General features: G+C 40.5%; 2 protein-coding genes and 1 non-coding gene across 4 annotated transcripts; 1 reads left to right on the forward strand and 2 right to left on the reverse strand.

Annotated features, from left to right (window-relative positions):
- Window positions 1-27,673: 27,673 nt before the first annotated feature.
- Window positions 27,674-101,688, reverse strand: SLC16A9 (solute carrier family 16 member 9). 2 transcript variants are annotated; one of them, XM_061161576.1, is made up of 6 exons: window positions 101,289-101,688; window positions 70,096-70,328; window positions 53,084-53,227; window positions 36,685-36,780; window positions 30,423-31,340; window positions 27,674-29,778 (listed from the first exon to the last, which is right to left on the reverse strand). In XM_061161576.1, the coding sequence occupies exons 2-6, from the start codon at window positions 70,289-70,291 to the stop codon at window positions 29,591-29,593; spliced, it is 1,542 nt and encodes a 513-aa protein (XP_061017559.1). In that variant the 5' UTR covers window positions 70,292-70,328; window positions 101,289-101,688; the 3' UTR covers window positions 27,674-29,590. The 2 variants fall into 2 exon arrangements, with proteins under 2 accessions (XP_061017559.1, XP_061017560.1); XM_061161577.1 differs by lacking the exon at window positions 53,084-53,227.
- Window positions 47,086-47,211, forward strand: LOC133070901 (small nucleolar RNA SNORA28). The gene has a single exon (XR_009696292.1). It is a non-coding gene; the product is annotated as a small nucleolar RNA SNORA28 (small nucleolar RNA).
- An 18,833-nt stretch (window positions 101,689-120,521) lies between the features above and the next one.
- On the reverse strand, window positions 120,522-133,943 carry MRLN (myoregulin). The gene is made up of 3 exons (XM_061161578.1): window positions 133,509-133,943; window positions 122,584-122,694; window positions 120,522-120,719 (listed from the first exon to the last, which is right to left on the reverse strand). Exon 3 carries the CDS (start codon window positions 120,697-120,699, stop codon window positions 120,559-120,561), a length of 141 nt encoding a protein of 46 aa, XP_061017561.1. The 5' UTR covers window positions 120,700-120,719; window positions 122,584-122,694; window positions 133,509-133,943; the 3' UTR covers window positions 120,522-120,558.
- Window positions 133,944-144,179: the final 10,236 nt, after the last annotated feature.

Here is a 144,179-nt window from a genome sequence, read left to right on the forward strand (position 1 = left end):
TGTGTATTTCATCCATAAAGCTAATCTTCTAAAGAAAAAACCATTAAAAAGTCACTGTGCTGCCATACACAGTATTCTGTAGCCACCAAAGTATTTAGTGTCTATCCCAGAACACTCATTCACCTATAAGGTCTAATACAAGATCTCCCCAAACCTACTTGGTAGAGAATGTATTTTTTAAAAAAAAGTTTTTTTCGTAGTTTCAAATTTACCAAAAGAAAAAAAGATTGAGACGATAATACAGAGTTCTCACACACCCACCCCAGACCCAGCTTCCTCTATAAACACTTCACATTGGGGTAGTTACGTTTGTTATAATTGGTAAACCAGTACTGAGACATTATTGATGCTGTTGTTCAGTTGCTAAGTCGTGTCCAACTCTTTGTGACCCCATGGACTGCAGCATTCCAGGCTTCCCTGTCCTTCACCATCATCTGGAGCTTGTTCAAACTCATGTTCACTCAGTCAGTGATGCCACCCAACCATCTAATCCTCTGTTGCCCGCTTCTCCTCTTGCTCTCAATCCTTCCCAGCATCAGGGTCTTTTCCAATAAGTTGGCTCTTCACATCAGATGGCCAAAACATTGAAGTTTCAACTTTACCATCCTTTAGGATATAGTATATTCAGACTTCCTTAGGTTTTCTTTTTTTTTTTTTTCCCCTTAGGTTTTTATCTAATGCTCTTTTTCTATTCCAGGATCACATCCAAGATACCAAATTACATTGTATCTCCTTAGGCTCCTCTAGGTTGTGACAATTTTTTAGAATTTCCTTAGTTTTGATGACCTTGTCAGTTTTGAGGAGTAATGGTCAGGTTATATTGTAGGATGTCCCACTATTGGAATTTGTATAATGTTTTTCTCATGATTCAACTAGGGTTATGGGGTTTGGGTAAGGAGGATCTCAGAAGTAAAGTAACATTTTCATTACATTGTATCAAGGGTACAAAGTATTAGCATGACTTATAACTACTGATGCTGACTTGATCATCTGGATAAAGTAGTATTTGTTAGGTTTCTCCACTGTACAATTACTCTTTTCTTCCCCTCTCTCTTCCATACTGTTCACTTTGTAAGGAAGTTACCATGCACAGTCTGCAGTTAAAGAGTGGGATGCTAGACTTCACCTCATTGACCATCAGGCTTCCCAGGTGGCTCAATGGTAAAGAACCCACCTGCCAATACAAGAGATGTGGGTTTGATCCCTGGGTCAGGAAGAGCCTCTGGAGAAGGAAATGTCTATCCACTCCAGTATTCTTGCCTGGGAAATTCCATGGACAGAGGAGCCTGGAGGGCTATGGTCCATGGGGTCACAAAAAAGTCACACACTACTTAGCCACTAAACAACATCAAAAACAATCTCTATAGATTATTTGGAATCCTTCTGCAAAGGAGATTTGCCTCTTTGTCCTCATATCTTAATTTATTCAATCCTTCACTCAGATCGGTATGAACTCATGGATATTTATTGTAAATAAATAAGGGAAGGCACTTTTACAGAGTGATAAAATGCAGTCTTCCTGAGGAAAATAGGAGTGAGAATTCAGGTCCTGCCTCTGATGCTGAAACAATGGATATTGCTTTTTGGAACAATCTGTTTCCACGACCAGCTTTATCCCTCTAGGGATGGTTCTCTCACTATGAAAAATAGAAAAGATCCAAATTTAAATGCTGAGTCCAACCTTTCTCACTCCAGCCACATCTGACTTGTGGCTTCTGCCTGCAGAAGTCATTTAAGAAATACTTGCAAAATGACCACTGAATGGAAGAATGAGTCCCTAAATCTCTTAAGAGCACCGACTGAGTATCAGAGAAGGCAATAAAGAACATTTTCTGGCAGATACACTGTGGTTCGGACAGAGGCCCTGATTTTGCAGAGAACTCATTCTCATCTATTTTCTCACCTATTACCATCATATTGTAGACTTTGCCAGCAAATGCAGGAAGGGGCAAAATTCTTGCCCCTGCCATTGAATTTTGCTGTTGAACTAAGAATCTCTTATTTCTCATGTGAAAATTCATATAAGCACATTCGGATTTTCAGTTCATTACCCAAAAGACAAGGATCTTTTGAACCAGAGGAGTGCATTCCCCCAAGAAACAAAGCAGTAAGAGGGGATCAGGACTGTGGGCAGGAATGGCACCTGCTTCACTGTACCCCTCACACCCACAAAGAAGAGATGATAAGTAAATACACGACAAACAAATTACTGGAAGAAAGAAACCGAGGCTCAGGCATCAGGACGCCTGTGTGCCCATCCTCTAACCAGTTGTCTGTCCTGGAGTAATCAGTTCCTTAATCAGGATCTCAGTTTTTCTTGGGCAGGGATATGGAGAAGCAGCTCTTTCCAGCTGTTAAATGCAAAAGCATTCAACATACCTTGCCCTGGATATTCTTAAGCTTTAAAATATGCTCCAAGAACCCTACTGAGAAAATGCCTTTGCTGGGTGGAAGAAGCCAGGTTGATTACAACTGCGTGACAGTCACAGAAAATATTTAGGGCGGCCACTTCCAGCAGCTTCAGTGATTGCTCCTGAAGGGAAAAGCGGAGTGAGAATAAACAATACAGCTAGTTTCCATAGCTATTTCTCCAGATCAAGCCAGTCTTCAGCAAAATCAAGAATTAAACAGGCAAGGCTTTTTCATTCTCTTAAAGGACTTATTATTAAAAATTTTACAGAATTCTGGTTTTGCCTTAAAGAATTTTAAAAATTCTTAACAATTTGGTTTAATAATTTTTAAAAACAACTTGCTATTCACAGAACTATGACCTGTGAATAGTAGAAAATAATAAAAAGCAAACAAGAAAAACTTACAAACATCACATTTTTACCATGCAGAGATCACCCCTATTATACCTTAGGGCAAGTCATTTGGGGTCATTTTCTACATATATTTGTATGTGTATTTTAGCTGACATGAGACTATACACTATTATCTATTTTTTCAAAGAACAATCTTTATTATATCAGCTAATATCCAGAAAACATTCAAATTTTATGAACTGACCCCAAAATTTCCTTTAGTCAGTTTTTTCAAATCAATATCTAATCCAGGATGATTCACTGCATCTTTTCCTTTTTCCCTTCAGTCTTGTTTAACTTAGCTGGCACGAAATAGATGGCCCCAAATATCCTGGGAAATGCCCCCCATTCTGGATTTGGATCTGTCTTTGCTGCTGTCTTACAGTGTCGTTTAACTGGCCCAGTACATAGAAGCTCAGTCTGAAGGGCTGAATGGATTCAAGGTACATCAGGAGGCTGGAAATATCTTGGCATGACATAGATGGCACCAAGTCTGATCCCTCGATTAGCATACTGATGGTCTGGCCTCACACTGTGCTGTACAGTTTGTGCCTTCCTCTGAGCATGTCTCCCCCAAATCCATATGCTGAAATCCTAACACCCAATGTGATGGTATGAGGATGTGGGGCCTTTGGGAGGTGACTGGGTCGTGAGGGTGGAACCTCCATGTTGGGATTAATGTCCATATAAAGAGGTAGAGCCATCTCTCCCTCCCTGCCATGAAAGGATACAACAAGACATCCTCAAACCAGACAGTCCTGGCCAGAACCCAATTGTGCTGGCACCCTGATGTCAGACTTCCAGTCTCCAGAACCACAAAAAATAAATTTTTCTTGTTTATAAACCACCCAGTCTACGGTCCTGAGATACAGCGACCCAGACTGACTAAGGCAAACACCATGTCAGTATCAGCTTCATCATCATCATCAGGCACCCCCTTTCAGAGTCACTTTGTACCTCACTTATCTCATCTCAGTCCTAGCCCTAGTTATCAACATCAGTGAATTCTTAGCAGGTTCAAGTAAAGGTCTTTACATGTTCATAAATTCGTTTAATGGGAAGAGGAAACTGAGGCACAGAAATCTCACCAGTAAACATTCTGCCCAAGTTACTCAGATAATGAAGAACAGAGTTTGCATTTGAATGGTTGACAACAGTTAAACATGTCCCCTAAGGCTTTGGTGTTGGAGATGGGGGGCCTCTGGATACTGACTCTATTTATTGCTCTTTAGTATGAGCATATCTCTGCAAAAAAAAAAAAAAAATCTGATGACTTATTTTTAACAGAAATCTGTGGGATGAAGCAGTCAATCATTAAGAGTAGTAAGTTACTCAGGAAAAGTCTGCCAGAGACTAACGGTGTGACCACAGGCAATCAACTGCCTCTCTCTGAACCAGTAAGGAAATAGCAAATGCTCATACCTTTCTGCCAGAAGTAAATGATAAAGGGATAAAGGAGTATGGGTGCCAGATAATAGAGAATAAGTGAGGTTATGGAGGTTAGGCTTCTGCCCCATCTATCTGTTTTCTAATGCCATTTATTTTCAACCAGTCCTGGCAAAACCCACAAGTCTTAGTAAAATTCATCTGTAGGTCGAGTGAATGCAGTTTCCAGGGTGTATCACCGACGGCCAGGGGCTAATTCCTGACTTGGAGCAACTGAAAACATGAGCTCAACATTTTACAGTAACAGCAGCTGGAGATGCCAAGTTCCCTGGCTAAGCCAAGTCATCTGTGAAATGTGGACACAATTCAATTCAAATAATACAACAGTAGCAGCCCGGATTTATGTTTCTGTGTGACTCTCTGCTTAGTTCAAATTGGACCCACTACACTGCCTGATTTCTCAGCAGGCAGTTAGCCTGTAGGAGATGTTCTATATCCAATAATAAATCTCATTTCCTCTCAGACTCAAGGAGACAACAAAAGCCAGATGGCCCTTCAAGGCTGTTAATTATGCTCAAGGATCCCAAGATGGATGCGGCCTACTTTGGCACTTTTTCCTTTAAACCACAAGGTGGCACTGAAACACAGGAAATGCTTCTGAAGCTTTGGGCGTCACCTGCTAGGAACAGTGGGGAAAAAAGGAAAGCAAACAACTCATCTGAGGTGGCTGAATTAAAATGAAGGATACCAGCTCAGGAGACCTAGCAAGGAAGGTCTCAGCATGCAGCAAATTCCCAGTTAGCCTTCTAAATCCACAGGTGCCCAAGTTTCAGGCTGCAGGTAAATTACATCGGAAAATGCAAAGCTTAAAGAGCAATTAAGTCATGCTCTGGTTTGTTAATGAAGCCAGCACTAAGCAATGGGGCAGGTAATTAATGTAATTGAGCTCCGAGATGAAAAAGCCACCGAGTCTCTTGTCATAAATTCTACACATGTTAGGGGATGTGTGTGCATATAGGTGAGCTCAACAGTGGGGATAAAACCCTGGGAAGACCCTGCAGAAAATCATAGACAACTGAGAGGTTATCTCCCCCAAAATCCAGGAAGCAGAGAGAGAGAAAGAAAACAGCCTTCCCCACAGTCTTTCTAGACCTCTGCTGTCATACAGTACCCATCGGTGCCCACTGGGTACTCTCTGAACTGAGAGGGGCTGTAATTTCCAAATATACACTAGATTTGAAAAAAATGTAAACTATCTCATTAATCACACTATGTATTAGGTACATGTTGAAATGATAGCATTTTCGATTCACTGAGTGAAATAAAATATTAAAATTAATTTCCCATTTATTTAGTTCCTAAAAAACTGTAAATTACATATGTGTGTACAAAATACATATTGTATTTCTACTACATATTGCTGCTCTAGAAGCAAGGGCTTCCCTAGTGGCTCAGATGGTAAAGAATCTGCCTGCAATGCAAGAGACCCGGGTTCAATACCTGGGTCAGGAAAATCCCCTGGAGAAGGAAATGGCAACCCACTCCAGTATTTTTGCCTGGAGAATTCCATGGACAGAGGAGCCTGGCGGGCTACAGTCCATGAGGTTGCAAAGGGTCAGACACGACCGAGCAATTGACACACACTAGGAGCAAGGCTGCAATTCATGGGGTCGCAAAGAGTCGGACACGACTGAGCGACTGAACTGAACTGAACTGAGGAGCAAGGCACAACCGTATTGTTTGTAAAATACTGAAATATCAGTGGAATGGTAACCCTGCCCTTGTCCCCCAATTCCTCCTTGAGTTCTCACTGCCTTGGCTGCTCAAGTCCCTCAGTCTTGCAGTGCCTGCCACCCAGCCAGCTCGTGGTAAGCCCCTCATTTCCTTGTGTCCATCCCAGCAAACCCAGATCGACCCTGGATCCACAAGAGAGTTAACACTCCTGGGGGTGGTGCTAGCCCCCTGCAGACAAATGCCCCGTGTCCATCTGGCCTCCACCTAGTCATCCTGCCTTGGTTGATGGTGAGAAATGCAGACTTCACAGAGACTCTGCCTGTCAAATATTTTGCATCTCACCCACACCTATGAAGCTTGCATCTAGCTCCATTGTGATTTTTCTCAATTTGCGCTGTTTACATGCTGGTTTCCCTAAATAGAACATGAGCTTATGGGTGGCAGAGCAAAATTTTAACCAGCATTTTATTCCATGTCCGCACTGCATAGATACATGTTGCATGTATGTTCTTTGCAAATATGCTGGTGAAAGTAAGAAATGGGAAGACTCTTGAGCAGCGTCAGGAGGCCACATGGTGGTCCTCAGATCACTCTCCACATCTAGAAAGGAGGCTGACTTCTCCTTAAGAGATTGCAAGGTCAGTTTTCCCCTTGGGGTTATGCTACTTGGGAAAAACGAGGAGCAAAAAATCTCTGAAGCGTTTGCAAGGTGAATAAAGAATCTACCAGTTTGTTTTGTTGAAAATCCTCATGGAATAAGATGACAGAGTCACTTTTAGTCTGTACTTCAAGGTCTCAATCTATTCTTCAAATCTCTGGTTTCTCACCTAGAGTTGTCTCTCTGAAACCAATTCCCCCTAAAACCGAGTTCATGATTAATGTCTCTATCCAAAACTTCATTCCCATTCTTATTCTCAATCCTGCGCTGAGCACTAATCAAGAGTTAGATGACTGAAATTGTCGGTTGCCGATAACATCATTAATGTAGTGAAGTTGCTGTTACAGACATCATCACTAACAAACAAACTCAGATCCCTTCTACAGGGCAAGACGAGGTAACAGGCCCACGAGTGATGGACCACCTAGCCAGAGAATCCTAAACCAGAGACATCCTGACTCCTGAAACCACGATTAAGAAATGTCACAATGATTCATCCCAGCCTCCAGATTCTTCTCCCTTAAAAAAAAAAGAAAAAAAGAAAAAGAAAAAAAAACTCCTCACTCCAAGACCAAGTGGAGTAGACCTGAGGCTCACCTCCTACCCCCTCACTCGGCACATGTGATAAACACTACTTGCTGTCCCCACACATGCTGTAAGCAGGCTGGCTTTGCCGCATGTCAGCCAAATAGACCCAAGTCCAGTTTGGTAATATCTCCAAGCTGTCACTGGACTCAAAATTTCCAGGACACAAGACAGTTAAGTTTTCACTTCTCAGACTGTAAATTTGAAATAATTCTTGTAGCAAAAGGTCTTAGAAATGAAGCCATATTAACCTAGATCTTTGAAAGAAGAACAGAGATTCTGCCCTTGCTCCCCAGTGATGAATCCCTTGTCAGCTTGAAAAGACTGGATTACCGTGCCCCCTGATATGGAAACATGTCCACACCTCTCAGAGAATCAGAAGCCCCACACCTGGCAAGCACAGTGAGGCTTTCAGTATCGTGGAGAGGAAGAACTCCCCCAGGGCGCTCTCTCAGCCCTCCAGTCATAGCTGCTGTGGAGCTGACAGAGGGTATGGAGGAAATGGCTTGCACATCTAAGTGCATAGCACTTGAAGTGATCCCCCAGACTCCCAGGGCTTCCACTGGATGAGGCAGAAGCAGCAGAGGTGAGCCCATAGTAACAAGAGCAGGGTGGCTGTGACTAAAGAGGAACATCGTGCCTTCCAGATAGGACCCCAACTGTGGCCAGCCTCACAGTTATTACCCTTTATTGAGTGCTCATGAGGCCCCAAGATCCCTGCTAAGGTATTTCCAAACCTTACCTCAATCATCATTCCAAAGAGATGAGTACTTTTATTTATCCCTGCTTTACAAAGGAGGAAATAAGACGCTCGGAGGGGTTAAGCAATTTGCTTAATATCACACAGCAAATCAGTGCTGAGGTGTATCAAAATTCAAAGTCCATGTTCTTAATCACTACAAAATGCTACTCCTCATACATGGGAGGTATGGATTAGCCAAGAAGGGACTACACAAAACTATGCCTGGCAGAAAGGTTAAGTCTCAGCAGCATTTCTCTACACAAGTGATGTGGAGGGGTTGAGACTCTGTGCTGAAGGAGGGAAAGGGTACCACCTTGCAGGTGTGGGGTCAAGTTAACACCTGACAACTCTTCTTTGAATTCATGTGGCTGACTGGGGGGCTGTTTGATGAGCAGGATACCTGCCAATCAATTGTGAATGAGAAAGACTGCTACGGTCACCTACTGGTGAAAGGTACAGAATGAGGGAAGAAAAAGAAAGCTTATCAGGGTACATATACACACCACTTCAATCTCACCTTCACAATACAGAGGCCCTTTGACTATAATTGTTTACATAGTTAGTAAGAAGCAAAGAAAGAATCCAACTTAGTACACAATATCCAAGTAACAGGTGGCTGCTCAAAAGACCTTTCTCAAACCGCATGATCCTGCACCCCTTCCCAATAAAGTCTTTTGTTTTGTCAGTATGTGTCTCCTCAGACAACTCATTTTTCCAGTGTTAGACAAGAGCCCACTCTTAGGCCCTTTTGGCAACACCACTGCATTACTGTCATCATCTACACTACCCTAGGCTGTAAATTTCTGGAGGGTAAAGACCTCTCCTCTTTGAATTCACACAATAAATATAAAGCACCTCATTTGGAAAACTCAGCAGTGCCCACAGGACTGGAAAAGGTCAGTTTTCATTCCAATCCCAAAGAAAGGCAATCCAAAAGAATACTCAGACTACCACACAATTGCACTCATCTCACACACTAATAAAATAATGCTCAAAATTCTCCAAGCCAGGCTTCAGCAATACATGAACCGTGAACTTCCAGATGTTCAAGCTGGTTTTAGAAAAGGCAGAGGAACCAGAGATCAAATTGCCAACATCTGCTGGATCATCAAAAAAGCGAAAGAGTTCCAGAAAAGCATCTATTTCTGCTTTATTGACTATGCCAAAGCCTTTGACTGTGTGGATCACAACAAACTGTGGAAAATGCTGAAAGAGATGGAAATACCAGACCACCTGACCTGCCTCTTGAAAGACCTATATGCAGGTCAGGAAGCAACAGTTAGAACTGGACATGGAACAACAGATTGGTTCCAAATAGGAAAAGGAGTATGTCAAGGCTGTATATCGTCACCCTGCTTATTTAACTTCTATGCAGAGTACATCATGAGAAACGCTGGGCTGGAAGAAGCACAAGCTGGAATCAAGATTTCCGGGAGAAATATCAATAACCTCAGACATGCAGTTGACACCACCCTTATGGCAGAAAGTGAAGAGGAACTAAAAAGCCTCTTGATGAAAGTGAAAGAGGAAGAGTGAAAAAGTTGGCTTAAAGCTTAACATTCAGAAAACTAAAATCATGGCATCTGGTCCTATCACTTCATGGGAAATAGATGGGGATACAGTGGAAGCAGTGTCAGACTTTATTTTCTTGGGCTCCAAGATCACTGCAGATGGTGATTGCAGCCATGAAATTAAAAGACGCTTACTCCTTGGAAGGAAAGTTATGACCAACCTAGATAGCATATTAAAAAGCAGAGACATTACTTTGTCTGTCTGGTCAAGGCTACGGTTTTTCCAGTGGTCATGTATGGATGTGAGAGTTGGACTGTGAGGAAAGCTGAGCACCGAAAAATTGATGCTTTTGAACTATGGTGTTGGAGAAGACTCTTGGGAGTCCCTTGCACTGCAAGGAGATCCAACCAGTCCATCCTAAAGGAGATCAGTCCTGGGTGTTCATTGGAAGGACTGATGCTGAAGCTGAAACTCCAATACTTTGGCCACCTCATGTGAAGAGTTGACTCATTGGAAAAGACCCTGATGCTGGGAGGGATTGGGGGCAGGAGGAGAAGGGATGACAGAGGATGAGATGGCTGGATGACATCACCGACTCAATGGGCATGAGTTTGAGTAAACTCCAGGAGTTGGTGATGGACAGGGAGGCCTGGCGTACTGCGATTCATGGGGTCCAGAGTCAGACACGACTGAGCAACTGAACTGAATGAACTGAACTGAACCATTGTAACCATCCACAAATGAAGGAACCAACTCCAATCTCTTCTTAATTCCCTACAAGCAGTTCAATACTTTAAACTTTTTTCAAATACAGTATTAAATACACATGCACACACATAAAAGATTTTCAAATGGTCAGAAAAGAATGAAGGACAATCTCCTTCACACCCTAGTTGCACAGTTGCCCTAACCTTCAGAAACAGTCACTACATCTTATTCTAGATCATTCCAGGAATGTATGCATAAGCAAGCATATATTATGTATATACATGAATTATATGCATATATATTATGAATATATATATTCCTACATATATGTATATATCTACATATTCCTCCCATTTATATAAATGGAAGATACTATGCTACTTGGGATTCCCAGGTGTCTCAGCATTTAAGAATCTGCCTGCCAATGCAGGATACACGGGTTCAATCCCTGGGTCGGGAAGATCCCCTGGAGAAGAAAATGGAAATCCACTCCAGTATTCTTGCCTGAGAAATCCCATGGACAGAGGAGCCTGGTAGGCTACAGTCCATGGGGTAGCAAAAATCGGACACAACTTGGCGACTAAACAACTGTGCTACTTATTCTCTATTTGCCACTCCCATTCTTAATCCATTTTACGTCCTATTTGCCCCCAAAAGGTGGCCCCTATGTACTTCATTAGTCAGTCTCACTTGCTGGCTGGTTTTCAGTTGAGTCTCCAATGACTGGCACAGAAGGAAGGAAGCTGGAGGATGGAAAGAGAGAGAGGTTTGGGTATTGCTTCTTTCCCTGTTCTGGCCCCCTGTCCCTGATGGTGGCTGCACACCTCCACACCTAAAGCTCCAACATGCAACCCACACTCCAGGCTCCAGCATTCAGCCCCTGCAGCTCCAAGGATGTACCTTAATCTGGGTTTCCTAAAAACAGACTGAGATGGAGAGGTACAAGCACATAGCTTAATGAGGAGCATCTTAGGAGACGTAACTGTAAGGAATCGAAGAAAGCAGGACTGGCCAGAAGAAGTTAACATGAAATACAGTTCAGTGAGGCCTCCAATGATGCTACAGGGAGCTCTGGAACTGTGGTAGTCCTTCAGAAATGTCCCAAATGAGAAAAGAGGGTTGGGCTTTTGTAGGCCTGCATCAGATAGTCACTGGCCATGGCCATCCCTGGGAGAGTGTAACCTGAAAGAAGTTGTCCCTTGTGATGGCTGAAGGCAACCAAGTAAGCGGACAGCTGCGAGCCAACGGCAGTTGATATTTCCAGCCCCTGGGAACAGGTACATCAGCCCTAGAAAGGAGCCCTGGGTGGAGAGCCTCTGTTTCCATTATAAGGAGGCAGGGGCTACTCCCACTGGTCCTGGGGTCTAAGTGCTTCTGCCTATACCTCTATACACAGTCCATTCGTTACAGTCTCAACATCTGAACCAGCTGGGAAAAATTTTGTTTCCCAATGGGATCCTGACCAACACACCTACAATACATGAAACCCTGCCTCTACTCACACACACGGACTCACACTTTTTTTGTTTGTTTGTTTGTTTTATTTTTTTAATTTATTTTTATTATTATTATTTTTTTTTCCAGTGGGTTTTGTCATACATTGATATGAATCACCCATGGATTTACATGTCACACTTTCATTTAACATTCCTTGAAACACATTCCATCTCAGTCTATAATTATCAAATGGCTGCACTGTGATTCACTGCTTCAACAGAATATAATGCAATTACCAACTTCGTAGACACTGAGGCTAATTCCAGCTTTGCTCTTGCAAACAATTCTGCAATGAGCTTTTGTACACACCAACAAGAAAAGGATAAATACCTCATAGTGAAACTGATGGATCAAAGGGTATGTACCTTTTAATTGTGATAGATATTGCCTCCATGAATAGTTTATTTCATTATCTGTTATCATGAGTATATGAGAGTGGTTATATCAGTACCACATGTGTTCACTACTTTCAAGGCAGCCGGTTGGATCTGAGATCTCCCAAGTACATCCACCTCTTTCCCTTCTCCTTCCTCACCTGCTCCACATGACTTTTTAGATATATTCTTATTACTGGCCTGCAGGGAGAACCCAGTAAGACAAGCACAGATTTGCCAGCCATTTTCCCCAGCATCTTTTTGCCTTTCCTTCATGTAGACCGACCTGTGATGCTGACTGTGGCCTCAAGGCCACGTGTGGAGTGTGATGAGTGAAGGAATTTCCATCTGTTCTCTCTCCTCTCAGAGTTCAGATCCACTTAGTAATTCCATCAAGTGTCTAGAGCCAGAAAACCGGAAGTTCACCTGGAATAATGAAACCTGGCATGCGTAAATGCACCGTACTGTGTAATTAGTAATCAGACCAGTGCCCCACATTCTACACATTCTCACACACTCTACATGGGTTTGCCACTTGAGGATACTAGCAATCTCACAATGATGCCTTTTTAAATAACAACATATTAAAGGAGGCATGATCCACAGCAGAAAAATATTCAGCTTCGTCAATTCCACCACCTCAGCTCCAAATTTCCCCTTTAATGCCCTCCTATCCAAGCATAACATATAGCTGCATTTCATTTGTTTTGACTAGGGACACTAATATGTAAATTACACTCTCTAAAATTAGTTCTGGGACATTCTTGGAAAATGGAAGGAAAGTTATCTAATTTCAGGAACATAAAATGAAGGGCCTCCTGTCATTTTATCTAATGCTTTAATCTCTTGGTTTTAAAAGGAGCTACGCTTGATTTTAACAGAAGTGGAATCATCCAGCACAATCTGAGAGGCTTGTCAAAGTCCATCAAACTCTGAGACACAACAAGTGAAAAACAGACAATCTAACCTAGAAGAGACCAAAATAAGAGAGCAGAGCTTAGAGTTGATGACTTTCAGAAACCAAGGCAGGGCAGGGAAGCCTCAGGCTATTCAAGGACCACAGTAAGAGCCAAGTGCTGCCCTTCTTTCCCTTCCTCTTACCAGGAACACATGACACACGGAAGCAGATCTAGGTTCCGATCACTAAGTACAACAGTGCTGATTTGGCCAGTGGAATCTGACTGAGTACAACAGTCAGAAGTCCTAGGTGCTACCCCCAGCTCTGTGCTCTAAAGCAACGCCTCAGTCACTGGAGTGGAGTCCTCAGGTTCCTCCTCTGTAAGATGCTGAGAGCGTCATCTGCCTGGGTGGCATCACATGGCTTTTATGAGGATGCAATGAGATACTGGATAGGAAAGCAGTCTGTAAACCAGGCAGTGCTGTACAATCAAAGGGGGATGCTATTTTCTACCCTCATCCAGGGCACCTGCCGCTCAGCAGGCACAGTCAGAATGATTTGCCCCAGTTTACGTCACATTGTAGAGAGAACTGTCACAGCAGAGAAGGCCAGCAGCCACTCGTTAGTCAGACAAACATTTCAAGCTGGTTCTCCAGAACTGTGGATGAGTTTGTAATGGTTTGTGTACAGCTCTCTCAGGTTATCCCCAGAGGTGATTAACATCCATGATCAAAGTCAGGAATTTGTTTTTGGCCACAAAACAAAGCAAAACTAATTGGCCCTGTCTTGAAGGCTCACAGAGGGACAAAAACAGTAATTTGGGGCTAATTAACACCAGGCCCAAGTCACTTCAGGCTTCCTAGGTGGCTCAGTTGGGAAAGAATCTGGCTGCAATGCAGAAGACCCAGGGTTGGGAAGATCCCCTGAAGAAGGGAATGGCAACCCACTCTAGTGTCCCTGCCTGGAGAATTCCAGGGACAGAGGAGCCTGGTGGGCTATAGTCCATGGGATCACAAAGATTATTCATCATACATAAGAATAAATCTCCTTAAGAGTCATTTATACTCATGATCTCCCATCACCCATTCTCTTTCACTGCTGTTGCTGCTGCTAAGTCGCTTCAGTCGTGTCTGACCGTGTGCGACCCCACAGACGGCAGCCCACCAGGCTCCTCTGTCCCTGGGATTCTCCATGCAAGAATACTGGAGTGGGTTGCCATTTCCTTCTCCAATGCATGCATGCATGCTAAGTCGCTTCAGCCGTGTCCGAATCTCTGCGACCCCATGGACAGCAGCCCACCAGGCTCCTCTGTCCACAGAATTCTCTAGGCAAGAGTATTGGAGTGGGTTGCCATTTCCTTCTCCAATGCATGCATGCATGCTAAGTCGCTTCAGTCCTGTCCGACTCTGTGCGACCCTACAGACAGCAGCCCACCAGGCTCTTCCGTCCACTGGATTCTCTAGGCAAGAATACTGGAGTGGGTTGCCATTTCCTTCTCTTTTGAACCTGCTCTAATAAGACCCTTCTGTACTGACTGCTTCTCCAAATGAGTTATCAAGACCACCAAAGGGTCTGGGAACGTAAATTGGTGCAGCCACTATGGAAAACAGTATGGAGGTTCCTCAAAAAACTGAAAACAGAACTGCCATATGGTCCAGCAATCCCACTCCTGGGCATGTAACTGGACAAAATTATAATTTGAAAAGATACATACACCCCTATGTTCACTGCAGCATTACTTATAATAGCCAGGACATGGAAACGAGCTAAATATCCATGAATGGAAAAGGAGATATGGTATATACATATGATGGAATACTACTTGGTCATAAAAAAGAATGAAATAATGCCATTTGCAGCAACATAGATGGACCCAGAGATTATCATACTAAGTGAAATAAGTCAAAAAGAGAAATACAAATACCATATGATATAACTTATATGTGGAATCTAAAATATGACATAAATGAACTTATCCACAAAACAGAAATACACTCACAGACATACAGAACAGACTTGTGGTTACCAAGGTAGAGGGAGGGGGAGAAGGGTGGGTTGGGAGTTTGGGATTAGCAGATGCAAACTATAATATATAGGATGGATAAACAACGAAGTCCTACTGTACAGCACAGGGAACTGTATTCAATATCCTTTGATAAACCATAATGGAAAAAATGTGAAAAAGAATATATATGTATAACTGAATCACTCTGCTATGTAGCAGAAACTAGCACAATGTCACGTCAACTATACTTCAATAAAATAAATTTTTTAAAAAAGACCACCAAAGGATCTCCACGCCACTCAAGCAAACAATGCATCAGCATCATTTAACACAGTTGATCACTCCCTCCTCCTTAAATCACATCCTAGTTTAGAGGACATTATTCTCTCTTTTACCTTCTGTTTTATAGAAATTGCTCCTTTTCAGCCTCCTTTGTTGGTGCCATCTTATCTTCCAAATTTTTAAATCATGGAATATCCAGACCTACTCCCTGCTCTATCTAGACTCATCCCCTAAAAATCTCCTCATGACTCATGTGCTTTACTCCAAATGCACAAACATGACCCTAAACTTTGTGCCTTTCCATCCAACTGCCTGCTCAGCAGCTCCACATGAGTGCAGAGTAGCTTTCTCAAGTCTGACATGTTCAGAGCAGAATGCTTATCTCACAGCCTATGAAACATCACTGTAATCAGTAACTCCATCCTTTTGGCTACTGAAGCCAAAAGCCTTGACATCATCATAGCCTCTCTCTTCATCTCTATCATACCTCATACCAAATCCATCAACAGATTTTCTTAGCTCTACCTTCAAAGTAAAACCAGAATCTGGTTCCTTCTTAACACCTCTCATCTGTTCCACGTCACTTCTCAACTGAATCACTACAACAGCTTCCTACCTCATCTCTTGGCTTCCCACCCTTGACTCCCCACAGTCCATTCTCAACACAGGAACCAGAATGATCCTCTGAAAACATTATTCAGATTTATCCCTTCCTTTTTCCCCACCTTCCTCCCTCCCTTTCTTTCCTTTCTCCCTCTCTCTCCCTTATCACTAGAGTTGTCTCAATCTCACTGAGAGAAGAAGCCAATATCCTTTTTTTAAGAGAAAAATTATTTTTATTAAAATTAAATCTTCTGTTCTTGGAACACACTGCTAAGAGAATGAAAAGGCATGTCACAGACTAGAAGAAAATATGAGAAGCCAACATCCTTACAACAGTCTATAAGGCCCTAGAAGAAAGCCTGTAAGCTCCTCCACTTCTCTGATCTCATTTCCTCTTCAATTCACCTATTCCACCCATCGGTCCTAAGAAGCGTCCTGCCTAAGGGCCTCGGCACTTTGTTCCTTCACCCAAGCTGATGTCTCCCTAGATAGCCATACAGCTTGTTCTGCCTCGTGCCTCTACTCAAATGTCACCTCCTAGTGGAATCTTCCTTAACAACTGTATTTAAAAACACTCCCCATACCCTGGCACTCTCATCCCTCTTACTCTTTTTTCCACTGTATGTGTACAGTGGACACACACACAAACAGAGAACATATTTGCTCTTGTCTCTCTTCCTTACCTAAAATGCTAAGCTTTGTAAGGCCATCATATGGCAGACACATAGTGGCCATTTAGGTTTTTTTTATAATAAATAAGAGAATCCCTTGGACAGAGGAGCCTGGCAGGCTACAGTCCATAGGGTTGTAAAGAGCCAGAGACAACTTAACACACACATTTAAGCATTCAATTATTTTTAAGCTAGCATATCATGTGACTTTTTAGCAGATGATTTCAGATTTTTAAGTTGTACTCCATACTGTCTATCTAGATTTTAGATGGACAGAGAACAGCATAGATCAGGTTCCTACACCATGGATTTGGTACGTGTGAGAAAATGATTTGAAAGTGCTGTCTCACGAAGTTTTATATGAGATTGTGAACTGAAAATCCTTGACCCCAAATTCTCATAGTGTCAGCAGATTTTCCTCAATGTTTCCTCTAGAAACTGTCATAAGATAGCTGATTAAAAAGATAAATTATTTAACAAGTAGGACACTTAACTAGTTGTTCAAGGAAAAAATAATAAGCTTAATTCCTAGCTCATTTATACCAATGTATATTTTACGTGAATCAAAGATTTATATGTTAGAAGTAAATCTGCAAAACCACACAAGTGATTCCTTCCTTCTTTCTTGCTCATGATCATTTGCCTTAGGCTTTTCTCAAGTTCCAGGGTTAAACCTTCACTAAGTCATTTTGCCAATTTAAACTCCAATGCCAGGGATTACATTGGAAATGTACATAGCACACAATTCAGACTTAAGACTTGCCACAGGACTTCTTAAGAATGATTTCCATATTCTCAAAACCTGAAATCTGAGGAGGTACCTCCTTTCCCTATGTCTGTAATTGTTTGCATGTGATACCTGGAACAGTGGTGGCTCTCTGAGGCCAGACGATTCAGCTGAGGAGAATAAACTATTGCGCTCAAGATTGCAAAACAAAGAGATGTAAAGAGATTGAGTCCCTGATGACAATGTTTGGGCTACAAAATTAATGCTTTGACTTTCCTAGTGCCAGATCTTTATTTTACCATGCAAAATAAATACTCTTAATATATGCACAACCTTTAATTTGACATTCTACAGCCTATAGTCAAAAATATTCTGATACATTTTTAAAAACCATCTTGAAGTTGAGAAGGCCTTCCTAAGCATGACACAAAACTCATAAGCCATAAACAGAAATATTCATACTGTTCATGCCATGACCTGTAAACTTTATAATTATAAAAATAAGTAAAAAAAAAATCTAAAACATGCATATAGCTAATATCTAAAATACACATTCTTAATTAAAACAAATCTGAAAATATCCAATAAAAAATGAATCAAACAAAAACATTTAAAAGCTTCAACATAGCAAAGGTGTCATGAACAAAGTAAGGAGACAAATATCAAACTGGGGAAAAATCTCTTTCAGCTTACAGTACAAAGTACAAATAGCCCTCAAATACAAAAAGTTTCAAAAAATAAAGAATAAAAAGGCCAGTAACTCTATAGGAAAACAGAGTTTACAAAGAAATTCAAATGTCTCCTACACACATGAAAAGATGCTCAACTTCACTCACAATAGGAGAAACACCCATTATTAACAGTACTACACAAACCTGGTATCTAGTTGTCACTTAATCACATGGAGAGCGATTATCTCAAAGGACTAAAACATAGCAATCTGATTTCACATCCCTATTAGGGTACCCTAAGGACAAGAAGAGCTACAAAGCAATCTTAAAATGTTTTCAGTAATCATGTAATTCACAATGATAGTTATATCATTATTTTTAAAATAATATATACATGCTAAGATATAATAAATACTATCATTAGAAAGTCAGAATTTTCACTACTCAGCCATAAAAATAAAATAATGCCATGAGCAACATGGATACAATTAGAGATTATCATACCAAGTGAAGTCCAAAAGATAAATATCATATGATATCACTTATATGTGAAATCTAAAACACAAATGAACCTATCTATGAAGCAGAAACAGAATCACGGACACAGAAAATATACTTGTGGTTAGCAAGGGTAAGGAGTTGGGGGAGGGGTGGACTGGGAGATTGGGATTAGCAAAAGTAAGCTTTTATACACAGAATGGATAAATAAGGTCCCACTGTATAGTACAGAAAATGATATTCAATATCCTATGATAAACCATAATGGATAAGAATATTTAAAAAAGAATGTAGTATGTATATAACTGAATCACTTTGCTGTACAGCAGAAACACTGGAAATTAACTATAATTCAATAAAAAAATAAAATCAATGAAATTGGGCAAAAATATGTGATCCTCAAATTAAATAAGTTAATAATAATTAACTCATGATGCACTTTCTATTGAAAAATAAATATTATTCTGTAGAAACAATCTTCAACCCATTACTGATGAATATTTCTAGTGCCAAGACTGTGGTCTGAAAACCATCCCACAGGACTCCTTGGAGAAATAACTAATTCCAGATCCAGGGCAGAAAATGTGAAAGGTCAGCCTCAAATATTGTGGCATGTCAAAAAGTAAAGAAACTAATAAAGACTACTGAATTTTTATCATTGGTACTCGGGAGGCAACTTGATAAGAAAATCTGAGCATCAAAAAAGAAAACTCTGGAAATCTACTACCCCCAAAATTTTAAATCTATGAGTTCATAATGCGGTCCTCCCTCAAGACAGCGCAGGGGAACTCACTGGGGACATTCGGAGGATTCCAGAAAGCTACCCTATTTTTCTGCAACTGATAAATAAAGACAAAGAATCAAGTATGTATCTTACCTTTCTTGAATCTGCTATTCCTTGAGGAAGTTGGTAATTTGACAAGAGGAATCATCTCTTTATAGAGGGATGTCAGCTAACAAATGAAGGAATGAAAGAATATTCACCACTTTGAAACCTCAACTGAAATAATGAGCATAAGCAATGATCATAAAAATGTACAAAAACCATTATATGAAGAAAATATTATGGGGAAATGTACAATGGATAATCACGCCAAACCCACTGCACAATCTTAACACCAAAAAATTGAGGCAACCAGATAGATATTTAGATGGAAGTACACACCACCAATGAATTTTTCTTCCCAGAAAAATCAAATCTCAATGTGACCAAGCCTCTAGATATAACTTCCAGTTTCCAGGTAACAAGCTACAAAAGAATATATTAAATGAAACAAGGAGGGTGCAATCAACAAGATCAAGAATATGGGAAACTCTACAGGCCAAATAAATCTGATTTATTTACCAATTAATTGAAGAAAAATCTTAAGGTTCACAGCAACAAAATCAAAGAAAAATCTTAAGAGAGACTGAAGATTTGTATCAACCTAATACAATGTGATGAGAAAAAGTGAAAGTGTTAGTCACTCAGTCATGCCCAACTCTTTGTGACACCATGAATTATAGCCTGCTAGGCTCCTCTGTCCATGGAATTCTCCAGTAAAGAATACTGGAGGGGGTTGCTATTCCCTTCTCCAGAGGATCTTCCCAACCCAGGGATCAAACCCAGGTCTCCAGCATTGCAGGCAGATTATTTACCATCTTCTTTAAAATTGTTAAATATGCTTTTGGATGATAGCATCTAGAATAGTACTGCCCAATAAATATATAATACGAGCCATATGTGTAATCTTAAAATTTCTCCTAGCCACATTAAAAACGTAAAAAGAAACAGATGAAATTATTTAATAATGTATTTAACCTAATATAGCCAAAATATTATCTAATTATCAAATAATCATCAAATATATACTCAATATTTTAAATTATTAACTGGTGCCTTACTTTCACACATCTCAAGAGCTGACTAGCTATGTTTGCCAGTGGCTACCATATTGGACAACAAAAAGGTTCTTACTAATCATGACATTCTTGCTACACATTAAATGCATGCTTATTTTCAAGGGGAGGGAGTGATGTCATGAATTTCTAGGTATAAAGAGTGAGGGAGGAGCGTTCCGTTCGGGACCCTGTCTCTTTCTGGCCCGTGGTGTTTTTTTCCATGAGGTCAGAGGGGTGGGTCAGATCATTTCTGAGTGTACCCTCACCTCCTCTTTGTCAATAGATAGGAGCTGGGCCTCTGCCTGAGGCACTAGCCAGGTGACCTGAAACACATGGCTTGATTCCCTTGATTCCTCGGTTTCTGCAACTGTCCTTTGTGACGGTGGCTCCCTCAGCAAAAGTTGCGTATTGCCCAAGTAGACTGTCCTCTGAGCAATATGAATCAAACATCATGCCTCTGAGCAGACATTTGCACAGTGGCTCTGACCAGCAGCACTTGGCTGTAACCTGACTAAAGGTATTAACACATCAGAGGAGAGAACACTGATTGGTCAGCCATGGTGCTGTTGCCATGGAGGCAAATAGTATCTGTGCCCAACAAGCTCTGTCCAGAGGCAGTGCTTACAGAGGTGAAAGCAGAATCAGGCTGTCCTCTTGTGATGCTGTTAAAAACACACCTGTCACTCAATGAGCCACCATGGCCCTGATCCCAGGAACCTCAAACACCTTCTGATTAGTACTTGGCTTCCCACTCGACTTACCTACCAGGAAAGGGTGACTAGTAAGTGAACTGGAAAGTTCTCATACAAATTAATAAATTGGCATTTTGGCCCCGATATACATTCTTTTGGGAATCTTAGCGACTCAGAGGTGACTTGACTAAAATGGGACAATGCTAAAGAGTGATCCCACCTAGAGCTTCCCATAACACCTGAGGCTTCTGCTGCAACTAGCTCCAGGGCTCTGACAAGCTCACAGAGGTTGGGAACCTTGTCTATCTTGCTCACAGTTACATCCTTGGTCTCTGGTAGAGTATCTGACACACAGTAGGTGCTCAGTTAATGTGAGTTGGGTGAATAAGAAATGAAGAATCTGAATCTGCCACAAGAAAGATGGGCCCTCAATGTACCAAGTTAAAAGGCATCTTTGTGCTGGGACTTCCCTGGTGGTCCAGTGGCTGATTCTGTGCCCCAACACAGAGGGCCCAGGTTCAGTCCCTGGTCAAGGAACTAGACCCCACATGCCCCAACTAAGAGTTCATATTCTGCAAATGAAGATCTCATGTGCCACAACTAAGAACTGCTGCAGATAAATACATAAATTAGGAAAAACAAAAAGCATCTTTGTGGCATCTTGATAGTTAAGCATCAGGACTTGCCTACTAACACTTGATCGTTGCTAAAGTCCTAGGAACTTAAACAGGTCAAGATTTGGTTGTGAAGTATCTGCAACAATACTAGGCACATATAGGCCCTCAAGAAGGATGTCTCCCTTCCCCCTCTGCTCTGATGACCCTGTGAGGAGGGCATTATCTTACTGTACTGGGATCACAGGTGTCTTCAGTCAGTTTTCCTGGTGAAAAGTTGACTATGCGATGGAGTTTGTATGCAGGATGTTGACTGGCATGTAGAAAAGCATCTTCCAGAGAGTAGGGAAAACAGGATTGGGCAGTAGGAAAAGTTGAGCTGTGATGCAATTGCAACAGAGGACTCGGTTCTTACAGAAAACCCTAGAGAAAGGATAGCACTTCAGAGTTATCCCAGTAGAGTCAACAAAGCCATTCATTAGTCGTTGAGGCCAGGGTTACTGGAGTCCAGCTTCCCATAAAGTGAAAGTGAAGTCACTCAGTCATGTCTGACTCTTTGCGACCCCATGGACTGTAGCCTACTAGGCTCCTCCGTCCATGGAATTTTCCAGGCAAGAGTACTGGAGTGGGTTGCCATTTCCTTCTCCAAGGGAGCTTCCCGACCCAGTGATCAAACCCGGGTCTCCTGCATTGTAGGCAGAGGCTTTACTGTTTGAGCCACCAGGGAAGTCAGCTTCCCCTAAGGAGGCAGGTAATTCCTTCAGCTGAAGGCAGTGCCGAGAGCAGGACTCAGCTGTGGGCTCTTAGCAACCAATCCCGGCCCCCAAGGCAATGAGTGCCAAGGTCCTGCAGAGATACTGAAGTGACAGAGCACAATAAACACAGATACCTTTTTCTTCCCCTAGACACATATCAGAGAGAGAGCTGACCCTACGGCACAAGTTCTGGTTAGAACATTGATACCATGGAATCTACTTTTCTTACAATTTATTTTTAATTGAAGGATAACTGCTTTACAATATTGTGTTGGCATGGGATCTACTTTGTGTTCTAGGAAATAATTGTGAACACAAGGCTACGTCTGTCTTGTTCCTCACCATTATCTCAACACCTACATACTCAGCATGGTGTGCTAAGTCGCTTCAGTCGTGTCCAACAGTCGTACGACCCTATGGACTGCAGCCTGCCAGGTTCCTCTGTCCTTGGGATTCTCCAGGGAAGAACACTGGAGTGGACTGCCACTCCTTTCTCCAGGAGATGTTCCCGATTCAAGGATCGATCCACGGTCTCTTACGTCTAACCTGCATTGGCAGGTGGGTTCTTTACCACTAGCACCACCTGGGAAGCCCTGCATACTCGGCACACAATGAGTGCTAAATAAAAATTTGTTGAATGGATACATAAATTAAGTTTTTAAAAGTGGCTTCTGCATTTATACTTAATTGGATATCAGTTGCTCCTATTAAACCATTAACTCCTCAGGGCAAGAGGCTTTCTTAATTATTCCTGTATTTCTAGCATCTAGGGCAAAACCTAGTAGTAATACACTGTCCCATGCTACTACGAAAACGATGGCCCCACCATCACACACAAAACTGTTTTGCAGAACAATCGCTTGATAATATGCCCAGTGAGACAAGAATTCAATCTACTGTATATTGTGTATCTACTACTTTACCATTTACTTATTTTTATGATATGGAGGTTTCCTTTAAGAGAAAAGTGGGAGCAAGGATTAAAAATAATGTCTTTTTTAGAAACAATTACACACTGGACATTTTGCATCTATTATTTCTAAACGTTCCAACAGTACAGTTCACCAGTAACAAAAGCTGAGTTCAGAAAGCTTAACAAACTGAAGAGTACCCATCTAGAGAGGCGGTAAGTGGAGGAGCTGGGAAGTAAAAGCCTGCTCTGCTGGACTCCAGATCCCATGCTTCCTCCCCCATGCCAAGCCATTTTCTTATTACCACCTATCTCCAATGGTTAGCTTACCAGGACCCTGGGAGTTACCACTGCCATCAGCGTTTCAGCAGATTCCCTGAGAGGATGCGCCTACTCACAGACCAGTCCTAGCTCACTAGGTGCTGAGCCTCTGTCTCTGCTATTACCCAGAGCCCACGCCCTTCCCGAAGATCCCAAGGGCGGGGGTTAGGCAACTCCTCCTAAGGCAAAGCCAATGACCCACAGAGAAAATCTATCAATACCTCTAACTTCCTGAAGAAGCCCAGCTAAAAAGAATCTTCCTCTTGCCTAGAAACAACCCAGAGGTCTTCAATGTTCAGGTCTTTCTGGAAAGACTGGGAGGCTCCAGGTCCTGAAACAAGGTCTTCCTGAGAAATTTCATGGTGGGCTGCCGTCTGAGGTAATGAAGACCCATCCCTCCCCGTCTCTCTCAACCTTTCTTTCACGCACTCACCACACACCGGCACGCATGCGCGCAAGCACATACACGCACGTGCGCATGCGTGCCTGCAAGCCCCCTCCCCCCCCCCCCCCCCCACAAGCTTTCTCTCACATTTCTTAGGCACATCCGTTCCTAGCACGCACGTGTGCCTTCATGGACACACACACACACACACACGCTTTCTCTCACATTTCTTAGGCACATCCGTTCCTAGCACGCATGTGTGCCTTCATGGACACACACACACACACACACACGCTTTCTCTCACATTTCTTAGGCACATCCGTACCTAGTCACATCAAAGCCGACTGCTCATGCTTTGAGAACAAGGCAGAGACAGAGCTCTTTTCCTCTTAATCCTCTCAGCTGGTGACTGCTAAAATGCCTCTCGGAAGTTACAGCTGTTTTCAGTCTTGGGCAGTGAACGGTCCCATTTTACGGAACAAACCTATACTCTATTTACAGCTCTGTCCAGGGACCTGAGCTCATCCTGGCTCTGTGTATACCATGGCCCTCTCACTGGCTTCAAATGATTCCTCTACCTGGTTCTTGTTCTCGCTTAACCTTTCCCAGGACTTTTCAAAATGGCAGCTTCCCAGCAGCCTTAGTGGCTATTTGCAAATGAGTTGCTGACCCTTTTCCATCCTTCCTTGGAGATTGATCTAACCAGTTCCATCTGGTCCCCTTCGGTGTTGGAGTTATCTGGGCTAGTCTTAGCAACTGCCTCCGAAAACTGTAGATGTTCGGGAGTCCAGATCTAAGCTGGACAAATAATAATTCGTCTCATCACATTGGGAATGATTCCCAGGAAGGAAAAAACAGGCATAGCTCTGTGGCTATGTAGTTTAAGGTGACCTATGGCAGTTCAACACCTTAACCACAGTTCATTATTCGTTTTTGAAAACATGCTGTTTACCAAGTTTTAGACTATGACTTAGAGAAAACTGACAAAACTTTTAAAAGTATGATTTTTTTTATTTTTGAAGGGAGACAAAAGTAAATAATTCTATGAAACAAGGAATGTATGTAGCAAAAAGCTACTAATGTGACTGAGACCTGCTAGGAATAGAATCCCAGAGGACCTGGCAAGGAATGACACTCCCTCAAGGGTAAATCTCAAAGGCCTACTGGGCAGGCAGTGAGGTAAAGGCCCTGAGCTGAAGCCAATTAGTGCTCAATAAACAAACGGGAGTCTTTTGCTTTCTGCCCAATTTCAGTCCCGCCTTCCAAGCAGCTTGGGTGATGGGTTCTTAAGGAAAAAACAAAAGTTCAAATTCCCATAGTAACTCAATTTACAAAGTGGATTCTATGTGATTTGTGCAAGAACAGCGTGTGTTTTGTTCTGCTTTGTGTCAAAGCTTCTGAATGGCAATTTCAGAAAAATGTGCTGAGTCATGAATCCCTAAGGATGAAAGATTTTGAGAAGAACATGCTTGGGGGAGGCCAAGAACTGTGACAGTTGTACAAGTTGTAGATAACAGAAGGCTTATTCTCCTAAATAAGACCCTTCAATACAAACATTTACCCCACTCCTATGCCTGGGAATACTTGATACTTGCCCCAGTACTTAGAAGCCACACAAGAGTAAGGACTATAACAAAAATAATAATAGCTAATATTTATGAACATAGGGCAGTTATACATATAGGTTATTTTATTTAATTTCCACCATAGACCTATGATGTGTATGACAAATGAGGAGACAGGCTTTCAGAGGTTAAATAATTTGCTCACAATCACCCAGCCACAGGAACTGGAATCACAACCTTAATAAGTATGTACACCAGCTTTCCAAATATTATCCATGTATTATTCATAGATCTTGGATCTTTAACTGACTGTGGTCAAACTCCTTACTCAAAGAGGCATCTTACTGACGTTCTTCAGACATAATTGACGGTAGCACAAAAGGTCCCAAGATTGTTACTAACAAAAGAGAAATTGTACAGCACTGTTCATGTAAATTGTGTATTTTACGTGTTCAATATAATACTCTGTCCAAGTCAAAGAAAAAAGGAGCCATTCTTTTATTCAAAACAAAGTTCTTCATTTCCCGTAACATCCTGGGTTGAGATAATCCTATGATGATTGCTAGAAGTTGAGGCTATCTCAGGTCACAGGACTTTTCAGCCAGCACAAGAAAACTGTCATCCTGCTCGGTCATGACCTCCCAGAGCAGGAACTCCTGATTCTTGCACTTGTTCCTCTCGAGGCCTTTAAACGTTGGTGGCTGAAACTTCTCTGAAGACATAGTCACCCTAGAGAAAATTAGATCACCAACTGACTCCTAGGAGGCTCATGAGAGAGAGGGAGACAGGCAGGAAGCAGAAAGGAGAATGAGGAGCTGTTAAAGTCAGGGAAGAGGGTCCCTAACAAACTTTCTTATTTCATACATTTCCCAAAATCAACCCTAGGCACTTGGAATGTCAGGAAATATCTTCTGAGTCAGAAAAGAAAGATCATATTCTAATCAATAAAATTTTATTAAATGGTATTTTTAAATACTCAGGAAATAGGCAAGTCATGAATAATTATCTTCATAAACATGATTCATCTATTCACTACAGGACTGGCTTTGCAGCAATCTTCCAGCTAGGCCCTATTTCCTAGCCATGTTAGAAATCAAAGGGCTTGCTAGAAATATTTTTCATTTTGCTTTCGGAAATGACTTCTGTACATCATTTGTACCATGACAACTATGTTTTATACCATACCAAGAGGGTCAGAATCCCCATCTCACAGGGCTATTATGAGGGATGAATAACATAATGTGCTTGGAACATACCAAGAATTCTATTAAGGATTAGCAAGATCAATATTAAGAATTCCAAAGGGGAGTCCATCCCCCTTTCCTCAAAAGGATTCTGTAGGAATGACATTTTAGCTTTTTTGGAAACTAATGGTCAAAATAATTTTGTTGTTCAGTTGCTAAGTCATGTCCAACTCTTTGCGACCCCATGGACTGCAGCATGCCAGGCTTCCTTGTCCTTTACTACTCCTGGAGTTTGCTCAAACTCACATCCACTGAGTCAGTGATGCCATCCAACCATCTCATCCTCTGTATCCCCTTCTCCTCCTGTCCTCAATCTTCCCCAGCATCAGGATCTTTTCCAGTGAGTCAGCTGTTCCCATCAGGTGGCCAAAGTATTGAAGCTTCAGCTTCAGCATCAGTCCTTCCAATGAATATTCAGGATTGATGTCCTTTAGGATTGACTGGTTTGATCTCCTTGCAGTCAAAGGGACTCTCAAGAGTCTTCTCCAGAACCACAGTTCAGAAGCATCAATTCTTCAGCACTCACTCTTCTTTATGGTCCAACTCTCACATCTGTACATGACTACTGGAAAAATCATGTTTTGACTATATGGACCATTTTTGGCAAAGTAACCTCTCTGCTTTTTAATACACTGTCTAGGTTTGTCATAGCTTTTCTTCCAAGGAGCAAGCATCTTTTAATTTCATGGCTGCAGTCACTGTCCACAGTGATTTTGGAGCTCCCGAAAATAAAGTCTGCCACTGTTTCAACTTTTTCCTCATCTATTAGCCATGAAGTGACTTTGAATATGCTAGTGTCTAAATCACCAGATTCTGGATCCAAAGTGAAATCAGAGAATTCGTATTTTTACATTCAAGTAAAGTGTGACTGTAATTCAGTGCTGGGGGTATGGCAGCTAAGAATAGAAAAAGCAACCACACTGATAAAAAACAAACAAAAAAAATTTTATTGTAATAAAATTTATTCCCAAGACAATAGATAATGCACATATTGGATGATATTAGTAGACACGGTGAAGATGCATTTGGACAAGTATCAACATTAATGAATGTGGGGATGGCATAAAAGTTTAAAACAATAAAAAAAGGTTTAGGATTTCCTGAACATGATATTGGCAAAAAAGAACTTTTATCACAAAAACATTTCTGTTAATTTTTTTTTGAATGTTGCTTATTTTACTTACTACCCTGACAGTGACTAAAGAATGAGGTACAGAAAACTTTCCAGAAGTCAGAATATGGAGCAGAAGTCCAAGGCACTTTGGAGCCCCATGATTGGGTTACTGAGTAGGATTTACTCAGGTATGAAGTTCCCCACATCTCCAGGTTTCCTGCCTAGAAAAGCACTATTTACCGACCTCACTGAGGTTTTGTGGGGATTCAAGCTTATAAAGTGCTTCAGGTGCCTTCGAAGAAAGGCAACATAGACGTATAAAATAACCTTACCTATTTCAAAAGAAATGAAAAGACAATTTTGGCACAATGGGCAGAGTGCCTCTTATTTAAAGAATCAAACTTGGCTGTTTATTAAAAAACCCTCACCTCAATGGTTGACTGGTTTTATTTTTTAAGAGAAAAAAAATGTTTCTCTATTGCCAGTCTTTTAACAGTCATTCTCAATTCAGGCTGTGCTCTCGGAACCACTTGAAGAATTCATTAAAAATATAGATGCTTAGCCCACAGCCTAGACCTACATAATTAAAATCTCTACCAGTTGTACTCAGACAACTACATTTTAAAAAGGATCTATAGAAGACTCTGATGCATAGCAAAGTTTAAAAAAACATTTCTTTAGAAAAAAGTCAATTTATTAAATGTTGATTTTCTTCCTAGAATATTTTTCTTATGATTGAATAAAGTTGGGTGAGGGTATCAATTTCTTATTGCCCCTTTCCCATTCCATAGAGCACACAGACACAGAGCAGAATGCTCACATGCATGCGCACACATACCACCCACACACTTTTTAGTTCTGCCCTTGAATTAAAATTGGATAGCAGTAAAAGCTGATAGTTGCAAATAAATGCTTCACTGAGAAGATATGCAAAGACTGGCGATTCATCCCCACTGTGCCTGAAGCAAATGGATGTTTCCCATTTGCCAGAACGGAATGCTTTAAATATGCATTTCCAGTTTGGAAACAGGTAAAGTCAGCACTTCTCGGGAAACATGACTGAGCGGCTGCTGACAAAAGTGAGCGAGGTTCCAGCGACCAACCAGGAAGAAAGGCTACAGTGACTACCCCTTTGTTTGGAGACTGCCTGGATCTCAGCAAACACCTTAGGAATTGAAAGGATGTGTCCTCGATGGGCACCAAACATGCGGGTGCTTTATCAAGGTAAACAAAATCATGAAAACGGGGGATGGTAATTTAAAAATCATGTTTTTAAAAAATGACCAGTTTGTGCCACGGCAATTCTTAACGCTGTTTTAGGAACCATTTTCATTTCCTGACTGGCTCGAAGTCTTTTATGTACTAGAGAGTCTAACAGAGAGAAGAAAGTGTTTTAGTCCCTGGGGGCCTTCACACATAACTCATCACGCTGCTTGCATCAGTTTTAAAATAGCAGAGTCTCCTCTGGCTGCCCTGCAGAGGAACTATTGGAGTCTGCAGAGAAATGATGTTTCTTTCAGAGAAAGTCTTCTGAGGCTGGCCAAAATGTTCACAATATCCACAACTCATGAATAATAGTAAAACAGAGTAGTCCAACTTTTTGGGAAAAGGGGGGAGGGGGGAGAGAAAATATAGGAGATCAAGTCTACATATACAGTACATAAAGGATATGTAAAAAAAAAAAAGTCATTCAGATCAGACACAGTGAAATTTCGCTGTGTGAAAACAGTCTTTAGTGCCTTTCAATATTCTTCTAAACGTTAGAGGAATTAGAGGCAACTTTGTATAAAAAGGTTGTCGGAGCTGGCTTGGGGAGTTGCTTTTTGCATGTATCCCAGGAAGGCAAGGCTGCCAGCAGCAGAATAAAACCTCCCAGCAGGACACAGAGGCCACTAAAATAAAATGCAATGTCATAGGTCTGGGTCCAGTCATAAAACCAACCTGAAAAGAGAGTAAGAAAAAAGTGAGTTTGATAGACATAGTATGTATAGGAATACTCTAATCTCATCAATTTATACAACACAGTTCGTGGGACTGATGTATACACACTACTATATATATAGAATTGATAACTAATAAGAACCTACTTAATAGCAGGTTCTTAATGGAACTCTATTCAATACTCTGTAGTGACTTACATGGGAAAGGAATCTAAAAAGAAGTAAATATATGTACAACTGACTCACTTCACTATACAGCAAAAACTAACACAACATTGTAAATCAACTATACCCTAATAAAAAAGTTAACTAAAACATTTATATACAGTTCAGATTAGGATATACATTACCCATTTCTACTCCCAAAGTGGCCTAATGAGAGTTAGAGGAGAATTTCTCAAATAGTTGGACAAGACTAAGCAGGCATTTTGGGTTTCTCCCAAATGAAGAATAAACACAAATTCCTGAGCAAGTGTATTGGCTTTTCCAACTATAGCAAAGTGATTCTGAATAAATCATGATCAAGAGGCATTCCAAGCAGATTTATTTTGTATAAATCTGTGCTATTATTACAAAAGCAATTCCTGTATTCAGAGACATTACAAAGAACAGTAAAATGGGCTTACTTTAAGATAAATATCTTACCAACAATTGGTGGTCCAAGGCTATTTCCAAGTCCAGCAAAGAACATTAATATCCCATAGGCATGGGCTAGTTTTTCAATTCCCACTGTCTTTGTGGTCACATAAGGAAAGATGGACCAATTACCAGTAAGAAACCCTAGGATCCCAGAAAGTAGTGCCAACGTAACATAACTTTTGGCAAATGGAATTGCACACAAGGCCAGGCTCATGATTATTAAGGTAGCTACATAAAGATATAAGGTATTAATCCACTTGAAGTCAGCCAGTATCCCTAAAATGAGTTTACCAACTGCTGTCATAATGCCAATAATAGAAATAAGAGGCATAATAAACTCCTCTTCTTTCACATTTGAACTTCTTGCCACATCTTCCATAAGTAACGAAGGTGGAAACCCTCCGATGTCAAAGAGAAAGATGGCGATGAAGAGTGCTGAAAATACTTTGTTTTTAAAAAGAGCCACAGTTTCCCCACAATAGTTTTTATATAACTGCCATTTCCTCTTGGCAAGCTGTTTGCAAAAATATTTCGGTTCTGCAACTTTCCTCTTGTATGTTTCAGTCTCTTGTGTGTGTGCCGTTGTTGTTGGGTTTTTATGAAGCAGACTTTCTGATTTCCAGTCACCATTGGCTAAGGTGCCCTTGCATGTTTCCTCCCCACTGTAGCTCTTTTCAAGCATGTTTATGTTTTCTTCTAGGTCCTTTTCTTTTTCTTTGTAAATCAAGTACCTATCTGGTACATTTTCCAGAGCTGTTTTCTCAGGTAAAGGGAAGTCAGAGGACTGGAGGGGTCTCATCAGACTGCCACAGGCTAATATATTTAAAGCTAAAGCACCCACAATCAGCAGGCATCCATCCAGTCCATAGAACTCAATCAAAAGTCTCTGCAAAGCAGCATATATAAAAAGTCCAACACTTGAACCTAAAAAGGAAATGGGAACTGTTTAATCTTAACCTCTTATCATTGGGACTCTCAGAACAAGCATTGTTAGTACTACAGTTCAATTTCTTTTTCACACTGGCATTCATGAGTGTGCCTTCATATTAAAATCACAACAAGAAAACTAAAGATGATGACAATGACGACCTCAACAATAGAAACACTGACAGATCTATTTTTAAAACTAGCATTTGCAGTTCAGACGCTGTGTTAAATACTTTACATGGCACAGTAATGTTTCCTTACAGTAATCCTATTGTGTGCATGTGAGTGCTTATGTTTGCTCAGTCATGTCTGACTCTCTGTGACTATAAACTGTAGTCCGCCAGGCTCTTCTGTCCATGAAGTTTTCAGACAAGAATACTGGAGTGGGTTATCATTTCCTGCTCCAGGGGATCTTCCCACCCAGGGATCAAACCCACATCTCCTGTGTCTCCTGCACTGTCAGGTGGGTTCTTCACCTCCAGCGCCACCTGGGAAGCCCCTCCTATTGAGTATGTCCTATTATTATTCCCAGTGTACACTTGAAGTGACCTAGGGCTAAAAAGGTTGAGAACTTTGCCACAGATCAGAAAGCTACAAGTGGCATAAGTAGGATTTGCACTCAGTCTGACCCCAGGAACCTATGTTCTTAACAAATACCTTAAGCAAATACATTTTTAGTACTTACAGGCTCCATGCTTTATATGTATTCCTTTTGGAAAAGAAAAGTTTTCATATTTTATTTTTTGAGGTGAAGAATATATTAATATTTTAGTTGTAGGATATTTATAGTGGTTTGCTAACTCAAGTGTGTTAGTCTCTCAGTCGTGTCTGACTCTTTGCAACCCCATGGACTGTAGTCTGCCAGGCTTCTTTGTCTATGGCATTCTTCAGGCAAGAACACTGGACTGGGTTGCCATTTCCTTGTACAGGGGATCTTCCCAATCCAGGGATCGAACCTGGGTCTCCTCCATTGCAGACTAATTCTTTACTATCTGAGACACAAGGGAAGCTCAAATCCATTGCTAATCATCAGAATGAATGATTGATATTAATAAACTATGAGAAAGTAAAGTGAACTTCGATAGGATATTAAAATTACAAAGTATGTCTGCTTGCACATTTGTGCAACACTGTAAATACACTATTTTTTAAGTAGATCACATGACCCACACTGGAATAGCAAATTACATCAGCTGAATTAATTTGAAGTTTTCTTATGTGGTTCTGATTTCAAGTTGTTAATTGAGTATTTTAAAATTTAAATATCATTGAGAAATGTCAACTCAAAAAAAAATATGAAAGAAAGTGATCTGTAATTTTAAAAAAATTAGTCTAAAGAGGTTAATCATACTTTTTAAATGGTCTATACCAAATTACATCATAATCCCAACAGGATGCCAAGCTTATTGTAAAAATTACAAATAACCAAATGACTCTTAGAATTATTAAAAAAAAATTTGGTACCACAGTTGTCCTTTCCTAACATATTTAAAATTAACTCCTTTATCCCCAAAGAAAAAAACTTTCCTTACAAACATTAATCAATAGTTCACATTAGTGTAATGACAGTTAATACAGTATCTTTTTGTAGCTACTTAGGAAGTATCCCTGTGCTGACTATTAAGTAATAAAGGTAGACAAGTTGAATTCTTCCTTATCTTTTTACAAGTGGCACATACTTCAAAGGTTAAAAGCACTTCAGAAAACAAATGGAAAGAACTGAAAAGAGGACTATATTTCATGCACTTCCATAGTGCATTAGCATTCATTTACTATTAATTCATATTTTCTCTAACACCATTGCTTTGTAGAAGTTCTAACAAAGTGTCATATAATTACTTTAAAATATTCTTGGTGTTTTGAAAGTTACATACTTTGATCTGGAGAAAGTAAAGAATTCCCCATTGCTCATCAACTAAGTTTATCCATCAACATTATGAAATATTACGGGAAACATATCAAATCACTTCAATAGGTGGTTTATCAAAAACCTATGATATGCTAAGTGTATGACAGGGCAGCAAAATAAAACTCCACTTTGGATACTAGTGTTTTCAGCCTACATCCCATGAGAATGCAGTCATGGCTTAGGAAGATACAGCAGGAAGTACTCGGGTGGTCCAGTGGTTAGGACTCCGTGCTCTCACTGCCAAGGGGCTGGGTTCAATCTCTGGTCGGGGAACTAAGACCTCACAAGCCCCGTGGCACAGCCGAAAAACAAAATGCAGAAATTCTTTCAGGGCAATGAAGAGTAATTAGAGCTCTCTTGTGGAACTGTGTAAACTGTAAAACTATAATTTTTAATCTTTAAAAAGAAAATCCCAATTTAAAAATCACCAATGTAAAGGAAAAAGTGAAATAAAGCACTAATTATGCTTCCATGCATGTCTATGGTATACATGATCACAAAGAGGGAAAATATGAATTTGATGTTCAGGGAACCTGAAATGGTAAGATATACATGTACATCTTGATGAACTCTTCTTCAAGACCAGGGGTCAACAGACTTTTTCTATAAAAGGGCTAGAGAGGAAATAATTAACCCAGAGTGGGCCATCCAAGCTCTGTCACAAATACTCAACTCTGCCCTTGAAACATGAAAGCAGCCAGAGAAGAATCATGAAGGAATGAGTATGACTGTGTTTCAATAAAGCTTTATTTATAGACACTGAAATTTTAATTTTACATAATTTTCATGTGTCATGAAATATTCTTTTGATTTTTTTCAACCAATCAAAAATGTAAAAACCATTCTTTATGCATGAGCTGTCCAAAACACACTTAGTAGATCAGACTGGGTCCATGGGCATTAGTTTATCAATCCCTGTTCACCAAGGAGTAAGACTATTCCCAAAACTTCCATTTTATGCCCATGTTTCTTTATTTCATCTAGGTCACAATATTTAAACTAACTCACATTAATTCAGTTATTCTGATTTTGGGTTCTTTTTCAATTTTTAAAAATTTCTACTGTGTTTTATTTTTCTTGTCACCTCTTTCACTGATGGTAGATACTACAGACTGAGTGTTTGGGTCTCTCCAAAATTTGTAAGTTGAAATCTTAACCCCCAACATGATGGAGTTAGTAGGTATGGGCTTTGGGAGGTGACTAGGTCAAAGGGTGGAGCCCCATGAATGGAATGAATGCACTTACTAAAGAGAACCCCAGAGAGCTTCCTCTTCTGTTCTGTAATATGAGGACAAAGGAAGAAGATGACAGTCTGCAACCTAGGAGAAGGCTCTCACCAGAACCCAACCCAGCTAACCTTGACACCCTGATCTCAGACTGCCAGTCTCAGAACTCTGAGACACACATTTCTGTTGATTATAAGCCACTCAGTCTAAGATACTTTAGAGCAGTCTGAACAGACTAAAACAGTGGATTCATACTGCTCCCTGATTTCTGCCTCACCTGGCTTCCTATGTGTTGCAACTGAAAACTCCCTAATTCTGCCAAATCTGGATTGTCCACCGTCAGTCCATTTTGGTCCAGTGTGCCAAGGTCCAGGCCCTTATGGTTTCCTCTTTAGACTGAGTGGAAAGCAAGAGCAACTCTCTCAGCATACGATTTCTAACACCTTCATCCCAGATAAATCTGGATGTTAAGGGAAACCTAGGTGACAGTTTTATGTTAAGGGAAACCTAGGTGATAGTTTTAACAGCTAACACTTTTACAGCCCTTGCCATGTGCCTTATGCATATGTTCCTCTAATATTCCCAATACCCCAGTGGGATGGTGTATGCTCAGGTCTGTTCTCCTTCTCTCTGTACATTCCCTGCTTGACCAGTGCCTGCTTCACTTATACCTACTCACATGTCACTGGGTTCTTTCTTTAGTCATGAAGCTGGGCAAATACAGACTGTACAGGGTGGAGTCCAATAGATGGGAACTATTATTATCCTCATTTTATAGTTCAGAAAAATGAGGCTTAACACTTAATTTCACAGAAAAGTTAGGTAACTTGTCTGTCACCAGGCAGCTACTGAGTGACAGAGAATTCAAAACCAGGTGATTTGGCTTCAGGGTCTGGGTTTGTCACATTACAGTGCCTTAAAAAAAAAAAAAAAATACAGTATAGATGGGACTTCCCTGGTGGTCCAGTGGTTAAGAGTCCAAACTCCCAATTCTGGGGGGCACAGTTTTGACCCCTAGTTAGGTAAGATCCCACATGATGCATGGCCAAAAAAAATACAGTGTAGGTAAGACCTATTGTCCTTTAAGGTGCCATGCCTGTCTCACAGTCCTTCCCACACTTGTGGAAGATGCTGTCAGTTCCTTAAAGTGCTATTGAACTGCTCTGGATTCTCCATCCTTTTGTTTTTTCTCTTTCTTCTCTCAGTTCTACCTTAACCATGCCCTCAGACCCTGGTCCTCTCTCCTCCTGGGCCATGATCACATTTTTTATCTGGTAAAGCTTTCTTAAATCACCTCGGGTAAATATCCAGCTTAATTTAATCTGATCTAGAGTCACTTTGCTGCACTGGCTTCAGGAACAAAACATTAGTTTGGATCCTGTTGCCAGATACACTACTGAAGTAATTCAGCTAATCGCAAAGTCTGACCTCTCAGGAATAGCCACCCATTAGCAAGTAGCAATGTAAACATACAAGTTTCAGTAAGCCTGGACACTTTATCTCCTAAACAAACTCATAAAATATTGGCCGCAGAAATTTTGATAAGTTCTCTAAATAGCTTAGAAAAAAAATACACCTGAAAAAGAAAACACTTAAAAATATCAGAGACTTAAAGTCCAGAAAGTTTTATACTTACACTCTGCCCCCTGCCCAGTGATGGTCCTGATTATTTAAGGAATAATAAGGATAAACAGTCTGTCATTTGGATATGCACATAGACTAGTTGAATGTATTCACAAATCAGTGCTTTAGAAAAACTAAGTTCCACAGTAAATGGAGTCAGAGAGGTATCAGCATTGGTCTTCTTGACAGTAGACTGAAGGATCTCCATTTTCCTTTCATTTCTCCTGTCTTTCTCAGGGTTCAGGTGCTTTACTTAAGTGCTCTCTGCTTCTTTTAGGAAGGCTATCACCAGGATGTGATTCTCAAATTATTGGACCCATAAGTTTTCTTTTCCTATGTTATATTGGACATCTAATGCCCCAGCTTTTTTTATATATGTATCTTTAGGGTGTTTTGAAAGATACACCCATATTTACAGTGGAAAATAATTTCCTAAGGATTAGAGTAAAAAAAAAAAAAAAAAAGTTGTGCTCCTGAGTGGTAGCTGGGGGGTGGTTGGTTAAACCTATCTGTGCTTGGTAACTTTTTAGCTTTGATTACAAGGCTGAAGAGTGGCAGTGCTGTACTTATATTGAAAATGTACCTGTTGAAATCAGGCCAAGGGCAAGGCCACGACGGCTGTCAAAATACTGGCACGTGATGGTCACCGTTGCAGTGTATAATAAACCACATCCGAGACCTACACACAAGAAGACATTGCATAAATTAAGGCAGACTATATTATTTCAATGCAAGAAACAAAGAGGGGTAATTAAATAACTCTGAGAGAAACAAGCATTGTACATTAACGCATATATATGGAATCTAGAAAATTGGTACTGATGAACCAATGTGCAGGGAGGGAAAACAGGTGTAGATGTAAAGAACAGACCTGTGGACAAGGGGTGGGGAGGGTGGGACAAATGGATAGATTAGTATTGACGTATATACACTACCAATAGATAGCTAATGGGAAGCTGTTATATAGCACAGAAGCTCGGCTCAATGCTCTGCGATGATCTAGATGGGTGGGATGGGAGGTGGGAGGGAGGCTTAAGAGGAAGGGATATATATGTAATTATATATATCTTAAATGAGGGGGGATGTATACATATAGCTGACTCATGCTGTTGTATAGCAAAAACTAACACAACATTGTAAAGCAATTATACTCCAATAAAAAAAATGTATTTGTAAAATAAATAAATAACTCTAATAGGACATTCTGTTACTGATTGGCTAAAACTCTTCAAAGTATGTGTTCCTAGATCCCTCTGACATTAACGGTGCAGCTCCAATGAACACATTTGGCCAGCCTCGGTTTTCACTCCCACCCACCTTTAAGGTCAGGGTCAAAAAAAATCCAATTTCTAAAGCACAAAGGAGTAATGTAAATTTAAATTAAGACATTATGGAGAGATAGAGAAAATGGTTAAATCACACACCAAACAGCAAAATTTAACCAAAATTCTCCATTAACTATCTCTCTCTGGCTCTCTTCCACATATTTACCCTCAGCTCAGTGTTCTTCCCAGAGAAGGCAATGGCAATCCACTCCAGTACTCTTGCCTGGAAAATCCCATGGACGGAGGAGCCTGGTAGGCTGCAGTCCATGGGGTCGCAAAGAGTCGAACACGACTGAGCGACTTCACTTTCACTTTTCACTTTCATGCACTAGAGAAGGAAATGGCAACCCACTCCATTGTTCTTGCCTGGAGAATCCCAGGAGCCTGGTGGGCTGCCGTCTATGGGGTCACACAGAGTCAGACACAACTGAGGCGACTTAGCAGTAGCAGCAGCAGCAGTGTCCTTCCTCCTCTAAGTCCTCTACACAATTTTATAAAATCCCCTTCATCATTCCAAGCCCTTTCACTAGACTTCACAGCTTGGCACATCCAGTCTACAAAACAAAGGCCTTCTGAATCTCTCAGATCATCCCATCACTGTAAAATGTGTATTTGTAAGTTTTAATCTTTTACAGATGGAAATTGTTTTATATAGGAATAAAATGTCATGTCATTAGTTTAAAATCTCTTTGAAAAAAAGAGGAAGAAAATATAAGAATATATTAACAACAGTTACATTTAAGTAGTGATCATTTAGTTGCTTGCTATAGTATTCTTTATTCCTCTGTGAATCTGAAATTCTTTTATGATTAGGAAAAAAATACCTTACAACCCAATATCCCTTTCTTTAGACTCTAGGGCAATGTTTAAGGCTCTTGTCTGTTAGCTTAATCTTTTTCTCCCTATTAAGGATCTAATAACCCCAGTTTTGGTTTCCATAAAGTGTTCCTCTGGCTTCTAACTTATAACATGTGCCCTTTTTCTGCAATATCATCCATTCTTGAGGATCACTCTGTAAACAACATAAAAGCTATTGTCTAAAAACTAATTTTAACCATGACTCATTAGGTGAGTTATTAAAGTCATTTTCATTACTTTCGATTGGCACCTGGATTATGATTAGAAAGAATACATGGTTTTAACAAATATGCTGGATAAATATTTTATGAAATTAGCACTTAAGACAACTCAAGACTCAGATGATCATTCATGATTGTATTAAAAAGTACTCTTAAAGAAACAAGGTAGATTAAAATAATTACACTTTAAATATTAAATTTTTCAAATACAGCACCCTTTTGTATAATTTAAGGGAAGAGATACTATATCTCATAAACTAAAACATGAGTTGGATTGACTTATATACTTATCATTATCACATATAATATACTTCAATAAAATAAGACCTGTTCCTGAACAATCAATTCTGTGAAACCAAAAAAATGTTACCCTTAATTAAAACTGCAATTCAAAAAGCTTTGGAGAGGGAATGAAAGGGCTCCATGAAAAGGACATTTCTGTTTGCTAATGCCAGAAAAGTTAAAACAGTAACTTTTAAATGTTTTCCCTTAGACTGAAAAGAAAGAAATTTTTAAAAGTTATTTCAAGGTCAGATAAGATCACCTCACTTTTTTTTAACGTAGCAGAAATTTTAAATGCTTTTTCTCTAAACTTTTCAAAACACAGAAGGTGACATGATATTTTCCCCAGATCAGTATTAGGATGACCTTAAGCCATCAGTTATTAAGGAGATAACCCTCAAGGTCTTTCTTGGAGTGCATGAAGTCAGAACTATTTTCATAATGATACTAACATATTTTCAGCTTTTTTTCACTGTGTTCACATTTATGCTATTGGTACAAAAGAGATGGTGAGTCAAACTGGAAGAGCCTTAGTACAAACCAAGGTATTGGTACCCAGCTTCTTATCTTATATGCTTCATCACCACTCACGCACAGTAAAAACAAATGAATAAAAATTTTTTTAATGCTTCATCTGAATTGCAATAATTGAGGCAAGAAAAAGCACTTACTCAACTGTTTTAGTAGCCAGCTAAAGTAGCCAAATTTTCCATGTAACCCTGCATGTATTTGAAAGAATATCTGACAGACAAACTATGGTTACTCAGACTTACATATTGGGCAGACATTTTCTTGAAAACAAGCAAGGAAAATAACTGACAATTATAGTTACCAATGATAAAATTAAAATTTTCCAGTAAAAATTAGAATTTTTGAAAACTTATATCCAACACCATGATTTGACAGTTTCCCAAAACATAAATATTTTCTGATGAGCCTACTGGTGATACTAACAGAAGTGATTTTTTTAGCTGTTGTTTAACTCCTGCCTAACTCAGAGAACCAATATTTTTCACATATCCATTTCACAATGTTACAAAATCAGACTTGAATGCTGACCTAGTCAAAGTTACAGATTTAAATAAATTGATTTAATATTACAGAGCATGAAAAGTATACTGATGTGGTTTCAATTTCCATATTGCAATTAACCCTTGGAAAACTATCATATATCAAGTTTTTGAATAGGATCAAAGAAAAGTATCTACAGTGACATGAGGAGAGTATTATAAACCTCTCCCTTTTCCAATTACACCTTTGTGTGAGATTTTCTTCACACACGTCAATCCAAAAAAAAAAACATATTACAACAGATTTGAGTACTGAACAGATCAGAGAATCGATTCCTTCCATGAAACCAGATGTTAAAGACATTCACAAAAGTGTAAAACAATGCCACCCTTCTCATTAAACTTTGTTTTGTTTTGGAAAATAGAATTGGTTTTTGTAATAAGTATGTTATTTATGGGCTTCCCAGGTAAAGAATCCGCCTTTCCCAGGTAAAGAACCTGACTTTTCCCAGGTAAAGAATTCCCACTGGGTAAAGAATCCGCTTGCAATGCAGGAGACACAGGAGATGTGGGTTCAATCCCTAGGTAGGAGAGATCCCCTGGAAGAGGGCATGGCAACCCACTCCAGCATTCTTGCCTGGGGAATTCCATGGACAAGGAACCTGGCAAGCTATCGTCCATAAGGTCGCAAAGAGACACGACTAAAGTGACTGAACACAGCTTAGCACATGTTATTTATGCTAACATGTACTGGATTTGTTATTATTATCTTTAAATGAATTACTAAACAAATACTTTTAAATTTCTCAACTTTTAATACAGTAACAAAATAAGTTTAAATAAGTATAATGCACATAATTAAAGGTTCCTTGGGGTTCTAAATAAGAGTGTAAAGAATCTGAAGAATAGAAAATTTGGAATCCACTGCTTTAAAGCCTTCCTTGGGGACTGAGGAATTAATTGGGAAATCAATATTGACATATACACACTACTTATAAAAAATAGATAACTTATAAGGATCTCCTGTATAGCACAGGGAACACTATTCAGTATTCTGTAATGACCTATATGGGAACAGAATCTAAAAAAGAGTGGATATATGTATATGTATAACTGATTCACTTTGCTGTATATCTGAAACTAACACAGCATTATAAATCAACTAGACTGTAATGAAAAGAATAAATATATAAAAATAAAGCCTTCTTTGGTCTCCAATCATTTCTGATTAGACTCTGACCAGTTAAAAAATTTTGAGCATCGACCTCCAGTATAGCATAATAACTTTTTTAATGAAATAGCTATAGTACTAACAATTCAAAGCATAATCATTAGTAAAATATAATTGCTATCTTTTACTTATATAGGTGAAACTAAACATAAACATAGGTGACAAGAATATACAGAAGAACTATACAAAAAAGATCTTCAAAACCCAGATAAGCACGATGGTGTGATCACTCATCTAGAGCCAGACATCCTGGAAGGCGAAGTCAAGTGGGCCTTAGGAAGCATCACTATGAACAAAGCTAGTGGAGGTGATGGAATTCCAGTTGAGCTATTTCAGATCCTAAAAGATGATACTATTAAATTCCTGCATTCAACATGCCAGCAAACTCAGAAAACTCAGCGGTGACAACAGGACTGGAAAAGGTCAGTTTTCATTCCAATCCCAAAGAAAGGCAATGCCAAAGAATGTTCAAACTACCGCACAATTGCACTCATCTCACATGCTAGCAAAATAATGTTCAACATTCTCCAAGCAAGGTTTCAACAGTCTGTGAACCATGAACTTCCAGATGTTCAAGCTGGATTTAAAAAAGGCAGAGGAACCAGAGATCAAAATGCCAACATCTGCTAGATCATCAAAAAAGCAGGTGAGTTCCAGAAAAACACCTACTTCTGCTTTATTGACTATGCCAAAGCCTTTGACTGTGTGGATCACAAAAAACTGTGGAAAATTCTTCAAGAGATGGGAATACCAGACCATCTTACCTGCCTCCTGAGAAATCTGTCTGCAGGTCAAGAAACCACAGTTAGAACCAGACATGGAACAACACACTGGTTCCAAATTGGGAAAGGAGTACGTCAAGGCTGTATACTGTCACCCTGCTCATTTAACTTCTGTGCAGAGTACATCATGGGAAATGCCGGGCTGGATGAAGCACAAGCTGGAATCAAGACTGCCAGAAGAAATATCAATAACTTCAGATATGCAGATGATACCACCCTTATGGCAGAAAGCAAAGAAGAACTAAAGAGCCTCTTGATGAAAGTGAAAGAGGAGAGTGGAAAAGTAGGCTTAAAACTCAACATTCAAAAAACTAAGATCATGACATCCGATCCCATCACTTCATGGCAAATAGATGAGGAAACAATGGAAACAGTGAGAGACTATTTTTGGGGGGCTTCAAAATCACTGCAGATGGTGACTGCAGTCATGAAATTAAAAGACGCTTGCTCCTTGGAAGAAAATCTATGACCAACCTAGACAGCATATTAAAAAGCAGAGACATTACTTTGCCAACAAAGGTCCGTAGGTTTTTCCAGAAGTCATGGATGGATGTGAGTTGGACTATAAACAAAGCTGAGCACTGAAGAATTGATGCTTTTGAACTGTGGTGTTGGAGAAGACTCTTGAGAGTCCCTTGGACTGCAAGGAGATCCAACCAGTCAATCGTAAAGGAAATCAGTCCTGAATATTCATTGGAAGGACTGATGCTGAAGCTGAAGCTCCAATACTTTGGCCACCTGATGTGAAGAACTGACTCCTTGGAGAAGACCCTGATGCTGGGAAAGATTGAAGGCAGGAGGAAAATGGGATGATAGAGGATGAGATGGTTGGATGGCATCACCGACTCGATGGACATGAGTGTGAGCAAGCTCTAGGAGTTGGTGATGGACAGGGAAGCCTGGCGTGCTGCAGTCCATGGGCTTGCAAGGAGTCAGATATACCTGAGCGACTGAACTGAAGTGAAACATATTTACATGTTCTTACATTTCTTTTCCATACTTTATGTTTCATCTCACATATCTCTGGGTAGACCATAACCTCAGCAGCCTTTTTTCCTTCATCTCCTCCCCTAGACATCAAGTTCTTTATCACACCCACTGCCTAAATTATCAACCTCCCACTCTGTGGACTGCCACTGCCTCAATTCATCTCCTCCAGATCTTTCCTGTTCTGAACAAATGGCCTCCTCATTGCTGTCTCGGCCTCCAGTCCTTTGTCCACCATTCTATCTTCTAATTATCATACAGTTCTCACCACATCACTCTCCTGCATTAAGACCCTTCATCATCAGGTCTCTGCTGCAAATCAAGCTTTTTTTTTAAATTTATTTTTTAGATTTTTATTTTAGATTTTATATTTTAGAATTGGAATATTCTCCAGGGGATCTTCCGGACCCAGGGATTGAACCAATGTCTCCTGCACTGCAGGCAGATTCTTTACTGGTTAAGCCACCAGGGAAGCCTGTGTTAGTTTCTGCTGTACAGCAAAGTGAATCAGCTATACATATACATATATCCCATCTTTTTTGGATTTCCTTCCCATTTAGGTCACCACAAAGCAATGAGTAGCGTTTCCCGTGCTATAAAGTAGGTTCCCATTTGTTGTCTATTTTATTCATGGTAATGTATATATGTCAATCCCAGTCTCCCAATTCACCCCACTCCCCCTTTCCGCTTTGGTATCTCTATGCTTGTTTGTTATGTCTGTCCCTTTATTTCTGTCATTTGAAGAGATGTGGGTAGACCTAGATACTGTCATACAGACTAAAGTCAGAAAGGGAAATACAAATACTGTATATTAATGGATCTATATGGAATCTGAAAAAAATGGTATAGACGATCTTATTTATAAAGCAAACAAAGCTTTGACTTATTTGCAAGTCCACTCATGATTTGTTTGTTCCTTAAACAAATATCCTAAAAAAGACCCCTATTATCCACTATATCTCATGCCCCTGAGCATTTGAGCTCCTGGAATGCCCTCCCACCATCCTCACTCCTCCAACTTGTGCCCACCTGATTACATCCCACCTGCCCTTGAAGACTTAGCTCAAGCACCAATTCCTGCATGAAGCCTTCTTCTATGCCCCCACCCCCCGATGTACTATACCTGCACTGAATGTTGCTTCCATTTTATTAGTGCACTTATTTTACTGTGTTACAAGTTACATATTTACAAGTCTCTTCCCCCAACTAGAAATGAGCCAAGCCACTACCTGAGGGCAGGCTGTGTCTTATTCATTTGAGCATCCTGGTTCCAGGTCTGAGCCTGGCACAGAGTGTTAAAGTTATTCTTCTTCTTTTTCCCATCAACTTTATTTGAATTCTCAATTTGAAGTCACATTGGCTAATTTCAACCATTTCTATCTATTCTTACTCTGGCTGTCACTCTTGCATTTTTCTCTTCCTCTCTTTGTCTCATTTTCTCTATTCATATAACAAACGTACACAAACTATATACATGCGTGCTTGTATGTGAATATATATATTTTAAAAAGTATCTTATGTCTGCTTTCCAACTAAAGTGTGCTGATTTTTTTAAGTTAGGCCAGAAAATACATCTTAGCTTAAAAAATATTAAATATTATTTTATTTCACAATAATTCATGTAACAGGATAGAATCATTAGAAATATAGAATTAGAATTATATGGTTTGAAAAAAAGATTTACAACTTGTATGCATTATGGGGTGATGGTCGGGGCAAATCATACTAAACAGCCTCATTTTCTCATTTTTCTTAAATTTAAAAAAATTTTATATTTATTTAGTTAGTTGTTCTGCATCTTAGTTGCAGCACTTGGGATCTGTATCTTTGACCAGAGATCAAACCTCATCTCCTTGCACTGGGAGCATGGAGTCTTAGCCACTGCACCACCAGGGAAGTCCCCTTCAGTTTTCTTAGTCCTTATCTACAACTAAAAAACACCCAGACCAACTAAACTGATAAGAGATATGTATATCAGAAGACTATATAACTGAATGGAATTTTCATTTATTTTAGGAGGACAAGCAACAAAATATTAGAAACTGTGCACACATTTTGAAAATTGTCTATGAATTATTTAAAAATATTCTTTCATTATATACATATCTTTGAATATACCTAACTTAACGGACATCTATCAAGCCCCTGTATTTACATATGAAAATTTCCCCCTGCAGTGTTATCTTTACAAAAAGGAAACGGTTTAGTACTAGTTCATTTTATTTATTTATTTTTCATTTATTTTTATTAATTGGAGGCTAATTACTTCACAACATTGCAGTGGGTTTTGTAGGTTTAGTACTAGTTCATTTTAATACAGCAATCTTCAAAAGTGATGAGGGTCAAGTTACAGAATCCAGATTCTACCTGTGAAATAGGGGTCGGGGTAGAACCTAGGACTTTCTCAGTTTGGCCACTAGAAGTCTGATATCCTGGAAAACCCTTCATCCTGGGCAAACTAGAACAGCTGGTCACCGTGCGTAAAGATTTGTCTCTTGATCATTTGGGAGAATGCCCCCTCTCCATGTTCTGCAAGAAGCATTTGAGCACCTCTTAAAATAGCTGAGCCAGTAGGATTTATCATCTTGATCAAAGGTTAAGGTAGGCAATTGCATATAGTATTCCAGAAATATCTACTTCTAGAAATGAATTTGTGAAAATGGAACTTCAGATGCTAAAAAAGATAAATAAGTTTAGAGCATCCAAATGCAATTACTGGTTATGCCTCTAGCCTAAAACATCTGCATGGAAAAAGTGTAAGCAACTGGCTAGCTTTCTGATTGGCATGGTTTTATACAGGCATATGGTTTTGACACTGGCTTGATTAAAGCACAAACTTTATATGCTTAACATGAGTACTCTGAACATAACATTAGCAGGTCAAAAGCACAGGTTTGAGATCAAGCAGGTATGGATTCAAATCCTAACTCTAACACTTACTGGTTGTGTGACTTTCAGTTTCCTTATCTTTAAAACAATCTCACAGGATAGTTGCAAAGATTAAGAGACATTAAAAAATGTAAAATATTTTTAGTATCTGTGCTTGGACTATAATAAAATATCCTGAAATAGACATTATACTGATATATTTTTTCAGTTTTCACCTGAGTATTACAAAATTACATAGCTATATAGCCTCAGACTAATTAGAAAAATCAGAGTTCCTTATTATAACTGAACATCCATGAGAGACAAAAGGAGATCTTTAATGGCATAACCATTACAAACAAACCAAAAAAGGCTTATAAAACTCTAACTGCTAAAGTGAATATCCAGAAAATGACCTTTACCTAATTTGCCATCACTAGAGGAGAATGAGATTGTCTATGAATGTGGGCTATGCCCTCCTCAAGCTCAATGGACTATGAAGACATGACCAAGAAAATGAAGGAAGAGAAAATTGAATTTTTCCAAAATCGAGAAGAGATTATTAAGAAAACAGTAAATCAGGTAGCCAAGTATCAGTATAATCTGAAGAAAAGAGACTGCAAGAAATTGATTTTTTGAGTTGTGCTTTTCAGAAAAGCAAAGCAAAATAATTGGGAAGAAGCTTGAGCAATTCATTAACGGAATATTGTGGTCCCTGCTCCCACTCCTCCCCATCTCCTACTACACTTTCTTTTTTCTAATTTTTTTTTTAATGTGGACCATTTTTAAAGTCTTTAATGAATTTCTTACAGTATTGCTTCTGTTTTATGTTTTTTGGCTGCACGGCCTGTGGGATCTTAGCTCCCCGACCTGCATGGATGGAACCTGCATCCCCTGCACTGGAAGCATGGAGTGCCTCCAGGGAAGTCCCTGATTTTAGGAAAGCTGTTGAGAAAACAGGAGCCTGAATTACTGGGTTTGTTGGTAATGTGACATAGAGCCACTTGAAAACCAAGCAAGCTGTCATTTTATTCCAGCTACAAACACCAAACAAGATAATCTTCTATTTTCAAAATGGTTTTTAAAATGGTAAAACAGAATTATGCCAACTAATACACGTCAGTATTATTTTTGATATTACATTATAAACATACTACATAACTTTAATTTCTTCATATTATTTAATCTGTTATACAAATATTTCTGATTCAATAGAGCTTCTCCAGTTCCAAAAAGCTACTGCTGTGGTCTTAAACTAAGAGGTCTTAGAAGGGTCTTTCCTTAGAAAGGAATATAAGGAGAAGGGAACAAGTATGCATTAAACACCTTTGGGCCTCTCTACACACTTTATTTCATGAACAGTCACAATATCTCTGTGAAGTCTTATTAGTCTCATTTCTTAAGAAATACAAATGGATGCAAGCAACACTCTGTGGCAGACAATCAAAATTGTCTGACACAATTTGAGCTTGCTATAGCAAGAAAGTCTAACCTATTCCGGTGTTCTCCTCTCTGTGAGACTAGCCGTTATATAGACTTAAACACTGTAAAAAAATAAATAAATAAAAATAAAAAAAAAATAAAAAAAATTAAAAAAAAAGAAATACAAATGGAACCGCTCAGAGAGGTAAATAATTTTCCAAGGTCACAAAACTGATAATGATGGTTATGCTAACCAATACTTATTTCATTAACTCATTGTTAGGGAAATTTAAAAAATAGTCTTGTTTAGGTTTCAGAGACAAAGCAGAGCAGGCCACTGACCTTGCTTCTAACCTGCCTGGATACTGTCCTACCTGGGAGTGACTGGGCATGACTGCCTGCTATGAGTGCAAGACTTGCAGCACCATAGGTAAGATGGAGGAGAAATCTTGTGATTGTTGAGCCCCAGGCTTACCTACATTCCAAGTTTTACACAACAAAACAAACAGGATTAACATGAAAACCGAGCTGCAATTTGGTCACAGATTGATGATGATATCAGTTTGCTACCGCCCTGGTATTATAAGCAGGAACCCCAAACTACAATCTTTGAAGTCTCACCCAAGGAGCAGATGTGCTGCCTGGGACCCTTTCCCAATGGGACTCCAGGTGTGCGGTGACACGGGACTTCTCAGTGCTGATTAACTCTGGATGTTGGTCAAAACTTAATTTGGTGATGTATCCTCTGCTCTATTTCTCTTTTCTTTTAATGTTAGTATATTGAAAGTAAGCTAGATAATTCTAATAAATATTTGTATTATTTATTTGTATATAACGAGTAGCTTATTTGTTAACAAATCCTTTGAACCTGAGACGAAAGTGAAAACTTTTGGCAAAATACTCATCCATCCACAAAACCCTCTAAGGTAGATACTATTGTTACGTTCAGGTCAAAAAATGAGAAAACAATATGTAACTTGTCTGTATTCCGTGCGGCTAGCAAGTGAGTGAGATAAGATTAATCCCCATGGTCCAACCCTTGTTAGTGCTTGCTCCTGTGTACGCCATACTGCCTTTCTTAAGAGACCATCTAGTTCATTCCAGATGAAGGAAAATGCTTAGAATACTGCACAGAATGGGTGCTCAATATATGTTATCGTTAGACTGAATCTTTCTTGTTTTTTTCAAAGGAATTCATAATATACTGTCTCAACTTGTAAGTTTAGACTGTGTTATAATTTCCTGTCTCTTCCTTTTCAACTGGATACTCTGCTTTCAATGGGAACAGATGAAAGTGTCATTGTTCATTAAATTCCCATTTCTTTATCCCACGAATATTCTATGAGCCCTATACTCTGAGCCTACTAACAGAACCACAAAGAAGTCAACCATGATAAGAACTGTTAATAATCTACTGGCAAAGAGGTCCAATAATTACTACAGTGAGTGACTTTTTAACTATTGAAATTAAAACTTGAAAATTATTGGAAATTACAAAATAATTATTGAAATGAAAGTTCAACTGATTTTTTGCTATTGAAATCCAACTCAACACTCTTATATATCTTATTTTCATTTTGCTTGATTTCACCTAGTCCTTACAAGACCTGTGTGATGCAGGTTTTTTAGTTTGCCTTCACAGATGAGGAGACAGTCACTATTGGAGATCAAGGGCTTTGCACAAACTCACAGAACCTGTATCTCCTGACCCGAAGCTCAGTGCTCTCTCCCTGAGCTTATAATTTTCTCCTAGTCACAGAGATCCAGAATCTGTTGCCAAATCAGAGTCATACAATCGTCAGACATAGCTTGTTTTGCTCTTTTTTTAATCAGAATTATGACTATGTTTTTGTTTTTGTTTTGGCCATGCTGCATGTAGGATCCTAGTTCCCCGACCAGGGACTGAACTCTGTCCTTCTGCAATGGAAGCACAGAGTCTTAACCCCTGGAGTGCCAGAGAAGTCCCCCATAGGCCTGTTTTCTGCCCCAGGTTCCATGACATGAAGGAAAGGCCAGGATTCCAGAAGAAAAGACATTGCAAAAAACACTAGGACAAATATAGAGATAATAACATCTTGGATCATTCCCTGAAGAGAACTACAATCACTTATTTAGATATCATACACTAGAGAAAGTGGGATGCCTTTGAGCAGGGTAGGACACAGGAAATGAACTGGCACTGTTAGCTAGGGGCCTGAGACACTGGCCTCCCCTTAGAATGGGATCTCATGGGAGCCAGGGAATATATGGGATCACGGCCCTGGTCTTGCTCACAGTGAGTCTACTGAGTCCATGGGCACATCATACAGTTATTTACCCAGTTCCTAATATTTAACTGGAGCAGTAAGGTGCTTACAGGTTCAACAGCAGTGTGGGCACTTGAGGGTGCTCAGTCATGTTCGACTCTTTGCAAGCCTATGAACTGCAGCCTGCCAAGCTCCTCTGTCACTGGAATTCTCCAGGCAAGAATACTGGAGTAGGTTGCCATTTCCTACTCCAGGGGAACTTCCTGACCCAGGGATCAAAACTGAGTCTCTCGTGTTTCCAGCATTGGAGGTGGCCCTTTACCACTGGTGCCACGTGAGAAGCCCATGTACATGATATGTGGCATAACCTTCTTTCTACATTGCTCTTTGCCCAGGAGAGTAAAAGTTACCATAGTGGAGAAAGCCACGTGGAAGATCTGCAAGTCCACCACCACCAGCAGCCAGTAGAGTAAATCAAAAAGCGAGAGTGAAGTCACTTAGTCAAGTCCGACTCTTTGTGACCCATGGACTGTAGTCGGCCAGGCTCCTCTGTCCATGGGATTTTCCAGGCAAGAATACTGGACTGGGTTGCCATTTCCTTCTCCAGGGGATCTTCCTGACTCAGGGATCAAACCCCGGTCTCCTGCATTACAGGCAGACTCTTTACTGTCTGAGCCACCAGGGAATCCCAGAGTAAATCAAGAAAAGCCTCAAATCCTATCTAATGAATAGAAGATCATAGGTTCATGGAGGACAGGGGACAGGATTAGCTAGTGAAAGGTTCCAACACCATTAGCCAAATCAAAATCAGTTGTACTGGTTGATAAAGCTCTTTCCACTGCCACAGAAAATTTGAAATTTAATTATAGGGGTTAGTTAATTTTGTCTCTGTCTTTCTATATACCCTTAGATATGCTTCCAACACAATCAAATGCACATAAAATCTTGGACAACCTACACTCATATTTTTTCTTTTTAAAAATTCATTTTTATCTGTGGCAATACAAATACTATGGTGTCACCCACTTTAGATCATTTTTTTAAGTCAGTGACAGCTTTGGACATGTAGTCACAAAGGCTATACCTTAACTCTGAAATCATGTGAGATAGTAAAACCTCACGAAATTTTAAATGCTTAGTCCAAAATTTTGGAGAAAATGCCCAAATCATACCAACAACATAATGATTTAATTTTCTATGTTAAAAGGGGTTTGTCCTACAAGGAGTCATCTAATGTCCATACACAAATAGCAATATTTTTATTTTCATGATTTTAGAAAAGAATTCAAGATGACTATTCAATGAATACTTTCAAATTTTACACCAGAGATGATCATATTTGCATGTACCAGTTTAAACTGTAATAAACACTATAGTGAATAGGTAATATAAAATATCACACATATAACCTGTTCTCAAAGAACTAACTAAGTAACCTGCTTATTTAGATTATGATCTGAGTAGAATTTGAGTATTTGGAGTTAAATTCAAAGTAAACTTTAAGAGTTCTAAAAGCATTAAAAACAATTACAAACACGTAAAAAAGGTCAGGACCTGATGTCACACTGAATGGATTTAACCCCAAGTCTCCCAGATTTGCAGCTCTGGTTAGTAATCTCACTTCACTGAGCTTCACTTTCCCTCTCTGTAAAACGTGGTCACATGAAGACTGAATGAGACCATATAAAGCACAGAGGTTAGGGTACAGTTGTTGGTGGTGGTGTTAGTCACTAAGTCATGTCTGACTCTCTGTGACCCCATGGAGCCTGCTAGGTTCCGCTGTTCATGGGATTTCCCAGGCAAGAATACTGGAGTGGGTTGCCATGTCCTTCTCCAGGGCATCTTCCTGACCCAGGGATCAAACCCTATCTCCTGTTTGGCAGGCAGATTCTTTGCCACTGAGTCACCAGGGAAGCATATAAGGCACAGAGCTGAACACACAGTATGAACTCAAATATTGGAGGTTATTATTTCCATCATTTATTATTAGGGAAATATTCCTATGTGAAAAAGAAGAATATTGGTTGTCAACAAAATTAGGTTCTTCCAGGTTTGATCCAAACCAGCCATTTTGCTGGAATTTGTCCCTGAAATCTTTAAACACTAAAATCCTTAGCTACAGCCCGTGTCTGGGTCATGCCCAGCCCAGCTGCGCTCTTTGCTTTGTTGCCACATGTAGTGATGAGATCTTCCCCCTGTTCCAGTCTATTCCCTTGCAGCCTCTCCTCCTATTAACTAGCTGTGTCAGCACTGGCAGGCACATCTTCCTCCACCCAAATACACTGTGTTCTAAGGATTTTGGCACCACTTCTGAACCAATGTCACATAGACGGTACTACAGAACTCTTGTCTAGAAAATAGGCTCTTAACATACATTTATCAAATGTGTTATAACTTTTCTGACAGTAAAGCAAAAACATGTTAATCAGGAATAACCCATTCTTTACATCAAATGTTTGAGGTTGTTTAACCTTTTATTGGAATTCCTTTTGGAAAATGTCAATCTTCCTATAGATGTATAACTTATGTTCCTCTGATTATAACTCAAATCATTTCTTAACCATTTCATTACCTAAACAAATATTCAATTACATTTTACTAGATAATAATATTTTTACAATCTAAAATATAATATTTAAAGAATTCCCTGGTGGTCCAGTGGTTGGGACTCTTCACATTTCACTGGTGAGAACCCAGGTTCCATCCCTGGTCAGGAGACTAAGAACCTGCAGGCTGTGTGGCATGGCCAAAATTAAGAAATAAATGAATAATAAAATATTTCTATGTGACTAATACACATTTCTATTTGTTCAAACTGAATATGAAAAACTAGAACAACTTCTGCCTACACTGTATTTCAACTGTGATTCCCCTCCAATTTATATAACACTGGTGTATTGTTTTTAAAAAATCTAATAGCTGAACATTTGGATTTACAGAGATGATACATTTGAAAGTGACTATCTGGTTTACAAAATACATTTTTAATATTTAGAAGGAAAAATAAGTCTTTCAGACATTCAGAAGAAACTTTGAAAGCTGGTGTTTTTAAAAAAATTCCCTGCCAACAGCTCCTTGGAATCATAAGCCTGGCGATGTTCAACACAGAATACAACAAGTACAATACATCACAAAAGTATTCCCCCCAAAACTGTCAGTGTTCTCAGGCCCTGAGTCCTGTACCCTTTCCTCTCCTATAACGAAGATCATCATTAACCACTCAGTTTTGTCTGCTCATACCTTATCTTTCACAAAAACAATCATTATTATGATGTGCTTTAAAATCTACTCTTTACTTCTGCTATGACCTTGTGATTGAGGCCCTGGTGACAGCTACTGCGGAACAGCAGGATGTTGCGAACACAAACGGTTCAACACAGCCCTGTTCAACCAACCGATATGAAAGGGACCACTTCCTACATCAGTGAAAAGTGGCAGGTGTCAGTGACATCGAAGTTTCACCCTTCCCTCTCTCTCTTCCTTTGTTGTGCTAAAGAGACAAGTGCTAAAATTAAAAAAACCCTTCCCATGCCTTGCAAAAAACATAATGTGCACTGTTAAAACACAAGTATCCCTTGACATACTGTAATTCACTGGGTGGGCATTTCATTAAAGCAACAATTTTTGGTGAAGTGGTGGTTGAAAGTGAATTATTCCTGAGCATTTTCACTCCTTACATTAACGTCATTCATTAAAACGACATTTAACTCTCAAAGCTTAGAAAAGCATCATAGTGACCAGATTTCTTACCTACAACAATGCCATAGGAAAAAAACAGAAAGTAGATATTGGGGGCAAAACTGCTCAACATCAGGCCTCCTGCCACCAGGAAGCCACTGAAGATTGTCACGGCTCTCGCTCCAAAAGATGAGACACACACGCTGCAGACAGGACCTAAAATCATAAATGAAACCTTCACTTATTTAACAGCAACCTCCTCTCCACAATCCTATTATCCACCCCATGGGAAGTTTAAAATGATTCTTTCCATCATAAAACAACAAAATAACAATGAGCCACTGCATACTCACTATGGGTTGGACACCCTGCTACTTCACATAAACAATCTCACTTCACTACATTCCTGGGAGCTAGGTGTTTTTGTTATCCTCATTTTTTTTTTTTTTATAAGGAAATTAAACTTGCAGAAGAGTAAGGTCACATAGTTAAGAAATTGGGGTTCTGGAGTCAGATTTTATTAAATTCTCAATATGGGTAACAGCAGCAGCCACAGAGTAGCAATAAAGAAATAAAAATCCAGACTGTCTAACTCTTTGAGTCCACCAGCTTTTTTTTTTTTTTTTGTAGCATGCCATATGGCATGTGAGATCTTAGTTCCCTGTCCAGGGATCCAACCTGCACCCCCTCATTGGGAGCACAGTCTTAACCACTGGACCACCAAGGAAGTCCCTTGAGCCCACCATCTTAACCATCACACTCTTCTGAGGATTTTGGTCTCCTAGACAGGCCATACATCTTTTCTATCCAAAGCTCCTATCCAGCGCAAGACCAGTCATATAATTGATGACAAAAATAAACTTGATGATTGATTCAATGCAATCAATAGCAACCCTCTAGAGAGAGGAAGTGAGGAGTGGGGTTACTCCCTTCCTAGAGAATATTCTGGCAGGGGTTTGGGGTGGGGGGGTGGCAATGCTTCGAGCCTACTCACCCAGGCATGAGTTTGTCAGTACCATGTCCTACCTAATACATGCAACCTGGAATTTGGGGGAGGCAGTGCACTGTTCACTGACAGGCAAGGGGACCATCACTTGGACCAATCCTATGCAGAGGTGGGCAATTGCTCATGTACTAAGATTTAAGTGATAGTGAAATCTGTTCTCACTAATGCCGTACCTTCAAAGCATCTACAACTATGGAGCTTAGCATTATTAGAAATAAAAGGACATGAAGGGTTATTTATAGCTCAATAGTCTCCTTTACAGTCTAGGAAATGGAAGCCCAGAAGGGTTGTCCACGGCCATGGTTCGAAGGAAGAGTCCAATATTGGATAGCAAAGAGAAACACCTTAACTGAATTCACAACAACCTTTCAAGGTACAATCTATTATTCCCAATTTTTTTTTTCTTTTTTTTTTTTTTTTGGTCTTGTTTATCTCACAAGACCTCCAAAAATTATGTAGAACTCTCCCGTAGCCCTCCTCAGGGCTGGAGGCAGGGGGGGGTCCCTAACTCTTATTCCCAATTTTTAAAACACATACTCATCAGGATGGCTAAATATAAACAACAGTAAGTATTAGCACAAATGTAGAGTAATCACAGCTCCCATAGTGCTGACATGATCTGAAGCGGAACACAGCTCCGTACAACTCAGAAGTTCTACTTCCGGGTATGTGAGTGTGCGTGCTAAGCCACTTCAGTCATGTCTGACTCTGTGACCCCATGGACTGCAGCCCACCAGGATTCTCTGTCCATGGAATTCTCCCGGCAAGAATACCGGAGTGGGTTGCCATGTCTTCCTCCAGAGGATCTTCCCGACCCACGGATGGAACCCATGTGTATAGTTTCCTGCCTTGGCAGGCAAGTTCTTTACCACTAGCGCCACCTACCTACACCCAAACTCATAAACAAAGTGGTTTGGCAAAAAATGGTTATAGCAAAACTAGTCATAGTAGCCAGTGCCTACAAATACAGATGTTCTTCAGCAGTAGAAGGTATGAGTAGATTCAAACAATGGACTACAACAAAGCCATGAGAACGAACGATCTACAGCTATACACAGCAATGCAGGTGTAATCTCACAAATGAATGTGGAGTGGAAGACCCAATATGAGAAAAGAACACGTTGTGCAATTTCAATTATTCTCAGTACTTTCTAAGATTTTTTTTTTGATGTGGATAATTTTTTAAGTCTTTATTGAATTTGTTACAATATTGTTCTGCTTTACGTTTTTTGGTTTTTTTGGCCACAAGGCACATAGGATCTTAGCTCCCTAACCAGGGATCGAATCTGCACTCGCTACATTAGAAGGCAAAGTCTTAACCACTGGATCTGCCAGGGCAGTCCCAGTACTTAGTCCTTCTCAGTACAAAAAGAGGCAAAACTAATCTAGTCAGAAGTCAGGACAGCAGCTGTCTTTGGTAGGGATTAGGGAGCTGTATCCAGAAGGGAACGCAGCCCAACTTCTAGGTGTTCTAACGTCCTGTTTCTGGATGTGAATGTGCTTATTACATGAGTGTGTCTGGTTTGTAAAAAAAAAAAAAAAAAAAAAAATCACAGCTATACTCTCATGACATGTACACTTTTCTGTACATATCTTAAAAGTTTTTAAGAAAACGTAAATGGAGATGTGGTGTCATCCATCCACAGTCTCATAAGTGGTGGACCCAGGATCTTATGATCCCAGGCCCATGCTTACCAATACCAGGCCCATTCTTACTCAACACGTTATTAACTGGAGACTTACATATTGTGTATTATGGCCACAGGGATTAGTTTCTGCAAAAATCCCCCAATCAACAATGTGCTAAGCACATATTTAAGACCAGGTTATGATCACTGAGATACTACCAGCTTTCAAAGCCTACAGACATATCCCACATTCCTCCCTGGTCATTTCAGGCACTCTTCTGTGAACCAGTAGAGAGAAGAAAACTGATATATTTACATGACAGAGGAGAATATTATACACCAGTGTTTTAGGAGGAAAAGCCATTTGGAAGACCATACTTTTTATCTGACAGTTGAGCTATTGAGCTATGTGTATACCCAAAAAGAAACACTTAGATACTTCAAAACTAGAAACGATTTTAAGAGTCAAATTTTATAAATGGTTGCCTGACATCATAAAGTCATCACCCTTTTCTGCTGTTTACCAATTGTACTGACATTGAGAGTCAGTGTTTACAAATTCAACAGTCACATGGAATTGAAACAGAGATTGTATCTGGCATACTTGAAAAGTTTCAAGTTTCACCCTCAAAGTAGGTCTTTAAATTTATGCTCCTTAATGCATGTGAATTCTACAAGGAAACCCAGAGTTTGGGAAGCTGGGAGTGGGATGAAGGGTAATAAATTTCATAGCATGTACAGTCACTCAAAATCACTACTTTATAAAATATGTAATATTATTATCAATTTTGTGATAAATTATTTTATCATGCTGTCTACTACATGATTCTTTGAAAAAACTTAAGCTTAAGGAAGAAGCAAGCAGAGATTCTCTAACAAATGAAAACAGCAAGTTGAAACTGTTTTTAAAGAAATTCTCATCTCATACCTGACTGACTTTATCAAAAAGATAACAAATAAGTGCTGGCTACAATGTGTAGAAAAGGGAACCCTCAGACAGGACTGAGCGACTTCACTTTCATGCATTGGAGAAGGAAATGGCAACCCACTCCAGTGTTCTTGCCTGGAGAATCCCAGGGACGGGGGAGCCTGGTGGGCTGCTGTCTATGGGGATGCATAAAGTTGGACTCGACTGAAGCAACTTGGCAGCAGCAGCAGCATGCACTGTTGGTGAGAATGTAAACTGGTGTAGCCACAATGGAAAACAATACGGAGATTCCTCAAAAATTTAAAAATAGAACTACCATAATATCCAGCAATTCCATTCCTAGGTCGTTATTCAAAGAAAACAAAAACACTAATTTGAAAAGATATATGCATCTCCATGTTAAGTGCAGCATTATACAATAGCCAAGATATGAAACCAACTTAAGTGCTCATCAACAGATAAATGGATGCGGTGTGTGTGTGTGTGTGTGTGTGTGTGTACACACACACAAAATAGAATATTATTCAGTCATCAAAAAGAATGAAATCTTGCTATTTGTGACTGTATGGATGGACCTAGAGAGTATTACACTAAGTGAAATAAGTCAGACAGAGAAAGACAAATACTGTATGATTTCACTTATATGTGTAATCTAAAAAAGTAAAATGAACAAACATATCGAAACAGAAACAGTCATAGATTACCGAGAACAAACTGGTGGTTGCCAGAGGGGAGTGGTGTAGGGGGAGAGAAAGATCAGGGAAATTAAGAGGTGCAAACTTCCAGTTACAAAATAAATGAGTCACAGGTATGAAATGTAGGGCATGGGGAATATAGTCAATAATTGTGTAGTATCTTAGTATGGTACCATAGTACGCTTATCATAGTGATCATTTAAAAACATGTGCTGTGCTGTGCTTGTTCTCAGTCGCTCAGTTGTGTCCTACTCTTTGCAACCTCATACATTGTAGCCCACCAGGCTCCTCTGTCCATGGGGATTCTCCAGGCAAGAATACTGGAGTGGGTTGCCATGCCCTCCTCCAGGGGATCGCGCCAACCCAGGGATCAAACCCAGGTCTCCTGCATTGCAGGCGGATTCTTTACCGTCTGAGCCACCAGGGAAGCTCACTTAAAAACACATAGAAATATCAAATCACTATGTCATGTATTAGAACTAACATGGTGCTGTTAGTCAGTTAGTCAGTTAGACTTCAAAAACAAACAAGCCAACAAAAAAGCTCATAGGAAAAGAAATCAAGTATGTGGTTACAGAGGTAGAGGGCAGAGAGAGGGAGAACTGGAGGACAGTGGTCAAAAGGGCCAAACTTCCAGTTACAAGACAAATAAGCACTAGGGACGAAATGTACAACATGATAAATATAATTAACACGGTTGTATTTATATATGAAAGTTGTTAAGACAGTAAATCCTCACAGTTCTCATCGCAAGGAAAAATTTTTTTCCTACTTCTTTAAAGCTGTTCATATATAAAATGTTGGATGTTCACTAAACTAAAACATAATGATAGGGGAAAAAATGTTTTCTATCTCTTTAATGCTGTGCATATATGAAATGATGGATGTTCACTAAACTTACTGTGGTAATCGTTTCATGATAAATGTAAGTTAAATCATTATGCTATATACCTTAAACTTATACAGCACTTTAAGTCAATGGAATAATAATAATGAATAAAACTAGAAGAAAAAAAATTCTCTACTTTCACACCATCAACTGCTGCTAACTGAAATGAAAAAAAATCTTGATGTCAGAGGTTAAGGACAAAGAATTTTAGAGCTGAAAGAGGCCTTGGAAAGGGTCCAAAGGTAAAACAATGAAACTGGAGCTTAGAGGGATCGCGTGATTTGACCAAGGATCCATAGCTAATCAATGACAGAGCTAAGGCCAAAGTCAGCCCAACAGTCTTCCCAACTGAGAAGTGTTTCCATTGGCACCTTAATGTTTCTCTAGAAATATGTTTAAAAAACACCTACATACTTTTGTAGTATCTCACAGTTTAAGTAGCTTAATGAATTTATGGAAGATGAAAACATGACATTTATGCTCATTTTGGTGCTTAAAGGTTTAGAATAAATTATTTTATTCTCATCCTCAGAACCAGGGTATTTCTAGACTTGATTTACATAGCTTTAAACCACAACAGCCCCAGGTTTCATCAATAACAATTAGGGCAAAGTACAACTGGAAGTGACCAGTAAGTCACATCCACAAAACCTGACACATTTATGTGTTCAGCTCTTTACAGTAACAGGCAAGTTCTACAAGATGATAAACCATAGATTACTCCTCAGCATTGGACTAGTTTCTATTCAAGAGACTAAATAAATCAAACGACTGTTCTCAGGGGAGATTGATGAGGCTTCAGGTGTTTTACTTTGCAGAAGGAATCTTTGGAACAAAAGTCAGTTAACTTGTAATGTGAAATGGTGACTCCACTGCTTGGGAATCTGTAAAATTTTAGAAAAGAGGGAGGAGCATCATCACTGGGATGCCGACCTTTTTACTTTGACAAATAAAAACAATTTTTAAATGTAATAACCATCTATTTTCATTGCCTCATCATTAAAGCAGAAGAAGAAATATTTTAATAAGGAAATAGTGAGAAGGATATAATTTCAGAGTAAAATGGAAGCCAGTACGATAGTGGGAAACACACACACATACTATATATCACTGTCTTCATATGCCTTTTGTCTTTTGTGAAAAGTTTTCTTTTTTCTTTTATTGGTTTTGTTTTTCTTCTTTGGCCACACCGTGCAGCATATGGGATCTTAGTTCCCCTACCAAGGATCAAACCCATGCCTCTTGCATTGGAAGCTGAGAGTCTTACCACTGGACCACTATGGAAGACCCCATGAAAAGCTTTCTTGAACTCATAGTTTTATGTGTATTGGGGTTTAGAAGCCATTATTACTATTACTACCTTCTGTTTGGGTAATTAATCTTGATTGATTAGATGAACTGAAAATGCTCAGTAGCAGGGCTGGCAGTCAGCACAGAATGGTTTGAGGGTAGCATGTGACAGGTGGGGCAGTAAGTGGTATGCATGTATGCATGCCCAGTTGTTTAGTCATGTCTGACTCTTTGCAACCCCATGGACTGTAGCCCACCAGGCTCCTCTGTCCATGGGTTTCTCCAAGCAAGAATACTGGAGTGGGTTGCCATGCCCTGCTTGGTAAGAGGTAGGCAGGATCCTAAAAGATATTCCACTCTCCTTCATAGTGGTCTGGCAACATCTTTGGCACAATGCTGACACTTTCCCTCTAAAAAGGTAAGAATTTGCTGTATGACAGAGGGAGCTCAAAACCAGGGCTCTGTGACTACCTAGAGGGGTGGCAGGTGGGAGAAAGGTTCAAAAGGAAGGGGACATATGTATGCCTATGGTTGATTCATGTTGATGTATGGCAGAAACCAACACAATATTGTAAAGCAATTATCCTCTAATTAAAAATAAATAAATTTTTCAAAAGAGGTAAGAACTTACATATTAGGGAGTAGCCCTATAAACCAAAGTGAGCAATGAAGAATGAAAGGAGGATACAGATGAGTTCTAAGAGAGCTGTGCTGTGCTGTGCTTAGTCACTCAGTCATGTCCAACTCTTTGTGACCCCGTGGACTGTAGCCTGCCAGGCTCTTCTGTCCATGGGATTCTCTAGGCAAGAATACTGGAGTGGGCTGCCATGCCCTCCTCCAGGGGATCTTCCCAACCCAGGAATCAAAACCAGATCTGCATTGTGAGCAGATTCTTTACCATCTAAGCCACCAGGGAAGCCCTACAACCTCTTAAATACAAAATGAAACAAAAATATAAAACCATTTGTTCATAGCCATCTGCAAATCAGACTGATTGATATTATTCACAGTCAATGAGGGAAATGAAAATGAAAACTCCAGTGGGAAAAGTGTTTTGTTATGATCAAGGGTGAATTAGAAAATGAGAAGGATAAGTTGTTTTAAGGAAGTCAGAATGAACTACTAGTAAGGGATTAAATTGTTTCCTTCAGCCCTTCAGGGTGATGTGGGAAGAAACAGTGTTAAATTTTTGCTGGTGGTTGAGATTAGCAAGGAGGAAGAATACACCGATTAAAAATTTAAAATTTGCTATGAATAGTAACATAAATTTAAGTCTGCATTAAGCAAACATAAAAGTAAACATTTGACCATTACCATTCCCCCACTATTTACCAAGCATCTGTTAGAGAAGCACTGCTGCAAAACAGAAAAATAAGAAGCCACACATGGAATGTTAAAGTTTCTAGTAGCTCCATGAGAAAAAGAAAAAGAGGTAAAATTGATGTCAATAATATATTTTACCTAACTGATTATATCAAAAACATTATCACTTCAACATTTCAATATCATTAGAGATATTTTACACACCTTTCTTTTGTACTAAGTTTTTGAAATCCAGTATGTATTTGTGACACTTACATCACATCTCATCTTGAAATATCCACATTTTAAGTACCCAACAGCCACATACAGCTAGTTACTGCTCTGGACGACATAGCCCTGGTGTGTGGTATCAAGGCACCATGGTAGAAAAGGACACAGGGAAGAACACACACAGTTTCCAAGCTAGGCCAAAAGGCAAAACAAACAAAGGTCCAAACCTAAGGCCATAGGTGATTAAGTCCCAAAAGAAAGGTTCAGATCATGTGTTTGAGAATTTCAGAAAAGGGAGATCACCATGGGCCAACGAACTGAGCCTTTAACTGCGCTGTGAAGTGTGGTTGTACTGACAACCAGAATGAAAAACATTCTCAATGGAGGCAACAGAACCATAATGCCGTTTTCCAGTTTATAAATTTTGTAAGAAAGCTTTGGGAAAGAAATTATCTCCTTTGAAAAATATATCAACTTCCATGCACTTCTCTCTCCCAAAAAGATTCAGAGAGTCCCCAGAGTGGTAGGATGGCCTGGCCTGCTGCAGGGAATAGAAACATCTCACTCTATTCATATTAGAGTGAGAAATAAATTATAGGGACTTCCCTGGTGGTCCAGTGGTTAAGGCTCTGTGCTTCCAATGCAGGGGGTGCAGGTGTGATCCCTGGTTGGAGAGCGAAGATCCCCAGGCCTCCAGGCTAAAAATCCAGAGCATAAATAACAGAAGCAATATTATTCTTGCTTCAACAAACAACAGAAACAAATTCAATAAGACTTTTTAAATGATCCACATCAAAAAAAATCTTTAGAAAAAGAATGAAATTATAGCAGGTTGAAATTTGATGTGTGTGTGTGTGTGTGTGTGTGTGTATATATATGGGGCTTCCTTGGTGGCACAGCAATGAAGAATCTGCCTACTATGTAGGAGATGTGGATTCAATTCCTAGGTTGGGAAGATCCCCTGGAGGAGGGCATGGCAATCCACTCCAGTATTCTTGCCAGGAAAATACCATGGACAAAGGATCCTGGCAGGCTACAGTCCATGGGGTCGCAAGGAGTGGAACATGACTAAAGCAACTGAGCACACACATTTTGTGTGTGTGTGTGTACAAAGAAATTACAACCAGGCTGTGTGCTCACAGTGCTGTAAATGTTCCCTAACAGAGTAGACCGATTTGGTTCAGGACTCCCATCCCTCCACTTACAATGCAGGGAGCCCAACAATGCAGGTTCCTCATTCCTCACTCTTGCTGAGACCAGAAATTTTAAGTTTATCTTCCCGAGGAAGAGAAAGGCACTATGGAGCCACACCCACTCAAATCCTTGCTCTCAAGTATACTGATCACCTTTGCATGTGGGTTGGTTTGGCATATTATGCACATTTGCTTTTTTCAAGTCAGCAAAACCTACATGATTCACACCAATCAACTGCAGACCCGCCGAGCACACTGGGAACGGGCCAGTGTAACAGGAGGCAGAAATTCAGCCCCACACAAAGGAGTCTACAGTACTTGAGGGTAAAATTGTATGGATCCACTCAAACTCAGCTCTGCCAACGCTTGCAACTCAGGCAGCAAATCTGTTGGCTATACTGACTCATTATATTAACCCAGGCATAGATGTACTAATTCCTTAGCAATTTGAAGACCTTTAAAGGAATTAAGGACAAAAAATGAGAGGGAAGGGACTATTCAATCTATTCGGAGTACAAAACTGCAGAACAAAAGATCTCTCAGCATCTCTGTTGTTGGAAAAATGGCTCCACCCTTCTCCTTGAATTTGAAGAATTACATCTAACCAAAGAGTGCTTTCTCTCAATTTAATAAAAGACTGAATAATATTCCACTGTATATACATAGAGCAGATATTAACACAATATTGTAACACAAATATACTCCAATAAAAATGAATAAAGGGGCTTCCTCCCCAGTGGTACAGTGGATAAGAATTAGCATGCCAATGCAGTGGACACAGTTGTTGATCCCTGGTCCGGGAACATTCCACTCACGGAGCAGCAACTAAGTCCATGTGCCACAACTACTGGAGCCCTTGAGCTCTAGAGCCCACAGACCACAACTTTTGAAGCCCACACACCTAGAGCCTTTGCTCCACAGCAAGAGAAGTCACTGCAATGAGAAGCCCATGCACGGCAACTAGAGAGTAGCCCTCAATCTCCGCAACTAGAGAAAGCCTGTGTGCAGCAATGGAGATCCAGTGCAACAACAAGAAGAAAATATGTATATATAAGGCCATGATTGCCCTTTAGTTCAGTGACCTTCCATTCCTTCTGTATCCTTCAGATTCTGACCATAGAAGCTGAACCAGAAGTAGACGTATGTTAGGAGATTTATTGCAAGGAATTGGTTTATGCAATTGTGGGGCTTGGTGAGGCAAGTATGGTGTCCACAGGACAGGCATCAGTAAGGGCAGGTTAAAACTCTCTCCCACAGAATGAAGCCACAGCCCGCAGGCAGAATTTCTTCTTCTGAAAAGCTCCCTTCTGTTCATGAAGCCTTTCAACAGATTGAATCAGATCCATCTAATTTATTGAGGATAATCTCTCTGAGTTACAGTTAACTGACTATGGACTTAGAGCATATCTATAAAACACCTTCACAGCCACACCTCCATGAGTGTTTCAATAACCACAGAATGTAGCCTAGCCAAGTTGACACCAACTGTCACACCTGTTGGCTATACCTAACACAATGTTATATACCTAACACACCTGTGTCACACCTAACACACTCTCTCCTTCTTCAGCCAAATTTACTCTACCAGACCACGTCACGGGCAGTACAGACACCAGGGCTCTGCACGGACTCTGCAAGGACTGCCCTGTCCCTGCCCGTCTGCCTTGCCCAGCCCGTACAGACTGTCTTGTTCCTGCTATTCTTGGTATTTGTGGTGCCGTCTCAGAGGATCACTACCCTTTTTCCCTGTCTCTTTCCTGAGATTATAAACTACTCATAGCAGAGACAATGTCTTCTGTCTGGGCATCCCTAAGATAGAGACCAGGCTCTCTGAGTGTCTGTAATGACAATGTATAACCTAGGGAAACCAAATCCTTGAAATTCAGCTTTATTCATCCCAAAGACCATCTGGAAAAACAATCCAGATGAGAGGTCTACTTCTTAGTTTTTCTCAGTTACTCGTTTCAAAGAGAAAGAATTAAGATTACAAAGAGTGTAAAGATAAGAACTGCATGTCTTTTCACTATTCTGAGCTACTGTCCAAATCTAGGTTTCTTAAAGAAAATTGGTGTGCTTTAAATTCCATATGCTTAGGTACAATCTTTGGGCTTCCCAGGTGGTGCTAGTGGTAAAGAATATGCCTGTTAATGCAGGAGACATAAAAGACACAGGTTTGATCCTTGAGTTGGAAAGATCACCTGGAGAACGAAATGGCAACGCAGTCCAGTATTCTTGCCTGGAGAATCCCACGGACAGAGGAACCTGGCAGGCTACAGTCCTCAGGGTCGCAACAAGTCAGACACAACTGAAGCAACTTAGCACACACGCAGGTACAATCTTGATAGTTCTCCCTTCTGCCCATTGTCCTAGAAGTGTCTTCATCATTCATACTTAATGGTCCCTTTCTTTTGCAGATTCTACAGCATGGTTGGAACTGCCTGGACGAGTAATTTCATTTGTGGGGAACTGCTGTTCTCTAATTACTGGTATTTGTTGAGTACTTACCATATGCCAAGCACCATCTCTGTTTTTCTACAAAGCAATCCTATAAGGTAGGTACTTTCATTATCTCCCATTTAAAGATGAAGAAACAGACTTAACAGGTCAGAAAAAAACCCTTAGAAAGTGTACTTCATCTTGGGCAGGTCACTAAACCCTAAGGACAATCACGCCTACTTCAGTGTATTGTACCTGGGTTCGATCCCTGAGTTGGGATGATCCCCTGGAGAAGAAGAAGGCTACCCACTCCAGTATTCTGGCCTAGAGAATTCCCTGGACTGTACAGTCCACGGGGTCGCAAAGAGTCGGACATGACTGAGCGACTTTCACACACACACAGTGTATTGTTATGAGGATCAAGTAAGCGAAGGTGACTGCCAGACACCCAAGAGGCACTTTTCAAACTAACGGGACAAACAGGTGAAAAACAGAATTTGTGGGACTTCCCTGGTGGTTCACTGGCTAAGACTCCGTGCTCCCAATGCAGGGGGCCAAGGTTCGATCCTTGGTAAGAGAACTAGATCCCACATGCCACAGCTAAGAGTTCACATGCTACGACTAAAGATCCCACATGCCACAATTAAGACTCAGTGCAGCCAAATAAATACAGTTAAACAAATATTTGTTAAAAGGTAGAATTTGTATGTTGCTTGGCAAAGGTACTTCTGCTATACTTGCTCAGCTATAAATCTCCAGAGGTCGGATCACAAAATTGGTCAAGGATAACACCTACCAGACCTTCTCCGGACAAAACTGGGTAAAGAAAACAACTTGTGTTTCTCAGCTATAATACAGCTTGCTGAAGAAGAATCATCTGGGGAGCTAGTTAAAATGAAGATTCCTAGGACTTTCCTAGTGGCCGGGTGGCTAACACTCTGCACTCCCAATGCAGGGAGACTGGGCTTGATTCCTGGTCAGGGAACTAGATTTCACATGCAGCAACAAAGATCAGAGATCCAGCATGCCACAACTAAGACCTGAGCAGCCAAATAAATACATACATACATATATATATATACATATATATATATATATATATATATATTTCTTTTTTTTAATGATAAAAAATGAAGATTCTTGGGACCATCCCCACCCTCACAGCACTGATGAGTAAGAAAGGTGCTTTTTAAAGCTCAAGTAATTCATATATACTCCTAAATTGAAGAACAACTATCAAAGATGTATTTATATAAATATATATACCCGCACACACACATATATATACGTACAAATTATATTCAGTTCAGTTCAGTCACTCAGTCGTGTCAAATTCTTTGCAACCCCATGAACCGCAGCACTCCAGACCTCCCTGTCCATCATCAACTCCCAAAGTCCACCCAAACCCATATCCATTGAGTCGGTGATGCCATCCAACCATCTCATCCTCTGTCATCCCATTCTCCTCCTGCCCCCAATCTATCCCAGCATCAGGGTCTTTTCAAATGAGTCAGCTCTTCACATCAGGTGGCCAAAGTATTGGAGTTTCAGCTTCAACATCAGTCCTTCCAATGAACACCCAGGACTGATGTCCTTTAGGACGGACTGATCAGATCTGCTTGCAGTCCAAGGGATTCTCAAGAGTCTTTTCCAACACCACAGTTCAAAAGCATCAATTCTTCAGCACTCAGCTTTCTTTATAGTCCAACTCTCACATCCATACATGACCACTGGAAAAACCATAGCCTTGACTAGACAGACCTTTGTTGACAAAGTGATGTCTCTGCTTTTTAATATGCTGTCTCAGTTCAGTTCAGTTCAGTCACTCAGTCGTGTCCGACTCTTTGCAACCCCATGAATCGCAGCATGCCAGGCCTCCCTGTCCATCACCAACTCCCGGAGTTTACTCAAACTCATGACCATCGAGTCGGTGATGCCATCCAGCCATCACATCCTCTGTCGTCCCCTTCTCCTCCTGCCCCCAATCCCTCCCAGCATCAGGGTCTAGGTTGGTCATAACTTTCCTTCCAAGGAGTAAGCGTCTTTTAATTTCATGGCTTCAATCACCCCGTGCAGTGATTCTGGAGCCCAGAAAAATAAAGTCAGCCACTGTTTCCACTGTTTCCCCATCTATTTGCCATGAAGTGATGGGACCAGATGCCATGACCTTAGTTTTCTGAATGTTGAGCTTTAAGCCAACTTTTTCACTCTCCTCTTTCACTTTCATCAAGAGGCCCTTTAGTTCTTCTTCACTTCCTGCCTTTTTGTTAAGTTTTTATCAAGAAGGATGCAAACACCAGACTGGAACCACTGGACACAATTTATTTGTCATGATTTAGACAGAATGAGCACAGTGACACATTCAAGCAGAAACCTACAGTATTTCTCTTTCTAAATAAGTCAACAGCAATCATATATTTGAAAAATATCAAAAAGTGCCAGAATGAAATCTAAGTAGAGAGGGCTTAAGCCAGTGGTAGTCCCAACTTGAAAATCACTTTGGAGGCTTGAAAAAAATTCATGTACGTGGGCCCCATTATAAGCTGAATTAGAATACCTAAGGGTCTAATCTAGGCATTTATATGCTGAAATTTTCTGCAAATGATTCTGATTATCACCCTATTTTAGAATCACTGATAGGACTTCCCTGGTGGGCCACTGGTCCAGAATCCATCTGCCAATGCAAGGGACATGGGTTCGATCCCTGTTCTGGGAAGATCTCACATTCCACGGGACAGGTGAGCCTGTGCACCACAACTGCTGAGCCCGAGCTCCATGACAAGAGAAGCTGCTGCCAGGAGAAGTCAGAAAGTGGTCTCCACTCTCCACCCACTAGAGAAAACTCATGTGCAGCAACGAAGACACAGCACGACCAAGAGTAAGTAAGTTAATAGAGTTAAAAGAAAAGAATCACTGATAACCATTGTGAGGTGGACTTTTTCTGTTTCCAAGGTAGTACCGATCCGTTTGTTTCTGCTTAGGACAAAGTGGTCGACAAAGTAGAAGCTGAATGTGGCTCAAACGCTGCTCAACACCTCTCGCTAACATTGTATTACCATAGCTCTCAGGATTTGTCCCCTAATTTATGCTATGAAGAGCCAAGAGAGGCCAACAACACGGATATTCAGTGGCCACTAACTAAAGGGCATGCACACACACACACCCCCATAAGTCTTAGGTCTCCTGTCAACATTTTCTTCTCACTGCTCCCTCACTCTGGAACCCTCTGGTCTTCACAGTCTATGCTTATCTTCAAAAGTTTTGATTAGCTGGTCTCAGTGTCTCCTCATCTAGCTATAGACACTGAAGTTAAGTGACTTGCATATGGTCCCTCAGCTACAGGGTAGTGGAGCCAGGGCTCAGACTAACTCTGACTTTAGCTCAACATTCCCCTCAGTACTTGTTTACTCTCTGGACGTTCAGTGGGATGCTCTCTCTCCAGCCCAACCAGCGGGACAGGACTTGGCTCTGAAAAGGACCATGCACTTGGTCTGCTGCCCTGCTCTATCTGGAAATTCTTAACTTTTTTAACAGAAGGTCCCGCATTTTCATTTCACACATGGGCTTGCAAATTACGTAGCTGGTCCTACCTATAAGTGAAGAGGGCTGCTCGTGGCCCCGAGATAAACTAGTCATTCACCTGGGAACCTGCAGAAAGTAGAGAGCCACAGTTCAGAGTCTCAGCATCAGCTCTGACCACCCTACCCATCCCTAAGATGATCTTAGCTTCCCTGAACCCTCACACCCTCAAATCCTACCTGGACAAACTTCATGAAAGAGAGGTCTGTTCTCCAGGTATGTGCTAACAGAGGTAGTATTTCCATTACCCTTTGATTCTTGCTAGAAGGCAAGTAATTGCATTCCTATTTAACTTTGAATTTGCTAATAGAAATGATGACTAATTGGACAACATTTAAAAATTCTCTTCTCACCAGATCATTCTCTAAAAATTATATTCTCAAACATATCAACCACCATTCACTTGTACTCTGACAGCTTTACAAACAGCCCACATTTTGAAAAATTCTTTCAAACAAATCTTGGCAAATGTTTCCTGTTTTTCTTAAGCTTATAATGACAGTGTTATTTTCATTTGTTTAATTATGCTTAGTTATCTTATCTGACATGGCCAGATGATCCAGCATTGTTTTCCAAGTCTTGTTTTTAATTTAACAAGGTAATGCATCAGTTGAAAGCAACTGTTTATGTTTTATTTTGTTCTAAGAAGTCTCCTTTAGTGATCAGGAAAGACAACAAATTTAAAAGAAGGAATGGCCATTTCATTTTCTTTGGAAATCATTTTAGAGCTGCAAAAAGATCTTATAAATCACCACATGTGTTGTCCTTATTTTCCCATAAGAACAGAGATTGTGATTTGCTCAATGAATCACCATGTCAAGTTCAAAGCACAGGAAGAGACTCCAGGGCTACGTTTCAGCATATCTGTTCTTAACCAGTTCCAAGTAAGTTAGACTGACAATCGCTAAAGATATTGCAGAGTTCAAACTACAACTCTAGAAACTGAAGTGCATATAATCCTTAAAAAAAAAAGCTCCTCCACTATGCTCTCTAGAGATGTTAAGAATCACTATTGTATCATACTTGATAAGTGCTAATCAAGAATATTACTTCTGGATACATTATATAAAGGTCACACAAAATGCATCACATATATAACACTACCTTTAAATCCTTAATGGCATCATCATTGTGAGATGGGACTACCCTTTGCCATGTCAAATTTTTCTTAAGAAGGTGACACAAATGTAGGACATGCAATTTGATCACAGTATATCTGAATCAGAGAGGAGTAACTATGAATCACAGAGGAACTGTTTCCAGGACTGATGCAAAACATTTGGCCTTTTGGTCACCAGCATTCTTCAGACATACATGGGTCACTGTACTCATGCCCTTGTATCTTTCTTACTTGTGGAAGTATTTGTGTCTCACTAGACTGAACCTCTTAAAGGCAGAAATAAATGAAGTGCTAGCCATTCATCCTTTTATATCCAGCATCAACGCCTGGTACACAGCAGCAAGTAAATGAATAAAGATATGAATGATTCAATAGCTTATGGAATTTCTGTATTTTCACATGATTTATTATAATGAGGACTTCCCTGGTAGCTCAGACAGTAAAGAATCTGTCTGCAATGCAAGAGACTTGGGTTTGGTCCCTGGGTCCGGAAGATCTCCTGGAAAAGGAAATGGCAACCCACTGTACTATTCTGGCCTGGAAATTCCCATGTGCAGAGGAGCCTGGTGGGCTACAGTCCACAGAGTCACAAAAAGTCAGACATGACTGAGTGTCAGACACACTATTACAGGGAAGGAGAGGTTTATAATTTCAGTGTAAGCAGAAAAGTAGGCATTATACTTAAAAAAAAGTAGCCTCCTATGCCTGTACAGTGTTAATGAGGCAGGAAACAATTATGTAATTAAACGATTAATGAGTGAGGAGAAGCACAAAGTTATCCACTTACTTGCAAGCAAGCCAACTCCACTTGCAAGGGATCCAATCCAGGCTGTTTTCCCTTTTCCTTCACCAAAGGCGTCCAGCCATTCTATGTACAAGACGCCAACAGCTAACGGCGATCCATAACACAAAAACTGAGTAAAGAAGGAGACAGCCACAATCACCCAGCCCCAGCCACCATCAGGTGACTTTTTAAATTCCATTGTAATGTGAGGTCAAGGAGGCGTCTCTCAGTGGGTCCTAAGCAAAAAAAAAAGAAAAAAAGAAAAAGCATATTTAGAGTGTGGTGAAGCATGGTCTTTTAGATTTAAAATAGCTCCTCCTAAATTAAAATATTAAAAAGTTCTCTAAAAATACACAAGGAAAAGGATAAGAGATCACTGAGATACCAAGTTAACTTTAAAATTTTTATTTCTGATTTGAATAAGTACTATATCCACATGTTTCCAAAAAAATGTTTTTTATATTATAAAAGGGATACATTAGGAGTTTGAAATGAACATATACGCACTACTATATATAAAACAGATAACCAACAGGCACCTACTGTATAGCATGAAGAACTATAATCAATATTTTGTAATAACCTTTAAGGGAAAGAATCTAAAAAGAATATATATATGTGTGTATTTATATACATATATAGGTGTATATATACATACATATATATACACACACACACACATAATATATGTACAACTCAATCATGGTGCTGTACACCTATAACTAACATGAAGTAAATCAACTATACTTCAAATTTTTAAAAAAAGGCATAGAGTGAAGTCTCCTTCCTAAATTTATCCCCATTCACCAGGTTCCCACCCCAAGCCAACCACAGGAAATGACTGTTTTGGATTCTTGTTGCATGTTGAGTTCCCTGTGAAGAAGACTCTTAGCAAGAGAAGGTTTATTAAAAGTGCTCTCATTGGAAGAGAACAGACAGCAGCAAGAGAAGGCAAGCCACCATTCAGAGTTAAGGGCTAAGGAGATTTCCAAAGCCCGGCTGACCCCTCAGAGTTGCCCTGAGTGGGGCAAGAGGAGCTGGCCTTCACACCCCCATGTTGATAACTCACCAATTGCAGACCACCCGGGAAGAGGGTGTGACCTCGGGTGAGGTGACTATTCAAAAGGGGCAACCATTACCCCTGGGGGCTGTTACCTGAAGCCATCGGTCGGCAGCCCTTCAGTTTTGGGGGCAAGAAACCTTTCATTCCTAAAGGGGGTCTGGAGGGAGGGTAGACAGCACGTCACAATGTTCACCAGCTCAAGTATCCCTCCGGAGTTTCTTTTTTTAAAAAAAACATATTTATTTATTTTTGGCTGCGCTGGGTCTTCCTTGTGCTATGTGGGGGCTTCTCACTGCAGGGGCTTCTCTTGGTGCAGAGTACAGGCTCTAGACTTGGGTTGCAGTAATTGTGGCTCCCTCCCCCGGGCTCTAGAGCACAGGCTTAGTAGTTATGGCACATGGGCTTAGTTGCTCCATGGCATGTGGGATCTTCCCAGATCAGGAATGGAATCCATGTCCCCCGCATTGGCAGATGGATTCTTAACCACTGGACTACCAGGGAAGTCCCCTTCAAGAGTTTCTTTATGAATATAACAAGCAAAAACAAGCAAATAGTCTTAGTTATCCTTTTTTCAACAAAACATTCATTTGGTTCAAAATGGAAAAAAAATGACAGAAGATATACAATCTCCCTCTACCTAGTTCCTAATTCCCATACCCTTCAAAGGTAACCAACACTTCTTGTTTCTCTTGTATCTTTCTAGAACTGAAGCAACTTAGCATGCACTCACACAGAATTAACTTATAAATACATAAGCTAACTCAAATACAGATTCCCTCTAATTTTTTTACACACAAAATAATAGCATGTTATATATACTGGTATGTGTCTTGCTTTTTCTCACTTGAAAAATACCTTGAAGATCTTTCACATCAATGTGTAATAACCATCCTCACTCCTTTCTTTCGGCTATTCTGTGCTCCAGTAATTCTGAATTCTTTAACCAGTCCCCACTGCTCCCAATGAAAAACAATACTGTAATGAATAACCTCAAATACACATATATCTTTCTACATATCTGAAAAGAATTGCTGAGTCAACTACAAATATACATTTGTAATTGTAATCAGTATTAGCAAATTGACTTCAAGGGATTAAACCAATTTATATGAGCCCCAGCAACTTTGGGTGTGTTGTGAAACTTTTGGATTTTTGCCAACTTGTTGGCTTTAACTTACATTTCTCAGCATTCTCTGAATGATATGTGTTGTTTCATAGGTGAAAAGTCATTTGTAATTTGTATCTAATTCTTGGGTATATATGGGTGTTTCTGGATTTTTCCTTCTGTTCCAATGATCTGTTTAGTCACCCATCATTACCAAATTTGTTTAACTATTAAGTCTTTCTTTTTCTTTTGGCCAACCCACGTGGCTTGCAGGATCTTAGTTTCATAACCAGGGCTTGAACCCGCACCCACAGCAGTGACAGTGCAAAGAACTAACCACCTGACCACCAGAGAATTATTCCTTAAGCATTTTTAATATATTTCAAGTTTCAGTGCAAAGAGTTTCTTTCCTCTCTGTCACTGCACACCTTTTCAATATTTGCTTGGCTCTTCTTGTTTGTTTGGGCTTCCCTCATAGCTCAGTTGGTAAAGAATCCACCTGCAATGCAGGAGACTTCAATTTGCTCCCTGGGTCAGGAAGATCTGTTGGAGAATAGATAGGCTACCCACTCCAGTATTCTTGGGCTTCCCTTGTGGCTCAGCTGGTAAAGAATCTGCCTGCAATGTGGGAGACCCAGGTTTGATCCCTGAGTTGGGAAGATCCCCTGGAGAAGGGAAAGGCTACCCACTCCAGTATTCCAGCCTGGAGAATTCCATGGACGTTCCACAGGGTTGCAAAGAGTTAGACACGACTGAGTGATTTTCACTTTCATTGTTTGTTTACTTTTTTATATGAACTTCTGAATCAGTTTGATTCTAAAATCTGATAGTGCTTTCATTATGACTGAGTTAAATTATAAATTGATTTAATGGGGGGAAATTCCTTTTATGATGTTGAGTCTATTTTCCATTTCATATCTTTGCATTTGTTCAATCTATTTTGTGTTCTAGTGTTTAAAGTTTTCCTGAATGTTTCTTTTTATTTTTATAGTTTACTCTTTTTTTAACATTATAATTGGGCTTATTTCTTTACCTCTGTTTGTATGTATAAAAGCTATTAATATCTGTATGTTAATTTGGGATTCTACTACCTTACTATAAAATCTCTTGTTTGAATTAGATTCTTCAATGATTTTCTTGGGTATATACAACTGATAATACAATACAGTTATATAGCCATCTACAAACCCCTTACTTTGGATTCTCACGTGTCTAATCTTTTTTTTTTTGCCTTTGTGTGAGGCAAGGCATACAGAATAATGTTAAATAATCAGAGTATATATCTTTGTCCAGTTTCTAACTTTAATGGAAAAGCCTTCAAGTGCCATGGTACTGCTTCTGAGGCTCAGACAGATATAGTCCACAAACTTAAGGGAAAAAGTTTCTACTTTCAAGTGTTATTATAAAGAATGTTTGTTATGTTTTTCTCAAATGCATTTCCAGTGCATATGGAGATGATGTAATTTTCTTCTCTTTTTAATATAACAAAATCTCTATTTTCTACTATTGAATCATCCTTGAATTAGTAGACTAAATCTTCCCTGGTTCATGCTCTATTTTGATTATGTCAGTCTCTTTGGGGGAGGGTTAAAGTCATAGGTGAGATTTGTCTCTTTTGTTTTTAATTTTGACTGTGTTTTGGTATCAAACTTATATTTTAAAAGAATTTGAAAACATTCATTCTTTACAAATTCTGAAGTAGTTTACACGGTAATGGATTTGGAGGCCCACGGCCTGAACTTCCTGCCCTTGACGGGCCTCCCAGTCATCTTTACCTTCTGTCTCTCTTCAGCATGCCAAATTCACAGTTAGGTTCAACAGAGTCCTCTTCATCCACAGATTTTGCCAAACCATTCTCTGGGCTGTAGTTTCATCAGAAAATAGGTGAAGAGAGTAGGGATATCATTCTTCCATTCATGTATACCCCTCATTAGATGATGAGGAATTTGGCTACCTTAAGAGAGACTTTCCTGGTGGCTTAGACAGTAATGCATCTGCCTACAATGCAGGAGAGCCGGGTTCGATCCCTGGGTCGGGAAGATCCCCTGGAGAAGGAAATGGCAACCCACTCCAGTACTCTTGCCTGGAAAATCCAATGGAGGGAGGAGCCTGGTAGGCTATAATCCATGGGGTCACAAAGAGTCAGCCACGACTGAGCGATTTCACTTTCACTTTTTCGAGACTCATAGCTATACCCATCAATTTACCTGCAACTTGGTGAATTTCTTCACCTTGACATTCAAAGTACTGGGCAAAAATTATGTCACCACCTGCCACAGCTTTTTGTGCTAATTAACTTGCAATATTTCATAACTGAAAACCAAGAAATGTTACAATTTGTGCACAAAACTGTAGAGTCTAAAATTTAGTCTCTCAGACCACATGACTACACGTGTTAGCAGACAGAATACTTGCAAATATAAAATCCTTTAAAGTACTCAGATATGCCCCTTCCTAAAAAAGGCTATTCTCTCCCGTACCTATTCTACTGAAAAGTAAATAATAAATTCTGTTCCTTCTAGAGACACCAAAGTGGTACTCTGCAATTTCTATTTAGAGTACCTTTTAAAGAAAAGAAAGTCTTAATTCCCTAAACCAGATAATGTAAGACATCAATAACCAAGTACCTAATGAGGCCAAAAGGTTGTGTAAAAAACCAAATGCAGGGCTTCCCTGGCGGCTCAGTGGTAAATAATCTGCCTGCCAATGCTGGAGACACAGGTTTGATCCCTGATCCTGGAAGAGTCCACGTGCCAAGAAGCAACTAAACCTGTGGGCCAAAAGTACTGAGCCTGTGCGCCACAAGTACTGAAGCCCACGCACCCTAGAGTCCCTGCTCCAAAACAAGAGAAGCCACTGCAGTGAGAAGCCTGCACACCACAACTTGAAAGCAGTGCTCATTTGCTGCAACTAGAGAAAAGCCCATGTAGCCACGAAGACCCAGCACAGTCATAAATAAATAAATAAATTTATTTTTTTTAATGTAAAAGAGATTGTCCTTCATTTAAATCTTCAAGGTACAGCTGTCCAGGAAAAGCACACATATACAAAGGCAAAGCACCATGATCTTAAAAAAAGTCAGAGTTTTCTGGAGGGAAAGGGAAGGGGAGTGAAAAGGTGAGGAATATCTCCCTTGCAAGTTTTCAAACTGAAGTAGACAGAAATGCCTTTGGCCATGCCTTGCTTTGCTTTGCCTTGCCTTGAGTGACCTTTCAACACATAGGACAGGAGCCAGAGAAATTCTTCTCACAGCAAATGTTTGGGAGAGCAAATCTTTGAAATACAAAGCTCCCATATGTATCATCTGGGACTAGAACGATGAGTTTTTTAAAGAGTTGACTAAGAGCTTCTGACCTTTCATTGTCTCAGAATTTGAGACACAGGTACAGAATTTGAGAACAGAACATGGTGAAAAATACCATTTAGTGATTTCTTATTTTCTGTCAGGGCAACATCTTTCTCCTGTAATCTGCTATCCTTTAGATGTCTCTCACCTGCTTTTTCTGATTTTCTATATTCTATAAGGTGAGTTCACAACTAGACAAGCCTTTCCTCCTTGTTGTAATGGTAGCCAATTTTCTTCGGAGCACTTGGGTCTTTCCTCATGGATAGATGGTTGGTGGGACTGTTAATCAAGAGGTCTTTGATCTTGACCAATAAAGTAAACCTGAACCAAGCAAGGCCAGTAGGACCTCTTCCCCAGGATCCTGAATCTTGAGTGCAATGTTCTAATAAAAGAAAAATATTTGGGATTTATTGATCCCAGTGGCAGTGCTTTAAAGAAACCCTCTGTCAAATCCTACTACCTTGGCTACCGAGGGATACCCAGGCCTGGTTCCTCCAGTCTTCCATTTCATTCTCAGAGCTAACCTAGTAAATTATTTTAAGTTAGCTGGCATTTGTTTCTTTTAAGTGCAACAAAATAAACATGTTGTGAGTGTGCAGTAATTTCAAGTTTATTATTTTAACTATCCACACCCAGCTTGATCCTGTTTGGGTCAAAGGTTAAGCTTAGGTATACAGTCTATGACCACAAAATAAGGAAATATAGATATGTTACCATTTTTTTCTGAAAATTTCATCTTACTAATTCTCCTTCTTCATAACTTATGATCCAATATGATAAAATGTCTTCCCTGGTAGTCTTATGAATAAAGAGCTTAAATTAATTGAAATATTATATATTAACACATACATATGGAACCTAGAAAAATGATATAGATGAACTTTATTTGCAAAACAGAAATAGGAACATGGATGTACAGAACAAACATATGGAAACCAAGAGAGGGAAAGGGGAGGTGGGATGAATTGGGAGATTGAGACTGTCATATATACACTATTTTTACTATGTACAAAATAGATAACTAATCAGAACCCATGGTATAGCTCAGGCAACTCTACTCAGTGCTCTCTGGGAGCAACTAAAGGAGAAGGAAATCCAAAAAGGAGGGACTGTATGTATACATATGGTGGATTCACTTTGCTGTATAGTAGAAAGTATCAGATCATTGTAAAGCAACTATATTCCAATAAAAGGTAATCAAAACTTAATTAACTGAAATTTCCACTAAGCCTGTTTATCCTAATAGTTACAGAAATACAGTGTTATAAAAATGGGATCTTCATTCCAGAAATTTTTTGATCACTTTCAATTTAAATTATATTGCACTAGATACCAAGGAACCTCAGAAGAAATATCAGGCATAGCCCTTGCCACGTAGGAGCTTATAACCCCATTAGGAAGGTAAGATGCATGCACAAGAGTATATGGTGAAGCACCACAGAGGCTGGGTGGACAGTAAATGTTTAGGAATCACAGGGAAATGCAAAAAATCAAGGCAGGAGCAGAAGTGGAAGGCCTCATGAAGCAGGTTGGTTCTTTTTTTTTTTTTTAATTTTTGGCCATACCCCATGCCATGGCCTCCCAGGTGACGCTAGTGGTATAGAACCCACTTGCCAACCCAACCTGCAGGAGGTACAAGAGATGTGGGTTCGATCCCTGGGCCAGGAAGATCCCCTGGAGTAGGAAATGGCAACCCATTTCAGTATTCTTGTATTCTTGCCTGGAAAATTCCATGGGCAGAGGAGCCTGGGGGGCTGCAGTCCATGGGGTCACAAAGAGTTGGACACAACTGAGCCGCAGCAGCATAGGATGAAGCATGGCATGTGGGAATTTAGTTTCTGGACCAGGGATCAAACCCACACTCCCTGCAGTGGACAGTGGAGTCTTAACCAGGGAAGTCTGAAAGCAGGTCAGTTCTAAAAAATAATGTAGACTCATTAAAGGGTGGCTCAGCAAGAACATCAAGACAAATATGGGTCTGGAATCAAGAACAGGCTGAGCAGGTCTGGTGCAAAGCGAAAAGGGTGGATCTTCAAAGGCCTGCAGAAGAAAATATTAGAAAGATAGCAATTTCCACTGAAGTTTAAGAGCAAAGTATCCCAAGAAGCTTGAGTTTATAGCCCCAAGAAAGGATTCTTTTCACACCTTTTGTAATAAATCCTGGCAATAATAACCCATTATATAATCTAAGCAGTGGATTTTTTCCCAAAAAATATAGTAAGATCAAGGCTTACCTGGCGGCCCAGAGGCTGACTGCCCACTCCCAATGCATGGAGCCCAGGGTTCAATCCCTGGTCAGGGAACTAGACCCCACATGCTGCAACTAAGAGCTTGCATGCCACAACTAAGACTAAGTGCAGCCAAATTAAAAAAAAAAAAAAGATCAGTAAGTACCAGAACATTTTGTTTTATTTGGACTAGTGTTCCATGAGTATATTCAAAGTTTGGGACTCTTGTTCATATAACTGTATGAAAATATGCTTCTACATACTACATGTATTGTTGCATATTCTAGTACACTCTTTGAGAGTTTGGAATCTTTTAACCTGTGTGAAATTCAGACTCTGCATGACAAGGCACCTTATAAAACTCAAAATTAGAAGCTATTTTGAAAGATAATTTGAAGAGACATGAAAGGGAAATCAAAGATTTTACAGACAAGCAAAAGCTAGAAGACTGCAGAACCACCAAACCAGCTTTACAACATATGTTCATAGAACTTCTCTAGGTGAAAAAGAAAAGGCCTCAACTAGAAACAAGAAAATTACAAAATGAAAAAGCTCACTGAAGGAAAATATACAGTAAAGGTAGGAAATCATCTACACATTACAAGCTAGAAGAGAGGTTAAAAGACAAAAGTAGTAAAAAAGCATCTATATTCACAATAAAAAGTTAAGGGATACACAAAAGATTAAAAGTAACATATGATATCAAAAACAGTAATTATAAGGAGAGGAGAGTAAAAATACAGGGTTTGCAAAATGAATTTGAAAGTAAGAGATCAGTAACTTAAAACAAGCACATATAAATACAGGCTTCTATATTAAAAACTTCATGGTAACCACAAACCAAAAATTTGTAATAGATATACATACAAAAAAGAAAAAGCAATCCAAATATAACACTAAATATAGTCATCAACCTACTGAATGGAGAAGATATCTACAAATGATATGACAGATCAGGGATTAGTATTCAACGTATATAAACAGCTCATACAATTCAACATCAAAAAAACACAAAACAACCCAATTGAAAAATGGACAGGAGGACTAAATAAATATTTTTCCAAAGAGGAAATGCAGATGGCCAACAGGCACACGAAGGGGCGCTCAATATTGTTAATCATCAGGGGAATTGCAAATCAAAACCACAATTAAACATCACCTCACATACGTCAGAATAACTGTCACCAAAAAGAACACAAATAACAATGTTGACAAGGATGTGGAGAAAAGGAAACCTAGTACACTGTGGTGGGAACATAAATTGGTGCAGTCACCGTGGAAAACAGTATTGAGGTTTCTCAAAAAAATAAAAATAAGATTAGCATGTGAGCCAGCATTTCTACTATTGGGTATATATCCAAAAAAGACAAAAACACTAATTTGAAAAGATATATGCATCCCAATGTTCACAGCAGCATTACTCACAATGGCCAAGGTATGGAAGTAATCTAATTAAGATTCCATCAACAGATAACTGGATAAAGAAGATGTGGAATATATATACAATGAGATACTATCCAGCCACAAAAAACTGCCAAATCTTACCATTTGCAGTGACGTGAATAAACTTGGAAGGTGTTATGTTTTAGTGAAATAAGTCAGACAGAGGAAGACAAATACTATATGATACCACTTACATGTGTAATCTAAAAAATACACCTAGTAAATACAACAAAAAGAAGCAGTCTTATAGAGAACTATTAATAGTGGTTACCAGTGGGGAGGAAGGGCAATATTGGGGTGGGGGAGAGGAGGTGCAAACAACGGGATATAAGATAGGCTCAAGGATGTATTGAACATCACAGGGAATATAACCAATATTTTGTAATGGAAAGTATCCTTAAAATTTATATGAAAATTTTTTTAATTTAAATAAACTGCCTGATGAAGTAAAAAATGTTGGTCTTTAAAAATATATCTATCCTACATATTATTATAAACCTCCCTTGGACAAGAAAGAAGAACAATAAATAAAATGAACCATAATAAAATCACACTATTCAACAAAATTAGATTATCATTAGTATAAAGGATAGCATGTACTCCTAAAGTTATAATTTGTTCTGTTAAAGGAAAAGGAGAGTTAGGTAAATTTCAAGACATTTCCTTCAGAAAATGAAAAGGACTGTTGATGAAAGTCTATGTTACACTCATGGAAAACTTTTAAGCTCTAACCTCTTAGATGGCATTCAGTTCTGTTCAAGTGATGCCAAGTCTTTGTTATTTCCTCAACTCTACACTGGCTGAAAATCTCCATTCTCCCGGATATAGGATGTCAGAATTGCGTATTTGACATTTATGAACATTTAATGTTAACACAGAAGCTTCCTGTCCCTGAAATGTATATGAATGTTCTACACTATTTTTTGTCGAATACAGAGTGATTTACAATTGTTTGGTCTTATTTTCAGTCATAGCCGCCTCAGTAATTTTTCTCTAGTAACTCCTTTTTGAATGTTACCTTTAAATCTTTAAGGATTCCTAGATACATTTTCTACTTGAAATAATAAAAACAAATGAAAAAAAAAAGTAGGCAAAAACAGCAAATTTTTATTCGAACCTCAATCACTACCAAATTATCTGGTGCTGAATTATCACTTTATTTTAATTGAGAGCCTACAATCATGGGCTACATCCTGGGGGCAAACAGTTTATTCCAGGTTGATTTTATCTTGATCTAGGCATCCATCCGTGAGGAGTGTCAAAAGTCTGAATCAGCCTGGGTTTCATGACCTTTCCTCAGTCACATTAATGCCACAGTTATTATGTGGGCAGCTTTAACATATGGGCAAGGAGGTAGATCACAGACACCCTCCTGTGTTGCTGGTGGGGATGCAAAGGCAGTGGCCACTTTGGAAAATTGAAGGAGTGGGAATGGAGAATGACTGTTAAAGGGACAAGATTTCTTTGGAGTGATGAAAATGTTTTGCAATTTTTTTATTTATTCATTGGCTGAACCTTTTGGCATGTGGAACTTCCCTGACCGGGGACCAAACCTGCATCCCCTACAGTGGGGGCTCAGAGTCTTAAGCACTGAACCACCAGCATAGTCCTACAATTATTTTTAAACGTTTTAAAATTAGATTTTGGTATAGTATGCACAACTCTTGAATAAGATCCACTCAACAGTACACAGTAGGTGGGTGAATTTTATCACATGTGAATCTTATCTGTCCAAAGAAAACACATTCAGAAGCTCCTAGAGTGTAACGGATTCATTCTGCTGCACAGCAGAAATGAACACAACACTGTAAAGCAACCATACTTGAATAAAAATCAAATGTTTAGAAGTTCCTAGAAATTATGTTTTAGTTCTGACTCCAATACAGGTAACAAGTTTCATAAACTAAAGAGCAGCCCTGCTCTGCCAGAGCTGTTCTAGTGTTAGTATTGCTCTCCCCATTGTGCCTTTGCCCCTCCAAACATACATCATTTATTGCCTGCTACCACAGTGTGGGAGAAGGGATTCTGAGAACTGGGAATTCTAATAAAATTGTAGGTAAAGAAATCAGTCTTTGGGTGCTGTGATTAAAAAAAAGAAGGTAACCAAATAATTCTTTGTGAATTATTGTGAATTATGCTTATTAAAATATAAGCAAATATATACTAATACATACTAAAGTTCATTGTTGTTCAGTCACTAAGTCATGTTCAACTCTTTGTGACCCCATGGACTGCAGTACATCAGGATACCCTGTCCTTCACTCTCTCCCACAGTTTGCTCAAATTCATGTCCACGGAGTCAGTGATGCTATCTAAACATCTCATCTTTCTCCTTTCGCCTTCAATCTTTCCCAGCCACAGGGTCTTTTCCAATGCGTTGGCTGTTTCCATCAGCTGGGCAAATTATTGGAGCTTCAGCTTCAGTATCAGTCCTTCCAATGAATATTCAGGGTTGATTTCCTTTAGGATTGACTGGTTTGATCGCCTTGCTGTCCAAGGGACTCTCAAGAGTGTTCTCCAGCACCACAGTTCTAAAGCATCCATTCCTCCATGCTCAGCCTTCTTTATGGCCCAACTTTCCATCCATACATGACTACTGGAAAAACCAGAGCTTTGACTAGATGGACAGTTGTCAGCAAAGTGATGTCTCTGCTTTGTCACATGCTATCCAGGTTTGTCACAGTTTTTCTTCCAAAGAGCAAGTGTCTTTTAATTTCATGGCTGCAGTCATCATCCAAAGTGATTTTGGAGCCAAGAAAATAAAATCTGTCACTGCTTCCACTTTTTCCCCACCAATTTGCCATGAAGTGATGGGACTGGATGCCATCATCTTAATTTTTTGAATGTTGACTTTTAAGCCAGCTTTTTCAATCTCCTTTTTCACTTTCATCAAGAGGATCTTTAGTTCCTTTTCACTTTTAGACATCAGAGAGATATCATCTGCATTTCTGATGTTGTTGATATTTCTCCTGGCAATCTTGATTCTTGCTTGGGATTCATTCTGCCTGGCATTTCGCATGATGTACTCTGCATATAAGTTAAAAAAAAGTCAGGGTGACAATATACAGCCTTGATGTACACTCCTTTCCCAGTTTTGAACCAGTTTGTTGTTCATTGTGGGGTTCTAACCATTGCTTCTTGATCTGAATACAGGTTTCTCAGGAGACAGGTAAGGTAATCTGGTTTTATTTCAGTCTCTTTAAGAATTTTCCACAGTTTGCTGTGATTTACACAGTCAAAGGCTTTCACATAGTCAACGAAGAAGAAGTAAAGGTTTTTCTGGAACTCTCTTGCTTTCTCCATGATCCAATGAATGTTGGCAATTTGATCTCTAACTTCACCTTTTCTAAACCCAACTTGTACATCTGGAAATTTTCAGTTCACATAATGCTAAAGCACAGCTTGAAGGATTTTGAGCATAACCTTGCTAGCATGTGAAATGAGCGCAACTGTACAATAGTTGGAACATTCTCTGGCATTGCCCTTCTTTGGGACTGGAATGAAAACTGACCTTTTACAGTCCCGTGGCCACTGCTGAGTTTTTCAAGTTTGCTGGCATATTGAGTGCAGCACTTCAACACATCATTTTTAAGGACTTGAAATAGCTCAGCTAGAATTCCATCACTTCTACTACCTTTATTCGTAGTAATGTTTCGTAAGACCCACTTGACTTTACACTCCAGGACATCCAGCTCTAGATGAGTGACCACACCATCATGGTTATTTGGGTCATTAAGACCTTTTTTGTATAGTTCTTCATTGTATTCCTGCCACTTCTTAATCTCTTCAGCTTCTGTTAAGTCTTTACCATTTCTGTCCTTTATCATGACCATCCTCACATGAAATGTTTCCTTGATATCGCCAATTTTCTTGAAGAGATCTCTAGTCTTTCCATTCTACTATTTTCCTCTATTTCTTTGCATTATTCATTTAAGAAGGCCTTCTTATCCCTCTGTGCTAGTCTCTGGAACTCTGCACTCAGTTAGGTATATCTTTCCCTTTCCCCCTTGCCTTTCACTTCTCTTCTTTCCTCAGCTATTTGTAAAGCTTCCTCACACAACCACTTTGCCTTCTTGCATTTCTTTTTCCTTGGGATGGTTTTTGTCACTGCCTCCTGACTAGTTCTTCAGGCACTCTGTCTACAAGATCTAATCCCTTCAATCGATTTGCCACTTCCACTGTATAATCATAAGGGATCTGATTTTGGTCATACCTGAATGGCCTAGTGGCTTTCTCTCCTTTCTTCAATTTAAGGCTGAATTTTGCTAAGGAGCTCAAGATCAGAGTTACAGTCAGTTCCGGGTCTTGTTTTTGCTGACTGTATAGAGTTTCTCCATCTTTGGCTGCAAAAAATATAATCAATCTGATTTTGCTATTGACCATCTGGTGATGTCCATGTGCAGAGTCGTGTCTTGTGTTGTTGGGAGAGAGTGTTTGCTATGACCAGTGTGTTCTCTTGACAAAACTCTGTTAGTCTTTGCCACGCTTCATTTTGTACTCCAAGCCCAAACTTGCCTTTTACTCCAGATATCTCTTGACTTCCTACTTTTGCATTCTAATCCCCTATGATGAAATGGACATCCATTTTTTGGCGTTAGTTCTTTTGAAAGTGTTGTAGGTCTTCATAGAGACGTTCAACGTCAGCTTCTTCAGCATTACTGGTTGGGGCATAGACTTGGATTACTATGATGATGAATGGTTTGCCTTGGAAAGGAACCCAGATCATTCTGTTGTTTTTGAGATTGTACCCAAGCACTGCATTTCAGACTCTTTTGTTGACTATGAATGCTCCATATATATTTATATGTGTATATATATACATTTTATACATATACATTATATATACAGTATAAAATTTAATCACTTTTCTGTACAACCAAAACCACTACAACATTGTAAATCAACTATTTGTTGTAGTTCAGTTGTTCAGTCGTGTCCAACTCTTTACAACCCCATGGACTGCAGCATGCCAGGTTCCCCTGTCCTTCATCATCTTTGCCCTGTCTCCATTTTTAAAAGTCTTATTAGTTAAAAATTAAAAAACAGATGTGTAAGTAATGATGCCTGTACATAGTTCTTGACTTCTCCTATCATTTCACATCTACTTTCACTTTCCTATTTCTCAAGCACTTTAGTTCTGTGGTGTGTTTTAGGGGTAAGAAGTGTAACATCTGCAGTTACAAGAGTGTCAAAACCATTATGATTGATTTTTGATAATATATGAGTAGCATAAAGCTTTAAAATGATGTAAGTTTCTTCTGGGTCAAAAACGTAAACTTCCTATGTATTGATTTATATATTTTCGAATAGAATAACCCTAACACCAATGTTAGTCCTTCAAAAGTAAGTCATTAGCTCAATTTTGACACTTACCAATGACATTTCATAATCAGCACAGTTTATGATTTCTAAAGTAAAATAATTTGTTATATATCAATATTATTTTTTACAAGAAAAAGAAACTACATGTTGTCTTTGTAAATTAACTTTAAAACTCCTTGTAAAACCATACGAGTTATCCTTATTTTATACAAATACACACATGTATATTAGGGCTTCCCTGATGGCTCAGCAGTAAAGAATCTGCCTGCAGTGCAAAAGACGAAGGAGACGTGGGTTCAATCCCTGGGTAGAAAAATCCCCTAGAGGAGGAAATGAAAACTCACTCCAGCATTCTTGCCTGGAGAATCCCGTGGACAGAGGAATCTGGCGGGCTACAGTCCATAGGGTCACAGAGTCAAACACAACTGAGAGTCTGAGCACACACGTGCATATATATATATATATATATATATATATATTTCTATATCTACAATTCTGTATGCCTTTTCCACAATATTAAATAGCTACAAAAGAGAATTAACTCCAAACAAGAATTTCAGTACAGCTGTAAATCCAGTTGTTATGACCTTAATCAGACTGTCTCAGTAGTCAAGGGAGGACTAAGACACTCCATGCGTGCGTGCTCAGTCGCTTCAGTCATATCTGACTCTTTGTGACCCTCTGGACTGTAGCCTGCCAGGGCTCCTCTATCCATGAATTCTCCAAACAAGAATACTGGAGTGAGTTGCCATGCCCTTCTCCAAGGGATTTTCCCAACCCAGGGATCGAACCCAGGACTCTTGTGTCTCCTGCACTGGCAAGCAGGTTCTTCAACACAAGCACCACCTGGGAAGTCCAAGCTACTTTATACTCCTGGCATATTAATGAAGAAAAAGATGAGGATTTAAATGAGGATTTAAAAATCAAGGTATCTATTAAAAGTTTACTCTTTAAAAATCAGTGCTAGGGGACTTCCCTGATAGTCTAGTGATTAGGACTTCATCTTCCAATGCAGAGGATCTGAGTTCAATTCCTGGTCAGCAGCTAAGATTCCACATGCCTTGCAGCCAAAAAACCAAAACATAAAACAGAAGAATACTGTAACAAATTCAACAGACTTTAAAAATGGTCCTTATTAAAAAAAAATCTTAAAAGAAATCAATGCTATCAGCCAAAAAAGTAGAAACAACCCAAATATCCAACAACTGATAATAAATAAAATGTGGTATATCTACACAATGGAATTTTTCATTTATTATAAATTGTATTTAGCTTTTGGTCTCCAAGTTAACTGAGGAGGCAGGTTGTTTTATTCTTTCATTAAAAAAATCATTTTATTGAAGTATTGTTGATTTACAATGAAGTGTTTCTGTTGTACAATGAAGTATTTCTGTATATACGTAATCCTTTTTCATACTCTTTGCCATTATTGTTATTACAGGTTATTGAACATAGTTCCCTATGCTATACAATAGGACCTTGTTGTTTACCATCCTGTGCATAATAGTTTGCATCAGATAGTCCCAAACTCCCAATCCATCCCTTCCCCACCTCTACCCTTGGCAACACAAGTTCTCCATTTCTGTGAGTCTATTTCCGTACACAATGATATTATTCAGCAATAGAAGGGAATGAAGTATTACACATGCTACAACATGTATGAACCTTAAAAACACTGTACTAAGTACTAAGGGAAAGCAGCCAATCACCAAAGACTACCTATTACATGGTTCCCATTTCTATGAATCTTCCAGAACAGGCAAGTCTACAGAAAGTAGGTGAGCCATCGCCTAGGGCTGAAAGAGTTTGGAGAAAAAGAGAAATGACTGCTGACAGGTATAAGGTTTCTTTTGGGGGCTGTTGAACATATTTTAGAATTGGCTACAGTGATAGTTGTACATGTCTGTGAATACACTGAAAACCATCAAATTGTACACTTTAAATAGCTGAATTATAAGGTTTGTGAGTTATGTTTTAATAAAGCTGTCAAAAAATTAATGCAAACCCCAGCTGAATATATTTATCAAAATTCATCATATTGTATACTTAGACATGTTGGATTTTACTGTATATAAAGTATACCTCAGTAAAGTTGACTTTATAAAGAAAAATTATTAATGCTGTAAACACACATACAGTTCCAATGACTGCTCTATGACCTGATTTGGAGATAAAATCAACAATATCTGTTTAACGTCTTTCATAAATGTGAGGTTCCCTCCCCTCCCACACACCTCCCAACACCCACACCCAGATTTCTCCAGTCCATGATTCTTTCATGTAACTTAACTAATGCAGACACAGTCACTTCCTAAGTCAGAGCATCAAGTTCACTCCTGATCACACCCAGATTTCTAACCTAGGAACAGGTTTAAACAAGGGCAACAAAATCAGGAGATTATGCTTTGCTTATTCTATTTGCATTGTAGCTCCTAAAATAAAGCAGTAACAAAGCTCCAGTTCAAGTGCAGGAATGACTACACATCATAAAAGAAGAATCTAAGCAATGAAAATAAAATGTAAGTTCAGGGCTTCTAAAGTAAACGTCAGTGATCTCTGGCTGCTTTGTGTACGTATAGAAGAATGTACAGAAAATGATAAGGAGCAAGTTAATACTTTAAGTTGTTTGATAGCTTCCTTGTTTTCCTCTTAGTTTCACCATAAAGACAGGGTAGAGAGGAAGAGAGGTTTTGCTAGTATCTGGTTCCACAACAGAAGGAACTGAGTTAAGGTCATGAGCTTTATTCAGTTCAGTTCAGTCGCTCAGTCGTGTTCAGCTCTTTCGACACCCAGACTGCAGCACGCCAGACTTCCCTGTCCATCACCAACTCCTGGAGCCTGCTCAAACTCAAGTCCTTCACATCGGTGCTGTCATCCATGATGCCACACATGAGCTTTGTTATCACATGTATATCTGGTTCTGATACAGTCTACACTACTTACCATATGTTTTTGAGCTAAGTACTTAATGTCTGTGAGCCTCAGTTTTCCCCATCTGTAAAATGCTGAAGCTGAAGCTCCAATACTTTGGCCACCTGATTCGAAGAACTGACTCATTTGAAAAGACCCTGATGGTGGGAAAGACTGAAGGCAGGAGGAGAAGGGGACGACAGAGGATGAGATGGTTGGATGGCATCATTGACTCAATGGATATGAGTTTGAGCAAACTCTGGGAGTTGGTGATGGACAGGGAGGCCTGGCGTGCTGTAGTCCATGGGGTCGCAAAGAGTCAGACATGACTGAGTGACTGAACTGAAAATGGTAAATAATGAGTTTAAAGTACAAAGTTCACTTATATGCGGAATGTTAAAAAAGAGTACAAAGGAACTTATCCACAAAACAGAAATAGAGCTACAGATGTGGAAAATAAATTTAAGGTTACAGGGGAGAAGAGGGGAAGGGATGAATTGGGAGACTTGGATTGACATACAGACAATATTATATATAAAACAGATAAAAAGTAAGGACCTATTGTATAGCACAGGGAACTCTACTCAGTATTCTGTAATAGCCTAAATAGGAACAGTATGTAAAAAAAGAGTAGCTATATGTATAACTGATTCACTTTGCTGAACACCTGAAACTAACACAACATTGTAAATCAACTATACGCCAATAAAAAAATTTTTAAGTTCAAATCTCAGTGCCTGGCACACAATAACACATTTTACTAAATATTAGCTATGATTTTATACCTATAAAGGATTTCTGGGGACTTAATAGCCACTTTCTCAGTTACTCACACCAGAATTCAAGATCAACTAGTTACTGAATCATCACTCTAGGGCTTCTAAGACTTTTTGATCTTTACTTATCTCTTAATCTTTAGTTATTTTTTTAATACTAAGAACATTTAAACCAAGATCTGCATACTGGCAGGTTGCATCTGGAATGATTCAAAACTGTGTTTACTACTGTTAAAACTTGATTTGGTTTCAAGTTTAGGAATTCCAGAATTTGCATTTTTAAAAAGTCACCCTATGAAAAAAAAAGTCACCCTATGGGGAATTCCCAGGCAGTCCGGTGGTTAGGTCTCAGAGCTTTCAATGCGATGGCCCCAGATTCAATTCCTGGGCAGGGAACCAAGATCCTGCAAGCCTTGCAGTGCAGCCCAAAAAAAAAAAAAAAAAATCACCCAACGATTCTAATACAGGTCATCCACAGATACACTCTGAAAACTGCTGCCCAACCAAAGTGATTCTCGACCATGACTGCACTAGAAACATCTGGGCAGCTTTTAAATATCCCCGATGCCAGGTCCCACCACCAGCCTGCTCTGGGGTAGAGCCTAACACTTCCAGCCACTCTAACGTGTAGCTAGGCTGAGCATCACTGTCCTAGAGGATACAACACGTTCTGACCAACCATCCCGTCTTCCATCCCAGTGGAGGAAGGACACAGGTGAGGAAACCAGAGGAGAAGATAAGCAGTTGGCGATAGTGAACTAAGCAAGTGGAAACTGCCTGGAGCCCACCACCCCGGTGCAGCAGCCAGCACTTGGCTGTCTTTTGACTCTACTCTGTCATTTACCCTGTCAAAGACAAAGTTTACTCAGCCCCACACCTAAATCTCCACTGATCATCACATCTATGTTGGTTTCAAATAGAAACAAAAGCAAAACTTCTTAGAGCAGTGATAACCATGGCAAAAGTTAAGTTTCTTGATTTTCTATAAATGCTTGCAGAAAAAATGCAGAAGAGGATCACTGTCTATAATACAAAATTTAAAAGATGATTACATCCATCTATCTGCTTTTTTAATGAAAAGAGGAGAAAGTGGTATAAGAAAGTATATCAAACAATGCAAAAAAATAAATAAACACCTCTACCATGCTAATGCACCTAAGTGACTTAAAGGGTACAGAAAAGTCAGCATCTCTCTCCAAAGAATCAAAAGTTTACCAAACAAGAGAGCAGAATAATTGGACCATCTCAGGACAGCATGACTTTTATTTTTCTAAAGCCTCCTGGAGTGTAGAAGGAGGAAAAAAAAGGAACGGATGGCTGCCTGCTCCCTCTTCACTTCTGACAATCTGGCGCTGTCCCCACTGGTGGTGGCAATGCTATTAACCCCACCCTTTGATGTGGCAAGTGCCCCAAATCTGTTGGCTGGTTTCTGGCCAGAGAATGAGAAATTTCACCCTGACGGCTCCAGAGAAGGCAAACACACACACTGCCAGATAGAAGAGAGAAAAATCTTTTCCCAACTCTCCCACTGTCCCAGATGGCCAAGTCCCAGAGGATGAACTGCCTCTAGAGCATCACTTCACCACCCATAATGCCACCCTGCTGCCGCAGAGCAGTGCAGGTAAAGACCTGGGAGGAGCAGCTTCAAGAATCTCCAGGCAGGGGCTTCCCTGGTTGCTCAGTGGTAAAGAATCCACCTGCCAATGCAGTAGACACGGGTTCAATCCCTGATCCGGGAAGATCCCACGTGCCATGGAGCAACTAAGCCTATGCATCACAACTATTGAGCCTGTGCTCTAGAGCCTGGGAGCTGAAACTACTGAGCCTTTGTGCCCCAACTGTTGAAGCCCATGTGCCTAGAGCCCATGCTCTGCAACAAGAGAAGCCACAACAATGAGAAGCTCAAGCACCACAACAAAGATCCAGTGCAGTCAAAAATAAATAAGTGTGTGTGTGTGTGTCTGTGTGCGTGTGTGCATGCTCAGTCATGTACAAGCTCTTTGTGACCCCATGGACCAATACATAAACAAAAATTAAAATAGATATATATGTATAATTGAATCACTTTGCTGTACAACAGAAAGGAACACAACATTGTATATCACCAATACTTCAATAAAATAAACTTTTTTAAAAAAAGGGAAGAGAGAAGTCACAGTGAGGGAAGACCCCAGTGACAATGACGGTCTGCTCTTAGGTCCCAAAGAGCCATCAGGTCACCCACAGCCCAAAGAAGACAAAACAAAGAGGCCCTGAAGTCCAAGAGAGGCTTACTTTCATTACTTTCTTTCATTTCCTTCCTTCCTTCCTTTTCCACTCAACTCAGGGAGCTATGCAGCTTATGCACACCTCTTTGCCGCGTGTTACTCCACAGTTTCCAGGGTACTTGTTGGTAGAATGGAGGTGAAGATGAACCCTCAAAGTTGACAGGACAAAATCAATTCCTGTGTCTCCTGAGCACCACAGGAAGTCAAGTTTGCCTTGACAGTCTTCATACCCCAGTTTTCTACTCTTCCCCAGTTCAAAGATACCCCTTCCTGACTTCAAATATACCAAAGATCTTGAGGATACCCTGGTTGTTCAGTGGTGAGGATTCCATACTTTCACTGCCAAGGGTGAGGGTTCAGTTCCTAGTCAAGGAACTAACATCCCGAAAGCCGTGAGGTGTGACCATAAAGATATCTAAGATCTTGTTTTCTAAACTAGTTCTTAAGAAAAGGTGATAACTCTTTGGGCATCAAAAAAGCAAAGGACCCAATTTTAAGGTTGCAGCTCCACACAAGCATGTTTCTAATCATTAAAGCATATACTTTTCAGGGGATTTCAAACCTGGCTGTGGCTCAGACAGTAAAGAATCTGCTTGCAATGCAGGAGACCAGGGTTTGATCCCTGGGTCAGGAGGATCTCCTGGAGAAGGGAATGGCTACCCACTCCAGTATTCTTGCCTGGAGAATCTCAAGAACAGAGGAGCCTGGTGGGCTACAGTCCATGGGGTCGCAAAGAGTTGGATACAACTGAGCAACTAACACTTTTCATTTCAAACCTGGCTGTACCATAGGGGCTTAAAAATGACCAATGTCTGAGACTTCTCTAGACACAAGAAAACAGGATCTCTGGGCTTGAGGCCAAATTGCTAAAGGGCTCCAGGTGATCTCAATGTGAAGCTTCTAACAGAAAGGAGTGGACCACTGCACTAGCTTACATAATTGCTCCTCTTGCCGGACAAGCCTAAATTGAAAGACTTGACTGATTTTGGTTATTTAAACTGATCTAACACTTTCTATGTATCAGACACAGTGCCAGGATTTTCAAATGTTATCTTTTTAATCTACATAAGATAAATTAGAACAGTATTAATAACCCTCCTTCTACCTCCAAAGTCCACAGAATTTTTGCTAGATTCTACTTAAGGCTCTCTCTCTCCATTTAACCCTAGGATTTATCACCTAATGGAGGTTCATAAATTGTTCATAGGTTTGCATTCTTTTACTTTGGTAAGTTATCTTAAACTTTTTTTAAATGGATACTCTTTAACATAACTGGACATGCTAGCATCCTTCAAGGGCTTATAGTGGACAAATTAATGTCTACATAATGATAATGATAGCTTGACCATTTCAAGGACCTTTGAGAATAATACACAGAATACTGTGGTCTTCAGATCTCCCTTGGCCCTAAGTCCTAAAAGTCTTTACCAAAGACATTTCTATTTATTTCATAAAAGTCTTTTAACATTCTTGCAGCACACACACACACAACTGCTAAACACAACCAGGATCCATCATTATTCCTATGTTCCCATTCTATGTGGCTTGTGCCTCTTTTTTTTTTTTTTTTTTTGCTGGTCTGCATTATAATTAGCCATTACTTGTCTTTCCCTTCACTACACTGAAAATTCCTTGGGGTCAAGGCATACCATATGTTCTTTATGTTCCTTCCACATCTCTGCATATAGAAGGCACTGAATAAATGTTTGCTAATGTTAATAGAAAAAAGATATTAAGCTGTAGTTCAGGGAGCAATGTAAAGTAGCTAGCAGGCTAGAGGGGTGTGGTCCAAACTCTCTAGTGCATCATCAGTCGTCAAATCAATCGCACACTGTGAGCAGCAGTGTTTAAAAAACTGAAATTTAGACTAGAATAAAATTGACTAAAGTAGCAAATATAAGTCCTCCTGCACACTGCTAAGGGTTGAGCACTACTTTGAGAGACTTGGCTTCAGTGTTTACATGTGTGTGCCTGTGTTTGCTGGCAGGGTTAGGCTGTAAAATAAATCTCACTATGGGTCACAGTCAAAAACACTGAAAGCCCCTAGTCTAGAAGGGTCCATGTTCAACCTGGGTACATAGTTGAGGTTAGACCACAATTAATAGCAGAGCATTAGCCATGTGAATTTAAGCAAGTTAAAAAACCTCAGTTTCTTCAACTATAAAATGAAAATAGGATAGGAAGAACTCCTTTGTCATAGAAGTTTATGAGGAACACACGAAATAATCTCTATGAAATACTAGGTGTTGATATCTGGCATACAGCAAATGTTTACCAATACTGTTACTGTTGTGGCATGTTCTAAAGGTTTTCTTAGAAAAACTTGAAATGAGTACCTCCCTCCCTCCCTCCACTTTCTCATTTCCTAATCATTCCTCAACTCAATGTTTTCTGGCTTCTATGCATCCAGAAAGAAAGAAAGAAAATGTCCTTACTGTGTTTTTTAACTTCTCAGTGCAAAAGAAAATCAAAGATGATCGTTCCTGCTCTCATGGAGATTCAAGCCAGGCATCAATAAACAGTGTGATCCAAAAATTATAAGTAGGGTTTCCCGGGTGGCTCAGCAGTATAGAAGCCACCTGCCAATGCAGGAGACACAGGTTCAATTCCTGATCTGGGAAGATCCCACATTCCGTGGAACAACTAATCCTGTGTGCCATAACTATTGAGCCTGTGCTCTAGAGCCTGGGAGCTGGAGCTACTGAAGCCCATGTGCCCTACGGCTTGCACTCTGCAATGAGAGAAGCCACCACAACGAGAAGCCCGCACTCCACAACTAGAGAGTAGCCCCTGCTCTCTGCATAGTTGCAGAGAAAAGCCCATGCAGCAACAAAGACTCAGCACAACCAAAATAAATAAATAAAATGTTTTAAGTTAATTATAAAAAATTATAAATAAAAAATAAAAACTGGTTTTACAAATCCGTATTTTGTTCATATGACATTTGGTATTTAGATCTTTCAATACCCAGCTAGCTACCTGATTCTTTCTATTTTCTCTAAAGATTTGCAGCAATTCAGCCCCAACTACCTCTGCAGGATTACCAAAACCTGGACTCCCCAAACCACTGTCACAATTCATCCCTTAAGCCATGCTCCTCTCCTTCTGAATGCCTTAGACTCTTCACTCCCCACCAGCTGTGGGGAGGCTGTAATCCTTTCTGCAACTCCTGCTTCAAGTTGTTGTTCAGTCGCTCAGGCGTGTCCAACTCTTTGCGACCCCATGGACTGCAGCATATCAGGCTTCCCTGCCCTTCACCATCTCCCAGAGTTTGCCCAAACTCATGTCCATTGAGTCAATGATGCCATCCAACCATCTCGTCCTCTCTCATCCCCTTCTCCTGCCTTTAATCTTTCCCAGCATCAGGGTCTTTTCCAATGAGTCAGCTCTTCACATCAGGTGGCCAAAGTATTGGAGCTTCAGTTTCAGCATCAGTCCTTCCAATGAATATTCAGGACTGATTTCCTTTATTGACTGGTTGAATCTCCTTGTAGTCCAAGGGACTCTCAAGAGTCTTGTCCAATACCATGGTTCAAAAGCATCAATTCTTGACTTAGCCTAAATGTCTCCTCTTATTTGATGCCATCCAAACCCTTCAACAGTTAGTCATTCCTTCTCGAAGGTCTCACAATAATTTGGGCAATCTTGTTCTTACAACATTTATCACAATATGTTATTATTCATTAAGGTATCTAACCAACAAGATTATCCTGCATCCCCAGCACTAAGAACTGTGCTTGGCACATAGTAAAGGCTCAACAGGTCTTTATGAAATGAATGAATAAATGAATGCATAGAAAGCCTACTGATCTAAATCTCCTGTATATCAAAATGATTAACCATATAGTTTTCATTCAACAGAAAGAACTGAGTACATTTGGGAGGTATTTGTGTATTTGAAAGAAAATGAATGTATCTGGAAGGTGCTGTGGACCGAAGGTGGATGTGGTTCCTTCCTCCAAAGGGCTTAGAGCCTGCCTCCATCATTAAACCTGAAAGGCTAGCCAAATACATGGGTAAACATAAAGTTAGCTTTTTTAAATGAAAGTTTAAGACCAGTATAAGATCAGATGGTATGTCTTAAATGATCAGATAATTACCTGATTCTTTCAGGTTTGTTTTAAATGTTAAATATCCAGGGCTGGCTGACAAACTCCCATAGGTGCAAGGGAGGGTCGACTCACCACTGGAGCAGGGACAAGGACAAAGTGTGGCCCAGAACTGTCACCGAGAGCCTTCCACTGGTCCTCTCTGTCAGCTCGGTTACAGTGAGGTCTGTGAGTTCTCTGAAAACGCCATGTTTCTTTTATGTACTCAGATGCTTCCTTCCTGTTGTCAATATCTGCTCTGACCTTTACAGGTAGAGGCAGGCCCACCTGTTTGTAAAATAGCTCATTAGCATAAAGCAAAGAACACATCTTACCTGGTCACATTCATGAAACTCTGCTTTAAAAATATTATATTACAGAATTTAACTGTAGTGTTCCCCCAGGAACGAGTTATTCAAAAGAACTGGAGGTTGGAATCACGTGCAAGTCCACTACTTTTGTTCTCATTTTTATTTTTTGGTATTCATATAAATATACTTTAAAAAAAAAACCCTAAACTTCTATATTAACACATAAGAGCCAAACTCTTAACTTATTCACCTTGTTGCAATTGAAGAACATCCCCAGATTAAGGAGACAGACTACAGGGCAAAATCTTGCTCAGGTAAAGATGATGATTTGTCTAAGCACTGTAAGATAAACTTATTGGGAATTCCCTGACGATCCAGTGGTTTGGACTTCAAGCTTCCAAGGCCAGGGGTCTGGGTTCCACCCCTAATCAGGGAACTAAGATCCTGCAAGCTGAGTATCATGGCAAAAAATAAATAAAGCAAACAAAAAATTAAGCTTATAAATACACCTTGTTCAAGTGGAAACAAGGATCTATTTTCCAGCTGTCATTATCTTCTTACGTTTGAGTGAGAAGGAAGAACAGGAAGGAAAATATTTAGAGAACAGTTCTGGGTCCTGGAATTAAACCTAACTAACTGTCCCTGAAAGGGATAATTAACACAAGCAATTAACTGCCGGGGCCTCTGAATTATGTCAACAGCATGACCATCGATAAAGAGCATTCATTGATTTTAAAGGCCTTATAAATCTATCATGGTCCAGCACTCACCAAAGAGATCTTCCAAAGCTATCATGCTTTAGATCCGGTGAGTGCTGGAATATGTGTCAGTGAAGAACTGGGTTAGAGATCAGATGGACTGAGGGCAGGATCATGGAAGTCTGAAGCCAAATGAAAGCTTGGAAGTCATCTAGCAAATTAGAGCAAAAAAGCCAGATCTGATCTCTAGAGGTGTTTTGTTTGGCCTGCCCAATTCTTATTTTCTTTTATTTTTAGCCATGTTGAATGAATTGCCAATGTTTTCCCATCAAAATCTGAATTTCCGGATTCTCTTGAAGATCTGGCAACACTGGGCTCTTGTTCTTACGTAATAACTGGCTGGAAGAGAGTAGCTCTGGCCCTCGTGAATGGGCATGTTTTCCCCAGCTCCTTCCACTCCCTCCGCTCCCTTTCACAGGACCAAGGCTGACTTGCCTTGGAGTTTTACCTGTGCTCTCCCCACCTCCCACCCCAGTCTGCTGCTCCATGAGGCCAGTCAGCCCTAGGTGAACCTGGAGAACTTGCTGCCCCCAATCTTAACAATTACTCAATTTCCTCCTCTGTATGAGGAAACTGGGGCTTCCCTGATAGCTCAGCAGGTAAAGAATCCATCTGCAAGGCAGGAGACCTGGGTTTGATCCCTGGGTTGGGGAGATCCTGTGGAGGAGGGCATGGGAACCCACTCCAGTATTCTTGCCTGGAGAATCCCCATGGACAGAGGAGCCTGGCGGACTATGGTCCATGGAATCGCAAAGAGTTGGACACAACTGAGTGACTCCGCACGGCACAGCACGAGGAAACTGAGGTTTAGAGATATCTTGTTAAGGGAGAGACCCGTCTCAAGATCCCTTACTGACCCGTCCAGCGAAAGGCCACCTATTTCCAGTCCTGCTCTCAGGAATAGAAGAGGAAATAGAAGAGTTCATAAATCATTCAGTCTGAGAACAAATGAAAAGATAGATCTAGAGATTTAACAGTCAATATAAGCAAAGTGAGGACCAGAGACTTAGATGTGAGTTGGTACCATCATTTCATTTGTCACAGGCATTTATCAAGCTTCCTAAGCTACCAAGCTTTTGTTTCAGCTTATCTTAATTCCATACAACCCATATGCCATAAAACTGGGTCCAAGTATTAACAGTAGTGGTGAAGAAATCTCTCATGACGCAGTCTCCAATGGTGTGTCGTTTTGCTTAGTGTTTTGTATAACTTGTACATGATTATATAGAATCCAGTCTTTTGCCTGAATATATACTTTAGCATGTCATCTACAAACTAGTAGATTCGCTATATAATTTTCAGAGTAAAAACTCTGAAGACACACGGTAATATATATGGGATGCTGAAATACCAAAATATGTGGTGCATGTGGGGGATTTGCTGGGAAGAGTGAAAAGAATATATGAAATTGATGCTCTTCCAGGGAATCTGGGAGGCCTAGTCTTTGTATTTAAGGCTGTTAGATTCACTAAAGTTTTCCGCATCTCATATCCCATCTCTTCTCAAAGAGCTTAAGAGTTTCTTTTGAGTGGGTCATAAAAGCACAAGATCATATAACAGTTTGAAGATAAGGCTTCCTTGGTGGCTAAGAGGTAAAGAACCTGCCTGCCAATGCAGGAGACACAGGTTTGATCCCTGATCCTGGAAGATCCCACATGCTTCGGAGCAACTAAGCCCATGCACCACAACTATTGAGCCTGTACTCTAGAGCCTGGGAAGCCACAACTGCTGAAGCCCCTGTTGCCCATTTCTCTGCAATAAGGAAAAAAAAAAAAAGCCACCACAATGAGAAGCCTGTACACTGCAACAAGAGAGCAGCCCCTGCTTGCTGCAACTAGAGAAAGCCCACACAGCAATGAAGACCCAGCACAGCCAAAAATAGACTGATTAATTTAAGAAACAAGTTTGAAGATGTGTTAAAACACTGAAATACAGGTCATCACTGAACCTATGAAGTAAATATAATCAGATAATGTACAGTACGGTGACTATAACATACTGCGGTATATGTTTGAAAGTCACCAAAAGAGTAGATTTTAGAAGTTCTCATTGTGTTGTGTGTGTGTTAGTGTCTGACTCTTTGCAACCCTACGGACTGTAGACCACCAGGCTTCTCTGTCCATGGGATTCTCCAGGCAATAATACTGGAGTGGATTGCCGTTCCCTTCTCCAGAGGATCTTTCTGACCCAGGGATCAAACTCTGGTCTCCTGCTTTGCAGGCAGATTCTTTACTATTTGAGCTACAGGGAAATCCTAAAGTTCTCATCAGACACATGAAAAAATTAGAACTATGGTGGTGCATGTTAATTAAACTTGCTGAGTCACCATTTTGTAGTATATATATATATATATATATATATATATATATATATATATATATGTTTAGAATCATCATGTTGTACACCTAAAAGTAATATTTTATGTGGCAATTATATAAATTAAAAAATAAAATTAAAATGATAGAAATGAGGATGCAAAGGAAAAATAGAGAAAAACTTCTCCTACAGGTAGCAGGCCCAAATTCTAATTACTGTGAATAACAGTTATCATATATTATGCCCCTGCCCAAAGAATGGGCTATCAAGACAAACTTTTTGGGTTCAATACCTGGTTCTACCACTTACTTAGTTGAGTGACCTTATTAAAATTTTCAAGATCAAGAGATTAAGGTGATTTCCCTGTGGTTAAGTGGTTAAGACTCTGTACTTCCAATGCCAGGGGCTTGTCTGATCCCTGGTCAGGGAACTAAGATCCCACATGCTGTGTAATGAGGCCAAAAAGAAATTCTCAGAATAAGTTTAAAATTATGCCTCCCTAGATAAAACAAAGTATGTAGCTCACTTAGTATGTCATGTTTAATAAAGATTAACAATAATTATTATTATTGTCAATAACTGAAACAGTGAACAGAAAGTGACTTTACTCTGCATATTGACCCAGGAAAGTGGGGGTATTTTCCTATCCAAAGTTTTAATCAAATTAAAAATTGTATCCTAAGATTGAAAATTCAGGGGAAATAATTGTTGGATTTGAATAAAGCATTGAAATCTACTTGAAAACACATTACTCTTTCACATTTATAGAGAGTAAATGCTATTAAGATCTTATTCATTTGCTTATTAGGGGAAGCTCACAAAATTGTACTTCAAGGAATAAACTACAGTGAAGGATATTAACACTGTTGGTATAAATACAATAATAATGTTCAATCACACTTTAATTTCTTAGCATGGCTTGTCATCTCCATAATCTAGCCCCGTCCTACCTTCCAGTCTTATCTATCTTAAATTCCAGACTCCAGCCACTCCAAATTGCTCTGCTACCTTTGAACACACCAGACTTGCACACCTCCATGCAACACGCTTGTTCCAGCAGCCCTCCTTTGCATCAAGGAAATCCTCTTCCTTCTTCAAGTCTCAGCTCAGATGCTACACCCACCACATAACTTTTCTCATTTCTTAACCTTGAATGAACCTCTCTGCCATTCAATCATACACTATTGATGTCACTGCCATATGATTACATTTTTACTATCATGTATTCTAGATATTTATAAACATGCCTATTTTCCCCACCAGACTAAACGCTTTGAAGGCAGGGGTCATGTATTCTTTCCTTGAACTCAGTTTTAAGTCACTCTTCAATCTCATTATCTGCAGGGAATACTCGGATGTCTACAAAGAACCTCCCAAAAGAAAAGGCCAGCTAGCTCAAAATATATGCATTCTTGCCAACTTTAATTAAAATTAAAGTCATTAGGTGATACTTTCTTTTTTTTTTTTTTTTTTTTTTTAGGTGATACTTTCTTGTAAAGCAATAATTAAACAAGCAAGACATTGTTTCTTTTGTACCTACCCACGGGCTTTCTATACCCAACTGCATTGTATGAAGTAAGTTCAAGTAATGACTCGCTCAAGACTAAAAAAATTGCAGGCTCAAAAGATCAGGTGAGAAAATAAAGCTTCAAAAGCTAACTACATCTAATTGTCATTCTCTTGCTCTAGTTTCATGACCAGAACCACACCCAAAGCACCAAGATCTGCCTTGATACAGATTCAGACATCAGGTAATGCACATATCACCACCATCTTTTCAGAGACTCAGTCAGAAATTAGAGAAGACTTCCCAGTGTCCTGATCTACCTCTGCATATCTTTTGTCTTTTCCTATAGGCATCCCACAGAGAAAAAGTGTCCTTGTTACCCCCTCTTGCCTACACACAAAAGAGAAGAGACAGAGAAAGAGACAGAGAAGTGTGTTCTTAGGCAGTCAGCGCTGCTACAAGTATGAGTTATTGCAAATTTGCAGGTTAAGCTATTTTATAATGTAATTTCCACCTCCTAGGGCCTGAAAAGAAATAAATTTTATTTCTAGCAATGATACGGATAACCCTGTTATCTGGATCCACAAGGTATTTAAAAGAAGGTGTAATCCTGTAAATGAATAATTGGTGCTTTCACTTCAGGATCTTGTCTAGCTTCCTCAGTCCTCTGCCTGAACCAGCCAGAACAATTTCTCACAGCTGAAACCAACTCAAATCTGAGAAACTGTTAGGACATACCAAATTAACAGGATTTGCTGGGACAACTGAAAATCCTACTCGGCGGGGAAGGGGAGGAACTCACCTGCAACCTGAGCCACTATCCAGGTAATTCAAGATTTAAAAAAATACATCCAAACTAACTGTGACCCAAGACACTGATCCAAAAACACAAGATATTAAATAACTTACTGTGTAAGTAGTATGCCTATTTCGTGTAAATCCTACCTAACCTCCAGGATATATTGATTGCTTTAGGCTGGATTAGACATGGCAACCTGAGATGCATTGATCTACTTATGATGACGAAGTTTTTATGCGTTTATCATTTCTTTCCGAACCCTCGAGGAGCTCCTGAGGCTAGAGGTGGTTACCTAGAGTGAGCCACAGATGGAGCGTGAAGCACCAAGTCCTCGCAAGTTCCGGCTCTGTGTCCAGGCGGCCGAGGCGCCCGTGCCTCCTGCGCTCGCCCGAGCTGACCCCGCGGTGCTGAAGCTGGCGCCGCGCCTAGAACCCTTGGGCGCCCCAGTGCGACCCTCCCAGGGTCACCTGCGTGCACCAGCTCTCAACCAGGGCACTCGGAGGCCTCATGCCCTCTGGGAAACAGGGGCTCACCTGAGTCGCTTCCCCCCCAACCCCCACCCTGCTCTGCCACCAGCAGTCCCCGGCGCAGATCTCTATCCCGAGCTCAATCCGAGGGCACCGTCCTCTCTCCAGGACCTCCTTGCTCCCTCTCTCTCGTCCAACTCCGTGCACAATACCGCCCTCAGAGCGCTGGGAAAACTGGCCCGCTGCAGAGCAGCACCCCACCAAAGGGTTGGGAGTTGTCACGCGGTGGGCGCGAACACCCCGAAGACACTCTCAGCTCCCCCGCACACACTCCTAACAAGAACCCGGCTCCGAGCTGCTTGGCCGCGGATGACAGCGTCGCCCCCGCCTCCTCTGGCCGCTCGGAAACCGAGGAGTTTCTCCTAGCCTCCGGGAGGCAGACGGGGAACCGCCGACCCCCGGACCCTCCCCGCGAGCTCCAGCTTTTTACCTGGGAACCGGCCGCAGTGAGCGGCGTCTCCGGGGCGCAGCACGGGGCGCACTGCCCGGGCGGGTGGTGCCGGGAGGACAGCGGCCGCCGCTCTCCCCGGCAGCTCCGGGCCTGCTGGGCGGCTATTTACCCGGGGGCTCGGCCCCGGCCCCGGCCCCTGCCGGAGTATTGGGCAATTCGTCCCGCTACAGGCTGCCCCGGGAGCCGCCGCCCTCTGCCCCCGCCGAGCTCCGCGGCAGCGGCGGCGGCGGCCACATGGAGGGAGGGAGCCGGCCCCTCCAGTGGGCTCCACCTTCTCGCCCTCCTTCTCCTTGGGAAGTTATTTCCCGTGCTTTTCCCCCCGGTCTCTCTCTTTCGCGGGGCACCCTGGCCAGTCTGAACCGGTTGTGACTGAGCGGGTGGCTTGGGGAAGGAGGAGGAGGCGGAGGAGATGGAGGTGGGAAAGCGGGCGGTAGGGGCGCTGCTCTTGCTCTCGCGGCTCCCAGCCCCGCCACTCCGGCCGGGCGGAGGGAGGGCACTGTGGGGGCCGCGGCCCGGGCCCGGCCCGGAGCCACGGAGGCCGCGGGGGAGCTGGGCACCGCCGGCCAGGCGCCCCCCTCGGTGCGCACACTCGCGCGTCCCCAGGCGCCACTGCGCCCCCGCCGCCCACCGCGTGCTCGCGCCGGCCCGTCCAGGACCGTGCGCACTTGGAGCGAGCCCGAGTGTGGAGATGAGGGCGAGTGCCCGCCCGGTCTCCCAGGCTCCTGGGCCGCTGGGCGCCCTCCTAGCCGGAGCTGGCAGCGATCCCAGAGAAACGGGCACCAGAACTTTGACGAGTCGGTGCTCCTGGGCAATGAGGAGTGAGGATGCCAAGTGCTGTCCTTTGTGACAGTTCCAAGGAAAACGGGGGCGCCCCTGTAGTGCACAAAGTGTGCCGAAGCACAGAGGCTGCGTCTGAGCACGTTCTGTCTATAAGGCAGGTGCGCTGCACTAAAGATACACTCCTGTCTTTAGTTAAAAGTAACAGCCATGGCACTGAGATTTCCACAGTCGCCGCAGCAGACTGGGGCCAGTCCATAGGTAGGTATCTAGTGCTTACCACGTGTGGCAACCTCCTAAAGCGATGTGCAACTTTTGCGTTCCTGTACATATGGGTATTTCTGAGAAGGGACACCATACATTCTACTAGCTTCTCAAAGAGGGCTGTGACCATCCACCACTGAGATGCAAATTTCCTTTATACACTGAACCTCCTCTAGTTCTGACCTAGACAAAGACTCTACACCTTACCAAAGGTTGGTTTCTGAAATTCAAATGAAGCTGCATAAGCTTCCTCAGCCTCCCTGTTTCATCTTTTCCGCATCAAGGAGTCTATATGAGATGAAATTTCCAACAAAAAAACCTGTGGACCCTGGCCACATTGTTGAGTGTTCTTACAGATAGGAAAATAGTAGCTCATCTATTTGCCTCACACCATTTGTTTCCCTGCAATTTACTGACTTTCATTCAGGTCATGGAGAAGAGTGCATGCCTGCATGCTAAGTTGCTTCAGTCCTGTCCTACTCTTTGTGACCCCATGGACTTAGCCCGCCAGGTTCTTCTATCCATGGGAATCTCCAGGCAGGAATACTGGAGTGGGTTGCCATGCCCTTCTCCAGGGGATCGTCCCAACCCAGGGATCGAATCCATGTCTTCTGTGTCTCATGCATTGCAGGCAGATTCTTTATCAGCTGAGCTACCAAGGGAAGCCCCAATGGGAAAGAGAATGACCAGTTATTAGTTAATGGTTAATTATTACTTTGTTTTGTCCTCCTTGGTGGGTCAGCTGGTAAAGAATCTGCTTGCAATGCAGGAGACCCTGGTTTGATTCCTGGGTCAGGAAGAGCCCCTGGAAAAGGGATAGGCTACCAACTCCAGTATTCTTGGGCTTCCCTGGTGGCTCAGATGGTAAAGAATCCACCTGCAATGTGGGATGCCTGGGTTTGATTTCTGGGTGGGGAAGATCCCTTGGAGAAAGGAATAGCTACCCACACTGGTATTCTTGCCTGGAGAATTCCATGGACAGAGGAGCCTGGTGGGCTACAGTCTATGGGGTCACCATGAGTCAGACATGACTGAGCGACTTTCACTTTAAAGATGAAGAAAAATTAAGGGGGGGAGTGGGGGAGTAACAGTAAGAATAATAGGAAGGTGGTCCCAGAAAGTTTCTGGAAGGAAAAATGGAGAGGTGGTGATGTCAACACCATTGAAAATTTATTTCGAGGAGAGGGGATCCAATAGGGACTTCTCATCATCTTCTATTTTTTGCCTGGTTTGCAACCACACTCAAGTGCATTCACTTTGTAATAATGTGTTGACCTGTACACTGATAATTTTTGTACTTTTCTCTATACATTTCAGTAAAAGGTATTTTTAGAAAGTTTTTTCTTTGATTCAAATACCCCCTAACCACTAGAGCAAATGTCATCTTGACAGTTGGTTGAACCAATCAATGTATTTTGTTGTTGTTAGACTACCAGGGAAGCATGACCAATGTGTATGAAATTATATTTCGGAGACAGGGAGACCCTGCTTGAAAAATATTTCTTTGTTCACCAGCTGGCTTCTGAAGTTGCCCTGTCCCTGTTCTCGTCTTCACCAAGTTCCCAGATTTCTCTCAGGAGTCAAAAACTCGAATGGCTGAGGGTCCAGACTCATAATGTTGTGAATGAAGTGGGCAGAATGCAGACTGGGAGCATGGAAGCTGGCTCCGGGGGATGGCGGGGGGGGGGGGGGGGGGGGAGCGGGGGAGGGGAGGAGCAGCCTGGTTTAGGGGATTATTGCCTGGCTGGAATGTGAAAATTGCCACTGATGAAGGTTTATTATTCAGTCATACCTCAGCAGAGCATTTAGACATACTGGAGAACTCAGAAATCTAGTCCAAACCTGACACTTTACGTATGAATGGAATTTGACCCAGAGAAGCCAGGGATGAGTTCCTGATCAACCCCAGGTCAGAGTGGTGGGGTGGGGACCAGGTCTGGCAGACAGAGATGGTGCTATCACCTTTGCTCCTCAAAGAAATCTCAAGTGGTCAAGTATGTTAGCTCCATTTTATGGATGATGTTACTTGCTAAAACTTTCAGTCGGTAAAGACCAAAATGACCTCCTGACCACCCAGAGTTTTTATTCCCAGTGAAGTAAAGATGCAAGATCTGCTTGAGAGGCGAGGGTCAGACAAGTTCAATATTGCTGGCTCTACAGCTCTGTGCAGCCCCTGCCCTTTGAGTCTCTCTTGGGCCTAGAAGTTGATGCGCTTTCAACATGATGGAGTGAGAGAAGAAGGCGGATCATGAAATAAATTGGATTTAAATGAGCCTCCCTTGGGAAGAAAGAGACCTAAGGGAAAGCATTTAAGGAAAATTGATACAGAGGTGGTACCCTGAAGGAAGGCATTTGTTGTCTTGTGTTGTCCTTATGGAGCATTTGTTAAGAAGTCTGTGGTTGGTGTAATATTCTAAGCTCCCCAGTTCTTAGACTATCTGTTGCCTTAAGCTTTTGGAGGGTAAGATAGAGAAATTAACCTAAAATCAGCCCAGCAAGGAAGCTGGAAATACAAACGGCAGAGGCAGGCATCAGTGGGTAGGGAATGGTTAGGACAAGTGCAGCCCCTGAGACGCAGGTCCACCGCCTGCCTAGCTGACAGGACTTCCCTTCCCAATTTATGTTAATACATCAGGGCAGGTTTCTTCTCTTTTGTAAGTCTTGTTCATCCCTGTTTATGAATGACAGCACAGCTACATAGGGCTTCCCAGGCAGTGCTAGCGGTAAAGAACCTGCATGCCAATGCAGGAGACATAAGAGACACAAGGGACATGGGTTCAATACTTGGGTCGGGAAGATCCCCTGGAGGACGGCATGGCAACCCACTTCAGCATTCTTGCTTGGAAAATCCCATGGACAGAGGAGCCTGGCAGGCTACAGTCCATAGGGTCGCAAAGAGTCAGACACGACAGAGCAACTTAGCTCAGCTACATAGACACTACACTTTGACATAAAAATAACACACACACACACAAATAGACTTTAGAGTTTTTTAGCTCAGCAATCTAAGATCATTCTATTAATTCCCTTTCACTCACTCACCCTTTAACAGGATCTAATCCAATGCTTGATGATCTGGGGTGGAGCTGATGTAATAATAATAGAAATAAAGTGAACAATAAACGTAATGTGCCTGAATCATCCCCAAACCATCCCCCCACCCCAGAGTCTGTAGACAAAAATGTCTTCCACAAAACTGGTCCCTGGTGACAAAAAGGTTGAGGACTGATGCTCTAACTGATAAAAGATCAGACAAAAGTAGATGGAAGTGAATAAATCCTTCCCCTCATGGCTTATCGAGTTTTACTGAAAAGGACACAGTTTCAGATGTCAAAAATTACCTGAAGAACATATCACTTTTTTCTTGCAATCCTCCAGAGTACTGTTTCATCTTTTTCTTGCCTTTTCTTTCATCATTTTATCTGGCTTAAACAATTTTTAATCTTAGAGGAAGGAGGGAAGAGAGGTGAGTACTGTTCTTTAAGTGCCTGGTAATTGTCAAGAACTGTGCTATCTCATTGACTTCTCAAAGCAATCTATTGTAGTCTTGTATCATTATCTTCACTTTGTAGATGAGGAAACTGGAATTCAGAGCTGTTAAGTTACTTGCTGAGTCACTCAGTAGGTAAGCGATGGAGTCGGATTCAAGCCCTGGTCTGGCTGATGGCTAAGCCTGTGCTGTCCCCAGTCTACCTTAGAAAAACATGTCAAGGCTTGGATGAGCTAATGGAGGACTGCCTTCTCAATGGTAATAACTCATCTGAGGCTCACAATAAACCTAAAAAGGAAGTGTTCTTATTATTACCCACATTTTGTCAGTGATAAAAATGAACTAGAGAGCAGTAGTTAAATAACTTGCCCCCAATCACACAGTTAATGATGGGTGGTACATGTGTGCATCCTCAGTCACTTCAGTCATGTCTGACTCTTTGTGACCCTGTGGACTGTAGCCCACCAGGCTCCTCTGTCCTTGGGAGACAAGGAGAGGCAAGAATACTGGAGTGGGTTGCCATCCCCTCCTTCAGGGGATCTTTGCGACCAGGGATCAAACCCACGTCTCCTGCAGCTCCTGCATTGCAGGTAGATTGTTTACCACTGAGCCACCTGGGAAGCCCAATGATGGGTAGGCTGGGGTTCAAATCCAGGCATCCAAGCTCTGATCCACCACCCTGTTTCATGAAAATGGAAATCAGAAATGTAAAATTATACAGAATGTACATGCCTTCTGTGTGTGTGTGTACATATATATCCACTTTTCATCCTTCTGCTCTGTGTTGCATGGTTTCAAGGCCATAACCAAAAGGAACCTACATTTTTATGCATACCATTTCCAAAACCCTCAGTTTATCTCCAGGTGTTGGACTGACAGCATCTGTGATGTCCTCACTGTCAGTTTGCGTAGCAAAACTATAAACTCCTGAGAGCAGGTACCAGATGTGTCCTGATCATCACTGTTCCCTAGAACACAGTGGCAGCAATAGAACAGAACTTCACTTAATGAGCTCTTGTTGAAGGAAGGAAGGATCGAACAAACAAAGGAACGAACGCATGCTCAAAGTATCGGCAGTTATTTTTGCTATAGCAGATAATTGAAATTCTTCAGTTGCCTTACTCTGCCAAACTCTAGTCTAAGTAATTATTACAATCATCTCATTGAATCTCATAGGGCAACTACTACTTTTTACTCATTTTATAGTTGGGGAACTAAGGCCCCCTGAGGTCAAGTGAGCTGCCCAAGGTGAGATACCACAGCAGAGGCAGAGACAGGAGGTAAACACAGGTAGGTAAGTCCAGGATGCATGCTTATAAGGCTAGGCTGTGGCCCCTCACTCTGCTAGTTCACAGCTTACTCTAGCCCAGGATAAAGTATGGCGCTTGGGACATAGTCGACTCTCCATAAAGGTATTAACCAAGAAAAGGAGGAAATTCTCTCATGTTTCCAGGACAGTTTAAGACCCTTTCCCACATTTAAATTCACTCATGAAACCGTGTATCCTACAAATAAACAAGAGGCACCCAGACCGGACAGTGGGCAATGATTACTGATTCTGGGCTTTAAGTAATAAAAGGAGGATCTAGTGTTACCAATGCCTGGGAGAACAGAACCTGCAAAGCAGGGATTACCCAGTGGGAGCTGGAATTTGGAAGAGATTTTGTTTTATTGCCAGAGACAGAGAGTCCAGGTGTGTGTAGAGAGAATACTCCCACCTCTCTCTTTGCTTTCAGTTTTCTTGGTGGCATCTACCATTGGCCAAAGCCAGGAAGAAGCCAGGCACTGAGGCAGTCCAGAAAATCCTGCCCACCCAGGGTCAGCCTCCAGGGTACAGAGCAGGGCAAAGAAGGTAGACACTGGGTTGGGCTGGGGAGAGCGGCAGAGGGAGAATGACCAGGACCACCAGGCACTTAACTGAGCTCTGCATCTACCACATGACTGTGACTTTATCATTGCTACTTTGATCAATTTGCCTTAATCTTGTCAGCAATTTAGATTACGGGGAGTTTCATGCATTTTATGTTGATTCTATGAACTGCAACTTACAAGCCATTTCTTGAATTCTGGAAATGTGCCTCACTTGTTGCTTGTAACATAAATCTCCAGACAGGGACTCCAAGCTATACCGTCAATTCTTCTTTGTTCTTTCATCCAAATAATTCTTAAGCATTTATGCTTGCCAGGCAGTATATGAAAACAAAGAGTCTTGCAATCTATGGGGGAAGAGCGTCAGATGAACAATCACTAGAATGTGCTAAGTACCTCAGTCAAGGTACTTAGGCTATGTTAAGAGAGCAGAGAGGAGTAAATACTGCTTGAGTTGGGAAGGGGACATTCCAGGACTGAGGGAACATTTACAAAGTCTTAATGGTGTAAAATGCCTGGACTATGGAAATACAATGGATAATTATAAGTGATTCAAGGTCAGAGTACTTATGGGAAGTGGGAGGTAAACAGGAAGAGGCCTTTTGATCATCAGCAACAGCTCCTATCTCTTGGCAGGACAACATAAATGGAGAACTGGGAAGAACTCTGGTGTACTGGGAGATCTAGAGGTCAGGGGCTACATTGCCTCAGCAGGAAATGAATGGGCTCTGTCTGTTTTCTCCAGCCTTACAGGATTTTGTTGAAGATTAAGTCCCAGAAGAAAGAGTGTGACTGACCTGGTGTGAGCAATATAAACATCACTCAGAGGGAAAGGAGGCACTTTGAGAGGACTCTCCAAAAGCAAACTGGACTGCCAACTAGCCTAAACAAAGTAAATGTCCTCTTCAGTGGGTTAGACTCTGTGTCTCTATTATGAAGGGGTTCTCCAGGAAGCAAAGAGGAACCATTGAAGGATTCTAAACACTGGAATATATGGTTGGCTTTTTGTTTCAAAACCATCACTCTTAGAAACCATGTTAAAAGATAGATTGGGAGAGAAATAGTCAGAGGCTACTTTAACAGCTGAGGCAAAATACATATTTGAAAATTTAATACCTAGAAAATTTCAAAATAAGGGGACCAATTTGAGAGGTTAAGAATTCAAAGACAAATTCTTAATGCACTTATGAAATTAAGTGCCATATAACTGATGGATACAGGGATGAGTAGAAAGAAAGGTTGGGAATGGCTTCCACGTTTCCCATAAGAGCTTGTAAAGAATTGCTATAAAATTAGTGAAGTATGCCTCATACTGCAGGAGCCTCTTCAGTTCAATTCAGTCACTCAGTCGTGTCCGACTCTTTGTGACCCCATGGACTGCAGCACGCCAGGCTTCCCTGTCCATCACCAACTCCTGGAGTCTACCCAAACTCATGCCCATCGAGTCGGTGATGCCATCCAACATTTCATCCTCTGTTATCCCCTTCTCCTCCTGCCTTCAATCTTTCCCAGCATCAGGGTCTTTTCAAATGAGTCAGTTCTTCGCATCAGGTGGCCAAAGTATTGGAACTTCAGCTTCAACATCAGTCCTTCTAGTGAACACTCAGGACTGATCTCTTTTAGGATGGACTGGTTGGATCTCCTTGCAGTCCAAGGGACCCTCAAAAGTCCTCTCCAACACCACAGTTCAAAAGCACCAATTCTTCAGTGCTCGTCCTTCTTTATAGTCCAACTCTCACAACCATACTCGACTACTGGAAAAACCATAATCCTTTAGAATAGTCCAAATTTCAAACACTGTATTTCATTGTTCCAATAAAACATTAAAAAATTTTCAAGAAACCCCAAGTTAAAATACATCTCCAACATTCCTTTTGCAGTTGGGTATGGTTCAAAGTTCTTTGGTCTGACTCTCCTGATTTGTGGTATGGATAACATGATCATAGATTAGTGAATATATGCAACAGAAACAAAAAGCAGGAAACCTTCAATATCAGAATAGTGAGTAGTAGGCTTCACTGGTGGCCCAGACAGTAAAGAATCTGACTGCAATGTGGGAGACCCGGGTTTGATCCCTGGTTGGGAAGATCCCCGGGAGAAGGGAATGGCTACCTACTCCAGTATTCTTGTCTAGGAAACCCCATAGATAGAAGAGCCTGGTGGGCTACAGTCCATGGGGTTGCAAAGAGACGGACACAACTGAGTGACTAACACATACACACATAGTAAGTAGCGGTGCCTGCAAGGTATATGCCAGGGTTTTACAGGAAAAAGGCTTATCCTAACCGAGAAGAATATGGGTTGATTATCAGGTTAAAGAGACCTTAGAGGGAAGGCGCCAGATCCTTTGGCAGCAACAAGTGAACATCGATAAAATACCAGATGTACAGCTGGCTCAGATGGAGGCATGCCAGCAACACTAACACCAACAAGATATCCACAACCAAATCCATCAGTCTGTATGTAAAGAAAAATCTTTATATTTCTAAATCTGGTGTGGTATGACCCACAGTACAAATACTTGGATTGATCAAACAGACCCTGGCAGTCACCAAATGAAAGCTGAATTAACTCTCAATATCGTGGACAATAATAATTGCAGGCATTTCCTTCCATTGAACCTGGTCCCCCTGACCCTGTTGGAAACCCAAAGAGGCTGCTTCTGGGTATTTCAACAACATACTTTGTGTCTTGATTGTTTCTCTCAGTTGCACACAGTCATGAATGCTTCTTTAGAGACAGTTGAATTTGAATCAGAGTCTAAGAACTGGAAGAGGTCTTGAAGATTAGCAGGTAGAACATCATACTTGCTATAGCATTTAATCTACTAATTTTTCAGATGAAGAAACAGAGGCCCCAAGAGGTTGAATGAGAAGAGGTAGAAAGTGTAGAGGATGTGAGCGCACAACTTGAAGCCAGACTACTGACTAGCTCTGTAACCGTGCCGAGGTTCCTTCACCCTGTGCGGAGAATGATACCTATCTCGTATGATAGTTAAGAAGAATCTGTGCATTAAACCACATAAAGTGTTCCTAACACATAATAAGTGTCATATAAATGTTTATATTCACAAGCCCCACTTCAGCTGGGAAACTGATCCTACCTTTCCTATTCATAATTAAAAGAGGAAAATTTTACTTACTGGCAAATTTACAATGATTACAGATAGTTGTCATATATAATATCCTTTAAGGATGTCTTATCAAAACCTGCATTTGAGTTCTTAAAATTCACTCAGGAATAGCTCTTGTAGTGACAGGCAGGTATGATAACCAACCCAGGAAATCAATAAAGTCCAGTGACCAACAAAGTCTGAAAATGATCCTTTTTACCAAGTAGATCTTAATTGCTCAAGTGTTAGCCTCACTCCACATCACATGAATATTTCTACAACTTGGGTCCATCTTCTGTCAACTATGGTCTTAATAACTGAAGATGTTTGACTTAGATGCCATTTTTGGCAAGACTCTTAGGTCAACTTTTCTTTGGCTGGTCAAGATTATTTTTCAACAGGTTCTTTAGCAGACAGTGTTACAGTATAGCTCCAAAGAAATCAAAAAATGAATATTGCTGTGGGTGGAAAAAGAAATACAGAATGGAACTCCTGTCATGCTGATAATTATAATCTATAATTATAATCTACAACATGTTTGATTCACTGAGTGGCCAAAGAGCATATTTTATAAGGAGACGTTTGCAGCATACATATCATACATACCTACAATTGAGCTAAAAACTCAATTGGCAAAAAGACTGTTTTTGGAAAATGACATTTAAGAGTCGTTTGCACCATAACCATATGACCAATAAAGTTGATTTCATCACTGCAGATGGTTGACTGCAGCCATGCAATTAAAAGACACTTGCTCCTTGGAAGAAAAGCTATGACAAACCTAGACAGCATATTAAAAAGCAAAGACGTTACTTTGCCCTCAAAGGTCCATCTGTCTAGTCAAAGCAATGGTTTTTCCAGTAGTCATGTATGGATGTGAGAGTTGGACTCTAAAGAAAGCTAAGCACCAAAGAATTGATGCTTTTGAACTGTGGTGTTGGAGAAGACTCTTGAGAGTCCCTTGGACTGAAAGGAGATCTAACCAGTCCATCCTAAAGGAAATCAGTCCCGAACGTTCATTGGAAGGACTTATGCTAAAGCTGAAGCTCCAATACTTTGGCCACCTGATGCAAAGAACTGACTCACTGGAAAAGACCCTGACGCTGGGAAAAGATTGAAGGCGGGAGGAGAAGGGGATGACAGAGGATGAGATGGTTGGATGGCATCAATGATTTGATGGACCTGAGTTTGAGTAAGCTCTGGGAGTTGGTGATGGACAGGGAAGCCTGGCGTGCTGCAGTCCATGGGGTCGCAAAGAGTCGGACATGACTGGGTGACTGAACTGAACTGAATGAAGTTGAACCTCCTAGAATTGAAAACAGCACAGAAAGTATCCAGCACCTCAAACATACCTACCTGGCTTAGAGTAGGTATCCGGTGAAAATTAATTGAATAAATATAATCTTCATCAATTAAAAATTAACTAACATTAACTTGGATCTTTATTATCTGACCTATGGTACTTGAAAGAAATGTGATAAATTCCTTATGTAATGAACTCTTTGATATGGAATGGGTAATTAAGGAGACCAAATAATGGGTTCTGATAGGTAGACAGCATAAAATAGAGATTTAAAGAAAATAGATGAAGGTTTTAAAACTATAATGAAGAGGAAGAGAGCAAATACTTTTCATCTTTAGCCTTTATTTCATAACCTACCTGTTTAATATTTGAAATCCTGAGGATTATCAGGATGACAAAAATGTTCTCTTTCCTTTATCGATCAGGAGAAAAACCTTTTCAAAGATTATAGTTGTGGGGCATCTGCTTTGTAAAATAATCTGGCAGTTTCTGAAAAGGTTAAAGGAAGAGTTACCATCAGTTCTGTCCAGTTCAGTCTGATGCAATAATTTCACAAATTGATGTATACCCAAAAGAAATGAAAACATATGCCCTAGCAAAAATTAGTACATGAGTTTTCATAGCAGCTTTATTCATAATTGACAAAAATAAAAACAATGCAAGTATCTATCCTCTGATCAATAGATAAATAAAATGTGGTATATGCATACAATGGAATATTATTTGGCCATAAATAAGACAGGCACAAAAGGCTATATATTGTACGACTCTTTTTATATGAAATGCCTAGAACTGATGAATCGATAAAGAAAAAAAGTATATTAGTATTGCCTAGGGCAGGCAGCAGAGGTGGTTGGGGGGAGGTTAGGTTGAGGGAAAATAGGAAGTAACTGCTTGCTCAGGGGGACTAATAGGTATGAGGTTTCTTTTCAGGGTAATAAAATTGTTCCAAAATTGATTGCGGTAAGAGTTACTCAACTCTATAAATATACTAAAAAATCATTGAATTGTACATTTAAAATAGATTAATCATATGGTATAGGAACTATGGCTTCCCGGTGGCTCAGTGGTAAAAAATCCACCAGCCAATGCAGGAGATGCAGGTTTGATTCCTGTGTTGGGAAGATTTACTGGAGTAAATGGCAGTAAATACCTGCTCCAGTATTCTTGCCTGGGAAATCCCATGGACAGAAGAGCCTGGCAGGCTACAGTTCATGGGGTCAGAAGAGTTGGACATGACTTAGCATCTAAAAACAACAAACAATAATAGGAACTATATGTCAATAAGGCTGCTATTAAAATAAGCTACGAACTGATGCAGTTTTAGCTCTGCTTACATTTTTTTTTTAAGTTGTCCTAAAAAGACAGCTTTTAAATTCATCTACTAGAGCAATCACACTCCCTAACACCTGTGACATGTTAGAGACCAGACATGATCTGCCTAGAAAAATCATGAAAGAAACTGCAACCCCCAGAAAGAGGATTCCTTGTTTGATTTAAGTTGTGATGTGCACCATACAAAGGCCAAAGAACACTAGAGTCTCATATTCTCTCTTAGTCTGCCATGAGAAAATTTCGCTAAACCCAAGAAACTATGTAGAAGTTGATTTTTATCAATCCTAAAAAATTAACTCCCTATTTCTTCACTAAGTTGTACTCACACTTGTCTTGCTAATGTTTTGCTGAGCTCTCTCTACCTCAGGGCTTTTATATCGGCTGTTCTCCCCATATGAAGTCCTCACTTATCTCCACATCTCCACCAGCTGACTCCAATGTTGCCTTCTCAGGAAAAGTTCCTTAGCTCCTGTAGTTATAATTTTCTTCCCCCATATAAACCCTTTCTTACGCCTCGCTTTATTTTCTGTATAGCGTGACACTATCTGAAATTCTCACATGTTTATCAGTTATTGTCTGGCTTCCCTGGTGGCTTAGACGGTAAAGAATCTGCCTGCAATGCAGGAAACCAAAGTTCCATTCCTGGGTTAGGAAGATCCCTTGGAGAAGGGAATGGCAATCCACTCCAGTATTCTTGCCTGGAGAATCCCATAGATAGAGGAGCCTGGTGGGTTACAGCCCATGGGGTGAGAAAGGGTTGGACACCATTGAGCAACTAACCCTTTCACTTTCCTCCAGCAGAAGACAAGCACTATGAGGCTGATACCCAAGCAGGACTCTCTGGGTCTCCTGGGCACAAAAGCCTTTCTGTGTCCCTATATCTCGTTACAGGAAATAGGCTTCATTTAGCCTCAAGGACCTCTGCAGAGTTCTAAGAGCAGGTTGAAACAGCTACTAATCAGTGAAGGGAGGGGACGCAGAAAAAAGGGAGGAATGGTTAAGAAACAATAGTGCAGTCCTGGGGCTGAGTCCTGGTTCCCCCTCAAGGGATACACATAACAGTGTCTTTGAGCTGATGTGTAGATAATGAAACCCCCACCAGGTGGGACTAGTTAAGTTAAAGTATGCTGCCCACAAGCACAGAGACCCCAGACTGGCTGGAACCAGAAGGCTGATGATGCTGACTCCTACTTAACTCACCGCTAACCAATCAGAAGAATGTCCATGAGCTGATCACACCCTCTTTGAACCATTACCGCGGAACTCCTCACCACCCTCTCCAGGCTGAGACACACAGTTATGAGGGCATTAGTCTGCTGTGTCTCCTGCCCGGCAAAGCAATTAAGCTATTCTTTTTTCAGTTCAGTTCAGTCTCTCAGTCGTGTCAGACTCTTTGCGACCCCATGAACCGCAGCACGCCAGGCCTCCCTGTCCATCACCAACTCCCAGAGTCCACCCAAACCCATGTCCATCGAGTCGGTGATGCCATCCAACCATCTCATCCTCTGTTGTCCTCTTCTCCTCCTGCCCTCAGTCTTGTCCAGCATCAGGGTCTTTTCAAATGAGTCAGCTCTTCGCATCAGGTGGCCAAAGTATTGGAGTTTCAGCTTCTACATCAGTCCTCCCAATGAACACCCAGGACTCATCTCCTTTAACATGGACTGGTTGGATCTGCTTGCAGTCCAGGGGACTCTCAAGAGTCTTCTCCAACAGCACAGTTCAAAAGCATCAATTCTTCGGTGCTCAGCTTTCTTCACAGTCCAACTCTCACATCCATACATGACCACTGGAAAAACCATAGCCTTGACTAGATGGATCTTTGTTGACAAAGTAATATCTCTGCTTTTTAATATGCTGTCTAGGTTGGTCATAACTTTCCTTCTGAGGAGTAAGCGTCTTTTAATTTCATGGCTGCAATCACCATCTGCAGTGATTTTGGAGCCCAGAAAAATAAAGTCAGCCACTGTTTCCACTGTTTCCCCAACTATTTGCCATGAAGTGATGGGACCGGATGCCATGATCTTGGTTTTCTGAATGTTGAGCTTTAAGCCAACTTTTTCACTCTCCTCTTTCACTTTCATCAAGAGGCTCTGTAGTTCTTCACTTTCTGCCATAAGGGTGTCATCTGCATATCTGAGGTTATTAATATTTCTCCCGGCCATCTTGATTCCAGCTTATGCTTCTTCCAGCCCAGCATTTCTCATGATGTACTTTGCATAGAAGTTAAATAAGCAGGGTGACAATATACAGCCTTGACGTACTCCTTTTCCTATTTGGAACCAGTCTGTTGTTCCATGTCCTGTTCTAACTGTTGCTTCCTGACCTGTACACAGGTTTCTCAAGAGGCAGATCAGGTGGTCTGGTATGCCCATCTCTTTCAGAATTTTCCACAGTTTATTGTGATCCACACAGTCAAAGGCTTTGGCATAGTCAATAAAGCAGAAATAGATGTTTTTCTGGAACTCTCTTGCTTTTTCGATGATCCAGCAGATGTTGGCAATTTGATCTTTTGTTCCTCTGCCTTTTCTTTTTTTTTTTTTTTTTCCTCTGCCTTTTCTAAAACCAGCTTGAACATCTGGAAGTTCACAGTTCATGTATTGCTGAAGCCTGGCTTGGAGAATTTTGAGCATTATTTTACTAGCGTGTGAGATGAGTGCAATTGTGTGGTAGTTTGAGCATTCTTTGGCATTTCCTTCCTTTGGGATTCTTTTTTACTTCACTCAAAACTCTGCCTCCAAAAATTAACTCACTGTTGGGGTACAGAGGCCAGGTTTGTCTTCAAGAACAGGGACTGAAATATTTCCCTGTGCCCACAGAGCTACCAGATAGGTAGTGAATGCTTGATAAATATTTACTGAGTACATGATCTCCATGGGGCAAGTCATAATCAACTTCGTAAGCAACACCCGAAAGGTCAGGCTCTGTACCTTGAGATCACACCTCAGACAGGAGTCCTGGGACACTGACTCTTCAGAGAACAGTCTGTAGCCACCTCCAAGCTGAAAGGGCAAAGGGCTGAGACTGAAAGCCCAGTTGTCCCCAAAGACTTCCTGTGCTCCTGACTAATCTTCCCTCACTGTGGTCCCAGGTCAGGTGGTGGATGGCTCTGGGGCCTTTCCTGTGGGTTTATAAATAAATCTGGGCTCATGGCTGACCCCAGAGTGGCCTACATGGCAGCAAGCCTTCAGCTTGCTCCATTAGTAGGACTGCTCTCAGGAAGCACAGCGAAGGAGAGCCATGCAGAAGCCACCCAGAACAGCAGACCGCGTCTGTGTGGTCACACACACATCACATTCTTCAGATTCTCTCTCAAAGGACCTACTGTATAGCACAGAGAACTCTGCTCAGTATTTTGTAATAACCTCAACGGGAACAGAATCTGAAAAAGAATAGATATTTAATACTTGTGTATGTATAACTGAATCACTTCGCTGTATACAGGAAACTAATACAACATTGTTAATCAACCTTACTCCAGTATAAAATATAATTTGATCTCAGTCTTTACAGAAGGCTTTCATCCACATCACACCCCAAAGTTAGGAAATGTCCATTATAACTTGGAATGGCTTTCTGGCTTAGTTTTCTTGCAAGTCATTTCATTTAAGTGAATATTTAATCACTAATATTTCATCAGTTGTAGAGTGCTTGTCACTCAGTTCCAGGAAATACCTGTTTACTTAACCCAGACTGCATACATACATATATACCATGGATATTGTGTGGATATTGTCGCCACTTAGTAAAACATCCTTTCCCAATCCTACTGAAGGTAGTCACAGGTCCCTTATTTCACAGAGCTACTCCTGTCTTCTTGATGCTTAAACAACATCTTAGATTTCTAGAACTCCTTTCTGTTATATGTCTTCCTGCAAATAGCAGTCAAGTTCATTTAATAACCATGGTGTTTCTATGTGATATGCAAAGCCAATGGTATTAATGCCACTTTTGATTTTTTTCTTGGTTCTGTTTTGACACAGGAGGTGTAGGAGACCCAGAGAAGTTAAGCAGTGTAATCCGAGATCACAGAACTGTTCAGTAGCCAGACAGTAGGAACATGTAGTCCATGAACTTCCCTCCACATCAGCGTTTCTCAAATGCATAGTAATCTCTGGGGATCTGGTTACAATGCAGATTCTGAATTTAATAGGTCTGGTGGGTTGAGGGGCAAAACTAGGATCCTGTGTGTTTCCTAAGCTCCCAGATTTGCTGCTACTGGTGGTCCTCAGAACATCTTTCCCCACACCCTTCATGACACCCCAGACATGTCCATCCTACTGTTTCCTCCAATGGCAGTTGTAGTATTTGGGTATTCATAAATTTCCACCACTAACCCATCAGGCTCCATGAGAGCAGGAACTAGGTTTTATTCACTGCTTTGATCTGGCCACCCAGCACCATGCATGCCAAAAAGAAACCAAATGAATATTTTTGAAAGGTAAAGTGACCTATTTCCAGTACATAGCCATAATAATTACATATTAAGACTCTGATTTCTTATACAAATGAAATTATTTACAAACCAGAAACAGACTCACAGACTTAGAAAACAAACTTATGGTTACCAGAGGGAAGTGATAAATTGGGAGTTTGGAATTAACATATATACACTACTACATTAAAAATAGATAGCCAATAAAGACTTACTGTAGAGCACAGGGAAATCTGCTTAATATTCTGTAATTACCTAAATGGGAAAAAGAATTTGAAAAAGAATAGAGATATATATAACTGAATCATTTTGCTATACACCCAAAACACAAAACTATAAATCAACTATAGTGCAATATAAAGTAAAAATTTAAAAAAGAATCAGTCATTTAATCAATCTTTTAAAAGGCTGTTCATCAAGTATCCTTTGTTGTCTGGAGTCACATTATGATATCCAGTTGTCATTGCCAGGTACCAAAATAACATAACCAAATAAAAGCCACATAGGTCAACCAGTTTATACTGGCTACAGAACAGTGTCAGGGGTCAGGGGGACAGAATCACATCCTTGGGCCTACAGGACTGGTTAACCAAAGGTCATTCTAAGGGCAAGGGGAAGGTGTAGAACAGTCAGGGTGATGGAGGCTTGCTGACACTCAGCATCACCTGCGGATGCTGACAACCCCAGTCCTCCATGGATGGTGCCTTTTCCATATGCCAGACACTCAACTAAGCACTTTGCACCTGTCATCTCATGCCATCCTCTGGACAAACCTATGACACAGGCACTTTTTTTTTAATAGGTAAGGAAGCAGAGACTTAGGGTTATTAAACCATAGGAGATGAAGCCAAGATCCTGACCCAGACAGTGTGGCTTCAGTATCAGTGCTTCTAACCATATCACTGATTGCCTAGAAATACACAGGGAAAAGAAGCAATTGCCCAGGCCTGGAAGTGACTCGACTCTCCTCTCAATAACCTGATGATAGGCTCCAACAAATCCCAAATAGAGGGGATTGGAAAAAACATATCATATCCACATTATATCCCAAAGGATATCCAATGATATAGTGTAGGAAAAAAGATTCTGTTACAGCAAATGCTCACATAGTGTGATTCTATTTGGCTTATGGTTAAATATACACCACCACTGAAAGGTTAAGTGAGAGTCAGTGAAGTAATAAGTCTCAAAGGTCTCAGATTCCTTTCACACTTCATTAGGTCTCTTATGAAACCTTGTGCTAATGTCTGGACCAAAGCTGAGAAGATGGTCATCACATGGAAGAGATCAGGATTTTGTGAAGCATGTGTGCCCAATGTGAAAAGTCAAAAAGTCTAATGGACAGAGAGAACTCTGTTTTTCAAAGACTTAAAGAGCAGAATTCAACAGCTATGGTTTAATACTGTCAGAAAATGAGGGAGTCAACAAAACAGAGGAAGAGACACATTGTTCAATTGGATATGAGAAAAGGGTAAACAATCTGTTTTTGATAGAAGATTCTTAAATGTGGAATAAGAAAATAAGTCAGGACAATACTAAAATATACCCACAGGATCTTGAATAAAACATTACTGTGAAAAAAGTTGAACTGTATAGTTTTTTAATTGCACTTGTTTCAATATTATTACCTTTGGGGGCAACATGATATGATGGATTGTGAAGGCACAAGGCCTGTTTCTGCCACTCCCTAGGTATGGTCTCCAGCTAGCATAATTCTTCCAGTATTCCATGTGCTCATCTGTGAAATGGGACAACACACTCTTGCCTCCTAGGATTCCTGGGAGTCTTATGTTAAATGACATACTGTGAGCATTTAGTTCCAAACAGAAAATCAACACAGGTTGCATCCTGTATTCTCTCCTTTCTTCTAAGTTCTGTTTTCCTAAAACAATCTCTTTTTAAGCATTTCCATCCCTAACTTAAAGTTTTGTTTGTTGGTAGAGACATAAAACTTGTGGAGGATTAAGAAAAGCAATCTACCTACACACAGATGAAATGTATATATAAGAACATGAGAATAAACTATTAGTATATCATATGGAAAGATTATCTTATGCTAAGTTTGGTGTGTTAAAAAATAGAATCACATAATAAACAACAATGTCCTACTGTATAGGAGAGAGAACTATATTCAATATTCTGTGACAACCCATAATGGAACAGAATATGAAAAATAATGTATATAAATGTACAACTGAAACATTTTGCTGTACAATAGAAATTAACACTGTAAATCAGCTACACTTCATAAAATAAATTTTAAAAACAAATTAAAAATTTTAAAATAGAACCATATAAAATTTCACACAGGTATGCATCTGTAATAAAAAAAAAAATCACTCATAATTACACTTACCCATTGTAGTCAATCTATTCACTTACCCATTGTAGTCAATCTATTAACTATATCAATCATGTTAAAAATCAAGAGGTTTTATGACAGTACTGTAGATTTTTGAAAAAAATTCCATTTCAATTTATGTGAATGTTTTATAAACCATAAAATTCTAAATAACACACAGTGTTGTTTTTATTGCAATGTCCTATTAGCTTCTAGAATAACTGGAAATGGCATCAAATTAAAATCACTCAACGTATTAAATTATAAAATTTTATTCACTGGAGTTCAATATGAAATTCACAAGTAAAGTAAAGGAAGTCAGTTTTCTAAGAAGTTATAACAACATATATAATAGACAGGAAGTCAACAAAGATTACAAACAAAATTTTTAGAAGTCTTCCCACAATTTCATCTTCTAGACTTGTGGGGGTAGTAGTAGAAATTAATATCCAATTTTTACACGTCATATCCAAAATGCTTCAGCTTCCTAAGAAGTAAAATAAAGAGAAAATATCCTTAAATAAACACGTTTATAATCCTGATTTTTTAAACTCAATCTAATAATTTGCACTGTAAAGAAATAGTGATCAAGAAATGTCTTTCAGTCAGGACTTTGTACATTTTAGTAACCAATCAATGAACTAAAGTATTTTTTTCCTTAATGAATTATTGAAATTTTACCCACTAATTTTGATCATCTTAATCATAATCATTGAATTTTCTATTTGTCTGTCTATTTTTTGGCTGAACTGTGAAGCCTGTAAGACCCAAGTGGGGATCAAATCTGGGCTGCAACAGTGAATGCAAAGAGTCCTAACCACAGGACCACTAGGGAATTCTCTTGTCTTTCTTTCTTTAAAAAAAAAAAGCAAAAAAATTTTTAAAAGCTCGAGAACTCTCAGAATTACCACTCTCTTCCCAATGTTATAAATTATCAGTTTATTTTTGAAGTCTTTTCTGCAAAGTCACTTATAACCATTTTTATGGCATCAGTGAAATTGCCATTCTTCTAACCTACAGCCAGAATTAGCAGGAAATAAGAATTTTAAGACATGCAAAAAGGCAAGTGATAAAATTTTTAAAAATTAAACAACAAAAGGCTTGTTTCATTTCGTTGATCTTTCCTCAAAATCCTCTTTCTTATATTTTGGTCACTTATTAAGACATTAAATATTTTCATTTTCACCACACTTCTGTGTTCAGATGGTAAAGAATCCCTCTGCAATGCAGGAGACCTGGATTTGATTCCTGAGTCAGGAAAATCCCCTGGAGAAGAGAATGGCTGCCCACTCCAGTATTCTTGCCTGGAGAATCCCATGGACAGAGGAGCCTGGCAGGCTATAGTCTATGGGGTCACAAACAGCCAGATACCGCTGAGCAACTAACACTCACTTTCTGTGTTAATCAGTTTTTTAAAATATCTGGAATTTTTTAAAGTATTATGGAATTGCAAAAGGTATTAATTTGTAGTCTGTTGAGCACACTGTTGGAATGTTTTACTGAATGCCTGTCAGGTAGGGAATTTAGAACCATTCCCAACTCCTTTTTCCAGGAATGTAGGGTCAAATGAGTTAAGTAATTTTCAAAACCTTGTATCCAAGTCCCTTATATACACTCAACTTAAAATGAGCATCAATACTTTTAAAAAGTAGTAAGATTGGAGTGGGAAAATATTTTCTGCTATTTTTTGCTCAAATCCAAAAAGGCAGGTAGAGTTTTAGGAGAGAACATGAAAGAGAAACAGGGAGATAGATGAGATGTATACAAATACCTTCTCCCTCTTTTGACTGATACTTTCTCCCTCTTGATTCATCTCTGTGATAACTAACCCCTCCCTAAGGAGGGGATGATTTGCCCCAAATTCGGCAGCAATCATTGGCAAAGTGGTGATGGTGGTGGTGGTGGTTTGTAACCACAAAGAGCCTGTCAGGATCCTCTGTCCATGGCATTTCCCAGGCAAGAATACTGTAGTGGGTTGCCATTTCCTTCTCCAGGGGATCCTCCCAACCCAAGAATGGAACCAGCGTCTCCTGCATTGCAGATGAATTCTTTACTGCTGAGCCACCAGGGAAGCCCTGGCATTGGCAAAGTAAACACCTAGAATTTCCCTTAAGTTCAACAATTCCTTGTGCCATGTTTGGGAAACAAGGCGTAAGCAAAACACATGAATTTGCAAAGTGATTTTCCTTGCCTCGTATTTCCTCCACCTCCAGCTTGTGTTTCTTCAGTCTGTACTCCGAGGGGGACCTTCAATTTTACCCAATTACAGTAAGAGAGAGATGGAACAGGAAGCAAGGGAAAGACCAGATGAACGGTGGGGATTGAAGAGTGCACGGAAATCCACTTCTCACCTGATTTAATCCGGGCAGTGGTAGATAATGCTGCTCCTTGGTTTTCTCTCTGGCTGCTCTTCCTGGGACAAAGTGCATTCAGCACAGGTGGTCTCTTAGCAACCTTGGTTCCTGTGTCAAAGCACATTAAAAGGCTTTACTGAACGGTGAGGTGGTTTGTGAAGTGGACAGGCAGGGAGCCTGGCTGGAGAAACTCTCGAAGAAGTTGGGAAAATGTGATATGTTAATTTTAGTGGATTACAGAAACTACAGCTAAAAAGTACATTTAAAAACTATAGCTAAAAACTACACCTTTCACAGAAAGGTTAAACAGAATTCTAGAATTTTCCTGACAGGGCAAACATTTACCACTCTTTTAAAACAATAGTTCTCAGGGGGTGGGGGGAACAGAAGAGATGTTGTTGAAGGGTTACATATGTGCAACAGATAGACAAATAAGTTCCAGAGAGGTAATACACAGTACAGTGAGCATAGTCGTAAAATTGTATTATATACATTAAACTTGCTAAGAGACTAGATATTATTTGCTTTCAGCACAGAAGAAATGACAATCATGTGACGTGATAGAGGTGTTAGCTATCGCAACTATAGCAGTCATATTACAATATAAACATTTCAAATCAGTATACTGTACACCTTAAACTTACACAATGTTTGTGTCAAATATAACTTAAATTTTGAAAGGTTCTAAAATTATTTTTAAAATATATGTTTCATTATCTTCCATAGTACAACAAACAAAATTTCTCCTTCTGCATAAGAGGCAATACCTCATGAGATTTTATATCTGCTATAAACTTTATAAGTTTTAAGATTTTGCATCACTTTTACAAACAAATTAGAAAGTGGAGGAGTGAATTTATTTGCAAAGACCAGGCTGTAAAATTCAGACACAACTGAAAAATTATTTATCCAACAAAATGATGATTATTACAACTACAAAATAATAGAAACACTACTTAGAAAATCATGTTGAAATATTTAAGAATGACTAAAACCAATAACTTAGGACCAATCACTACACTCCTGGGTATATACCCGAAATACAAGCATGGATATCCACACCAGAACACACATTCAAACTTTATTTGTAATATCCTCAACTTAAAAACAAACCAAATGCCTATTAGTAGATAGATAAATCCATATCATGGAATATTATACAATAATGAAAATTAAGTTATAGCTACATGAGAAAACAGTGGTGACTTTTACAAACATAATATTGAGTTTTTAAAATGCAAGACACAAAAGAAAACACATGGTAAATATATTTATGTAAAGTAGGAAAACAGTTAAAGCTGTATGACTTAGGGGTGCATAATATGGGTAGCAATGGTGTAGGTGGGTAATTGCTCAAGTAAATCTAAGGACTGACTACCATAAAATCAGGATAGTGGTGGTGTTAATGGAGAGCTTTCAGAAAGTATTTCATTTCTTTCTTTCTTTCTTTTTTTAAATTTGGCCCTGCCACATGCCATGCAAAGATCTTAGTTCTCCCTGCAGTGGAAGCACTGAGTCTGAGTCTTCATCACTGGACCACTGGGGAAATCTCTTTTTTAAAAAAATTTTTCACTTTATGTTATGTTGATAATCAGTTTTTAATTACTTGTTAAACTGCACATAGAAATTTTATATGACTTTCTGTAGGTATGTAGGACTTCACAATTGAAATATTCTTTAAAAAGTCAGAGAATTATCTACAAATGTCAATAATGGCTATAGCTGTCGAGTTTGGGTGAAGGACTATTTGTGATTTTTTTTTCCCCCTTGTTTCTTTCATTTCTCACATTTTCATTTAAAGGATGTTGCTTATGAAACTTCAGAACACTAAAGAAAATAGTCTTCTAACTCCCTGTTCTCTTTCTTGTCCATCTATTTAAAAGTAATGACTTTATTTTTGTCAAACCGATCATTTTAACAAATATGAACTTGGGAAAATTAAATGTATCAGTGAGAGATTTGAATGAAAATATGTAACCTACACTTCATTCAATAAATTACGCATTTTCATTAAAATGGTTCACTGACCCATTTCATTTATCTTGAGTTTATATTAAATCTCTTTGGCTAAAGAACATGTTCTTGCTTCATTCCAAAATGCTCATGAAAAACAGGAATGTGGGTGGTTCCTGTTTAAGTCTTGTCCTTAATGCTAGATCTGTTTCTAGAACTAAATCACTGAAAACACTCAAATCTGTACCACCACAAGTTTACTAGCACACTAGATTTTACTGGGGGTTAAATGATGCTTGATTTACATTTTGCCTAATTAGTCCTTGCTATGCAAGAAGCTTGGTAATCATGTGTTTTTTCTCTTAGGAACATTCTTTTGGAGGAATGGCTATTTCACAGCAGCATTTTCAGAAAAAAAAAATTTGTAGTGTTTTTTATTGGATAAAACATGCACTGAATAAACAAATTTCAAAAATAAGTTGATTAATTTGAAAGAAGTTAGCACACTTCTTAAAGTATAATAGAATGTATTGAGTGGAACTATCTTATTTTGAATATAACATTTAAAAATCCTAGTTAAAATAACATTAACTCCAATTTCTGATATAAGACATCCTAGGTTATTTGGGACCTAACATATTTCATGGTGAAATTTCAGATGGCTGCAAATAATTGCCCCTATGTTTTGAATGTCTCTCTATAGCTTTCTTTTCCCTATTTCCAAAAGGCAATGAGAAACAATTTATTTTGTAGAAATTAATTTCTAGAAAGTTATACTGAAAGTAGTATGAATAATCTCTTATCTAGTTTTCAAAACTTGTCTTTATTATATACTCTTTTGACTCCACCAACAGTCCAAATAATCTAACCCAAATTAATCTATTTATTGAATGGTTGAACAGTGGTATCCCACAAAGAAAGTTAGACAAATGTCTAGTAGTAGTCACTTTTGGTCTCTGGGGGTTGAATTTCATAGCATTCTCTGTTTTTCACCCTGCCATCAGCTTGTAGGTGCTAGCCTTTCAAATCTACAAGATTGTAGAGACTCCTGGGACCCCAAGAAGAGTGCATTTGCTAAATGGTTTGGTCGCCTAGGAAAATCAAAACAATGCAAATGAACCAGTAAAACTGCCTCTATTACATAAAATTATTACTTGTCCTAAGACTTCACGAATTTCTCAATCTCTCCCAACCTCTCCTATTTCCACTTATTAGGCATGGAGTCTCAGTCAAGACAAAGAAGAGAACATACTTTGCAAAGTCTCTTTTTCAATCAGAAGAAAAACACTTTTCATTGGATTCAAGATTATAGTCTTAAACACATGAGTCACATTTCAAAAATATTTTCTGTTTTGATAAGAATTTGCTAATCCTACTTGTTTCCATCAATATCTAATGGTCAAGATAATATTCACAGAAGTTCCCTAAATACACAAATAGAAATATGAGACACAATTGAAATCTGTCCACTCTTGCTTAACAAGTCACTTAAAGTGGCTCAGACAGTAAGGAATCTGCCTGCAATGCAGGAGACCTGGGTTCGATCCCTGGATTGAGACAATCCCCTGGAGAAGGAAATGGCTAGCCACTCCAATATTTTTACCTGGAGAATCCCAAGGACAGAGGAGCCTGGCAGGCTACAGTCCATGGGGCCACGAAGAGTTGGATAGGACTGAGCAACTACCTCTTTCACTTTTACTTTTAAGTAAAGTATAATGCCATTTATCATGGGTCTAGTGTGTGCCAGGTTATGATTAGGCACTATTGGGACATGGAGAAACTGCCCAAGGTTCAAAGCTAGAGCCTTGATGCTAGTAATCTAGAACTTTAGCCCCCAGATGTCACTCTGTTTCAATTATGTGGATTTATTACTTTCAAATGAAAAGGAAACTGACTGAAATGGAAATATCCACATGTAATTATCAACAACCATTCTTTCTCTTTAGTCCTGATTCCTTTCCTGCTGGGTGAACAAAGGGATGGATAGTCTTGCAGTTACCTCTCTGGGCCTGATAACCCTGAATTTGCTGGAATACTTTTACAACAGCCAGTTTTATTCACATCAAAACCATCTTCTCTTTATAAATCGATCTTTCACAGGCCACTACTACAAGCTTAATATCTAGCAACCTGATTAGCTGAAAGTTCAGGTTTTTTTTAACCTGTTTTTTATGAGTTTTTACTCTCTGCAACTTTATTCTCTCCTATTATTAGTTTTGTTATCGACCCACTGATCATCTTATGACTGACAAGTTTGTCCCCCTTGATCTTTTTTTTTTGGCTGTGCCAGCGGCTTGCGGGATCTTAGTTTCTCAATCAGGGGTTGAACCCATGTCCGCTGCAGTGGAAGCACAAAATCTTAACCACTAGCCCACCAGGGAATTTCTCCTCTTGGTCTTATTAACATTAGCTGGATGGAGAAATAACAAGAATGCTTCCAGGACTTGGTAGTTGAGAGACGGGTCAGGAATAATATAGGTGGTATTTGACTTGGATCTGCCATTTACCATGAGACCCGGGGCAAGTCAGGTTAACTCTCTGTGCCTCTGTTTGTTAGCACTTCTATAAAATGGGGATGATAATAACTGTGTGTGTGCACGTGTGTGTGTGCACACGCTCAGTTGTGTCTGACTCTTTGTGACCCCATGGACTGTATCCCACAATGCTCCTCTGTCCATTGAATTTTCCAGGCAAGAATACTGAAGTGGGTTGCCATTTCCTGCTCCAAGGGAATCTTCCTGAACCAGAGATCGAACCCGAGTCTCTTGTGTCTCCTACATTAGGAGGCTATTCTTTACTACTGTGCCACCTGGGAAGCCCAATAATGACAGTAGCCACTTCTTAGGGCAGTGTGACAATTAAATGAGATAATACTTGTGCCTAGCGAGTAAACACTTAATAAGCAAGGGTAACTATCATTATCAATTATACTCTACCATATTGCTTCCTAGATGGTACGCCTTGAATAAATCAGTCTTCTCAGTTTCTCTTTGGGTATCCAAACATGAGAACTGTCACACACCTACTCATCCTTTGAAGCGCAACATATCTCCTCTGTGATCCTTCCTGATGTCCTCAGGCAGAATTTAGTGTCCACTTATCTGGAATGTATTGAAACTCACTACAGCGTATTATGGTTATTTGTTTGCATGTAACCCCCATGGGCAGTTGCTGTCTTCCTAGAAAGTGGGGATGGACTTAACCCATCCCGAATCCCACTGCATCATGGTATTGGATGTTAATCATTTTTAACAATATTGATTTAATAATTGCACATCAAGCAGAAGCTTTCTTGGAAGACTTAAAGTTCATTTTGCTCACCCTATATGCAAAACAGAAAAAGAGACACAGAAGTACAGAACAGACTTTTGAACTCTGTGGGAGAAGGTGAGGGTGGGATGTTGCGAAAGAACAGCATGTATATTATCTATGGTGAAACAGATCACCAGCCCAGGTGGGATGCATGAGACAAGTGCTCGGGCCTGGTGCACTGGGAAGACCCAGAGGAATCGGGTGGAGAGGGAGGTGGGAGGGGGGATCGGGATGGGGAATAAGTGTAAATCTATTGCTGATTCATGTCAATGTATGACAAAACCCACTGAAAAAATAAATAAATAAATAAATTTTTTAAAAAAGTTCATTTTGCTCAAAAGACAACTATAAGAAAAACACATATAGTAAGTCTACTCTTACCACCAAAATTTCAAAAATAAAATCGCAAAGTTGGGTAGTTTCAATTTCACCTCCGGAAAATGTCTCTCTCCCACAAAATTTATGTTTAATGAAATTTATCTTTTAGAAACCTGAGAAATCATATAGGAATCATACCTTGTTGATGTTTTTGCATTTTTTTTTTTTTTTGGTCTGTAATTATGAGACCTAGTCAGACGTTGGAAGAGACCAAAACTTTTGTACTGGCCTACAGGGTTTCATGATGGAAATGTCCTGTTGGGATGGTTACTGTTTTTCCAGCATAATGGTGATTTGTCTCCTTAAGATTCCAGAAACAGATGACAGCCTGGTAGGATAGGAGACATAAACTCCTTAATTTTGAGTCATTCAGAAGTTAACTAAAAATCGGGCATATTCAATAGTTAAAAGGATTTTGTGCATTCTCTAAGTTTCCAAAATAGAGTTCAAGGTGCATTTTCTGAATTAATTATGTGAGGAATTACATGAGGAAGAGAATTTAACAGATATCTGAGAAATTAACTCATCAATGATATGAGCATTTTACAGAGAAAGCTTGAATGAGAATAATAATAAATGGCATAAGGTTTTACACTGAGGTGATTATGAGCATGATTGTTAAACCTTGTTTCCTGCCTGATTAAAATACGATTTCAAGGAGACCTTTCTCTCTCTAGCTAAGAAAAACAACTGTGGTGAAAAAATCTCAACTATGACAGAAATGTTAGCACTGGCAAAGAAATTGTGATTTCTTCCAGCTTCTCATTTGACAAGCGAGGCCCAGAGAAGTACAGTAACTTGTCTGAGGTCACACAGTTACTTTCCTTCTGAGCTACCATATTAATTGCCTCAGCAAGTTTTTGATACATTTATGATAAATTGGATTCTGCATTTCACCAGACTTGGCTATTTGAAGATATTCTACCTTCACCACCTCCCAACTGCTTTGACTCAGGCCAAGTGAAGGCCAATGTCCAGGATAAAATAAGCCACAAGGAGAACTGGGAAACTTGGGAGGTAAGACTTGCCAGAATTGACAAAGTGGACTTTGCTTGGAGACAGAAACATGTGCCCTGTCACAGAGATGGGGGTCAGGAAGGTTGTGGAGCTGGATGGAACTGGTTTGAGATTCTGGTTCTGACTGGTATTAGCACGATAGCCAGACATTTACCCTCACCTGCTATCTCATCTGGAGATAGACATAACCCGTCTTGCATGGGATTGAAAGGATTTTACTGATAACTATAGTTAAGAAGGGCCTGCACATATTCTGATTTTAATCTCATAAAGCCACATGAGGTGAGCACTAATGCTTCTATTTCCTTAGTTGGAGAGACTGATGACCAGAGACCTCAGGGAGCTATTTGAGATCACACTCCAGGGGATGACCAGGGATTTGAATGGAAGTGAGTTTGGCTTCAAAGCCTTAGCCACTGCAGCATCTCAGGAGTGGTCAGAAGAATGTTGCCTGGCAATGGATAAAATAACAGTTGATATGATGAAGCTTGGGAGTCAAAAAGGTGGATACTTCCTGCAGTTCAACAATGATGGAGGGAGGTGAGGGACTGAGATGGACTTAAGAGATGGCAAGCCCCAGGAAGCTGAGACAGACACGCAGACATGTGGGCCAGAGGGCACTGTCTGGCCTGGCAGAGCCCCGTGAGGGTCCACCTGACCCCCAGGAGTACAGAGAGGGTCCCAGACCTCTGTGGAATCCCTCTGCTCTTATCCTCTTCAACTGTAGTTCTCATGCTTTCCCTCCATGCCAACATCTGTCCAATCTGGGCCTTCCCAAGCCATATATGAACATGCCTCACATTTTTTAAAAACATTAATTAATTAATTAATTGTTTTGGCCATGTGCATAGCATGTGGCAGGGCTTCCCAGGTAGCTCAGTGGTAAATAATCTGCCTCCCAATGCAGGTGTTGCAGGAGACTCAGATTCAATCCCTGGGTCAAGAAGATCCCCTGGAGGAGGAAATGGCAACCCACTCCAGCATTCTTGCCTGGGAAATCCCATGGACAGAGGAGCCTGGTGGGCTACAGTCCAATAGGTTGCAAAGAGTCAGACATGACTGAGTGAGCTCACAGGCACACACAGCATGTGGGATATCAGTTCCCTGACCAGGGAAGGACCCTGTATTCCCTGCGTTGGAAGTGAGGAGTCTTAGCCCCTGGAGCAACAGAGAAGTCCCTTGCCTCACACATCTTGAGTAAATATTCTTGCCCTAAAATGAATAGTTTTTCTACCTATGAACAAACATCTCTTAATCATCCACTACTGAGACTCCCGAGGGCTGAAACGTTCCGAGACCCTGTCCCTAAACCAAATAGATTGCACTGCCCCTAAGAAGACATAAATTACTCAGTTATAGGCACTTAACATTAAGAAAGATTCTGGAACCAAAACAATCAAAATGTTTTCAACCTTCTCCCTGCCAAGTTCCCCAGCCCTTGCCAGGAATCACAGCTGGAGTGCAGTCTCACAAGCCCAGACGAACTGTCCAGAGTTGTGGCGAGGACCAGCCCTACAAAGCTTCCTTGTGGAAGGAAGGAAGGGTGGCGCCACATGACACCTTCCCTGGTGTGATGAAGCAGGAGTGGAGCTGAGGCCAGGTGCTTATTTGTTGGGTTTGGGGGTTTTATCTGCAGAGCTCTCATATCGAAACAAGTGTCCTCCCAGGTTTGGCGAGTAGAGGGGAGGTCTCTGGACCTGTTTGACTTCTTAAAAGCATTCAGGAAAACCTTTTAAACTACTTTCTTGGCCTGCAACACACACTCGTTTGCCTAAGTTCATTGCTAGCAGTTTTGTCTTTTTAATCTAATATTTGATTTCTGAAACCAGCTAAGTGTTATTTGGAGTCAAGTCAAGCTGAGAAGGCAGATGGCCAGGTTGGAGAACAGAATTTCAGGTTCAGTGAAAGACTGTAACCTCTTCTAAGGCCAAATTAAATTTCTAGCATTTAGCACAGGGCTGGGGCTTCCCTGATAGCTCAGTTGGTAAAGAATCCGCCTGCAATGCAGGAGACACTGGTTTTATTCCTGGTTTGGGAAGATCTGCTGGAGAAGGGATAGGCTACCCACTCCATTATTCTTGGGCTTCTCTTGTGGCTCAGCTGGTAAAGAATCTGCCTGCAACGAGGAAGACCTGGGTTCGATCCCTGGGTTGGGAAGATCCCCTGGAGAAGGAAAAGGCTACCCACACCAGTATTCTGGCCTAGAGAATTCCATGGACCATGGAGTTGCAAAGAGTTGGACACGACTGAGCAACTTTCACTTTCATTTTGGAACAAAACAGGTACTCAAAAAATAAAAAAAACTGGGGTGGGGAGGATGAGATTCAATTTTATGGTGAGTTTTTCTGTGCCTCCCAAGCTTGTTGCGTAGAAGGTAAACCCAGGGAGGAACACTGAAAAGCAATGAGTCGTTTTCTAAGAACACACAGCTCTCCAAGGTGAGGTCTGATGATAATACCCATCCTCAGTGAGTAGGTTTGGGGGATGATGGCCCTGTGGAATGCCTGCCCACTGTTTGTACTTCTCATGTACCATGGATCAAGGCCATTCTGACTTATATCAGTTACTCATGAAATGACTTCTATCTCCTACCTTATTCTGAGTTTACTGACCCTTTGCTAATCTAGCACTGTGTATTCACACAGTGGGAATTAAATAAACATTTGCAGAATGAAAGCTTGCAGTGGAAAACAAAAATTTCATCCTGTCTCCTGAGCATACAGGGTAAAACTTTGGGAAGTAGGTATTCTTTGAAACAACCCTCCTTTCTGTCTCATCCAGAACAGAATTGGAGCTAGGAAGGGGGGCAACCAGTCTTTCAGAACCACAGAAGCACAGAACCAAAAGAAAAATTTTAGAATGCTCATTATAGAAGAGCAGAAAAGTTTATTAAAATAATAGTTTGTGCTTTGAAATTGTTTTGAGTTTCCCCAGCATCGTTGATCTTGTTGTAGTTGTTTAGCCACTAAGTCATGGCCAACTCTTTGCGACCCCATGGACTGCAGCATGCCAGGCTTCTTCATCCTTCACCATCTCTTGTAGTTTAGCCATAGCCTAATGTCCTGAACTGCTTACCATTTGGCATCCTCCAATGGCCCCATGCTCAGCATTCCCATGGCTGACACAATCCTAAGGATGCTGTTATTAAAAGCACTAAAAGCCAATTATTGTCTCTACAGTTTAAACTTTCCCATCAAAGATCACATTGGAGGTTCTAGGTTAAGAAGATTCAAGAAAAAATTCAAATGAGGGACTTCATCAATAATGTTCCCATACTCAGCCACTTAGAAACATTGTGAGTAAAACCCACCACCTTATCAAAGAGGTTATAACTCTTATCTCATAAACAAGGAAACTGAGGCTCAGAGAGGGTGAGTACTTGCTTAAGGTCACACAGCTTGTTGAGCCAGGCCTCAGGACCAAGCCAGCATCTGCCTCCTTCCAGTTCCCTGTGATGCCTCTTTTATTTAGAAGGCTGATGCACATGTTTAAGAGGACTGAACATACATAACCAAAGCAGAAAACTCTCTTAGTCTGTAATCCTGAGGAGGGACTGGAGTGTCAGCTTTCATCTTTTCTGAGAGGGCTGGGCAGGGCCCCAGCTCCAGGGTCCTCCTTTTCCAGACAGAAAACACAGTGACCTACTTTGCAGGACTCTCAGAAACAACCATTATTTCAAAAGAAAAAAAAAAAAAAAAGCTGCAAGGACAAAGCCTTTGGCTAAACATTCAAGAAGGCAATAAATTCGAGCGACATGACAGATGCCCTCTGTCTGCAGCAAAACTCAAACATGGAAAAATGACAGACAAGGCCCAAGTGTCCAGTCCAATACTCCCCTGCAGACACCTTCCATATGTAAATTTCTCATTGAAATCACTGAAATCCTCTCTTTGGGGAGGGAACACAGAAAGACAGAAATAATGTTAATAATAATTATTATTATTATATAATAATTAATAATAAATATTAATATCTGGCATGACCACAAGGCTGGGTAAAGCTTTGAGATCATATTAATCCCTTGCTTCTCCTTTTGCCTTTATTAAGCCAGAAGGAAATGGAGGGGATAGAATTCTAATTCATATTAGATCATATAACCAGCCTTATAAAAACTGGAGAGACATTGAAAGACAGGGAGAGAAAACAGGCTTCCAGAGTCTTTGAGCCTCCTGCATTCCCCTATCAGAAGCAAGCAAGACTTCTGCTAAACTTCCCTCTTGTCAACATTTTAAAAGGCCAAAAAAAACCCCCACAAAACTTACTGTTCAGGGGTTCAATAAGCGAAGTCCAAAGTCAAGGAGATGATCTCTCTCTTTTGTGAAAAACACCATCTGCTCCTAGGTGGCTCAGGAGACTTGCTGGGCTGTTATTAATAACTGGCTTAGCGCTTTCCTGAGAAACATGAGCCAGGCTGTCACGGGAGGAGGCGAGTGGGGAGGAACTGACAGACACAGGTGGGAAAAATGATGACAAAAATACCCTTAGGCCCACTGCTACTGCTAAGTCACTTCAGTTGTGTCCGACTCTGTGCGACCCCATCCCTGGGATTCTCCAGGCAAGAACACTGGAGTGGGTTGCCATTTCCTTCTCCAATGCATAAAAGTGAAAAGTGAAAGTGAAGTCGCTCAGCCATGTCCGACTCTTCATGACCCCATGGACTGCAGCCTACCAGGCTTCTCCGTCCATGGGATTTTCCAGGCAAGAGTACTGGAGTGGGGTGCCATTGCCTTCTCCTAGGCCCACAGAGAAGTGCAAATAACCATGAGTAGGGAGTGGGCCCCTCCACAATCAGTAGTCGTGTTAAAGGTGCTAAAATTTCAACATCAACTAACCAAACACTCTCTACTATCTTACTCTCTTGGAAAACACCATGACTCAAGTAATGTCAAGCTTTCCTTTGTTCTTCTGAGCAATTCTTTTCCATGGATATTAATATTTGAATATCTTCTCAAACTACACATTTTTGTTTTGTTAATGTTGAATTTCCTGTTTTTCAAATACATAAACAAATGGATTTTCAAATGCACATTATCAATTTGTTAAGGTTTGTTTTCTTGTGAGCATATCAGTCTCTCTCCCTCTAATGATCCCAAAACCTTTCCTGGCAAAGTGCATGTATGTGTGTGTTGGGGGGGATGGGTGCATTGTGACAGCATCATAATAAAGGGAAACCTGTAGCATTCAAGTTCAAAGAATGGAAATAGTCATGACCTGGCTACTGGTTTACAGCAGGTCTTCCCTTTTGAAAAACTATCAACTATTTCCAAAAAATCTAAGTCTATGTCTCCCTTCCCCTAACCACTGACACCAAATTGTTCAGACCAAGAACTACCTGTCTTCTAACTTACATGATCAAACTTACATTAAACACTGGCTCTGCGTCTAAAGTGTTAAAAGAAAAACTGAGGATCACAAAAAAGTTATTAGATTATATAAAGATACAGAATTGAAGGGAACAAATGCTCATCAAATTGTCCAATTAGTAAGGATTCAGCTGCCACCCTGGCTCAGGCCTGGTAACTATTCTTTTCAAACTCAACTGGGGCTTCTCTTCTCCAGCCACGCCCCTGACATTTGACCCACCTTCAACCTGAATCAGCACAATTCAGAACAACCCTTCCTTAATCATCCCCCTCCAGCCCAAAAGCTGACCATAAACATGGACCTTCCCTGATCAATGGTCTAGCCATCAATTCATTCACCCCATAGGCAACATCCAACTCCTTCCAGTCTTGTTTCTCCCCTTTGGGGAAAAAGTGGAAGCAGTGACAGACTTTATTTTCTTGGGCTCCAAAATCACTATGAATGGTGACTGCAGCCATGAAATTAAAGAACACTTGCTCCTTGGAAGAAAAGCTATGATAAACCTAGACAGTAGATTAAAAAGCAGAGACATCACGTTGCTGACAAAGGTCTGTATAGTCAGAGCTATGGTTTTTCCAGTAGTCATGTACAGATGTGAGAGTTGAACTACAAAGAAGGCTGAGCATTGAAGAATTGATGTTTTGAATTGTGCTGGAGAAGACTCTTGAGAGTTCCTTGGACAGCAAGGTGATCAAACCAGTTAATCTTAAAGGAAATCAACCCTGAATATTCATTGGAAGGACTGACGATGCTGAAGTTGAAGCTCCAATACTTTGGCCACCGAGGAGAAGAGCAGACTCATTGGAAAAGACTCTGATGCTGGGAAAGACTGAGGGCAGGAGGAGAAGGGGGCAGTAGAGGATGAGAGAGTTAGATATCATGGACATGAATTTGAGCAAACTCTGGGAGATAGTGAAGGACAGAGAAGCCTGATGTGGTGCAGTCCATGGAGTCGCAGAGTTGGACATGACTTACTGACTGAAAAACAAACAACAAAAATTTTTTTTAAAAGTCATTTTCCACCTGACCTTTGAGATGCTTGTGATCTTGTGGTCAATGTGTTATTTTGCAGTGGGCCCCTTCCCCATATTATAAGTCTTTTCTCTTTTTGAGTATTTTTTTAAGTTGTGGTAAAAGGCACATATCGTAAACATTAGCACCCTAAACATTTTTAAGTGTGTGGTTTGGTCATGTTAAGTACGCTCACTTTATTCTGCTACAGATTTTCAGAACCTTTTAATCTTGCAAAACTCTCATCCCCATTAGAAAGCCACTGTCCACTGCCTGCCGTTCCTCCAACCTCTGGCAACCACTTACAATAGTCCTTTCAAATACTCCCCCTTACCTAAATCTGGATTTGTCTTGGACAGTTTTCTGGTGCCATGTCTCAGATTGAATGCCAGCCCTCCCGTGGACCATGCCGTCTTCACCTAGGTTTTCACATTGGCTTCTCTGACCCTCTGTGTCCTGGAGATCTGGGATCTTCATTCAGGGCTTTGGGTGGCGTCTCACATGACATCCTGAGTTACAGTGATTCTTCCAGGCAAGGTGACTTTCCTCTGGCTCTTCTGCGAGGCCCCTCCTATTTCTCTTTGGTTCTTCTTGTGAGATTTTTCCAGGAAGTTCCTTCAGCTCCTCAACTGAGGATTGAATGAAGGAGGATTTTTTGCATTGGGGCAGTGTAAGAAGCATTAGAGCAGTAACATGAGGGGGATGATCTTTCCTGTCTTCTTGAAGGTCTTTATGTATGATGTGATTATCTAATCCCATGGGTTACTAACTGGATGAGTTTCCTAGGGCTGTCCTAACAAAATGCCATAAACTGGGTGGCTTTGAACAACAGAAATTCGTTGTCTCAGAGTTCTGGAGGCTAGAATCTGAAATCGAGGTGTCAGCAGGGCCATCTTCCTTCTGCAGGTTCTAAGGGATAATTTTTTCTTGTCTGGTCCTGGAGCTTGGTGACTGCCTGCAGTCCTTGGCATGTCCTGGTTTATGCTAGATGATCTACATATATAATTTCTTTTTTTTTTTAATTTCCCTGTAAACTACCTCAAATAATTTATTTTTAAAAAATAATTTTATTTATTTAGTTTTGGCTGTGCTGGGTCTTCGTTGCTATGCGGGCTTTTCTCTAGTTGCGCTGCAGGGACTTCTCACTGTGGTGGCTTCTCCTGTTGCACAACACAGGTTCTAGGGCACACGGGCTTCAGTAGTTGCAACACGTGGGCTCAGCAGTTGAGGCTCCCCGGCTTTACAGCACAGACCCAATAGTTGTGGCACACAGACCTAGCTCTTCGTGGCATGTGGGTTCTCCCCAGACCAGGAATCAAACTCGTGTCTCCTGCATTGGCAGGCAGATTATTTACCACTGAGCCACAAGGGAAACCCTACATCATTTCTAATAAGATAAAATACTGAAATATTAACAACTAAGCATAATCTTAAGACTTTATATATTTTGATCTGTTAGTGAATGTATTTTCTTTTACCACATTATGAAGCTGTACTGTAAAGATGTATATGGCTATAAAAAGTTGTAAGATGTATGTTCATAAGCTTTGCTATAAAATAGTGTGTGACAGTTCACAATTATCCACTTTCCAGTTATTTCTGTGGAACAGAAGTTGCTGGGGTTAAAAGTTATGATCGTTATATGTGAATGAGTCTCTGGGAGAAATAATTGCAAAGGAAAATAAATTTGTATGCAAGGTATTCAGGATGTGCTTTTGTTAAGGGAAAGAAGAGTAGCTTTGTCCTAAAGTAAGATGATTAGTTGTTTGAGAGTGAGGAACAGGAATGCAGAGGACAAAATCTGCATGGATATAGAAAGTTGTAGAAGGTTCACAGAAAGGGAACTATATTTGTCATGGCCAACATTTGTTAAGGGTTGGTGGTGGTTTAGTCACTAAGTCGTGTCTGACTCTTCCCAACCCAGGTCTTCTGCACTGCAGGCAGATTCTTTATCAACTGAGTTATGAGGGAAGCCTCCTTTGTTAAGGGTTAATGGGCTTATTATAAGATTGTCTTTAAAAGATCACTAGTATCAAATATTATACTAGGGCAAAACTGAAATTTTATTTTCTCGTTGCCAAATGACAAAATTTTCTTGGATTACTGATCTGCTTCTTAAGAGATTAGAAAAGGGTTCTCAGTCTGCCTAAAAGGCAAAAGATTCTGTGTCTTACAGGAATACTTTCCTGTGCCTTACACTGACTTTACCATGTCCTTGATGACTTAAAGGAACAAAGTTTTCTCACTTTGGGAAGAGCTAAAATTCTTTACAATCATGTCATCTTCTACTTTAAAAAATATTTGTCACTTTGATTTCAAATTGATTTTATTTTATTTTACATGGCCAGAAATAACCACATTTCCTCATCAATTGCATTGTTTTTGTAATAAACTTTAAAAAATTGATGTATAGATGATTTATATTCTTTTTTTTTTACAGTTTCTTCCTAGCTGTGTATCTCAGCCCCAAAACAAACAACAGACAAAATGTTGCTGTAAGTTAGGTATAAAAGCTGTTAAGAAAGTAAATCCTAAGAGTACTCATCACAAAAACATACTTGTTTTTTCTATTGCTTTATATATATATAAATATATGGTATTATATATATAAATATATGGTATTATATATGATATGACACATATATGATGATGGATGGTCACTAAACTCATTGTGGCAACCATCTCATGATATATGTAAGTCAAATCATTATGCTGTACACTTTAAACTTAATATAGTGCTGTATGTCAATTATATCTCAATAAAATGGGAAGAAAAAAAACACCCTTCATGTAACTTAGATAAGATTTATAGATACTCCCTCATTTACCTAGGATGAAGCCAGCCACAAACCCCAGTTCCCCTTATTTGTCTATCAATGATTAGCTAAGTTGTTTGAGCCCACTGACTATCAGGCATCCCTGGTAGCTCAAATAGTAAAGAATCTGCCTGCAATGCAGGAGACCCCAATCCCTGGGTCAGGAAGATCCCCTGGAGAAGAGAATGGCTATCCACTCCAGTATTTTTGCCTGGAGAATTCCATGGACAGAGAAACCTGGCAGGCTACAGTCCACAGGGTCATAAAGAATCTGACACAACCGAGCAACTAACACTATTGACCTTTATGGACAAAACACCTGCTGACGTGACTTGACCTAACTTTACTCTGGCTTCTTCCTTTCCCTTATGGAGCCTGTACTCTGACCCACTTTCAGCCTGAGCCAGCATCAGAATACTGCACAGCCCTTCCTGACCAAACCTGTTGGAGACCCCTGCAAATCTCCAGCTCCAAGCACCCTATTACAACAGTGCCCCTCCCCCCATTGCCATAGTCTTTTCAAATAAAATATCACCATATCTTCCTCTAGAATTTTTTTTATTTTATTTTACTGTAAGAAAGTGCTGAGAGGTGAACCCAGTGTTATAAACATTGAGGACTATGGAAAGTGAAAGTGAAAGTTGCTCAGTTGTGTCCAACTCTTTGTGACTCCATGGACTATACAGTCCATGGAATTCTCTAGGCCAGAATACTGGTGTGGGTAGCCTATCCCTTCTCTAGGGGATCTTCCCAACTCAGGGATCGAACCCAGGTGTCCCACATTGCAGGCGGATTCTTTACCAGCTGAGCCACAAGGGAAGCCCAAGAATACTGGATTGGGTGGCCTATCCCTTCTCCAGCAGATCTTCCCAACCCAGGAATAAAACCAGTGTCTCCTGCATTGCAGGCAGATTCTTTACCAACTAAGCTATCAGGGAAGGCCCGAGGACTATGGGGTATGGTCCAAATACTTAAGCAGACAATCATGTCTTAGTCCTATTTTACAGGTAAGGAGATGGAGGTAGCAGAAGTCTAAGAGACTTGCTGACTCACAGCACCAAGTGCAGATTTTGGGAATCCAGGTGTTATTTCTTATTTCCTAGAAAACAGTGCTCTTTCCAGCAAGTGCATGCATGCTAAGTCGCTTCAGTCCTGTTGGACTCTTTGTGACCCTATGGACAGTAGCCCGCCAGGCTCCTCTGTCCATGAGATTCTCCAGGTTAGAGTATACTGGAGAGGGTTGCCATGTTCTCCTCCAGGGGATCTTCCCAACCCAGGGATCGAACCCACGTCTCCTATGTCTCCTACACTGGCAGGTGGGTTCTTTACCACTAGCACCATGCAGCACAAACATGCTCAGTTCTGGTCAATGTTTAGAGTAGGTTTGGGGAAATTATTGAAAAGCGTTGGTTAAAAACAATCTCCAGTGTTTAAAGAAAGGGAAATTGGATTCAAGAGTGAAAAAAATAAATGGAATACCCTGAGCTTCAGGAAACTTCTGATCTGTGGAAGTGAATGAAGGCAACCCAAATGAGAACAAGAAAAGGCTATTGATTTAGAGCTTGCTCTAGCAAGGGAGTTGACCACCATCAACGTGCATGTGACAGAAACTCAAAAGCAGGCAGAAGGTCTTCCCTGGTGACTCAGTGGCAAAGAATCTGCCTGCTAATGCAGGAGACATGAGTGCAATCCCTGGTCCGGGAAGATCCCACCTGCCATGGAGCAATTGAGCCTGTGCGCCAAAACTACTGAGCCTGTGCTCTAGAGCCCGGGAACTGAAACTGCTGAACGCATGTGCTGCAACTACTGAAGGCTATGTGCCTAGAGCCCATGCTCTGCAACAAGAGAAGCCACCACAATGAGAAGCCCACACACCTCAACAAGGAATAGCCCCCGCTCACCAAAATTGGAGAAAATCCTGTGCAGCAACATAGTCACAAATAAGTAAATAAAAATTATTTAAAAAAAAAAAAAGCAGGGTGAGAGTGTGACAGTTTTCTGGTGGATAAAAGGGTAGGAAGCCCTGATTGGAGGCTGTTAGCATGGAGAAGCAGTAGACAGGCCAGTGAGACATGGAGCTTTCCTGTGTAATTGGCTGGGGGTGCATAATGGCTTTCTCCTGTCTGTCCTATAGCAGAAGTAGGTACAAAAATTAGGGAGGCTGTCAGTTGTTAATCAAGTCCTGGCTGTTTGGGATCAACTGCCACAGGGATTAAGATTTGGCTTCCTGGACTAGCTACTGTTGTTAGGAGGATGGCTTCCTGGGCAGACTGCAGCAAGCTGTGGGCCAGGGTTCTATTTTTATTTGTAGTCTGGCCAATGTATGTTCAGTCTCTCAGGGCTCTACAGGGACCATGCATTTAGAAGAGGCTTTCAGATATCTGACTAGTCCTGCAGAGGAGTCTATACACAGGCCAGGGATATTGGCAAGAGGTATTCCACTTCCAGTCTGGAGGAGGGGAAGTATTGTCGACTTGAAAAGTAGTTACAATTTCCTACCTGACAGAAGGGAGCGAAGGTGGTCACTTGCAACCCAGCAGTCCTACTGCTGGGCGTACACACCGAGGAAACCAGAATTGAAAGAGACACGTGTACCCCAGTGTTCATCACAGCACTGTTTACAATAGCTAGGACATGGTAGCAACCTAGATGTCCATCGGCAGATGAATGGATAAGGAAGTTGTGGTACATATACCCAATGGAATATTACTCAGCTATTGAAAAGAATGCATTTGAATCAGTTCTAGTGAGGTGGATGAAACTGGAGCCTATTATACAGAGTGAAGTAAGTCAGAAAAACACCAATACAGTATATTAACTCATATATATGGAATTTAGAAAGATGGTAAAGATGACCCTATATGCAAGACAGCAAAAGAGACACAGATATAAAGAACAGACTTTTGGACTCTGTGGGAGAAGGTGAGGGTGAGATGATTTGAGAGAATAGCATGGAAACATGTATATTACCATATGTGAAACAGATCGCCAGTCCAAGTTTGATGCATGAGACAGGGTGCTCAAGGCTGGTGCACTGGGATGACCCAGAGGGATGGGATGGGGAGGGAGGTGGGAGGGGGGTTCAGGGTGGGGGACACATGTACACCCGTGGCTGATTCATGTCAATGTATGGCAAAAATCACCACAAAATTGTAAAGTTATTAGCCTCCGATTAAAATAAATAAATCAATTTTAAAAAAGTAGTTACAACCTAGAAGTTGAGAGTTATATTTTATTTGGTGGGAATTTTTAGGACTTCAAGCCCAGGACACAGTATCGCAAAGGACTCTGAGAGAATTGTTCCAAGGAGGTAGGGAGAGGAGTCAGGTTATATATAAGTTTGCAGCAAGGGGCAGGTCCACTGAGATCTCTGTGAGTCATACAGAAGGGACTTGATATCCTCAAGGAGCTCAGTCAACTGGGAGAAACAAGCAAATAGATGAATGCATTCAATTATTTCTCCAGGCCTACCATGAGCTGTCTTGGCTCTGAGCTTGCAAATGGCCATTCCTTCTGTCTAGATGGCCTTTCCTCGCCCTAGTTCCTCACTGTGAATTTCTTTCTAGTTTCTCCAAGCTCCAGGCTAGAGCCCTCTGAGTGACCTGCGCTCACCTTCCCAGGATTGCTTATGCTATTCTGCTCCAGGGTTTTTGCCTCTTTTCCCTAAACGATTCTGAAATCCTGAAGACCACCTCTCAATCTGGGTTTCCATCATCTGTCTCATTCCTAATACAAGGCAGGCCCTCAGATATTTGAAGGTGTGCATGGAGCACAAGGGCAACCCAGATGGGAAGACTGTATGATGGAGGAGGTGATGCCAGGGTCAAGTCTGAAAGTGATGCCAAAAGCTCAGCTTCTCTGCATACTGATGCCGAATAAAATCTCGGAGACAGAGTGGTTGGGGGCGAAGTAGAAAAGGATAGCTTTATTGCTTTGCCAGGCAAAGGGGGACTCAGCAGGCTCAGGCCCTCAAAAGCATATGTCCCCACTTGGGAAAGACTGTGAGAAGTTTCATAGTAAATGTTCAAAGAGGGAGTGATTGACTCTCAAGGATATTCTTCTGATGGGGTGGTGGGGAGGTAAGCAGTCTGCATCACCAACCTTCAGGTCCAACTGGTCTGGGGTCTACATCCTTGTGGGCAGCATACCATTGTAAATTGTTAACTTCTCCCACCTGGAAGAGTTTCAATATCTGCAAAATAGCTCAAAGATATTGTGTGTATCACTTGATGGGGAAACAGGACCCTGCTCCAAGGCTGCTCTTGGCTGTTTGTTTCTCTCTGGTCTCGCCGCCTATCCCTTCCCTAATTAACAACTGCTTGAATCTGCCCATTGGAACTCAGGAAAGGTCATGGAAGCTGAATGAAGGCTGTTTCCTATAATCAAAGAAACTTTGAGAGACTCTGTGCCCAGGAACCCTACGGGACCCTGCTCAGTACCAAAAGGATAAGTAGGAACTTGCCAAGGAGTCAACAGGAAAAGCATTCCAAGCAGAGCTATTAACAGAAGCAAAAATATGGGAGGAGGAGAATGGATATGGGTGGGATGAGAACAGCATGGGGCTTGCACACCTGAAGGCTAAAGAACAAGGCAGGGACTTCCCTGGTGGTCCAGTGGTTAAGAATCTGCCTGCCAATGCAGGGGACACAGGTTCAATCCCTGGTCCGGGAAGATACCACATGCTTTGGAGCAACTATGCCCATGTACATCGACTGATGAGCCCACGTGCTGCAACTGCTGAAGCCCACGTGCCTTAGAGCCTGTGCTCCGTAACAAGAGAAGCTATTGCATTGAGAAACCCATGCACCCTAACAAAGAGTAGCCCTTGCTTGCCACAACTAGAAAAAACCTGTGCACAGACGCAGCATGGCAAAAAATGTATTAAAAAAAAAAAAAAAAGAACAAGGCAGAAGTGGCCAGAGACAAGACTGACTGAGAAGAGACATACAAAATTTTAATATTCTGCTTCCTCACTTACTAGCAGTTTAACTCCACCCAAGTTATTCAACCTCTCTACACCTGAATTTCTTCATCTGTCAACTAAAAATCAGAACAGTCAGACTCACATAAAGATGTCGCAAGGATTAAGTGAGTTAACATGCACGAAACCTTTATCTATAGAAGAGCACAGAGTAAGAATGATAAGATTGCTTGCTATTTTTATTATTTTATAGGTAAGATCTGGCTAATTCTCCTTTTCTTAGCAGGAGTGAGAGATGGTTATCAGAGCAGGACCTGCAGCCAGCACAGAGAAACGATTTCCTATAAGAGTCCAGCGAACAATAAGGGCTGAACTGACCTGGGGCAGGAGTGGGGAGGATGAGCACGATTCAGCAGCATTTAGCAGGTAAAACTGGTGAGACTTACTGCCTGGCTGGAAGTGGGTGGGAAAGACTACAAGAAGCACAGGAAGCATCAGATGTGTGGTTTAGGGAATTTGAGTGGGTAAGATACAGAAAGATAAGGAGTTTGTAAATGCTTCCTATGTGCTAGGCACATAGCTAGATGCTTGATGCCAAGAGATGCTGAGGAACTGATCCAGGGCCAGAGCTAGCAAGTGGCCAAAGAAGACCTGAAACTCTCTCCTGAAACCCAATTTATGCTCTTTCCAACACACCGCACTCCAGTTAGAGGACTGGGTCCTTCTCAGGGATAAGATTTCTGCCTCACATATCACAGCTCTTAGCCCTTAGGAACCAACAAGGAAAATTCAACACTGGGGGAGATGAGAGGGGGTATTTT

Source organism: Dama dama, chromosome 15 (assembly GCF_033118175.1).
Source record: "Dama dama isolate Ldn47 chromosome 15, ASM3311817v1, whole genome shotgun sequence".
Taxonomy (NCBI): domain Eukaryota; kingdom Metazoa; phylum Chordata; class Mammalia; order Artiodactyla; family Cervidae; genus Dama; species Dama dama.

What these genes read in the sequence shown, in the direction of transcription:
- SLC16A9 (XM_061161576.1), bottom strand. Translation starts at nt 70,291, where the DNA reads ATGGAATTTAAAAAGTCACCTGATGGTGGCTGGGGCTGGGTGATTGTG. An exon ending in TTCCTATGGCATTGTTGTAG is followed by an intron (nt 36,781 to 53,083) that starts GTAAGAAATCTG and finishes TCTTGTGTGTAG; the next exon opens with GTCTCGGATGTGGTTTATTA. An exon ending in CCTTGGACCACCAATTGTTG is followed by an intron (nt 29,779 to 30,422) that starts GTAAGATATTTA and finishes CTCTCTTTTCAG; the next exon opens with GTTGGTTTTATGACTGGACC.
- MRLN (XM_061161578.1), bottom strand. Translation starts at nt 120,699, where the DNA reads ATGACGTGTAAAAATTGGATATTAATTTCTACTACTACCCCCACAAGT.